Below are 130735 nucleotides of genomic sequence, written 5' to 3'. Positions count from 1 at the left end.
ACACCCCGGATTTTGAAAACTAAGGGAAAAAAACAAGTAAAACATCTCAATAACTTATATATAAATTATGTAAATGAGTAGAGCAGTCCATGATGAAATAATATTACAGATAAATTAGATTCAATAAAACATATTGAATTAATTTTACCAGTTTCTTTTTACTTTTCTAAAGGTGGCTATTAAAAAATTCAGTTATGGGGCGCCTGGGTGGCTCAGTTAGTTGAGCGTCTGACTTCAGCTCAGGTCATGATCTTACAGCTCCTGGGTTCAAGTCCCGCATTGGGCTCTGTGCTGACAGCTCAGAGCCTGGAGCCTGCTTCGGATTCTGTGTCTGCCCCTCTCTCTGCCCCTCCCCACTCATGCTCTGTCTCTGTCTCTCTCTCTCTCAAAAATAAATAAACATTCCCAAAAAAAATTAAAAAAAAAATTCAGTGTTACGTATGTGGCTCCCAGTATATTTCTACTGAAGAGAGATGCAATGTTTATTAAACTATGTACTCTAAGATATCAATAAATATACGTGATGAAAAGATGCCATAAGTTTAACAACTTGGGAAATACTGTCTACAGTTAGCCCCTTCTTGGTGTGTTCTGAAGGATGGTAATGTAACAAACCTGGGAGAAAAATTCCACGAATCGACATGTTTGGGCAATGCCAGATTAAGCATAGAGGGTTTCTTAGGACTCTTAATGATAAGTGATTTTCTAAGAGTGCTTCTCATAAGTAGCATTTCTGCAACAACCAAAGAACCCTTATTATCATGAACACAACACCTGTTGATGTCATTCTAAAAGGCAGTTTAGGGAACACTGGCCAGGAGGATTGAGCTCATGGGCTTTTACCCTGGCCCCTAAGCCTCCCTGTATGGCTTGTGGTTTGGCTCTGAAGTCTTTCCTCTTGCTATTCCAGATAATATCTAAACCAATATTTTCACCTGATTGAAAGTCCTTACCCCAGACTTAATGACTCAGCTTTGAGACCACCCTTTTTATATTGGTTAACTCTGGCTGCATCATTAACCACCCCAAAATATAGTGCCTTAAGACAGACACAATTTCACATGCTACAACATGGGTGAACCTTGGGGACTTTATGCTGGGTGAAATAAGCTGGTTACAACAATATGAATACGGTATGATTCCACTTACATGAGATATCTAGAGTGGTCAAAAGCATGGACCAGAGAGTGGAATGGTGGTTGCCAAGGGCTGTGGGAAGGGGGCATGGGAAATTGTTCAGTGGGTAGTACAGAGTTTCGGTTGGGCAAGATGAAAAAGTTCTAGAGATCTGTTACATGACAATGTGATTATAGTAAATGCTACCGAACCATACACTTAAAAATGATTAAGAGGGTAAATTTTATGTTTTCTACCACAACTTAAAAAAAAAATAAAACTTAAATTTTAAAAGGCCAGCAATCATTAATTTCGTTCACAATTCTGTGAGTCAGCAGTTTGGGCTAGGTTGAGCTGCGTACTTTTTCTACTGGTCTTGGCTGGCCTCACTCACACATCTGTGGTCGGCTGGCAGTCAACTAGATGGGCTTCCGGGAGTTGCCCAGCTGTCAGCTAGGGCCGTTAACATGACTGGCCATATGTTCCTCATCTTCCCTCAGGCTGGCCCCGCTCACGTAGCAGTCTTGGCATTCTGAGACTGTGAGAGCCAAAGTTTCATGGCCTGTTCAGGACTGGGCCCAGAATGCACCAGTGTCACTCCAGCCGCATTCGGTTAATGGAAGCGAGTAACAAGGCCAGCTCCCATTCAAAGGGTGGGGTGAGCATCTCTACTTCCTGGTGCAAAGAGCTCAAAAGCACTGTGGCCATTTTTACAATGCTCCACACTTGCCCATAGTCCCATTTTCCAGAACAATCCATTATTATCTGTCTCTCGTGCTATATATGTAGAGAAGCATCTTCTTTCCCAGACCCTTCTCCATCTCATCAGCATCACAAAGCTGCTTTATTCTTTCCAGTGGTGAATTTTTGCATTATCACTTCTGTTGGGCTTCCCTTGCCCCCGTCTCTCCCTGTCTTTACTGTATCTCTATACCAAATGATGGATATTCTAAAAACAGTGTTCTCTAAAAATGTTTTCTTGACTCTTCACCTACCTCTGATCATTTTTGAGGTGGGGGGGATCCTTATATCCAGATGCATAGCTTCCCACTCCTCAAGCTGGACTCCTTTTTATTTGGCTCTAATAGTTACTCTGGACTAATTTGTCTGGTAGCACTTAATTCACCAGGTCATAATTTTCCACTTATGTTTCTGTCTGCACTGATGACAGTGAGCCCTGTGTCTTGTTTATTCATATAGCTCAGCACCCACATGGTACCTGACACAAGGTAAGCAACCATTAAATCATTATTAAATACGTGAATGAACATTATTGAATGACAGGCTTGATACAGGTATATTCCCATGGCATTTATTGTGAGTAGAGTATGTAACCACCAGGTTACAGAAGATGGGAACTGCTCCTCCTTCATTTCTTCCTTCCAATTTGTGACTCACCTTTACTGGAAGAATGCCTTTTTTTTTTTTAATACCTCCTACATGGCTCCCCATATGTGAATTCCTTTGGTAACACTCTCAGCATTCTGTCTGCACACACCTATGTGTCCCACCTGCCAGAATCTGTCTCTTCATTAGGCTATTTCTTCTTCGCATGTGCTTTCTGTGATGAGAGCTCTCTCTAACCCCCTTCATGCCCTCATGTGCACTTGAAAAGAATGTGATGGTGCAACTTTGGATACAGTGTTTTATGGATGTCAATTAAAATTAATCATGTGCTCAGATCTAGACACTTAACTTTCTGCTTTGTTCTATTACTATGAGAGGTTCTTTAAAATCTCCCACTATCATAGTGAACTTTCGGTTCTGTCAATTTATATATCATAAAGATTACAAATTTCTATATATTCTTGTTGGATCAACTTATTGTTATGATATGTCCTTCTTTATTTCTAGGATGCTTCTTATCTTAAAGTCTGCTTTGTCTGACAGCAGTATACTATATCTACTTTGTTTGGTTAATGTTTGCATGGTATATTTTTTCCATCCTTCTACTTTAACCTTGCTGTATATTTGTGGTATGCTTCTTAAAAGCAGCATTACTTAAGCATTTTTAAAATAAGAAAATAGATGATCAATCTTTGATTTATACGTAGAGTATTTAGTTTATTTACATTCATTGTAATTACTGGTATGTTTAGGCTTAAATCTACAACCCTCCCCCCCCCACTTTTTTTTGGCCCCAGGGCCATGGAGCTTGTGCGGGAAGTCACCCTTGTGGGTACAAGTTGTTGGTGTGGCTTGTAACATTTGACAGTGTGGGGGTACAGGCAAGGAAAGTACTTGGGACATTTCATCTTGTTGAAGTTGTATTTCTGGGAAAGCTGGTAGAGGGAAGGTTCAATAATGTCACTTGACAGGAGAAACACTGAGTTCAGGGTGGATTTTTTTCTGGATATTGCAGTCTGAGTGTGGCCACTCTCCAACTGTTTACTCACAAAAACCAAATGCCACTGGTTAAGTGGGAAGCCTTCCCTGTCTTGAATTTTGGCTTTGACATTCTTGATGATGACACTCCTCAACCTCAAGGGTGTGGTCTTGCCCATCAGGGTCTTACAAAGATCTACATCTCTACCTCTGCTGACTGACTGCCTCACTGAAGAGAAAGAACTAAATCTACAATCTTTTTTGACCCACATTTTACATTCTGTTTTTTCTCCTCTTTGGAAAGAATAGCAATTGTGAAAAGGAAAGCAAGGAAGGAAAATCTTCAGATTGCAAACTAGTTTGGAGGCAAATAAATTCTAGTAAAGAATACATAGGGAATTTGAGAATCTCCCCATGTATTCTATTTAAAAAAATTTTTTTAACGTTTATTTATATTTGAGAGACAGAGCATGAATGGGGGAGGAGCAGAGAGAGGGGGAGACACAGAATCTGAAGCAGGCTCCAGGCCCTGAGCTGTCATCACAAAGTCCGACGTGGGGCTCGAACCCATGAACTGCGAGATCATGACCTGAGCTGATATTGGACGCCTAACTGACTGAACCACCCAGGCGCCCCTGTATTCTCCTTAAAAGGTTTAGGTATTCTAGCATCTGATATAACGGCACATGGGAAAGAGAGAGACAGAATGAGAGTATGTTAATCTGTTTCTAGAAGGTACCATTGAAATCATTTGTTACAAATACATGAGATAGGAGGCCAAAGAGATTAAGTGACTTTACCTAAAGCCTTCAGCATGTTAATGGCAGAGATCACACTAGACATGTCCTGACTGCCAAGTCGAGGACACTTTCTCATCCATTGAACATTGTACCTGGGTTAAAGGGTATATCTGCCTCTTGCCCCCCTCCCTCGCCCTGCCCTTACTACTGCTGTGATCTTGGTTCTTAAAGTCCTTTGAGGGGTATGAACAGTACTGCCCTGGAATTATAGGCTGGGTTCTGCCTTTACCATTGAAAGACAGCCCAGAACAAAGGAATACTAATAGCCCGCTAAGGCTTTCCAGGAGCCCACACAGGAGGAGAAAACTTTCAAAGAAAGCAGCTCCACTACTAAACTATCACAAAGTTCACGATTGTGAATTTCCTTGAACTCCTCTGAGAGCCCTAAGATCTGGGAGGGTCAGGACCTCAATGCCATTCGACAGATTGGAAACTCAAAACAAATCAGAGGTAGGGCTGAGTCCACATCCACAGGCACCAGCAGAGCTCTGTATATGCTATTAACTGCTAGTGCTCCCTAGCTCACTCATTTTATTTGTAAGGGACAGGAACACTTGGAACATTCTGAAACACAGCTAGAGAAACACAGGACAGAACAATGGGGAGCTGGGAGGGCTGGAGCACAATGTAAGAAAAACCACATTTGCCTTTCCTCCGGGTGTACCTGATGTGCACACTGCCTCAGTGCTTCACTTTTTCTTTTTTTTAATGTTTTTTATTTATTTTTGAGACAGAGGGAGACAGAGCATGAGCAGGAGAGGGGCAGAGAGAGAGGGAGACACAGAATCCGAAGCAGGCTCCAGGCTCTGAGCTGTCAGCACAGAGCTCGATGCGGGGCTTGAACTCACAAACCGTGAGATCATGACCTGAGCTGAAGTCGGACGCTTAACTGACTGAGCCACCCAGGTGCCCCATCAGTGCCTCACTTTTATGGCTACAAGTTTTATAGCAGCCCTTCTCAGACTACAAAACTCAACTGAAATTCATCCAGCAATTCCTAATGCTTGCACTAAGATCGTGTCTAGACAGTTTTCTACAAGGTATGACTTGGGGCAGAATATTCCTGCTCCAAAAGATGCCCTTATACCAGCCTGCTCTTGTAGATAAAATACTCACAATGGTTACTCCTACTAAAATTAGTTCATTTGGTGTTCAATGTTTATTTGGGGGCCTATTTTGCACAGGAAATAGGACTTAGGTGTGATATGAGAGTCAACATTGGTTTGATTAGTGTTCATAAGCAGAGGGGAGATAACGCACATATGCACTATTCTATAATTACAGTTATCATTTTAGGTTGCTTATTATGTACTTTATTTCTTTATATATATTTAGTTCAAGGCTTAAGAACTGCCTTGAAAAGTAGACATTTGTATACCCCTTTTACAAATTAAGAAGCTGAGATTAAGAAACTTCCCCAATTTCTCACACCCAAGAAGTAGTAAATAGGCTTTGAACCTAAACGTGTATGGCCCTTCCACTCATTCCACACTTCTTCCCTACAAATGGTCCATTAGAATAAGCAGTGAGTTATCTGAGTGGTAAAACAAAATGCCAGAGATTCAGAGATGAAGAAGACAATCACTTCCAGAGGTGATGATTGGGAAAGGTGTCATGGTGGAAAGCATTTGGGAGATGGTGGTGGGACTTGGGTACAGAAGGAATATATGCTATTTTCTAGACAGAGGGAATGGCTCCAGCAAGAGCACAGAGACGAGAATGGTTTGGGTCACGTAGAATGGTATAATTTAATATGCAATATTTATACTGAAAAGATAGCAGGAGGCAAGGCAGGAAAGGTACATTGAGGCTAGATTGTGGAGAGTCTGATAAAGGAGAAAGGACTCACCCTATGTGGCAATGGGGAGCCATTAAAGTCCTTACCATCACCACCACCACCACCTCTAGGGACTTGGGGCCATATATAGACTAGATTTAAAAGGAAATGAGGAAATGGGAGTCCACACTACACTGCCACAGATGATAAGCTCTAAGAGCAGTGGTGGTAGAGAGTGGAATAGAGCATCTTGAGAAGGAGGCACTCTGGCACCAAGGAGAAGAGCACTATATCTCAGTGACCAATGGGTTGTGGAGAGTAGAGGAAAGGGATAAGTCAAAAAGACTCCTATGGTGAGTCAGTGACCAGGAGAAATTTGGAACCATTTACAAAATGTGGCCAACAGGAAGAGTGTTGGCTTAGGGGAAAATAAACACCTGGGAAGTGTCACCTCTTAAACTCAGGGTCTGGTGGCCAGGTATGTTATGCTGGGGGCAGCCAAGGCTGTGGGATGGAGCCTGAGCAAAGAGGAACCAAGCTAGGGCCACTTCAGCAATAGAAGTCTAGGATGAAGTAGGAAAAACAGGAACAGGCAAATAAATAGGAGGAAAGGAGACTTGGGGGGCAAAAAGACAGAGTAGGCTACTCCCCTCTATCCCTTTGCTTAAGGAGGGACCTTTCTTACAATGAATGAATGGATGACTGCAAACAATGAATGAATGTAAATTTAGCCAATGCTTCTGCCTGTCAAAGAAAGTGTGAAATAGTCAATTAGTTGCTTCACTATCCAAACAGACTATAGTCCACTGTAAATAAACCATTTTGAATTATGTAAGCCACCCCATAATGGAGCTTACTGGTATGGTTCCTGGGTTTGAGCCCAATCTTTTCTCATAAAGCGAAATCAAGATAGTAGTGGTTTCCCAGCCAATAATGGGTTCTTAAATGGGTTTGAGCTTTGTGAACACTACCAAGATCAACATTTACTTTAGGGGCAATCACAGTAAAGAAGAATCTGTTAAGTCTTGGGAGAAGAGAAGGAGAGTCTAAAAGGCAAGTTAGATGAGGTAGTCTCTACCACTGAGGCAAGATGGCCAACCGCACCCTCCTCCCTGGCAAGAACCACCACAGCTCTGTGCCTATGAGCCACTCTCTCCCTCTTGTTTTTTTTTACCCCTTTAAAAACTTTTAAACAAATTGCCTGAGATGATAGCCTTTGGCAAAAGTACAGGGACAGAGTCCCTTCCCAAGTGATAGGCCTCCCACTGCCCTGCTCTCTCCTCCCCACCCCCCACTCCCCTTCACAAGTCTCAAGGTTATGGCACCTTAATGGTCTTGTGAGTAGAAGCAAAGGGGAGTGAGTTTCCAGGAGAAACCTTGAGGTTTTATCAGCCTCAGTAGGTTGGGAGACTACAGACAGTATTAAAAAGACTCAAAGAGTAAAACAGGAAAAGTTTCCTACTACAAGTAAAGCACTAGTTTACAAAGGCTGCTCTTCCTCTAGTTCATTATTATGTTTCTTTAAGATCTGCTTCTTGTGCTTACAGCTGAGATAGGTATGCATCCTTGGGATGGGCCACCATAGTGTTCTTTTTTGTCTTCATAATTTGGAAATTCAGCATTTGTCTTTCTACTTCAAACAAAGAATAGTAATTCATTTTTTAGAGAGTTTGAAATTACCTAATCACATTTTCAGGACTGGGATCATTGACCCGAAAATCCAAAAGCTGAAACCAACTGATAGTGGCCTTAAAAATGAATGTTAATGATAAAAAATAGTATGGTGAAGCGATGCACACGGTGTCTTTGGCTCTGTTGAAGCATTTTCAAGCCTGTCATCTTACTGGGTCTTTGAAACAACTCTTTTCTGAGAAGTGGACAGGAAAGGCATTAATACCCCATCACACAGACCAGTAAACTAAGACAGAGATTAGTCATATGACTTGTCCTAGAGATACAGAGAGTTCATGGCAGAATCTAAACCAGAAACCAGGACTCCCGACTGCTAGTGGATGGTTCATTTCTCCCTGGGTGAAATTATTACTCAGGGCAACAGCTTTAATTGCTAAACAGACTTCTACCACTATCCTGTGTTTCAGTTTCCAAATGAATAAAATGGAAGTAATAATAGGACTTACCTGATAGGGTTTTGGTGAGGATTAATGAGTGAATTTAAGTAAATTACTCATAGTAGCACTTGGTATATAACAGGTGCTGAGTAAGCATTAGAAATTGCTATTATTAGGATGTGGAAGAAGCTAGAATACATTTAAATCAAAGTTTACTAGCTATAAGCTTTCATTTCCGGCTTAAGGCTCTGATTTTTAAGGTTCATTAATTCTCTTGGAGGGACAGAGCTACCTCTAAGAGCTATCTTCCTGAATTGCCTGCTAATTATGGGTTTGCTGCAATACACAAGGTTCTCATACAGATCTTCTCTCTCCCTTTGACACTTAAACAGGAAAGTTATCTGGAAATCTGTGGTTTCTGAAGCTATGTTTGACTCTCTAGGGAGCTTTTTCTGCAATAGTTTCTCACCTTTTGAGTAATGGGTTCTTCCTATCAGCTGACACTTCACTAACTGGGCCCAGTACTTGCCATGCCTGGGCGGGGGGGGGGGGTTCAAATCTGGGGGTACCAACCCCTGCCTCTGTACTCACTGATCTAAGCCTTTGCTGTGATGTGAAATGAGATCACTATCTGTGAATGCAGAGATGTGGCTCTACCAAGCTTTCAATGACCTAAAAAATAAGTAAGTAGTGAAAGGACCAAGGATCAAAATGTTTTAACCTTCAGGAGTAGTTTGAGCAAAAACTTTCATAGCAGCTGCTAGGCTGCAATTCCAAATAGGCTGACGTGCAGCACACAGTTAAGTTTCAAGCTTGCTTATTATTTCCAATACAGAGGTGATTCTAACATTAAGGGGAATGGCTGGCTCACAAGAGGTGGTTGTCAATTAAAGTCCAGCTCCATTGCCAAGGAAATTTAGAAAAGTCCAAGTACTTGTGGACTCAGATGAAAACAATCTTCCACTTGGAAGCAATTCAAGGCTGGCATTGATGAAGCACTCAGTGTCCTCAGCCAGGGGCTTCACTCCAAAGGCAGTAATTAGAACTGTAGAGACATTGAAACATACCAACCTCAGGCCACCTACTTCAATCACTCTCACAATTTAGGAATAAGGATGAGAACGAAGAAAACCAGTATGAGAGGCTGCATCAATCCCTCTAACAGCTAATGTTGAAATGAATGATCTTTCCATTTGTTCTGATCAGCAAATCTCTGCTTCTTTTTCCTCAGAAATAGTTGACTGAAAACTCTCCTGGCTTTTGGTGGCTAAAACTTTAGAACCGCTCCAGAAGTTTTTTGAGATGACTTCCTACACTGATTTTACTACCAGGTATTGGGACCACCAAGGTGTTCCCTCACCCAGTGTTCTTTGGGTCTCCCTCAGCTTCACTGCCATGGTCTCCACTCCTCAGAACCGCCAGACCTTCGTTGCCTCAATCACCAAATTCCTGCACCCTTACGAGTTTAATGGGTTGGACTTTGAGAGTACCCTGGCTCTCATGGGAACCCTCCTCAGGACAAGCATCTCTACTATTCCAGTGCAGGGGAGCCATGTTCCATATCATTTTGGCTGGAAAGCATACAACCAGTCTAAGAAAGATCACTGAGGCTGTACAGAAAACCTAGCTCCCTAAAGTATCAGTTGGAGATGAAGGATCCTATTCTAGTGAGGATGTTAAAGAATGAAGAATGGGAAAGATTAATTTAATTCAAAGAGTGGTCATGGAAATCAACTCAAGAGTTGACGTTCATAGACTTTCTCCTATGTACAGGAGACATGTGAAGCTTATGAATAAGCCAAGCAGATTAACAAGCCCAGGCTGATGGTCACCACCACGGTAGCTGCTGGCATCTCCAACATCCAGTCTGACTATGAGATTCCCCCAGATGTCCTGGTGAGTGATGACTTTTCCCCATCTCCTCCATGTGTCACTTGTTCAGGAGACACTCATCTTTGGTCTGCCTGCTGTTCAGAGACCTTGTTTAGAAGGCTTTCTTGAACTCAACACAAACAAAAAAAGCTTTATTATCCAAAGCAAAGTTAAAATATGAGTTTAAATAACTTAAAAACTGGAGGCTGTATTAATTGGGGTTCTTAAAATTTTTTGTTTTTTTTTTTAAAGAGCATAGCGTAAAATTTACCATCTTAACCACAAATGTACAGTTCAGTAGAGTTAACTTAATCACATTATTTTTTTTTAATTTTTTTTTTAACATTTATTTATTTTTGAGACAGAGAGAGACAGAGCATGAACGGGGGAGGGTCAGAGAGAGAGGGAGACACAGAATCTGAAACGGGCTCCAGGCTCTGAGTAGTCAGCACAGAGCCCGATGCGGGGCTCGAACTCACAGACCGCGAGATCGTGACCTGAGCTGAAGTCGGACGCTTAACCGACTGAGCCACCCAGGCGCCCCAACTTAATCACATTATTGTGCAACAGATTTCCAAAACTTTCACCTTGAAAAACTGGGTCTATACCCAATGAACAGCAACCGTCCCTTTTCCCTCACCCCCAGCCCCTGGCAACCACTATCCCGATTTCTGTGTCACAGAGTTTGACTACTTTAGGTACCTCATGTAAGTGAAATCATGCAGTATTTGTCTTTTTATGACTAACTTATTTCGTTTAGCATCATATCCTCAAGATCCAGCCATGTTGTCACAAATGGCAGGATTTCCTTCTTTCTCATGGCTGAATAGTGTTCCATTGTGTGTGTGTGTATGTGTGTATTTGTGTATATTGTGTACATCTGTTGGTGGACACAAGTTGTCTCCGTTATCCTGGTTATTGTGAATAACGCTGCAATGAGGTACGAGTATAGATATCTTTCAGTATCATGTTTTCATTTCCTTTGACCCAGAAGTGAGATTGCTGGTGGTTCTAGTTTCAATTTTTTGAGAAACCTCTATACTTTTTTCTATTGTGGCTGAACCAATTTACATTCGCGCCAACAGTGCACGAGGGTTTCCATTTCTTCACATCCTCACCGACACATTGTGTTTTGTCTTCTTGGTGACAGCCATTCTAACAGGTGTGAGGTGATATCTCATCATGGTTTTGATTTGGCTCTCCCTGATGATTAGTGATGTTGAGCATCTCTTCATGCACCTTTTGGCCCTTTAGATGGATTCTTTGAACATTCTTGTGTATTTTTAAATTGGACTGCTTGGGGGGGGTTGTTGTTGTTATTGAGTTGTATGAGTTCTTTACATATTTTGGATATTAACCCTTTATCCAACTTATGGTTTGCCAATATTTTTTCCCATTCCATAGGCTGCCTTTTCATTTTGCTTATTGTTTTGTTGCTGTGAAAAACCTTACTTCTTCGTCTTGCCTAATGTCCCTGGCTAGGACTTCCAGTACTATGCTGAACAGAAGGAGCAAAAGAGGGAACACTTGCCTTATTCCTGATTTTGCAGGGAAAGCTTTCAGCTTTTCACCATTGAGTGCAATGTTAATTGAAGGCTTTTTATTCATGGCCAGAGTTCTCAGTTTTTAGTAATAAACTATACTCTGGCTAATCCAAGCAATAATGGAACTTATTAGAATATATGTTTTGACCCACAGAATCTCTGGAAAAGTGAGAGAGATGGAGACAATGCTTGTCTACTGTGGGGGTGGCTCTAGTTGAGATAGCACAGTGTCCAACTGTCTACAGCTAATGACACTCAGGACTGGGTGGCAGCAGCTTAGCATTGCTGCCTTGGAAGAACAAGTCACGTCCACCATGGCACTTCCTAGAAGGTGGATTCTCTCACATATATGGCCACCTCTTACGCTGCTTACTTTGAAATCCAGGACTCACACTGATTGCCAGATTCTAGGTCACAGGCTTGATCACTAGCTGTGAGTGAGACAGGAAACATGAGTTTCTGACTTCTAGTTGGGAAAGTGGGATTCGTAAGGAAGAAATGATCAAACAGCAGTAGGTACAGTGTGCAAAGATGTTGGATGATCACAAATGACAAACACCAACTACAAAAATAAAAGGATTGGAGTAAGTAGGCATATTACAGATAAACTGCACAACTTTCTTATTCTAGCAGAATTCAAGAAAATTCTGTCTAGATAATGCTGGGAGGATGCAGGCCTGGCAAGACAGAGATCCCTCAGCACCCAAAATTTTGCACAAATAAGCATAGCAGCCTGGAATAAAATCAACAGGACAGAATCATAGGTGAAGGCTTCTTTTCTAATTCTGCCCATGTTTACCACCAAAACTGCATCTCTAATAATGCAAAATGTTCTACCCGCTCTGAAGAGCTTTATGTGAGGGGTTTTGAAAGTAAGAAAAGGATTCATTGAAGTTTATGTCAATTTTATCAATGTTACTTTTTTCCCCTTCTTACCAAACCTTTATCACTTCTCTTCGTTGAAGTTCTGCAATTCCACTATTTTCGTTTATTTTTACTTTTATGTTTAGGTGTGGTTTTATTTTTTTCCCCTTCTGCCTGATACTAAATGGTCACTTTCAATCTGAGGACTCATACTACTTTTTTTCAATTCTTAGCCTTTATCTTTTTTAAAATCTAAATTTTAGTTTTTGTCAAAATAATACATGTACATAACTTAGGAGCTGAACATACTACACAGTTACAAAATACAAACAGCAGTTTCCTAGAGGGCTAATTCCATCAACTATATTTCTGAGTACTTATTAATATTATGTACCTATTAGCCAATATTTGTACAAATGAAAGAAGAATTGGCCAGACAGAAAAAATTTTGTAAATCACAAGTAGAAATGCTCTTTTTTTTAAAAAAAAAAGTTTATTTATTTGAGAGAGAGAAGGCGAGGGGCAGAGAGAAAGGGAGAGAGGGAGAGAGAGAGAGAGAGAGAGAGAGAGAGAATCTCAAGCAGACTCCACACTGTCAGCACAGAGCCCAACATGCAACTCGAACTCATAAACTGCAAGATCATGACCTGAGCTGAAATCAAGAGTCAGAGCTTAACTCACAGAGCCATTCAGGTGCCCCAGAAATGCTCTTTTTAATAAATAAGTATATTTTGTTTTATTTGAGTTTAAAATAAGAATAACATAAAATAAAACCATGGTAATTGCTGGATTTCATACACTTTTTTCAATAAAATTTATTACACTTACTTTCTGAGCACCTACTATATTCCAGGTACAATACTATGTATTTGAAATGCAGTAGTAAAGGAAAGAAAGAAAGATCCCTGTTCATATGGAGCTTACATTTTAGCTGAGGAGACAGATATTAAATAATAAATATAATAAATACATAAACCATGTAGTACGTTGGATGATGAAAAGTGTTATAAAAAGTGCAGAGGAGAGGAGGGGGCCTGGAGGCTCCTCGGGGAGGGGTTGCTGTTTGAAATAGGACGGCCAGCCAGTTTCTTAGGCACGTGACCACTGTGCTTGCTTTAATGCTCTGTTGTTAACATCACTTGGATCCTTAATCATTTTTGAACCTGGAGTTGCGTGTTTTCATTTTACACGGGGCTCACAAATTACCAGAGCAAATATATAAGAGAGCAAAAATGTTAGCCTTGTGGCTATCTGGGGGACAGTATTGTGGAGAGAAAGATCAGTACAAAGGCCCTAAGAAAAAATTCCTGATGTAGCAAAGGAACAACAGCAAGGAGACCGGTCTGGTTGGAGAAAAGGGAGCAAAGGGAGAGGAGTCGTAGGGGAAGTTATAGATGTGGTCAAGAGAGAGCAGATTGTTTAAAGCAGCGGTTGGCCACCTTTTTCTGTAAAGGGCCAGTTAGTAAATATTTTAGGCTTTGCGGGCCATATGGTCTCACTGCAACTATTCAACCCTGCTGTTGTAATAGTGGTGAAAGCAGCCAGAGACCATGCATAAATGAATATGCATGGCTCTGTTCCAATAAAATGTTATTTATGGACACTGAAGTTGGAATCTTGTATAATTTTCATGTGTCACTAAATGTTCTTTTTATTTTTTTTCTACACATTTAAAAATGTAAAACTCACTCTTAGCTCCCAGGCTACGTTACAAGAAAATAAGCAATAGGTTGGTCACATTTGGCTCTCAGACAGTAGCTTGTTGACCCTGGCTTAAGGCTTTAGAGAGCATTATAAAGACTTCTGCCTTTACTCTGAAGCAATCAGGAAACTTTGAAGGCTTTTAAGTAGACAAATGTGACTTCTATTTTAAAATAATTTGGCTGCTTTGCTGAGAATGTAGTTTGGAGGCTGTTGCGGTAATCTAGGAGAGAAATGATGGCTCAACGTAGGGTAGCAGCAGCAGGCAGTGGTCAGAAGCAATTGAATTTAGGCTGCGTTTTAAAGCTTTTTAGGGGAGGGTGGTGCTGGGTGGCTCAGTCAGTTAGGCATCTGACTTCAGCTCAGGTCATGATCTCACGGTTTGTGAGTTTGAGTCCCGCATGGGGTGAGCTCAAGCTCCACTTTGGGTGAACAAGAGCCTCGCTTCGAGTGAGACCCACTTCTCTCTCTCTCCCTCTCCCTCTCTTTCCCTCTGCCCCTCATGGGATTCCCTTCCCCTCTTTCTCTGCTCCTTGCTCACTTGTGCCCTCTCTCTCTCTCTCTGTCTCAAAAAAATAAATAAAGCTTTTTTTTTCTTTAGATAAACAGATTTCTTTATGGATTGTATGCAGAATATGGCTAGGGTAGAAGAGGATTCAAGGATAATTCCAGCATACTGGCCCAAGGAACTGCAAATATGGAGTTGCCATTGACTGAAATGAGGAAGGCTGAAGGTAGAGTGGGCTCTCAGAGTACGTCATGAATTCAGTTTTGGACATGTTGAATTAAGATTCCTACTAGCTTTCTAAGTGGATATGTTAAGAAGGCAGTTGGACATGAATGTCTGGGAGGTTGGAATGTAGTTGGTATTTAAAGTCAATAGACTAGGGGCCCCTGGATGGCTCAGTCAGTTAAGTGTCCGACTTCCGCTCAGGTCATGATCTTGTGGTCCGTGAGTTCTAGCCCCATGTCGGTCTCTGTGCTGACAGCTCAGAGTCTGGAGCCTGCTTCGGATTCTGTGTCTCCCCCTTTCTCTGCCCCTCCCCCACTCATGCTCTGTCTCTCTCTAAAAAATGAATAAACATTTTTTAAAAATAAAACAAAAGTCAATAGACTGGATGAAATCTTTAAAAGAGTGAGTATGGAAAGGGAAAGCAAGGAGTCCTAGGACTGAGCTCTGGGCATTCCAATATCCAGAGGCATCAGAAAAAAGTAGCAAAGAGTAATGAAGATGCAAGAAGGATGGATGCACGAGGGAGAACACCAAGAGAGTCAAGTGTCTGGAAAGAGAAGAAAGTGAACAACTGTGTCCAATACTGCCAGTAGGTCAAGTAAAATGCAGTCCGTGAGTAGACCACTAGATTCAACAACATGTGGGTCATCATGAAGAACAGAGGTGATACCCCGCTTAGTGGCAAAAGCCTGAGTGGAGTCGGTTCAAGAAAGAATGGAAGGAAAACAACTGAAGACAGAATACACAAACCGATCTGATGTGCCTCAAAAGAAAGCAAAGAAATGGGTTAAGAATGAAAAGAGAATGGAAACTAGGAGCTGGACTTACGTGTTTAAGCTCCTGCTTCAATGTTAGAGTGTGAAAACTAACCATCTAACACTCTTCCGATACTTGTCACCTCCAGATTTTATGTTATTTTCATTTATGCAATAGTTTTTTTTTTAATTTTTTTTTTAACGTTTATTTATTTTTGAGACAGAGAGAGACAGAGCATGAACGGGGGAGGGGCAGAGAGAGAGGGAGACACAGAATCGGAAGCAGGCTCCAGGCTCTGAGCCATCAGCCCAGAGCCCGACGCGGGGCTCGAACTCACGGACCGTGAGATCGTGACCTGAGCTGAAGTCGGACGCTTAACTGACTGAGCCACCCAGGCGCCCCTATGCAATAGTTTTAATATCACTTCCTTTTATAATAGAACTAAACTCTTAGGTTTAAATGAATGAAATGCTCATGACCAGTACTTTTACTACAGCTTCTCTAATACTGGATTCTCTAATTCATTTCCTCCTTTGTTTCATTTTTCTTTGCCATGAAAGGCCTGAAGCTGTGGTCTTCCATTTTCCCGCAGCTGTGAAAATGCCTGACCATTGGCTTTATATTTGATCAATAGCTTGTTAGACATAAAACTCTGGGCTCACTCTTTTCCTCAAAATTTTGTATTAGTTCTTTTTTTTTTTTTTTTTTTTTAATTTTTCTGGCGTTGCATATTGAGCTAATTCTGTTCCTATGGCTTTTCTTGTACTTTTTGTCATCGTTGTTCTTCTTGACTGACTTTGCAGCTGAGCTCTTTTTGTAAGTAGCACCTTGGCTGCTACAGTCTTTGGGTCCCTTCACATGTGAGAACGCCTGCCTGTTCTTTTCATACTTGCAAAATTCCTTGGCAGAGTATGACAGGACAGGCCGATACTTTCTTTTCTTCAGAACTCTGTAGATGTAGACAAAACCTCTCAGCACCATTTCAAATTCTCTCTGCTTTACCCTTTTACCTTCAGTCACGGTTGCAGCAACCAGCTCTGAATAAGTTTCAATCACCTTCATGGAGTCATAGTACCTCGCTTCACACCTGTGTGTGCCATGCACTTCGGGCTTCCCACCTGGGGCTTCTCAGACATAGGCTTCCACCAGAGCACAGACAACTTGCACATGTAGAGGAATTAATATCATCCCTGGGGGGTCAGGGGATCATGGTCTTGCCACTTTCCCTCTCTGGATGGTCTAGAAACACATTTCATAAGACTTCTAAGACAGTCCTAAGGGACTGGGACTGGGACTGGGGCTAGTTGCCCCTAGCAATGGTCTACTTAATAATATATTTTTGTATTCGTCTTTCCCTTTTCCCCTGTTTCATTCTTCCATCTTTTATTCATGCTTCCTGGATTCCACTACCAAAATAAATTACTCTCACATGAACTACTTCCAGGGAAACTTAGCCTTAGATAGTAGGCATTGCTCCATTGTGCTCTGGCCTCGAATATTGTTGTGGGGATGTTTGGGGTCCGTGGGTACCTCCTACTGCTTCATCAACCCATACAGTTTAAGTTATTTGATACATTTTCTTTGTGGTGCCTGAAGAATTCAACAATTTAACCAAGATATGTCTCAGTTATGATGGTTCTTTGTAAGTTTTTCTTGGAAGACAGCTGAAGAGTGATGATTAACTTCACCGATGCCCTGAAGGCTGGCCTCCTGGAGAAGAAGTTGGCCTTATGCCTCTCGACACCAACTCTAGCCTATGGCCTAGGGTTTAATCCTGGCAGAGAGCTGACATGTGAATCAGGACTTCAGCCAGTTTCCACCCAGTAATAGTGCTGTAATCACAAGGGTTAAGATCACACCAGGGAAAGCCAAGTGTTGTCCCAATCGTTGGATACTGAGACAGTGGGTGGAGCTGAAAGCCAAGGTTCTGCTGTTAGAGCCTATGTTCTAATCTCACCAGGAGGAGTTTGGTTCTTCAGTAATTAAGAAGGTAAAAAACCCCAACATCTAAGGCCCAGGATCTCTCTCTCTCTCTCAGACCTAGATTTATAGTCTGCTAGATTGTTGTGGGCTACCTGAGAATAAGACGGTCATGAGAGGATTATTCATTGGAGATATCGTATTGGAGATAGAATGCCTTTAAGGAAGTAATTAAAGTTAAATGAGGTTACAAGGATGGAGCTGTGATCCAAGGGAACTGTGCCCTAGACACTAGATCTGCCTCTGCCTCTGTCTCTATCTCTCTCTTTCCTGTGACAATACAGCCAGAAGGTGACTGTCTGTAAGCCAGGAAGAGAGCTCTCACAAGGAACTGAATCCTGACACAACTTTGATCTTAGACTTTCCAACCTCCAGAACTATGAGAAAATAAATTTCTGTTGTTTAAGTCATCCAATCTATGGTATTTTGTTATGGCAGCCCGAGCAAACTAAGACAATGTCCAAACCTAATCTGATGGCTATTTCATGTTTCTTATTACCCACAGAGGATGAGAGTGAGAGAATGCAGATACGTCAACACAAAGACAAATTGCTTAAGCCCAGTGTTCACTCCAACTGGTATGCTAACTGGATTGCTCTCCCAATGCTATAAATATCCTAAATAGAGCCATTCCCAGCAACAGTCCATCTGTTCTCAGCCATCTGTTAGGAACCTAGGAGTCTGAGGACAGGAAGTTTTCTGGTGCTGAACAACTGTGATTTGGGGACCCAATCCAGATATCCCTTCCCACAGCTATTTCTTTCTGTTCCCCCAAACCTGTCTTAGCAACTGTGAAATCAGGACTGCTGCACTAAGGGACAGGTGGAGAATAGCCTGGGTCTCTGCTATCTTTACCTGGCTGTTGATGGTTTACCCAATTGCAGCTTGGCCTATGACCTTTCCCTTGCTCAGGGTCCAATACTCTGCCATGTGGGCACTGAGAAGCCATTCTTACCCTGGTGCTGGTGCAAATGAAGGGCTCCAACTATTGCATGACCACGGAAATGGGAAAGTGTTGGTGCAAGATTCCCACCTAGGTGATGGTCCCAGGTATGAGAAAAATGCCATTGATATTTATGGAGGTAGAAAAAAAAATCCCTTGCTAGGTAGGAAGGAAACCTCTGAAATCATAGGATGTGGGGTGGTGATGCATTCCCACTCTCTTGCATTAGATCCTCCTAGGAGAATTATCAATCAGGTTGCCCCAAGTTCTTAAATGCAACTCTCACAGATGGTGGACTCTTTTTGTTACTCTTCATGCTACTGAATCTATTTTTTTTCCAAGTTTTTAATTTAAATTCCAGTTAGTTAACATAGAGTGTAATATTAGTTTCAGGTGTAGAATTTAGTGATTCAACACTTACATGTAACACCCTGTGCTTATCACAAGTGCACTCCTTAAGCCCCATCACCTATTTAAACCCCCCCTTCCCCACCCACACGCACACATACACACACATTCCCCCTGGTAACCATCAGCTTGTTCTCTATAGTTAAGAGTCTGATTCTTGGTTTTTCTCCTCCCCCTCCATGTTCATTTGTTTTCTTTCTTAAATTCCACATATGAGTGAAATCATATGGTATTTGTCTTTCTCTCATTGCATCTATAGTCCAGAAGTAGGTGCAACTGGGAGGAGCCAGGAGCCATTCTGGTATCTCCTAATGTCACTATCCTTTTAAAATATTTTATTGAGTTATCCCACCCAGTTATCCCACCCAGTATCTGCCAATGTAAGCCCCTGTCAGTGAAGGACTGTAGGTACTAGGCCTAGTAGGCCATGCAGGAGATTTCTTTCCCTCTGGGATGTTACTGGCTCCGTGGTCAATAGAGCTGACTTGGGACCAATGTTGTAGTCATTACTCAGTTATAGTTTGGCCTTTGTAGTGCATCTCCCAATGATGGCCTTGTTCAGCTCCACAGAATGCTTATGTTTATCAGTAAGGAGAACAATCAATGACTGGTTGACCCTGGCTATCCATGACACTTTCTGGCTGGTATACTGTACCCATGAGGGGATCTTCCTCCTTATGAATGAGCATCTTCCTTAGCCGATCTCAACAAAATGGCACCCGCACCCTGCAGAAAGTTCACCCAACCATTTAGCTTTCCACTATTCCCTTCTGGGACTCTGTGTCCATTATTTGTTCTGGATACAAAGAAGTCACCTTTCTATGGGGTAGGCGTCATAGCCCTCCTCAACATCACTTGTAGTCTCATCTTTGAAATTCCAAGAACTATCTAAATCATAGAGATATGGAGATGCATAAAAAATAGTACCTGCCTCCAAGGAGCTTACCTACTAGTAGGAGATGTAGACTATAAACAAGTGACACAAAACGCAATGATGTATATAATGAAAATATGCATAGGGTTACAAAAAAATCTATTTCCCAAGCACACAGTGAGTGAGATTTGTGTCCGTTTTGTGTAAGAAACTCCATATGAAAGAACCACACAATGAAGTTGTTGCAAAAGATAATACAGTCTTAGGCTGCATTAGTAGAAATAAAATTCATCAAGAAGAAAGATAAATACTTGACTAGGAGTCAGCAACTCTGAGCCTCAGTTCAGGCTACACATCTGACTGTTTAATTTCATCAAATTCTCACTCTCCATTTCCTCGTCTGTATATAGGAACAATAAAGTCTAGCTTGCCTCCCTCTCGGAGGAATAGTAAGAATCAAATGGGTTAGAAGAGGCTCTTAACAGTCAGCAAATCTACTGTCTATGACCATCAAAGTCTTTTACTAGGTGACCTTAGATCTCTTCCAGCCTATACTTGAACATCTCCAGAGCAGGAAATTCACCACTTCTGAAACACTTTTGTTTCCTCCCTGCCAGATTCAAATGGTAGCCTTTTTCAAGTAGGACCATTTCTAAAATTAAAAAAAAATTAATTTATATACTCCCCTCTACAAACACACAGAGGATAGTAGTGGAGGATTAGTAGTTTTCTTCCTCTGCCAGCTGAGGAAATACAGCAAAAAGCAAGTAGAATTTTCTCACGACTTGGTATTTTATTTAAAATCTATATTAGAAAACTAACAAATTCATATTTGAAACATGTCATTAATCCGTACACAAAGTCTAGTGTGCCAACTCCACCAGCAACCATAATTGCTCCTTGTCTATCCAAGGATTTCAGATCCTCAGTTTGGGAAGAATAATAATGGCTAAAATGTATTAAATACCTAAGATGTGCTAAGTACAGTGCAAGGTGAGTTACATAGGTGATCTCATTTAATCCTCACAATGACCCTGTAAGAACTATTATTATCCAGAGGTTAGGAGTGAGGAAACCAAGGCCAACAGGTGGAATAACTTGTCTAATGTACACACCTAGGAAGAAGGAGAACCAGGGTTGGAAACCAAATCTATGATTCTAGAGTCCACTTTGGTACTCTGTTCTGTTCCACGGGGAACCACTATGCCAGGCAGGTGTGGCTGTACCATTGTGCCAGTGGTGTCCCTCTTTGTATGTGAATAAATTGGCACTCGTACTTAGACTGACCGCATGGGCCAGTCTCTCATTGCTTTTTTATGTGGTAGCTCTTTAGCTATGCATGTTAGAAATGAAAAAATAAAACTGCCATTGTTCTCAGATGATATGACTCACTACATAGGAAACAAAACAAAAGCATAGAGAATTATGTAAACTAATAAGCATGCCTCATAATGTTGCTGGACTCAAATGTGTATATAAAACTTAATTGCATTTATATACACAAGCAATAAACAGAAAATGCCATTTAAATAATACCATTTATAACAGAGACAGAATATATATAGTACCTTGGAATACACCTTTTTCAAATGATGTGAAAAACCACTATGGAGAAAACTGTATTACTTTTTAACAGACATTTTAAAAGATGTAAACATTTTTAAATATTTATTTATTTATTTTGAGAGAGTGTGTGTGCATGAGCAGGGAAGGGGCAGAGAGGGAGGGGAAGAGAGAATCCCAAGCAGGCTCCGCACTGTCAGCACAGAGCCTGATGTGGGGGTCGATCCTCGAACTGTGAGATCATGACCTGAGCTAAAATCAAGAGTTAAATGCTTAACCCACTGAGCCACCCAGGCACCCCAAAAGGTGTAAATAGTTTGAGAGACAACCCATATTCATGGATAGAAAGACAGTACCACAAAGATCTCAATTTTCCCCAGTGTCATCCCATGTAATTCTAATCAAAATTCCAATGATGTTTCTCATGAAAGTTGACAAGTGAATTATAAAATTGAAATGGGAACATAAAGTGCCATGATGACTAAGACATTCCTGATGATATAAGAGCAGAGTGTGTAAAAGGAGGTGGGGGTGGTAGGGTGAGATGTGACTAGATAACATTACATGTGACAGGTTTGAGTTATGATAGAAGTGGTATTTCAGATAAGTGTAAGAAAGATGGGTTATACATAAACGATGCTGGTACAACTAGTTACCCATACAGAACAAAATAAAATTTGTCCATACACTATGCACAAAAACAAATTTGATGAATTAAGGACTTAAATTTAAAGGCAACATTTAGAAGTTTAGAAGAAAATAAAAAAGAATATTTATATTCTCAGGGTGGGGAGGGATTTTTTGTTTTCTAATAAGGTACACGTACACACAAAAGTAAGCCATAAAGGAAAAGTTGTATATATTTGACTACATTACAATTAAGAACTTTTTAAAATCATAAGACATCATGAAGAAAGTGAAAAGACAAGACCCTGATGGGAGAAGAAATAATTACAATTCTAAATATATAAAGCACTCCTATAAAGAATTAATAAATTAGTGGGCAACCCAACAGAAAAGTGGGCAAAAGAGGAGCTCCTGGGTGGCTCAGTTGGTTAAGGATCCGACTTCAGCTCAGGTCATTATCTCGAAGTTCATGAGTTCAAGCCCCGCATCGGGCTCTGTGCTGACAGCTCAGAGCCTGGAGCCTGCTTCAGATTCTGTGTCTCCCTCTCTCTCTGCCCCTCCCCTGCTCACACCCTGTCTCTCTCTTTTAAAAATAAATAAACATTGGGGAGACTGGGTGGCTCAGTCGGTTGAGCGACTGACTTCGGTTCAGATCATGATCTCACGGTTTGTGAGTTTGAGCCCAGCATCAGGCTCTGTGCTGACAGCTCAGAGCCTGGAGCCTGCTTCAGATTCTGTGTCTCCCTCTCTCTCTGTCCCTCCCCCACTTTCACTCTGTCTCCTTCTGTCTCTCTCAAATTAATTTTAAAAATTAAAAAAAAAAAGAAAAATGGGCAAAAGACATGAGCGGACATTTCACAGAAAAGGAACACAAGTGGATAATAAATGTTTAAAATGTTTAAAAATGCTCAACCCTATTAGTCACTTGAGAGATAAAAACAAAAACTATCTACCACGACACAAATTTTAAAATCTGATGATACCAAGTTTTGGCAAAGACGTGGAGTAATGGGAATTCTCCTACATTGCTGTTGGTAGTGCAAACTGATACAAATACTTCAGAAAAGATGTCTAGCTAAATAGCAAGTTTTAAGATGCATGTTCTGTTTCACGCGGCCATCTTATTTAATATAAACACTGGAGGGGCGCCTGGATGGCTCAGTCGGTTGGGCGGCCGACTTCGGCTCAGGTCATGATCTCGCGGTCCGTGAGTTCGAGCCCCGCGTCGGGCTCTGTGCTGACAGCTCAGAGCCTGGAGCCTGTTTCAGATTCTATGTCTCCCTCTCTCTGACCCTCCCCTGTTCATGCTCTGTCTCTCCCTGTCTCAAAAATAAATAAAACATTAAAAAAAATTTAATATAAACACTGGAGAAATTTGCAAATATTCACCAAGAGACATGTTAAGAGATGCCTGTAACAGCATAGAGAGGGAAAAGCTGGAAACAACCCACATGTTGCTCTATACAGAAAGGATAAGTGAATCGAGGCATATTCATTTAATAGAACACCATAATAGAATACCATACAGCTACAAAAATAAGAAAACAGCTGCTACTTGTAACAATGTGGATGTATTTCGAAAACTTAATGCTAAGCTAAAAAAGCAAGAAATAGAAGAATACACTTGGCATTATTTCACTTAAACAGAGTCAAAACTAATGAACATATTAAAACTAATGAGGATATTACTAATATGATAAAAATTATAAAACTATTGAATATATTATTTAGGGATATAGGTATATTTGGTGAAATTATAAATAAAGCAAGGAAATGGTTACCACAAAATTCAGGAGAGTCGCTCGCTTCAGGGGAATGACAAACACTGAGTACAGTGTTATATAAGGACATACAGAGTAACACTCAAAGATAATATTATCACTTTTAAGCTGGGCAGTGGAACAAGGGTCTTCATTTTAATATTTTTCTTTAAATGCACATCTAAACTCGTGTGTATGGTACAATTTGAGAGTCTAAAAATAATGCTTATTGAAAAACATTAAATAACATGGAAGGATACACAATGCAGCCCTTTCAAACCTTTATTATTCTCTAAATCTTATAATTCTTGCCAACACTCAAGTGCTCAGATGGGATGCAAGCTTGATAAGGACTCACCTGGAGCTCCTAAGGAGATATTAAGAAGGGGTGTTTTATCTGCAGGTCACGAATGTAGGATAAGAGGCACCCAATTCAGTAGAAAATATCTCACTAAATCTGAACAGCAGCAGATCTGATAGTGCCAAACAAGATAACCCCGAAACTACTGGCTTTGCTATTTTTGCAAATCCTTAACTTAACCTTGATTTGACACAGTTCTGGCTCTTTATCCCAACCATATTCTCCTGGGTGTCTTGGGGGAATGCCTTTCCCAGTTCAACTTGGACCACCAACTAGCCTACTTAATATAAGGAGGCAGTGCAGTGGAAATACTAGGAGATTTCCATTCTGGAGGCAACTACCTTGGCACTGAATGTTGGATCTGGTGCTTACAATTTGTTGGATCAATTTTCTTATCTACAAAATTGGGGTGACAGTAATAATCATTTTTATGGGCTAAATGAAATAATGAAGTAGAACCTTCTGATGAACATTCATTATTTTTCAGTCACTCAGTATTCACTGTCCCCACTCTTTTACAATTCCATTTTGTGATCATTCCTGATGGAAATTTAAATCCAAGTGCCCTGTGTTTTCCCTAATCAAGGGCCAGATACAAGCTCAAAGCTACACAGACTATTTCCCCCGGGACTTTGGGTCTTGTGTGGAATGATGCATAGATAAAAAATAAAATTAGGGTTTATTCTAAGGCCTCCTCCCACTCCACTCCCCCAAGAAAGGCTTGATTTCTGTCTTCTCTGAGGCAGCCCTACATTCTTATCTTTGATTCTGTGAGCTTCTTCATATTTTTCCAATATACCAATCTGTGCTTGTTAGAGTTGGTTTTAGTCACTTGCAAAAATAAGTTCTTAGTGATATAAACATGCAGAACAATCTCTGGCACATAGTGTTTGTTGATATTATTATTTTCACAACCAACACCCCCACGGCAGCATTTCTACTCGACCTTCTCTGGTCCTGCGAGTAGAAACTAAGCGCTCATGACCGAATTATCGTTGGGTTGAATACGTACAATTTTGTTTCTAAATGTGATAGAGAATCCAGTCTGCATTCACAGTAAGTGGGCTAAGGTGTTGATATCCCATGATGGGCACCCATACGCCCACCAACTACATTCCGGGTATTGTACAAGACAGTAGCATATACATGGTACAGACAATATGTACTAGAGTACCTAAGATATTTCAGAGGAAGACAAGATCACTGAGCTTCAAAGAGAGGGTCTGAGCTAGGCTTTGAAGAATTGGAAGAGTGGGCAGGCAGTGAGAAGAAGGAGAAGACATTGTGGCAAAGAGTGGAGAGACAGTATAAGCAAAGGCACACAAGACATGTTTGGGGACAACAAATAGACCATTTTGGCTAAAATGGAAAGTTATGACCATCCTGTCATAAATGGTAGTGGATAATGTTTAGAAACGTTGATTGGAATTAATTCCAAACATAAAATTCTAGACATAGTCAAACTGTTAATATTTCTATTAAAAGAGATTCCTTTCAATATCATCACTGTCATCTCTACCCATCGGCAACACAAAATATTTTTTTTAACATCTTCTGGATGTAATTTGGAACTATGGAACACTAACGAGTTCTTATTGACCTTCAGAGGGGACATTTTGGAAACCATACCTTCTTAGATAAAATTATCATATAGTCATGACAAAGTCATTCCTAAGAACAGGTGTGGGTAAAATGTTCAGAAAGTAGCACCTAAAGATGGAAAGTTTGTACTGATTGTACAAATTATACATGAAAAATTCCATGAGGAAAAAAGGTTTTAAAACAGTTAATAACTTCTAAGGGTTTTTATTATTTACTTTCCAATAAAGACATGCTTTGATGCCAGGCACTAAATGTCCACAACACAAAAACGTAATCAGAATGTTTAACCAGATGCTTATCAGCCCTGGGAACTGCCATAAAAGCTATTAAGCTGGTGGTTTCCATTGTGATGGTCTCCACCACCTTATTAGGGGTCATAGCATTGCTTTGTTGTTACTGAGCAGAGAAAGTGGTGGTTGTGGGGGAGCGTAGGTTGCAGGTCTAAGGTGTAGTGTCTGTAGGAGCGGAGATCTGTTGATCTACTGATTAGCTATATACACATCTGAGTTCATTGCTCTCCACTTGGAATCCCTCGTGATAACCTGGGACTCAGATGGTATAAAAAGCAAATCCAGGCTCTCTCTGCCAGACCAGTACCAATGACAGCCATGGCAAAGCTTATTCTCCTCACAGGTGAGTCTCCAGTCAGAGACAGAGCCTTACTCTTACCTGATTTCCTCTTCTCTCTGGATCCGATAGCCTTCGCATTACGCCCCTAGGCTCTTCCATTCTTCTTTCATCATTTTAAATTTCCAAGAGAATCCTGACATACACAAATCATATTCTCTTAATTTCAGTTGACTCTAGTAACATTTCTACCCTCATTGATACCATGGGCATGCTCCTAAAAGAAAGGCTTGTTTTCTTCCAATGCTTTGTCTGACTTTCTCATCCCTTATCGATGGTTTCTTGTTCTCCATTCATCTTCCTGCACCGCCTCATTTTAATTGCTATTATTTTTATTTACATGCTTGCGTCCTTGGTCTAACTTTTCCAGGTATCAAAGTTAGTAGGAACGGGGATAGAATTATGCAAGTTATCTATGTTCTGCTGTTTTGAGGGTTACTTCTCTTTTCTCCCCTACTATCCTACTGAGTTGCTAATGTATCATAAAAATGTCAGCTAGAAATTCAGTCATTTAAAGGGGTTAAGTGAGTAAATTGCTTAGAGCCAAGCTATAGCCATAGTTTATTAGTTGTTCTAGAGCTGTGATTTACAAACTTTTTATAGTTTCAGAACCTTTTCTAAATGAAAACTGTAGTTCAATGATGCCCGAAGTGCTCTGGTGGAATCAGGGAGAGGCATCTGGAGTCTTGCCTCACAGTTCATGGTTCTTCTCTTCTACCGTAAGGGCTCCTAAAAGGTGGTTCTAAAAAAAAAAAATCCAAGCCCCAGGAGATATTGAATTCACTGCTTTAGAGGATGCCTTGTCTGTGGAAGGCTGTACTCCCCAGTTCAGGGAGGTGAAGCATGGATGGATGTGTACTCATTGAGTACAGTACATTCTGGGTAATTTCAGTAAGTACATCTTCCATAGATAGTAGACTTTGAACTCTGCATTCAGTGACATTTATTACTGACATGGAAGGTGGAAGAAGAGAGCACCGTGGCCATTTTTGACTAAGAGGAGGGAAGTGTCAATCTATTGGTGCCTTCACTGAAAAGCCTACTCTTCGGCATAATCCACAAGTGTCACTGGGCTATAACAATCTATGGCACATAAGACGGCACCCAAGGCCTCAGAATTAGATTCTACAGGATACAGACAATTGGTACAGAGCACATGTGTTTTCTTTCACTCTAGGTCTGGCCCTTCTGCTGAGTGCTCAGCTAGGTAAGTCATGAACTCTGTCTTTTACCTTTTCCTACCATAAACCACAAATCTTTATAAATTACTCATAATGCAATTGTCGATTAATGTATTTTTTTAAGTAAATCAAGAGATAGGCCACATGAGGGAAAGGGAACTACTGTCTACTTCACAGACAGATGGGTTTGACATTGAGAAAATCTGTTGTTTTGGATTGGCTGTCACTGCTATTCTCTTTAGCATGACCACCGGGCATTATAAATTGGTATTCACCGGGCTTCACAGGACTACCGGACATATTTTCATAAGTGGTTCTTAGGCTTAAGATTCCCAAATGAATCTGTTGAAGTGGAAAATAACCAACTCCAAGCCAGTCACTAGTTTCCAAACTAGAATCTTTGAACTCATCTGCAAGGGTATTTACATTCAGCACCACCACACAGAGATCAGGCATTGAGGCAAAGGGAGGGAAACAGAGGCAGGGCCAAAATTCACAGCGCATTTCAGTGACACCTACATCAGGTCATTGTTTTCACTTCTTACTACTTTCAGGTTCTGCTTACCAGCTGACATGCTACTTCACTAACTGGGCCCAGTACCAGCCAGGCCTGGGCGCTTCAAGCCTGATGACATTGACCCCTGCCTCTGTACTCACCTGATCTATGCCTTTGCTGGGATGCGGAACAACGAGATCACCACCACTGAATGGGATGATGTGACTTTCTATCAAGCTTTCAACGGCCTGAAAAACAAGTAAGAGAGAGGGAGATATCTAATTTGGTTATCTCCTAGGTCAGTTCTTCCCAAACATAAATGTGGAAACAACTCATGTGGGATCTTCTTAAAATGAGTTCAGAGACAGCAAGACTGAGGTGGAGACCAAGATTCTGCATTTCAAACAAGCTCCCGGATGATGCTGATACTTCTGGTCCAGGAACTATACTTTAAGTAGCAGACATATAGATAACATAACACATTGCCTTCTCTAGAAGGTATTCAAAATATATCAGGTCTGGAGCGCCTGGGTGGCGCAGTCGGTTAAGCGTCCGACTTCAGCCAGGTCACGATCTCGCGGTCCGTGAGTTCGAGCCCCGCGTCAGGCTCTGGGCTGATGGCTCGGAGCCTGGAGCCTGTTTCCGATTCTGTGTCTCCCTCTCTCTCTGCCCCTCCCCAGTTCATGCTCTGTCTCTCTCTGTCCCAAAAATAAAATTAAAAAAAAAACGTTGAAAAAAAAATTAAAAAAAAAAATATATCAGGTCTGTGTCTTTGATTCCCTGTCAATATCTTTTTTTTTTATGACCCAAGAAGCTGCAAGCCATCTTAACTACTCACATCAGAAAGCAGGAGGTGGAAGATACTGAAGATCAGACATCACTGAACTGAAAAAAATCAGAAGTGTCTACTGTAGTTTAAAAGTTCTATTTGTGTAAAAATGAAACAAAACAAAGAAACGATAACCCTAGTATCTTCTAATTTCTGATTTGTTCAATTTAGCTATTTCTAGGAGAAAAATAAGGCTATAGGCCATTGCTATAATCAGTAGTGGTATTGTCTTGAATGTAGCTACTAGAATTTAAGTTATGATAAACAGGAAATAAACTCCTTTAGAGTGGTATTTCTTGAGGTGTGATCCATGGACTGTGAATCAAAATCACACGGGGCACCTGATAAATATGCCAAACCCTCTCCCAATCCAAACGAATCAGAATCTCTGAGAAAGAGGCTAGAAACCCAGAATTTTAATGTTTTCCCGTTCTGACACTTGCACTCCATTCTTGTATGAACTGTTTGAGAACTGCTATTCCAGAAAGTGTACATAACTTTAAGCAATTGATTTATATTCATTATCTTGGAGGCTGAGAAAGCAATTAAGCTCAAGCAATATGTCATCTGATGGAATAGAATATGGTTCAATTATGCTTTTAAGTTTTATATATATTATTGCTATTCGATTCCTAATTTTACAAAATCCAGTCCCATAATTTGGACTTCCCTAAAGAATTATGAGTGCATTTATTATTTTTTTAATGTTTATTTATTTTTGAGAGCGAGAGCAAAAGCAGGGGAGGGGCAGAGAGAGAGAGAGAGAGAGAGAGAGAGAGAGAGAATCCCAAGCAGGCTCCATCCACACTGTCAGCGTGGAGCCCAATGTGGGGCTTGAACCCATGAACCGTGAGATCATAACCTGAGCCAAAGTCAGATGTTCAGCTGACTGAGACATCCTGACATCCCTTGAGTGCATTTATGGTAACAACACAATTTTTTTTGTCGTTGAAATATAATTAACGTAATTATATCGGTTTCATGTGTGCAATACAATGATTCAACAATTCTATACATTACTCAGTGCTCATCATGATACAGTGTACTCTTGGTCTCCTTCACCTATTTCACCCATCTTCCCCACCAGCCCCCCACATCCCCTCTGGCAACCACCATTTTATTCTCTGTAGTTATGAGTCTGGTTTTTTACTTGTCTCTTTTTTCTATGTTTATTTGTTTTGTTGATTAAATTCCACATGTTTGAAATCATATGGCATTTGTCTTTCTCTGACTGACTTATTTCACTTAGTATTATACTAAGTATTGAATAACAACACAATTTTTATAAAGAAAGTCTTCAGTAGTGAAGGAAAATTATCCTACAGAATATCTTATCAAGGCAACATCAAAGTATATGACCAGACCCAATAGTAAAGCGATATAATTTTAAATAGAAGGATTCATGGATCTTGAAGTTTCTCTTTTCTACCCTTTGCTTTATAGGAACAGCCAGCTGAAAACTCTCCTGGCCATTGGAGGCTGGAACTTTGGAACTGCCCTGTAAGTCCTCTGTGGGAGAGCCTAGTGTTCATTTGCTATTGAAAACAAGCTGTGTTTCTTTAGACTTCACAATCTAAGACAGGGTATGAAGGATCCACATTAAACAAACAGGCTACTGGAATAAATTACCAGAATAGCAATATTAAGGTAGAACACAATTTATTTTATATGTTTACATTTAGATGGATATTCTGAGATTCCATTCACAGGGGTTTAGTTACGGAGATTTCAAAACGACCTCTTCTTAGAGTATTTCAAAAACACAACCCCTGCAAAGGGTGTTATAGTGCTTCTATTTACCTCCTGAGGGAAAAGAAGAGAAAGTCAGGCAAATAAAAAAGACTTTCTGAAGGTATATGAACTTGGGGGGCTATCTGGAGAGAGAACACAGTGAGCTGGGTAACCATGTGTTCAAAGCAACAAGCGCAACCTAGGAGAAAGCTCAGAGCCGGGTGGATCACAAAATAAATGGAGTGCTGAGATTCCACGGCTGGCGGAATACTGATTACAAAGGACAGGAGAAAGCCAGAACCATACGTACATCTGGGCTGTGGGTCTCCGTGAAGGGCTCTGAGGCAGAAACATAAAAGTCTGATTTTACTACAAAGTGTTGGGACCGCCAAGGCATTCCCTCACCCTGTGTTTGTTCTTTGGGTCTCCTGCAGCTTCACTGCCATGGTTTCCACTCCTGAGAACCGCCAGAACTTCATTGCCTCGGTCATCAAATTCCTGCGCCAGTATGAGTTTGATGGGCTGGACTTTGATTGGGAGTACCCTGGCTCTTGTGGGAGCCCCCCTCAGGACAAGCATCTCTTCACCGTCCTGGTGCAGGTGAGGAGAGATGTGGCAATCTCTAGCCCAAGAAGATTCAAAGCCTATTCCTTCCAGTGATAATCTGGTGGTTCCCAAGTGCAACTAAACTGGAATTTAGAATGACAGAATCTTTGCATCCCAAAGATTCTTAGATAGCATGCCTTCATTCGAAGCTTTTCATAAGGATAACAACAACACATGTGTGCTACATGCCAGGCACTATTCTACTGTATTCTACTATTCTAAGAATTATAACTCATTTCACCTGTACATCTATTCTATGATCTAGATGCTATAAGTACCATAATCTGTATTTTACAGAGGAAGCTAAGGTTTAGGTAACTTGCTTCATATCACACGCCTAGCAGGTGTCATAATTACCCATGCGGTCTGGCTACGGAGCCCACTGCTTCTAACCATTACACTACGAGACTGTCTGTTATTACTGAGCACTTACTCACTCTGTCCCAGACACTGGGTGAGGTGTCAGGTTGGAGATAAGAATAAGATAATCCTTGGCTTTAGGGAACATGAAATGAGGTGGAAGGTTGGAAAACAACCAACAATTACAGTATGCTTTGATCAAGCAGCACAGAGGCAACCTAATTCTGCTCTGGGGCAGGATCAGGAAGAGTTTCCTAGAGAAAGTGACGCTTGAGCTCAGTCTTGAAAGCAACTAGTATTAGCAACGAAGCGAAGATGGGGACTGCACAGATGAAGACAGAGGGACGATTGTGAGGCCACACGTGCACAGGAATAAAACCATGTGGGACTTGTACATTACGTTAAGGAATTTGGACTTTACTCTCAAGGCTATGGGGCAGCTTTGAAAGTAGTGGAGAGATAGGATGAAACTTGTGTTCTAGAAAGACAACTCTTGGCTTAACCATGGAGGACAAATTCAAAGGAGGTAGGAAGGCAGGGATACAGTTAGGCTATTGCAGTAAGTCAAGCAAGAGATGCCAAGGGAACCGAACAGAGGACAGAAAGGGCAAGTATGCAAGGGTACAATCAATTGGATTTGGACACCGATTGAAAGTGGAAAAGATATGGCTTCCAGTTTCTGACTTTAAGGAGTGCCTTCTTGTCCTCTTAACTAAAATGTAAATACAAAAAGAGTAGATTTGGAACAAGGAGGACTCATGAATTTGTCTTTGGACATGAAGAATGAGAGGAGTCTATAGGACCTCCTATAAGAATGCCCAGTAGTCACTGAATGAAGACCAATCTAGAGCTCAGGACAAAGAACCTGACTTGATATACTGTATTGAAGTCATCAGAAGAGGAAGATAATTCAGAGATCACCAAGGAAAAGTGAATGGAGTAAGAAGATCCAAGGATAATTTTTAAATTTACCCTCTCAAAATAGAGAGTTTCTTTTTTTAACTTTTTTTTTCATTTTATTTATTTTAGAGAGAGAAAGAGAGAACATGATAGCAGGAAAGAGGGACAGAGGGAGAGAGAATCTTAAGCAGACTCCACACTAGCATGGAGCCCCAACGTGGGGCTCGATCCCACAACCCTGGGGTTATGACCTGAGCCAAAATCAAGAGTCAGATAGATGTTCAACTGACTGAGCCACCTAGGCAAGCAGAGATTCTTCCTATACTATTCCATACAGCAGATCATCAGCCAGCCTCCAAGGGCTTCAATATTAAGTAACTCACTAGTTGAAAAGTCAATCTACTTATTTGTTGAACAGCTCGAGAGATCAGAAAGAACATCTCTATTCTTAGCCGAAACATGCCTCCAATCATAATTTATAACTTCCAGTCATTGGTTCTAGCTCCACCCACTAAAGTAACCAAGAAAAAAAACACCTTCTGTAATCTATCAGTTCAATATTTGCAGACAGCTACAACATCCCACCTATAATTTCTCTTCTTCCAGTTTAAATATCCTACTTCCTTTAACCAGTACCACACGACAGTTTTCAGACCCACCCTTCCGTGGAACACACTCTGGCACACCCTAAGAACACAGTTATAAAAACTGAACCCAGTCCTCCGAATGAGATTAGAGTCATACAAAATAAAGGTGCTAGGGCTGAATGGGAACCTATCACCTGGCTGTAGCCACTTCCCTTACTGGCCAAATCAGCGTTTCATTTGATGGGATGTCAGTCCTCCAAAGTAGTTCATTTACTGGATGAAGGGAAGCAACATCTATACCGCTAAAAGCTGGATATAAGTTCCTGCAGCAACTGTGAGTTCAAAGTATAGTGATATAAGTGGAGCTCTGACTGGTCATCTGGGACCTGCATTCTGGTCATGACCTGGCTACTAACTTGCTGTGGGACTTTGGTGAAAATGTCTAATTTCTATTCATATTAGATACCACTAAAATGGACTGGTATCATCAATACTATGCACGTTATCGGGATATTGAAAGACTAAAAAGTAAGATAAAACACATGGAAACATCTTGAAAAAGAAAAGCATTATACAAACATACCTATTATGATTATTCAAGGAGCTAAAATCAGATTCATAGATGACCTACAGTGCTTGCTTATTCTATAGGAAATGCGTGAAGCTTTTGAGCAGGAGGCCAAGCAGATCAACAGTCCCAGGCTGACGGTCACTGCTGCAGTAGCTGCTGGCATCTCCAACATCCAGTCTGGCTATGAGATCCTCCAGCTGTCCCAGTGAGTGATTCCCCCTATCCTCAAACTCCTGTAGCTCCCTCTTTTGCAAGGTAGACTTGTCCTTAGTCTGACTTGCTATTCAGGGACCTTGTTTAGGAGGCTTTGGAAGTGGTATCGCTTGCCTGCATATGTGTGGAAGATGACCATCAGAAATGTTTTTAAATCCCTTACCCCACCCCAGGTACCTAGACTACATCCATGTCATGACCTATGACCTCCATGGCTCCTGGGAGGGCTACACTGCAGAGAACAGCCCCCTGTACAAATACCCTACTGACAAGGGCAGCAACGCCTACCTCAATGTGGTAAGTCTCTGCACGCATGCACATGAAGACCAGAGATGAGGCTGTAAATCACATGGAGATTCGGGGACAAAGAAAATTCTGCAAATGTCTCACTTGGATAACTATGCTCCTTAGTGGCTGATCATATCCCATTAACTATGATTTCACCAAAATGTTTTGAAGAAATATTACCTGTCTGTTATTAACATCGTACAATTTTGCCTGTTAGAACAGTAAACTAATGTCACTAAGCGTTGGGTCATCAGCTGGGTGGAGCCTCTGGCTAACCCACTGCCGTTGCAGGATTACGTCATGAACTACTGTAAGGAAAATGGGGCCCCAGCTGAGAAGCTTATCGTTGAATTCCCTACCTACGGCCACACCTTCATCCTGAGTGACCCCTCCAACACTGGCATTGGTGCCCCCACCTCTGGTGCTGGTCCTCCTGGGCCCTCTACCAGGCAGTCTGGGTTCTGGGCCTACTATGAGGTAGGCAGACTGGGCTGTACAATGGAAATTCTGTGAATTCCAGGGCTGTGCTGAATGGTAGCCTTAGGGCTAGAATCTGCAGAAAGCTTGAACGCTCATTCAGTCCACTATTTATCTACTTAAAACACAGCTATCACTCTAAATGCTTCAAGTGTTTAAATAATCAACTCACTTACCTAATCCAGTCTGAAGAGCACTTATTTTTTTAGAGTTTTTAAAAAATGTTTATTTGTTTTTGGAGAGAGAGAGAGAGAGCGCGCACGCACAGGCGGGCTAGGGTCACAGAGGGAGGGGGACAGAGGATCCAAAGTGGGTTCCGTGCTGACAGCAGAGAGCCCAATGCAGGGCTCAAACTCACAAACCTCAAAATCATGACCTGAGCAGAAGTTGGACGCTTAATCGACCAAGCCACCCAGGCGCCCGAAGAGCACTTATAATGTGCAATATTCAAGCATCAGATTGCAGATTTAAGGTCATTTACATTAGCACCTAAGGGAATGAAAGAACTATATCTCTCATATTAATGTGGGCTCCCAAAATTAAGCATTAAGAGTAGGGATAACGAGAGTATTTCAAAAGCAACTTGATCTTAATTACTGCAAATAACAACCCATAACTAGAAAACAGAAAAATCGCCCAATTAGAGACATGAGAAAAACAAAACAAGGAAACAAGTGTCTGTTTTTTTTCTTTCATGGGAGTCACATTTAAAAGATTTGAATCTCTTGATTTTTTAAAGATCTGTACCTTCCTGAAAAATGGAGCCACTCAGGCATGGGACACCCCTCAGGATGTTCCTTATGCCTATCAGGGCAACCAGTGGGTTGGCTATGATAATGTCAAGAGCTTCGATATCAAGGTAAGGTCAGCCCCTCTGCCATGCTGTGGGCCCAACCTTAGTCCAGGGAAGTAAAATGACCTCTGCTGTCCTCTATCCTTAAGCAGGCTCAGTGGCTTAAGGAGAACAATTTTGGAGGTGCCATGGTCTGGGCCATAGACCTTGATGACTTCACAGGCACTTTCTGCAACCAGGGCAAGTTCCCCCTGATCAATACCCTGAAGAAAGCCCTTGGACTGCAGAGTGCAAGTAAGTGACAACAGGAGGATGCCCAGGGTAGACAAATGCTCCTTCTCTAACTCAAAAGGCAGCTCTAATGTCTGCCCACCCCCACTGTCCAGGGAGTCACTTCTCATTTCACCTCACTGCTCTTGCCCAGCTGAAACAGGTGCTGCATTCTTTCCCTACCCTTGAACTTCCAGGTCAGCCATGTTATGCTTTTATGGCAAGCCAGACCTACCTGGGTGAGTTTTCCTGGTAGGCTAAATCTTAAAGGAAAGCCTCAAGAAATTAGGCTGACTTTCAATATATAAGCATTTATTTTCTATGAACCCCTCCCTCATTAATAGTCTCTTTCAGCCCTCCTGGAGATTGAACAAGAGCCTTCAGCACTGCTCACATGTTTCTAGTCTGTACTTCAGGACAAATACCACGTCCCTAATTTTTTTTCCAGACTTTTCTCCCAGAGGTTATTGGCTTGCCACATATACCCAGATCCTAAGAAACAATTTGGTACATACTGGTGCTCAGTGATTTTTTTTTTTTTTAATGATTTTGACATCATTAAGAAGAGAGAACGTTTTCAATTTAAAACTGGAGTGGCTTGAAATTATAGCTCTTCCTAATTCCTGAATATGGAGTAATCATGTGATCTCCTCGCTGGCAGGGATCCTGAGCTAACAGCACTCCACCTCCAGACTTTCGCCTCAAGGCCACTAGTCTCCTCACCTCAAGGCAATCTGGGTGCCCCTTCCAGGTCCACTCATCTGCTTTGTGCTATTTCGGGTTGCACCGGCCCTGCTAAGCCAGTTGAGCCCGTAACCTCTCCTCCCAGCGGCGGAAGTGGGACCGGAAGTGGAAGCGGGAGCATCTCCTCCGGAAGCAGCTCTGGAGGCAGTTCTGTGGGTAGTGGGTTCTGTGCCTGCAAAGCCAACGGCCTCTACCCCGTGGTGAATAACAGAAATGCCTTCTGGCACAGAAGGTACGTGAATGGAGTCACGTACCAGCAGAATTGCCAGGTGGGGCTTGTCTTTGACCCCAGCTGTGAATGCTGCAACTGGGCATAAACCTGACCTGTGCCTCCATTCCCGAGGGTTCGGAACAGTCTCCCTTGCTTAGTGCATCTTGCTCCTGCCTAGAGTTCTGCAATAAAAGCCATCAGTCAAAACATGAGTGTCCTTGGTTTTAAGTGATTTGGGTGGAAACCTTTCTAGATGTGAAAATACAGTCTGTGCAGGGGTTGGAGAGCAAAAGAGTGTGTAAGGAAGTGGGGGGGTAGCGACAACCTCACAGTCTTCTGTTTGCCTCAGTTGATCTGCGTGAAGGCTGGAGGCTGTCATGAGGGAGGAAATGTTTGGATGTTTGGTGCTGGGATGGGATGAGGACATGAAGAAAATAGGTCCGTAGCCTGGTGACTGTCCTCGGGAAAGAGCCAAAGTGACTCTGTGAGACCAGGGAGCACAAGCCTGTGTGGCTTGCTCAAAAAGCAGAAGCAGGGGGCATTGTGTTCACAACTGTTAAGATCCCAAACCTGGCCCAGCACCTTCTAAATTGGCAGCTTTGGGAAGATCTGTGAGATAGACTCCTTTTGAAATGTCTGCCTACCCCATGGGCCAGCCATGTCCCTTGATCAGGAGATTTTCCCCTTCTTTGAAACCATGGCAGTGGTCACCAACTGCTGTGCTTATACTGCATGGTCTCCTTGCCTGACTTGGCTGATTGACTAGGATGGACATCAAGAGGGCCAATCAGATTATTAACACTTGAAGTCTGCAACAGACAAGGAATGGCTGTCACACCCTGAGAGTGGCTTGTTTTCGGATGCGTAAACTCAGGAGCTATAGTGAGAGACTGCGGAGAAGGGAAGTTGCCCTGGGCACACAGCAAGAAGAAGACCAAAGGGGAGCTACAGAGAAAAGCCACCATGCCAGTTGGAGAACACTTACAGATGGCTTTCCACCTTTTGATTCTAGATCCTTCCTGAGACTTAGATGCCTTTCTGCCTTCAGACTCTGGTGAAGCACCTCTGTCACTATATGATAAATTCCTCTTTGCTGCTTAAGCTGGCTTAACTTTGTTTCCTTTATTGCAACTAAAAGAATCTATAATAACAATATAATGACTCCTTTTTTCTGGCAGGCTTGCAGTATGTTAAACTCTGTTCTAAGTGTTTTAGCTGTATTTTATTATTTAATTCTCCCAGCCACCTTGTGAGGGAAGATAACATTAATTGCTGGAAACTGAGGCACAAAGGTCACCTGCCCAAGAACACACAGCTAAGTTGCAGAGCCAGATCCCAAGCCAGGCAGGCTGGCTCCGGAGCTCAGAGTCCTAACTACCATACTTTATTGCCTCCCTTGATAGGCTTCAGTGTTCACATAGTTGGTGGCCACCTTGGTGGTAGTGATCAGGCACATATAGCTTTCTGGGTAATGACCACATAATCATGAGTTCACAACACTTATTGATTATTATGTGCCAGGTAATGTTCTAGGTATTAAAGATATAGTGGTAAACAAGATAGGGACTCTACCCCTATGATGATTGTATTTTGACGGTGAGAGTGTTAGGCAAAAAAGTGTAACAGTGACAGAAAGTGACAAGGGGCGGGAAGTACAGGAAGTTAGTTAGTTAGTTTGGGCAGTACAGGAAGGCCTCTGTGGGGCAGTCCCATATGAGACAAGCCTTGACATTCAAGAAGAGCTGGGCATTTTGAGATCTGGGAAGAGGGCATTTCAGGCAGAGGTGCAGCAAGTACAAAGTCCTTGAGGTGGAAATGAACATGGCACGTTAGAAAAAAGAAGACCGAGGTTGTGCCAGGGTAGTGGGCACAGGAAAGAAATAGGCAGGGGTCAGACCACACCAGGTCTTGCAACATGGTTAGAAGTTTGGATTTTATTGTAAGTGAGCTGTGCAGCCATTGGAAGTTTATAGCAGGGATGGAGAGGTGGTGATATGCTCTAAATTCACCACTGAGAAGACAGAGCTGGCATAGGGTTACAGAATGTGGGGAAATCACACTTGTGGGTGATGATAGCTGATGTATTGACTTCTGAGGGCTTACATGACATGCTTTGGAGATCAGAAACATAAATATGAGAGTGTCGTCAATAAGGAAGTGAAAGCAGAAGTCAGTAAAATTGAGTATTATTATTAATGTAATCGCATCTCTAACCAAAGAATAAGAGAGTCTAGAGTAAAATAGAGCATAGGAATTTGGGCGGTCCCTTTGGAAGGAGTTTCTATTTAGATCAGTGCTATGGCAAATAACACTGAGGGGACAGGAGGATGCAAGGAACCGGTCTTGGTGAAGGACACGAAAGGGGCCATTGACTCCGAGGAAAAACATCTTTGAACAACACAGTGGCCAGCTGCTAGATTAGAATGGTTTCCCAGACTAATATCTTTTTCCAATGCCACTATTTTCCCATAAAGATTTTTTTTTTATTTTTTAAAAAAATCTGTATTTATTTCTGAGAGAGAGAGAGAGACAGAGTGCGAGCAGGGGAGGAGCAGAAAGAGAGGGAGACACAAAATCCGAAGCAGGCCCCAGGCTCCAGGCTCTGAGCCGGCAGCACAGAGCCCGACGCGGGGCTTGAACTCATGAAACTCAAGTTTATGACCTGAGCCGAAGTTGGACCCTTAACCGACTGAGCCACCCAGGCTCCCCTCCCATAAAGATTTTGATTCTGTCACCATGTCTAGAATGCAGAAATTACTGCAGCCAAAAAAAAATGGTGCCCTGCCCCCCCCCCCCCCGTTTTTTCCTGCTACATTTACTATCAATTAGTAATTCAAATGAATGTTTACTGCATACCTGCTACTTGCAAGAAGAGGACAGGCTCAATCCAGCTCTAGAGTCATGACGGTTCTTATCGCACCTCCTTGGACTCATCTCACTCCTGCCCCTGGAACTATTTCAGCCTCTTTTCTGTGTCTCAAATAGTCCAGGTATGTTACTGCTTCGGGGCCTTTGCACAAGCTACAGCACTTTCCCCAGATCTCCATTTGCCTCTGGACCACCCTTTCTTCAGGCCCTTCCTTGAAACCAGCTTCTCAGTGAGGCCATTCCTGGCTGCAAACCTAAAATTGAAACCTCCTTTTTTCTTTTCCCCTTCTGTGCTTCTTTTGCTTTTTCTTGGTACCTGCAATATCTTACATTTTATATATTTACCATTTTTATTGTCTGCCTCCTCCGCTAGAATTAACCTCTAGGAGGACAAGGATTTCAGTACACTACTATGTTCCCATTGCCTAGAGCAGTGCCTGGCATATATTACAAGAGTTTAATAAGTATTTGTTGAATAACCAAATCCATGAGGGCAGGAAGGGAGACAGGAGCTATCAAGGTGAATGTTCCAAGCATGAGACTAGGTACTTCGTATAGGTTATCTCCTGTGTGGTGAATATTGTCCTCACATTATAGGTGACAAAATCGATATCTTGTGAGAAAAACTTGCCCTAAATTATGCAATTAATAATTAGCATAACTGATTTTTTAAATGTTTATTTATTCTTGAAAGAGAGAGAGACAGAGCATGAGCAGGGGAGAGGCAGAGAAAGAGGGAGACACAGAACCCACAGAGCCTGATGCAGGGCTTGAACCCACCAACTGTGATATCATGACCTAAGCCGGAGTTAGACGCTTAACTGACTGAGCCACCCAGGTGTCCCTAGCGGAGCTGACTTTCGAAGTGTGGTCTTTATGTTTATGTAGCCTTCTCACCAGAATGTTGCCCTTCAGAAAGCAATGTCACAATGACTTCTGGAGGGCTTCAAGGGTGGGGCTGCTGCCTAGCAGCCAGTCTTAGTCACACCCTTCATTTTCTTGGTTAAAGTCTATTTGTGTCAGTGGTGACTCATGGAGCTGGTAAATGAAAGGGACAGGCTGGCTGAAAGTCCCTCCGAGGGGGACATCTGGCCCAGATATTCTTGGAGATATTCAAAGTCTATGCCATCCGATCCATTTGGGAACATAAAAAACAACCGAATCACATCATGGATCACCCAGCCATTTCTTTGGAAATTTGCTTATGGTAATCATGTTCCTAAACTCTAGTACATGTATGAAAACTCATTCCTTCCGTATGGGAATCTAACTGGAAGGAGCTGGGATATGCATGGGATGATATAAGAGCCCTGATCCAGGCGGGGCTGGGGCAGTGGTCCTCTCACTGAGTCCTGAGCCTTGATAAAACATGGCACCCATTCAGATGAAAAGGCAACACTTTAATTTTTTTTAACTTGCACAAAGGTACTCCTGGAGTTAGCTGTAGCCCTGGGCAGGGAGGTGGTAGATTGGAAGTGCATTAACATCTGTTAAATGCCAATTATAAGTCAGTCATTTGCTGTGGAAGATGTGTCCCTTGTTATCTCTTAAGTTCTCATGGCAGCCTAAAGAGGCAAGAAATGATTAGCGCCATTTTACAGACGAACCAAGGCTAAGTAACTTCCAAAAGTCATGTAGCCAGTAAATGGCATACCAGTACCTATCAGAAACCAGTTCTGAGAGTCTCAAAGCCTATGTTTATTCCTCTACTACCAGACAAGAAAGACTGGTGCTTAAGAAAGTCTGGAAAGTGGATTTAGAAAGTCTATTTTCTTCTCTTCCTTCTACCTTCTGGAGACACACCCATACTCCAGCAGAATCCCTATTCACTGGATCAGGGGATCTCAATTCTATTTGGATCCAAGTCCTGCTTTGAGTAACAAATTATTTTGTAATACCCCCTTTATTATCCTAAAATTAAATTCATGAATAACACAACCTACCACACATAATTTCAGAAATAACATGATGCCATAATTGTAAAGGCAAAAAATAATTTCTAATAAAATAATATGCATTTCAATATATAAATGCCCAGATATAACTACTTTACAAGACAATGAAGTAGTCAGACTCTTGCACCATATAATAAATAATGAATAAGTCTAGAATTAAGAAAGAAGGCTAAATGCCATTCATACAAGCAGTTTAGGAAAACAAATAAAGCAGATTTATAAGTGGATGCCAGAACAAAAACTTGTTAGGAAAAGTGATAACACTCTAGACTTCCTGGTTCCTGATAATAATAAGAATAGCTTTAGTTAATATAGGGATAATACTTGACAAATTAAACTATTGAAGTAAAAAAAGGAAAAGGGGTTTGACTATGTTATTTTTTAAAAGAAGTAAGTAATGTTAATGTGCTTCCTCTGGGATTGCCAGATTTTTTAAAATATACTATTTTATCGTTCTATCATGCATACCAAAAAAAGCCCAAATCGTATTGGGCATCAGTGAGATATGTAGGGTGAACTCCTCAGTATAAGCAGTACTCAGGTCAGAAATGGAACACCTCTGGGGTGCCTGGGTGGCTCAGTCGGTTAAGCGGCTGACTTCAGCTCAGGTCATGATCTCCCAGTTCGTGGGTTCGAGCCCCGCGTCAGGCTCTGTGCTTACAGCTCAGAGCCTGGAGCCTGCTTTGGATTCTGTGTCTCCCTCTCTCTCTGCCCTTCCCCTGATAAAGCTCTGTCTCTCTCTCTCTCTCTCTCTCTCTCTCAAAAATAAATAAGCATTAAATAAACAAATCATAAAAAAGAAATGGAACACCATTATCACCCGAAAAGCCCTCTTCATACCCTTTCTGTTTTTCCTCCCACCCTCCTCTAAAAGGTACCCCCGTTCTAACTTCTAACACATAAATTAGTTTTGCCTATTTTTGAATTTATGTAAGTGTACTCATACAGTATGTAAATGTTCGTGTCTAAATTATTTCATTCACCACTGTGAATGTGCAGGGTGTTGTTCCTTTTCGTTGCCATATAGTATTCCTCCGTATGAGCATTGCACAACTGAATTTTCCATTCTACCATTAATGGACATTTGGTTATTCCAGTTGGGACTATTATGGATCATGTTGCTTTTAATGTTCTTCTACTTGTCTTTTGGTACACAGTTGTATGCATTCTTGCTGAGTAAACACCAAGGAGCAGGAGTTTTCAGGTCGTGGAGATGTCTATTTCAGCTTTGGTAAATACTGCCAAAGAGTTTTCCAAGGTGATTGTATCAATTTCCTTTCACACTAAAAGCTTATTCAAGATTTCCAGTTGTTTCACATCCTAGCAGCACCAAGTGTTACCTGTCTTTATAATTTTAGCCATCTTGTGGGTTGCGCATTGTGGTTTAAATCTGTAATTCCTTTATGACTGCTGAAGTTGAGCATTTGTTATATGTTTACTGATTATTTGGATATTCTTCTTTCTGAGCTTCCCATTCAAGTATTTTACCTATTTTTTTTATTAAGTTGTTTTTTCTTATTGATCTGTAATTTTTTATTAAGTTGTTTCCCCTTATGATCTGTAATTTCACGTTGATTGGTAATCTGATCTTAATCTATCATAGATCAACACTATCCAATGGCAATATAATGTGAGCAACGTGTTTAATTTTACATTTTGAATGCCACAGTAAAAAAAGAGTAAAAAGAAACATGTGAAGTTTATTTTCCTATGTTTTATTTAATCTGATAGATCCAAAATACTATCATTTCAACATGCAACCAATAAAACATTTATTAATGAGATATTTTGTACTGTTTTTCACTTGAAGTCTTTAAAACCTGAGGTGTATTTTACACTTACACACATGTCAATTTAAATTAGCCACATTTCAAGTGCTGATAGTTAATATGGGTAGTGACTACTGCATTGGATGGACACTGCAGGTCTCGATGTTTTTGGTGCTTATATCTTCCTCCATATCTTGGCTTAATTTCTCATTTTTCTAATGGTATCTTTTTTTTAATTAAGTATTATGTTGAAACAGTTTCAAACCTAAAGTTGCAAAGACAGTACAAAGAATTCTCTTACCTCTTTACCCCAGTTCTTCAATTGTTAAATGTTCTCTCTATCACATGCACGCTCTCTTTTTCTCTCCATATATATATACATATACATCCAGCTGACCTTTGAACACATGAGATTAAGAGTGATCACTCCCTACACAGCTGAACATTCACATATAACTTTTGATTGCCCAAAAATGTAACTGACAGCTTACTGTTGACTAGAAGCCCTACAAATAATATAAAGAGCTGATTAACGTGTATTTTATATGTTATATGTATTATACAATGTATTCTTACAATAAAGTAAGCTAGAGAATATACAACATTATTAAGAAAATCATAAGGAAGAAAAAATACATTTACAGTACTATACTGTAAAAAATCTGCATTTTACATTGTTTCTCATCTTTTATACTTTTTTCCCTGTATTTTCTGTCCTTTTGCATCACCAAGCTTCAAGTCTGAATATGTTCTTCTGATTCATTTTCCTATTTCTTTCGTTTTTTCAGCTTTTATAATCTGCTTTTAAACTCATGCATTGAATTCTTGCTTTCAGAGATGGCACTTGTTATTTCTACAATTTTTATCTGATTCCTTTTTATTGCTTCTAAAATTCTCTGGGGCGCCTGGGTGGTTTAGTCAGTTAAGAGTCCAACTCTTGATATCGGCTCAGATCATGATCTCGTGATTCGTGAGATCAAGCCCTGCAGCCAGCTCTGCCTGCTCAGGATTCTCTCTCCCCCTCTCTCTTCCCTTCCCCCACTTGCTCTCTCTTCTGTCTCAAAATAAAGAAATAAACATTAAAAAAATAAAATTCTCCAATTTATCATTTAATTTTCTTGAATATAATTATCAGCTTTAGCCCCTTTGCTGAACTGATTTATCACTTAATGCAATATATTTTTAAATGAGACAAAAATCTACTTAAAACATTATACCAAAAATCAAATCTATTTATCCCATTCAATTAGACCACTGCAGCAGAGTGGGTGGTTTCCCAGAATAATAATTCTTTTTTTTTTTTTTTAATTTTTTTTTTTAACGTTTATTTATTTTTGAGACAGAGAGAGACAGAGCATGAATGGGGGAGGGTCACAGAGAGAAGGAGACACAGAATCTGAAACAGGCTCCAGGCTCTGAGCTGTCAGCACAGAGCCCGACGCGGGGCTCGAACCCACAGACCATGAGATCATGACCTGAGCCGAAGTCGGACGCTTAACCAACTGAGCCACCCAGGCGCCCCAGAATAATAATTCTTATAATGGCCTCATACATAGCCAAATGAGGAAAGTAGATAAACTGTCTCATAAAACTAGAACAATCTGCATAAATATTAGGCATCCTCTTGATGTTATAACTATGGTTAGACATGTATATGATGGGAACTGCTGAATTCTTAAAAGTCTTCATCAAAACTGGCCACAATATAAAACTTTGCCTAAATATTCTTCAGTACTAAATAATCACCTGCATAGGTTCCTTTGCACTTCATCATCATTCAAACATCAAATCCTTGATAATCCTTAGAGTTACCTGAAGTTCTACCTTCACTTCTCAATTTTACCATCACACCGTTGCTTATGCAGGAGATATATGTAGCACATCGACAGTAATATTTATTTATTTATTTATTTATTTATTTATTTATTTATAGAGAGAGAGTGAGCAGGGAAGAGGGGAGAGTGAGGGAGCTGGGGGGGGGGGGAAGAAGAATCTCAAGCAGGCTCCATGCTCAGCGTGGAGACCAATGTGGGGCTTGATCCCATGTCCTGGGATCATGACCTGAACTAAAATCAGTAACCGAACGCTGAACCAACTAAGCCACCCAGGTGACCTTAGACGGTCATCTTTGATTGTACTGTGTTTGGATTGGCAATAATGAAAAGTTGATAAATTTGCATCAATCAGGATGCAAACTGGTGGACCCAGTTGTGTGTTATATTAGTAACATAAACAGGAAGATTGATGGGGAAAATTTCTCTTTCTTGAGAAAGAGATCTTTATTGACTTTTTTTTAGTGTCTGATCAACTTTTTCTTTTAGCCTCTTACCTTGCTTTCTCTTTCTTCCTATGTGTACCCTGCAGTTTGGAGGCTTACTCTAAAATCTCAGTCAAGTACAGTTACTTTAAAGTCCATGTTTGAGAACTCCAATCTCTGGATTTCCTTTGGGTTTATTTCTACTCTTTTTTTTTTTTTTTTTTGTATGAGTGGCTGTTTTATGTTGAATGCCAAACATTTTGCATGAAAAAAATCATAAAAATTAGTTGAAGATTTGGATGATTTCTATTCAGAGATTATTTACTTATTTATTTATTTATTTATTTATTTATTTTCTGGTGTGCAGTAAGGGTACAAGCAGATCACCTTAAAGCAGTATGGAAACTATATAGATATGAAGCTGGATTTCAGGGTTTTTTGAGAGCTGGTCTATTTCTTATTTACCCTTATTCCCATAGTTTATCTGTATAGGGTCCCAACTAAAAGCCCAGGGTGTTTTCCAGTCTCCCATCCTCCACGGCCAACCTAATTTTTGGTCCCCAACTTTCAGAGACACACATGTCCAAATTTCCGCTCAAACCCTGTGCTTCTCGGCCACTCTTTGATTAGCCCATGTTGAAAGGGAACATCAGTACTAACTGTGGCTCACCACTTTGGACTTCCCCCTCTCTTTGCAGTCTTGGCCCTTTATATTCTTCCTTCCTTGGTGTATCTTGGATGTCTCCAACTATATCTTTTTTATTTAGTCCAGCTTTTCTACCTGTTCTTAGCTGGAGTATTAGTCTGAAGCAAACTAGTCCACCAATGAGAAAACTGGGTGCCAAAATATCCAAGTACTTTGCAAGACATGTTTCATATCTCTAATAATGTAAACACTAATTTCAAAAATACTATGAGTACCTAAAAATATTAATATTACCTGATGGGGCGCCTGGGTGGCTCAGTTGGTTGAGTGTCCAACTTTGGCTCAGGTCATGATCTCACAGTCCGTGAGTTCCAGCCCCATGTTGAGCTCTATGCTGAGAGCTCAGAGCCTGGAGCCTGCTTTGGATTCTGTGTCTCCCTCTCTCTCGGCTCCTCCCGCTCACACTCTGTCTCTATCTCAAAAATAAATAAACATAAGAAAAAATTTTAAAAAATATTAAGATTACTTGAAATATTAATGAAAGTGAAAATGACCAAATCAATACCAATATTTTTACATTTTATTTATCATCAGTGTTACTGCAATTATATTTCGAGTAGACAGAATGCTTAGAGTAAATTATACAATAATTTTGAGATCGTATCTTTGTTCCATTTATAAGCTTTGTTTCTCACACAACCTTCTTCTCTATTATTGGGCTTTCTGCACTATTACTTGTAAAAAATTTTCTTAGTGCTGTTATATATAAGTCAGGCACAACCAATTATTCCTGTAAAGTCCGGCAAGATATCTGAATATTATGTAGGACATGTGACAATTCACTTTGTGACTGGGCAATGCACTGCAGAGGTGGCCAGCCTCCCTGGCCCAGTGACCAGGAGCATCCCCACAGTAATTTTTTTTTTTAATTTTTTTTTCAACGTTTTTTATTTATTTTTGGGACAGAGAGGGACAGAGCATGAACGGGGGAGGGGCAGAGAGAGAGGGAGACACAGAATCGGAAACAGGCTCCAGGCTCCGAGCCATCAGCCCAGAGCCTGACGCGGGGCTCGAACTCACGGACCGCGAGATCGTGACCTGGCTGAAGTCGGACGCTTAACCGACTGCGCCACCCAGGCGCCCCTCCCACAGTAATTTTTGACAAGCAAAATGCTTCCGCAAGTTTCCAAAAAAAAAACAAAAACAAAAACAAAAGCCCTGCATTAGATGTATAAAATCATCCCTGCAGACAATTCTAGCCTGGAATACGTGTGGCTTACAGGGTCATCTTTAGAGGCTAAAGGGTAGCACGAACGAGCCACGTGTGATAACTCCTAAAGCTATCCAAAACTCAAAACAGGTTAGTGTAAATATTCAGGACAACGGTAAAGGCAACACGCACTCTGACATTTCTTCTTGGGTTAGGATGGGAGCGCTCATGAGGGGGCTGGAAACTATCTTCATAACCTCTTGCAATTGTCACCTACCAAGTACCAGGACCTGATTGCTTTCATCCTGTTTTCCCAATCCTGCCAACAACCCTGTAAGGAAGAGTTTTTATTCCCAATTTGGACATGAGGAACCGGGTACTTAAAACACTGAAGTGACTGCTCAAGATTTTAAAACCATCAGACACTTCTGTGATTCCTCTGCAGTCCCACTGCTCCACACAAGGCTGCCAACCGTTTTAAAGCCCCGTGCGTGCCCCACTTAGAGGTAGAAGGGGGCAACCTGCGGGGAAAACTGGATCTAAAAGGGGCCTAATAGGGAACTGTCTAGGCTACACTCCATTTAGTCCTCCATTCCCCTGCCGTAGGCATGGCCCTGGGAGCCCTCTTCAGCAGCACATCCCCGCCGGGTGGCCCAACTTCCAAAGCCCTTCCGCTCAATCCCACACCTGCACAGCCCCTGCAGCCGCGTGTCCTACAACCCTTCCCTGCACCTGCGCCCAACGCAGAGTTCACACTGCTTTGGGACCTAGGGGTGCGCGGGAAGGCGGGGCAGGGGGAGGGTCCCGCGCAGCTGCGCAGGCGCACGCGGCTCCCGAACAGCAGCGCAGGCGCGCGCGGAGCCGCTTCCCTTGCATTCGCGGCGCCCCTGCGTTCTCTTAGCAACGCTGTACTTAAATGCCAGCCTGGCTGCGCACGCGATGTGCTTCAGCAAAGCGGGTGCGCGGGGCTGATAAGGGAGTCAAGGATAGAGGGCAGGAGGGAAGAGTGGGAAGGCTGGCGGGCGAGAGGATGCAGTTCTTCCCCTCCACGGGGTTCGGTCTGGTTTTTGTTCTCTGTCCGGCCCAGTCCTGGTCTCGGCTTCCACACACCCCACGCGCTCCCTAAGCGCTCACTTAGACCCAGGGGCCTTCCTCATGTGGAGTTTCTCCTCTTTCTTGATCTTCAGATTCGCTGGATAACTACTCCTTTGGAACATGTCAACAGAGGAAGCTCTTTCCTCAATACTACCCCCCAAACTTGTTGGGGAACAAGTTTATCCCTCTTCGAGGAGCGCCCCACAGAGGGCCTGGATGTTACATAGCAGAAGATGTGAGTATTCACCTTCCCTTGCGTGGGTCTCAGCTCCCTATTCGAGGACACCCGGGTTGCATGGAAGAAAAACACGTAATCTTTGAGGTGGCCGCATAGGAAGGTGCCCTCGCCCTCTAAGGCCAGCTGTCAGATCCAGTGTCGCAATTAAAGGACTCTTGTCTCCACTATCAACACCCACCAACCACAAGCCTCTCTTTATATAGTCTTTTATGTAGTACTCACTCCATTTCCACCTCCAAACGCCTCTGAACCAATGCCTCCCATTAGTCCAACCTTGGTACCTTGCTGTGCTGCTAGGTCATGAAATAACGTAATCTGACCAAGGGTGGGATTAGGGCAAATTCAGCTCTGTGGAGCCCACAGGACTGGATTCACTGGAATGCACAAGTCATTTACTCTACGTAGCCAGCCACGTTTCCTTGCAGATGTATCTGCCTTACTTTATATAATTGTTTCTATAGTCCTCACTCACAGGAGTAAAAAAGAAAGAGCAACTTTTGCAGAGAAGATTCAGATAAGAACATTTTGAGTTCACTCTGTTTTGATAACTATAATATTCATTATGTGTTTTCTTTCTTTCCTTTCTTAATACACTACCTGAAGATGTATGGATTGGCATACAACCTCTCTAGGATCCCAACCAGTAGAAAAGGATATACTTTTGGCGCCAGGACAGCTGTGAGGTTTAAGTCAATCAACAAGGTTAGAAATGGCTGAATGTGCTTTGATTTTAGTGTGACCCATGTTGCTGTATGTATTTGCTGCATGTATTTGCATCCCAGAGAGAACAGGGTGTTACCCAAAAAATATCCCCTGCAATTCAAGAAAAATATTTAGACCAAGGCTGTTAAGAAATATATCTGAAAAACTTGGATGTTAGTATCTCAAATGTGTATCAGAGCCCTGGGAGAGTGGAAAATGATCCTAGAAAGAACTAGTACCAAGACAGGGCTTCAGGGCTGACACAGATGATGTTACAGAAGCTTTGTTTATATGCATCCTATCATCTTGTAAGAAAAAAAACAAATTCCTACCTTTTAACCCTTTTGTGTGATTGGATTTCAAGTCTAAATGTCTTCAGTATAGGATCCTAATCTGTTGTTGAACATTTTTCTGACACTTGAGCTCAAGGAGAGGGATACTGGATCTAAGAAATCTCTGGGTGGGATGACAGACACAGCAGGTGCAAGAAGTCACCTTGGTCCTTTTCCGCCTATAGGTGTCTTTCTACAGCCTCAGCATATGTGTCTTTAGGTAGCTGAACCCCACCCTCATCTTGGGTTTCTCCCTACTGTAGGTTTAAATCTGTAGCTGCAGTAGTGAAACCATAGTGATACATGAACAGAAAGAGGATCTGTCTGTTTTCTTTAATTAGAGGCTTTGTATGTGTGTGTGTGTGTATATATATATATATCACCCTCTAACATGTTTATCTTTCTCTGAAAAACAGGACATGATGCTTTACCCTGGCATGTACCAGACTGCACATCCTCGGGAGCAAAAACACAAACAAAATTTTGCTCCATTTAATACCTTCTTGCCTCGATTTAGGACAGACTCAAAGGACACTTATTATCCTGGGTATGTCTCCTCTTTCCTGGAGTCCTTCAACAAACAGCAATAGGAAAGGATGTACAACGGAGAGGCTCCATCCAAACCATGTCAGCTCAATAAGAAACCACCTGTGCATCTTTAAAGAGCCAACCCCTTACCTTCCAGATCTCTGGCATTGTAGAATTCTAATTCACAGTGGTTCATTCAGTCAATGTTTATAAACGTGCCAGGCACTTTTAAGGGTTCCTGAGGTTTTGCTTAGTTAAACCCATCACGCAAGGCTCCTCATTCCTTGGACCCTACACTCTGGAGTCCAGACAGATGAGAAGTAAATAAACATGAAAACATCAATGGTAATTAGGACAGTTACCGTACAATTGAGTAGTCAGACAGTGACACTTCTGAGAGTGAACTTATTAATTACACCAAAACAGTAGCCACAAGCTAGGACTGTCATGGGCACACCAGACAGTGTGGCGAGCTGGCGATGTGCTATGAAGACAGTAACCGGGTGATTAGATGGATGGCGCTGCTTTGGCAAGGATGTCCAGAAAGGTCTTTAGGGGAACAGACACGTGATCTGAAGTCCGAGTGACAAGATGGTGCCAGGCCTGTGAAGATCTGAGCCCAGGGCCCAGGGCTTCCCAGGCAGCAGGAACAGCAAATGGGAAGGCTGTAAGCTGGGGAGGAACCGGTGGGCAGAATGAAGAGAGAGGCTGGTGTGGCGAGGGTGTGCTAAGCAAGGAGGAACTGAATGCAGGAGGAAGGCCAGGGCTGAGCACGTGGCCCTTATAGACCAAGTGCTTCAGGAAGCCATTCAGCATGTGTGCAACTATGGGGCAGAGGGTCAAGGTCTTTGCCTGATTCATGAGAAATCCAAGGATCAGACAGTGGGTGTAACTTTCTCAAGGTTGCATGAAGGAAGTGAAAATGTTGACTCTTGGCCCCCATGTCCATCCTAAGTGCTGTTTCCAACACAGTGAAGAGTCTACACCAAAAACAAAGCGTTATGAACAAAAGCAATTATAAAATAATGCCATGTCTATCAAAATTTAACAGCCTTCTCATCCTGAGATTGCTGATTGGATTATCATTACACTTTTACCACCAGTTTCAAATCATGAGCAGTACTTATTCATGACTGTGGTAGATCTCTTTTTCTCACCCACCGCTCCTGGGATCTTTTGGTCTCTCCACCAAGGATACTGAGTTGCAGAAATATTTTTTAAACTAGAGTCAATGTTAATCCCAACTGGATGGCAAGACTAGATATCATAATCTTTCACAGAAATACATTAATAGGCAAGCAAACCCCACACTTGCCCCACATTAAAAAAAGCTAATTGGGCTATTTCCTTTTCTCAAGGAGTTAGGCCAAGTTCAGGGATGGCTGTGGTACTGATGGAGTTTGTATACAGTCACTAAGTCATCACATGTGATGCTTTGTATTTTTATTTCTAGCCCTGGCACATACAACCCAGAGATGAAGCCCCCCAAAAAAATCACCTGGCCAATGAAATTTGGATCTCCAGACTGGGCTCAGGTTCCATGCCTACAGAAAAGAACCCTAAGAACTGAGGTAATCGGACTGGACTTTTGTGGAACCCTCTTCCTTATGTATCAGGGGTTCTTATCCAGAAGTGTTTGAATGAGCTACAGGAAGTCCTTACTCCCGGGACAGTAGATGCACATATTAGATTATATTCTTGAGAGTTACACAGTTTCATTAGATTTTTGGAGGTGTATATGACCGAACAAAAGGCACATTTTCTCCCTTAATCCTCAAATGCTCTTCTGGTGTAGGAACAGAACGATCCCTAGATGATAGAGGAGGAAAAACAGGCTCTGATGGATTAAGTGATGTGTCCAGATTGACATCTTTTTTTTTTTAAATATGAAATTTATTGTCAAACTGATTTCCATACAACACCCAGTGCTCATCCCAACAGGTGCCCTCCTTAATGCCCATCACCCACTTTCCCCTCCCTCCCACCCCCCATCAACCCTCAGTTTATTCTCAGTTTTTAAGAGTCTCTAATGGTTTGGCTCCCTCCCTCTGTAACATTTTTTTTTTCCTTCCCCTCGCCCATGGTCTTCTGGTAAGTTTCTCAGGATCCACATAAGAGTGAAAACATATGGTATCTGTCTTTCTCTGTGTGACTTATTTCACTTAGCATAACACTCTCCAGTTCCATCCATGTTGCTATAAAAGGCCATGTTTCATTCTTTCTCATTGCCAAGTAGTATTCCATTGTGTATATAAACCACAATTTCTTTATCCATTCATCAGTTAATGGGCATTTAGGCTCTTTCCATAATTTGGCTATTGTTGAAAGTGCTGCTGTAAACATTGGGGTACAAGTGTCCCTATGCATCAGCACTCCTGTATCCCTTGGGTAAATTCCTAGCCCAGATTGACATCTTGAATCTAGATCTCGTAACTACTAAGCCAGTGCTCTTTCCATCACACCATTTGAGTATTAGATCACCCAGGGGCTGTAGACCATTCTGGTAAGAACATGAATTCATGGGACAGACTGCTTAGGTTCAAGTACTAGCTCCCATATTTACTGACTGTGTCATCTCGGGCAATTTTACTAAGCCTCCATTTTCCTTTCTTTATAATGGGTATAAAGCAACTAAAAAAATTAAGAAATAAATAAAATGGATATAATAATAGAATCCATCTGATAAGGTTGTAAAGATAGAGATAAGGTAGAGAAGCATCTAACAGTACCTATAACATAATAATAATAAACTTTCAATCCATGTGAGTTATCATAATTCTGGGGGTGCCGGGTTTTTTAAAGAGGAACCTTGGATTAATTCTACAACTACGTATTAAATGCCTAATGCATCCACATCACGGCAGCTAGACCTATGAGTAACATGGAGGAATCAAACACATAATCTTTGTGTTTGAGAAGTTTACCAGCTCTTCTCAGAGATTTGCCAAGTAGAAAACAATTCCTAGCATGACAGCAGCAGAGGAAGGTGACAGAGAGTAGCTGTACATGCAAACATTGACAGCATCCCTGAGACGAGGCTCCTCTGGGGTGGGCTTCAGCCGGGCCACACCGGCAGCGACGAGCCAGGAAGACCAGACGTGGAGGGCTCTCATTAGAATATTGACCCAGACAATACTCCTTCCTTGCAGCTGTCCACTGACAAGGACTTCAGAAAGCACCGGAACCGCGTGGCCTACCTAAGCCTGTTTTACAACTGAGGAGCTGTGACTGCCTTCACGAGGTCCTCCTGACCACAGATCCAGGACTGAGGACAGAGTCGCTCTTCCCCCTGCACTGCTGTGCTCTCTTCTCTGCCAGCATGGGGCCCAGGGAGGGAGAGGGCTCATAACTACCGTGTGAGAGGAGAAAGACCGCTGCAGAGCTCTGTCTCCATGTGCTGGTTTGTCGTGTGCGTACGTACGTAGACGGGCCTGGGGGTTCCTGCCGAGTGTTCAGTGGGGTGGCTCCACTTTACCGACCTACTTGTGGGTCCCTGTCCTCACGCTCTCGTTCCCAGGTTCCAGTCTTATATATTCTACCACTAGCATTGGGAAGAAGGGCTGGTGGCCTCTACACATCAAGGATTGGATGGCTTCCTTGGGTTTGTACTTGGCCATGCTACATACAGAGGAAACATACAGGCAGGGTAAAACATTTCTATTTTACGATCTGTCCCAAATTTCTGAGTTCCTGGCATGGAGTAGACAGGTCCAGATTTGTTGCTTTCCCAGACTGACATTAAACTCACTGAATCAAAAATTTGCCACTTCCCCCTACATCATCTATTTCATTTGTCAGTCATCATATAAATTGAGTTCTTGCCATGTATCCGAAAGAGTGGCAAGGACTGGGGACATAGCAGGAGTCAAAATAACCTCCTCTACTGGTCTGGAAGCTACAGAAGCAGTGCCCTGGCGTAGATGCATTCAGGGAATGCCTGACCTGCTGGAACACCCCCTCTAGGCCTCTGGAATGCTCTTTCTCTCAACCCACAGAGGACCTCAATCTTTACATTCTGGGATTAGAGCATGTATAAGAGAGAGAAAACAACAACCTGAAAAGTCAGGCCAAGGGAGAAATGGCATGGTAATATCCAAACCGAACCTTGGCGTGTCGAAGCTGGGGGCTGGATCTCTGCTCCCTGCTCCTTGCTGGAGAGGACCCCCGGGTACAAAGAAGAAGGGAAAGGGCTAGGGTCTTTGTGACTTAACAGCTCAAAGCAGCGCTGCCTCATCTCTGCTGCAGTCCAGCACAAAGGCCTCGGGACCCCCACTGTCTGCATAAGGTCTGAGCCTGCAGGGGCCTACTTATCTCTGCGAAACTGGAGTAGCTGTACAGGCAGAGTACCAGAAATCCAACCTAAGGCCTGCTTCCGGGTCTACATTTGTCCATTCCCAAGGCCCCCACGCAGCCTATTTTGTTGCCAGAGCCCCCACCTGCTGTGGCCAAGTTCAGTGAAGTCATTACTCACGAAATCTTCTCAAAAAGATAATATTCTTCCGAACATGGCTTTGATGTGCTGGCACACAGAAGGAGGCCTCGATCAAAACCTCCCGTTAGGATGGCGTGGAGAGCAGTTCTGGCATTTCTGGTGACATTTTCATAGTAAGAATAGAGTCAGAGTGGAGCTAAGAAGGGGGGAAGCCAAGAGCTCACTACTGTAGGTTGGCTCTAATTCTGGTTTGGTGAGTCAGATAGAAAGAGGTCTTTCATATCTGTTTAGATGTTTCAGCCGTGATTATGAGCCTAGGAAAATGGCCAGAGTTCTAGAGCAGAAGCTCTCCCAGGAACGAAGATGATGCATCTAGGGTTGAGTCTGTACAGATGCTGGCACCTGGGGAGCCCCAGCTGCGGGCTGCGGAGCAGCAGAGGACCCCTGCCAGCAGAGCCCTGTTCCTCAAATATCGGATCCTAGGTCTCTCCTCCACTAAAGCCCAGTATGGGTCCCCTTGACTAGAGAATCAGGTCCAGACTTTTAGCAAGGCCCTGCCCATCTGACCACAGCCCGCCTCAGCAGCCTCACTTCCTGCTATCCTCTCTGGGTACCTGTGTCCAGCCAGTTCACATTTCCTGCTGCTCTACAACTCCTCAAACTGTCTCCAGCCTCCATGCTGCCCTATGCCAGTTTCTGCATGAGATGCCTTTCCTCACACTCTCTACCCAGTCAGTTCCTACTCATACCTCAAGGAGAAATCTAACACGGTTTCCTTTGTGATCCCTTCCCTTTTCCTGCCACTCTCAGGCACCATTCACCGTAACAGCCTTGATCTCACTTGTATTGTCATGAATCTGGTTGCATAGCAGGCATTTGCAACACATGTCAGATCTGGGGATTTAAAGAAAAAAATAATCATTCTGTTTCCTCCAGATCATAATCGAGTTGGGGAGGCAGATGTGCAATGGATAAAATACAGTGCACTCTATAGTGCACTGTCAGCGGGACAAAGTGCTGTGGGAGGAAGGAAGGGGGAGTAATTACCTCCATGTGGAGTGGGGGCTGGTAGGCAGGGGACAAACAGAAAGATGTCTGGGATCAGGAAGATTTTGCTTACACAAATTGAGATTTTGATTAATTATTATGAATAAATTAATGATACTTCACCAGTGATGATGCCATGAGAAACAGTCAAATGGAAGGAAAACTCTAGAGCCTGTTTTACAATTATATCCCAAATATAGGCTGGGGTCCCATGTGGCCACTTTCTGCATGAATTCACATTTAAAAAAGCACATTATAACTGCCAAAAACAATTACAGGGGAATTCCAGTCTTTCTACTCTTGAAGAACATTAAAAAGCCTCTAATTTGCAAGCATAGGCAACATTTCTCAAAATCTTTATCCTACGTTCCCCTCCACAGATGTTGTTGTGAAACATCTCCACCAAGAAATTCCAAATTCCAAGTCTCTATTGTCACCTCCCCCATCCATAGTGTTTATCCCTTCTCTCTTCCCCCTTACCTCCCCCCCCCTTTCTTAAAATGCCCATTACACCTCATTTCTTTTGCCTTTTTTGACCCACTGGGCTCGCGCTCTCTCTCTCTCTCTCTCTCTCTCTCTCTCTCTCTCTCTCTCTCTGTCTCTCTGTCTCTCCTGCACTCTCTTTTTTTCTCTCCCCAGTCCCCCAGTCTCTATCACATAAGATACAAGAATCAGACGGGCAAGATTTTTATTAGTGTGATGGGGACAGCATGATATACTGGCAGGTGGGAAACACACATATTAATCTTGTCCCCATCCTACAATGATAGACAGTGTGGAATAGACCTCAAGCTGCAGGGAGCTTCTGTGAATTGCCAAAAAAGTCTGTATCTCCCATAAGAGAAACACAAGAAAGAAAAAGCAATGTCCAAAGTGCAGACATTAGGCTCCATAAGATAACATCGTATGTTGGTAGAGGGGAACGATGCGATGCTGTGGAGAAAGGCACACCTCCGTCCACCACCACCACCCATGCACATCTGGACTGAGAATTCTTTGCATCTTTCTTCCCAGATACATCTTTCTAATTACATTTCTGGAAACAATTTTGAGTCCCAGAGCCACACCAGTTCTTAGCTCCCCAAAGGCAGCATTACTGCGGTCGAAGAACCCACTGCAGATGATTGCTCATAACCTACCGTGGAGGGCAAGTTCAGCTACTGGTCTTCCTGCCATCAGAAAACCGCTCTGGAGCCAGAGGCTCTACTTGATAGAAAATCCCTAGGGAGCCAACGCCACGCCTCATTTATAATTGCATGCATCCATGGCTTGCACATAGCAGACTTCATCACGTGGCAGCACAATAAAAGTATTTAATACCTTGAATCTGGATCTGATTTTAACACTAACTGTATGACTACCTGTCCACACCTCACTTTCTTCCACTGTAAAATGAGATGGGGTTTCTAAACTCAAAAGCAGTCAGGCCCAGGCAGGTAAAGTGCGTATGTGAGCAGCCTGAGAGCACCAGTAGTGATAGGGGGTCTGTGAAAAAATCAGATAATGTCAACATACATTAAAGCTGTGTTGCTAACCTACAAACAAAAACAACAACAAAACCTACTGTGTTGTCTGATCAGATTTGATTCAACATTAGTTTGAAATGCTCACTAAGGTTTCTTTTTCTTCTCTAACATTCAAGAATGGATAGGAGAATGTGTTGGAAGGGAGAGTGCTGGGAGTGCAGTTCGCCTCTGCCACAGTTCGCCTCCGCCACAGTTCCTCATGTAGGTACTACTGTGCCCTTAACGTCTGTGCTATGGATCCTCACTCTGAGATCTCTGCTCCCCTTTTCTTGCCCATTAGTTAATTCACTGATTTCCCAAGGAGCTGGTGCTAACTTTCAATTTAGGATAAACTAAGCAGAACACAAGACATTTGGAAGGAACAGCAAAGACATTTGGAGATTATTATAATTTATTATTTACTGCAAGTAAGACTCTATTATTGCACAAAAGGGTCAGACTAGCCTAAAATGCTGCTGTCGGCTGAGAGAGAAGGGCAATCCCCAGAGTCCTGCAGGGAGGGTGGAGACTGCTTCCTTCTACTAGTCTAGGCAGAGAGGGCAAAGCCCACCCTGTTGACGGCCATGTCGTAGACAGTGTAATATTCCCTGAGGAAGACATCTCCCAGAATCCACAGGGGCTGCCCATTGGGGGAGGGCAGGTAAGTGACTTCAATGCCGAGTGTGCAGTAACCATTGTTCTGAAGAGACAAAGGACATGACAATATAACTAGTTGCATATAAAGGCTTTTCTGCACTGGAAGTTCCCATCCTATATTCCATGACACCTGCGGGGGTCTCTGGCTTCTTGTTCACCCTCAGCCCTGCCGCTGGTGACTCCCCAGAATACCAAACACCTGTTTGGGCCCATCCAATCCCATGTCCGTGGAGCCCAGAGTGCATACGTACGTTGAGGACATAGGTAGAGGGAGGCAGAGGTAAAGGAGACCCGCTGATGACGAAGGTGATGGTGGGCATGCTCTGTATGGAGTTGCAGTTGACCACAAACTGAGAGAGAGGAGAGGCAGAGCTGTAGCGTGCCAGGACACGGGGGGCCCAGACAAAGGGCCCCAATCCCCCTTTCCCTGTGAGACTTCCTTCCTGACCTTCCAGCAGAGGCTGAGAGCATGGAAGGCAAAGCCCGATTCCCAGGCACAACACTGACCAGGTGCTCTGCTTTCCTGGGTCTCCCTGAGCACATCTCAGGTTTGGAATGTGTTGGTATGGCCGTAAAGAGTTAGACTCATTCCAGAACAGATTTCTACCTTCAGAAAGTGCAACTTACAGAGAAGAAACACAGGCCCAGCCTGTAAAAGCATGCTCTCACACAATTCATATCCCTGCTTGTGTGCACCTGTCCACGTACTCATCACACACACACACACACACACACACACACACACCCTGAGGAGCCAAGATTTGGTCTGACTAAACGAGACTCTTGCATGCTGGAGGAGCAAACTGCAGAAGTGTGTACAAGGGGAGCAGAGGTGGGGACGGGAGGCTGCTCAGATAAAAGCCAAAGGAGTATTTCTAGGTAAAAAGAAATCTCGGTGGAATGGGGAAATGTGGTATGCCTGCCTCTATCGGCACATGTCAAATGACACTGGCCACACCAAGGTGAAATGTGCTCCTAGGGCTGCAATGGAACAGCCGTCCCTCCTGACAACCATTCAGCCCATACTCACAGTCTGGTTGGTGTTACTCCTTCCCCTCACCCCTCCTTGCTTTGACGGTTCATGCCTGAAAGGCCATGCTGTGTCCCCACCTGTTCTGTCCTGCCAGGGGCTCAGCTCCCCACAAATCCTTCCTCCTATCTCTCATGAGCTCATTGCACTTAGGCTCCTGTGCTGAGGCTGCCTAGATGTGCAGAGGAATCTTGGCTTCTGGTTACTCACATTGCCGTTCTGATCTTGCTGGGCTCCTGTTGCCTTCACAAAGGAGTCCAAGTACTGCTGGGGAACAGTCAGTGGGAAGGTCCCCGTATCCACAATGCCCTGGCATCCCTGGGAGCAGAAGCCGGTGGCCTGGTTACCGATGAGAAACCTGAGGGGAACACCAGTACAAAGAGAGTCGAGCATTTCTGACACAAAGAAGTGCCTTTTTACCCTAACCTGCCAACCCTGCTCCTCTGAAAGTATGCCTCTCCCCAAAACTCAGGACATACCTCGGAACTGCAATCCACGTAATGTGATTTTTGTGTCTTTGTGATTATCAGAGTAACATCCTCGGTCTTGCTCTGGTAACTACTCCAGCTCTGACTGAAAGCTCTGGGGAGGCAGGGAGCATGTCTTGTCTTTTTTAATCTACCTATATGCGGCCCGGCACATAGTGCCAAAGAGCTAGAGCTGGGAATCACTTCAAAAATACACATTGGGCACCTACTATATACAAAGCATTCGTATAAGAATTATGGTGATATAAAGGTGAGTCAATTATATTCAATGTTTTTAAAGAACACATTCTAATGGACATGTGACAACACCATACATTAAGCCACAGCTAACACCATAAGGCAGTATAGCTGGTAATCTCCATAACGTGGTTCTATGTGATTCGGTCCCTCTTTCCTCATCCAGCTTTTTCTGCTACTCTACGCTTCCTCTTCAGTCCACGTATATTTTGGGTGTTTTTGGTGAACTAAGGCACTTGGACATAATGGTGAACAAGACAGACACAACAGAATTAACAGAAACACACAGATGGAGTTTCATTGCAGCCCTGGTGAGTGCTTGATCTAGTCTGGGTGTGGGAGGCATTTAGTCAGACAAGGATTTTTCTGAGAAGAAATACTTAAAGTGTGAGTGAAATTGGTCCAAGTGAAAAGATCCCTTTATTCCAGGCACATGAAACTAGTTGTCAGACATCCAACTGCTCACCTGTCTCTCTACCCTTGCACTGGCCGGTTGCACTGTGACTTACCCAGAGATGAGGAGATACATATTAGGACGAAAGCTGGTAAGACTATGGGACTGAAAGAGAGACTGGGATGCTGAGAGGCCTTTTCAAGGGAGGTAATAATTCATCTGGGCGCAGAAGGATGTGCAAGGACACGAGGACCACTTCAGGTGTTATAGTCAAAAGAGAAGAAGCAAGAAAGTCATGGCGAGGTGCAAGGACATGGTCAGGTCCGTGCTGCACATCCGGAAGTGGTGGGAAGGCTGTTCTGATAGGTAGGGCTCAGCTGTTGGATGGTCTCGACTACTGGCCAAAGACATGTATCTTTATCTGGCAGTGATGGACATTTCCTGAAGGCTTGGGGTGTAGAAGTAACTGATTCAAGAGGTTTATGCCATGACAAGAACAGGAGATAGAGTCACACTGGAGGGACACTCTAGGGGTGTCCATAATCCATAGGAACTTTCCTCTGTACTTACTCATCGATGGCAATCTGCCAGTACAGTTCCCGGGTGACAGGAGTCCAGACGATCTCACCAGAATAAAATTGGGTGTCCACACCTCCCAGGATGAGTTCTCCACCATACTCATAGGTTGGTTGGCTAGGGAGAAGAGGAGAAGAGTGTGAGTTCCCACAACACACATGGCCAGGCAGCCCCTCCCTCCCCTTTCACTGTCCCTCTCTCCTTCAGACACAGTGGAACCAGAGGAAGAGGGGTCCCATCCTCTGACCTGCTCTTCAGGCTCTGCCAGGCTTAAGGCATAAGGGAGAGGAGCCTCCTCGGAGGAACACCCAGAGTATCAGAGAACTGGAAACACAGACTATGCCCATAAAAGAGGCGATGGGATTGGAAACCAGGCCTGTGAAAACAAACTCTAAAAGCTTCCCAGGGACACCCTCCTGAGGACAAAGTGAAAAGAAGAAGAAACCCCTCAGAGAGTACCTGGAGGGGTCCTGACAGACAGAGATCTCAAGTGGGCAGTGATGGGGATGCTCCTGTCGTGCTCAGGTTGGTAACTAGACGATGTTAAGAGGATTCAGGTCTCTTCTGTTCCCTAACCTGGGCCTGCCAGTCATTGAACATTTGGACTCAGGTGCCCTGAGGATCATTGTTTGGGGAAAAAATTAGTAAATAAAGTTCACCATGAAAGCTCAAGACCAGTAGAGTAGGATAGGTCTTGGATTTGTGACCAACGTATTTGCATTTGAATCATGGCCTCACACCTACCAGTGAGTCAGTGAGTGACCTTGCTCAATAGTGACTACCTTTGAGTCTGCATTTCCTTCTGGCAAAAAGAAGTCAATAGAATTTTTGAAATAAGAATTGTTATGAGAACACTTTGGAAAGTCAGATGTGTATTGTAATTATCATTTCATTGTTGTTCTCTCTATTACCAAATGATCATCAGGCTAGTTCTATGGCTCTACTGTTGTTACAAATCTAATACAACAACTTCAAATTTTTTAATCAAAAGGTGAGGGGCTACAGTTCATTTTTTTACATTTTTTTAATGTTTTTATTTATTTTTGAGACAGAGAGAGACAGAGCATGAGCAGGGGAGGGGCAGAGAGGGAGACACAGAATCCGAAGCAGGCTCCAGGCTCTGAGCTGTCAGCACAGAGCCCAACGTGGGGCTCGAACTCACGGAGTGTGAGATCATGACCTGAAGTCAGACGCTTAACCAACTGAGCCACCCAGGCTCCCTCAGTTGATTTTTTAAAAAAGAGTCATCTTATGACTTATGGCCTGAATTAAAAATTCTTCTAGTGCATTTAGGGGCACCTCAGTGGCTCAGACAGTGAAGCATCCAATTCTTGGTTTCAGCTCAAGTCATGATCTCAAGTTCACAAGTTTGAGCCTTGCATCGGGCTCTGTGCTGACAGTGTGGAGTCTGCTTGGGATTCTCTCCCTCTCTCTCTGTCCCTCCCTTTCTCATCTCTCTTTCTTTCTCTCTCAAATTAATAAATAACCTTTAAAAAATATTCTTCTAGTGTATTTAAATAAAATCCCCTGCAAAATGAAATAATAAATGTTCAGAAATGCATTGATTGCATATAGCAAGTTATACTTGTCAGGAAACTTTAAAACCTGGGCTCTGTGTGATGTTGACTTGTTGAAAGCCCCTACAGCAACTCATTTGCACCTACCCACCCAGGGCAAGGGTGCTTACCGAGAGAAGTAGAAGCTGAAGATGGGTCTGGTGAGCTGGCCCTGCTGCATCATGCTCTGAAGGACGGTTGGGCCATTCTGCACCGCCAGGTTGGAGTAGGCCATTCCCAGGATACCATCAAAGTATGAATAGTAGAAGGGGTAGTTGGGCTCATTCTCACTCATGCCAAACACCTGGTTGTGGATGACGATGTTCTGGACCTGGGACAAGCAGAAAGAAAAGATTCACAATTCAGGTGGACAAATCCTACATAGACTTAGGTGTCCAGGGAATGGAACCTAGACCCTTTTTTAGGGAGAAGAAGTTGGCTTCTTTCACGCTTAGCTCAATCCTAGGGTGGGGCACGGAAAATGAAGGGATGACAACATGACCCAACCATGTGTGTCTTGGAAAGAATGTGGGTGTTGGGGAAGTAGAGGCCATTGTTTTCTGGGGTGGCAGTTTTCATTTCCAAGGACAGTGTAAGGACAGTGGCTGGTTTTATATTGAACCGCCCATGTGCAAGAATGACATAGGACCCATGGGTGCTTGATGTAAAGAAAAGAAAATAGTGAAAGGAAGGTCTTCAAATATCCAGAGTGAAGTCATGTGGAGGAGGAAGCAGATGTGCTCCAGGTGGTTGAAGAGGACAGTTAAGACCAGGGAGCAAAGTCATGGGGAGGCACAATGTAAAGAGCCTGCAGCAGTCAGGACTGCTGTAGGGCTATCCCAGTCTTGGGAGAGAGGTTTAATTATATGGCCAGTGGTGTTCTTTCCAAGAATCAGCTTCTGGGAATTTGTACCTAATTAGTAATCATGGATATCGCTGACAGCTTAAGGCTCTAGAATAGGGGAGCCAAATGACAGACCCACAGGAGGATAAGAACAGCACTTACAGTCACAGTGTCATATCCCAGGAGCACAGTCAGGCTTCCAAAACCATAGGCCAGTGTATAGGTTTGCTCACTATTTCTGAAGGTGGAAGACGTTCTGGGGTTGAACTTGTTGTGATTGGCTGTGGAAAAACAGAATTAAATATTAGCAGCATTCGTGGCTCTCCAAAATACACATACAGCATTCGTGGCTCTCCAAAATACACGGCCTGGGACCATCAGACCAAGCCTGGGATTGGGCTTCAGCCTCAGACTCTGGGCTGAAGGCAATCAATAGCCCCAGAAAAGTCTGTCCCCTTGGGAAACAGATGTTGCCCCAATTCCTTCCAACCTACCATTTCCTGAAGCATGGGTCAACTCAAAAGTGCCAGGAATTGGGGCCCACAGGAGAGAGCTGAGGAAAGGGATCAATAGAGAAAGGAATGGAAGCCCTGGTCTACTTCTTTCGCTTTCTAGAGATGCAGCACTTGTGAAATACAGACCAAGAGCAAGATTTCCAGATGTTCTGGATTTAAGGAGGCTAAGATCATGGATATGCACCAAGACTAGACTTGGTGCACCATCTAGACTTGGATGATGGGCTTGTGCTTAATCCTGACTCTGCATCGCCCTCTGCTCCTATCCGTGGGTGGGTGGTGATGGTGGTATACTCACAACAGGCCTGGCTCTGGCAGTAGGTGGAGGGCACCCACAGGTTGGATGAACCCGTGTCAAAAAGGATCAGGAAATTTTGTGGTGGTGTCCCAATGCTGATCTCTCCAAAGTAGTAATTCTGCAAAGAACAGTTTATCACCCGTATTAAGCAGCCAAATCTTGTCCTAAGAATAGGGAAGAAGTTGACTCACTAGAAGCCACATTTTTCCCAAATAATTTCCTTGGGGGAGTAAGTAGCTTCTCCTCCAACAGGTTCTTCTTTCCATCTGGAGTCAGATTCTCTCAATATTCCCCACTTTTGTCCCTAATTGCAAACCTTTGACTAGCTGAGTCTGGCAAGACAATTTCTTCTTCCAAACTGTTTTCTACTTTGTATCAGGTGATACCTCCATGGATTTACCATTTTATGCCCGAACATGCAAAGCTGGAGAAGCAATCACTTTCTCCTTTCCCAGTGTTCATCCACTGTTACAGGGAGTATGGCCGGAGTTGCAAAAGATGAGTCCGTAAACAAAGCGCAGTTATGTGAAGGTCCTCATACTCGAGTCGGAATGAGGCCCCGACTCCAGAATGAAGCTTCTTTTTATTAGGATAATTGCTAAAGGCTACGTGCATAAAGTCAGCTAAGCAAGTGTGTTAATGAATCTAATGGTTTAGCTTTTCAAGGTTGAATTTCGAGTTAATTGGTTTCTATAACACTAGGAAGGGTCAGGTGTGAAGGAGGATCCGGCCCTGGACAATGTTAATGTCTCTAGTTGTTCCTTAGGAGCTGCAGCCACATTCCGCTGTGTAAACATGTCCTAAGACCTTGCACCTTCTCTAGCCATTCCCTTTTGAAGTCTTTTCCTTTGATGCTGTCTCCTACGTCTCCCACAACCCATCTTCCCCACATCTCTCTCTCTCTCTCTCTCTCTCTCTCTCTCTCTCTCTCTCTCTCACACACACACACACACACACACACACACCGATGTCCCTTTTTCTCTTCCAGTGTCAAGTATTTCCCCACCATTCTTCTCCCTCTGGTCACATAGTAGCCAAGGTGCCAGGAAATCAAAAATGAGGGTAGCATGGAAATCAAGAGAACTTCACTGAGACACAATTTGAGTTCTCAGTGAATTTTGGCCAGTCATGTCACTGACCTACCTCTTTATCTACTATCTATAGAAAGTGGAATTCGAAATAGCAGATCCCTAGATCTGACACTCATGTAACATCTCACTAAAAACAGTCCATGGGACACCAGTGTGTTGAGATGCCCTGAGCAGACACTGCAGTCTCAAGAACATGCAAATACTTGCTCTGAGCACCAGTGTATGTTCCCAAATGGGGTGGCCACTTTGCCTGTGCTTTCCCTCTTTCCCCTACAGCTCATCACTAGGACTTCCTTTCGATTGCTCAATTGACTGGAACATGGTCATTCGGAATCTCCTAACCATGTAAATGGGGCTTTAGAGACTGAGCCAGTAATGACAGGAAAGAAGGAAGGAGAGAGAATATGATAGTGTTAAATGGTACCAACTCATAACTTCTCTGGATACTTTCCTGAGGAAGAAGAGACTTGGGTTTAGTAAAAAGTCCAAAATCAGAGCTAATGAGAGGTCTAAATGAGTATCTGAGAAGAGTTATCAGCCAAGAGTTATGGACACCACCTCGACCCTCACTTACATCCAGGTAGTTGGTGAAGGGCTCATAAGCAACAGCATCATTATTGAAAAGATACTTGGCAGCTGGATCAACCTTTGGGTGGTTCTTCAGGAAAGTCTGTAGTACACCCCGCTCTTCCATCACCTGGCGGATGGACTTGCCTTTCTTCAGAATGATTCTGCAGAGAATAGGGCAAAAGGAGTGACCTTCACCTTCCCCATGAAAGCAATGCCTTCATTGATCTGATGTGGGTTTTCAAACCTTCTTATACTCTACTCAAGAAGAGCCTCTTATAAGAAATCCTCCTGGATTTTAGTGAGTTCTGACCACTGCAGTCACTCCAGCGTTTCCAGCATGAAAATGCACTGCAATAGGTATTTGGGGTTTTCTGCTTACATATTGCTTACACAGAATAAATTTCCATTTATCCAAAATCCCTCCTGTAAACCAGGGACATATATACTGTATCCCTTTTTCTTAGCCAACAAAACACCAACCTACCTTTAATCTCACAACACACACACACACACACACACACACACACACACACACCCACACACACACACCATCCGTCCACCCATCCATCCACCCATCCATCCATTGTAAGTCTTCACTCCCTGTGGTTTTTGGGTACATGTATCATGACACAATCTGACTGCCTTTCCATGAGATCTATAGGGGAAGGCCTTTGCTCTACCTTAGCTTGTGATTCTCCCTCAGGGCTGGAATTTACAATGAAGCTGAATCCCCATACACACCTTTCCACACCCTCCGAGAGGTGTAGACAAACCAACACCAAGACCAGGATCTTCATTGTGCTGATCTCAATGGCCCAGAGACACGTAGAACACAGTGGCAGACCCAAGGGTTGGGACACATAGAGAGAGATTGGATCTCTCTTTTATACCTCCATCTCCCTGCACTTTTCACCTCTAGGCACGTAGGCTTCTTAACCTTTACACCAGCTTGTGGCCCTACATGTTAATTGATTCTGTTTGTTTTTCCCTCTGGAAATATCATGGCCTTTAATATTCTCTCTGTTGGCAATTTAAAAAGCAATTAGTGGCTTTGTTGATGGAATTCACAGATTAGGATGTGATAGCAAATGTGAAATACACTGGGGACAAGGGATCCTGGTGCCCACATCTACCGGGAAATGGGTGCTGGCAACTTCTGCCAAAACAATGGAACAATTTGTGCTTTGACTCCAAAGTCCATGTGCTTTTGGGAGATTTACAATAGACTCTCCACTTCTTCCCCTTTTCTTTCTTGTTCCTCTCATCAGACTCATCTATAGTCTCCTGAATGTGATTCTCACAGTCCATGACACTGATCTTTATTTTCTATCTCTTAGTTCACAATTAGCCAACACTTATGGAATATCTACTCTGTGCTCACCTCTGTGCTAAGCTCTGGGAGCACAAAATAAAATCAGAAATGGTCCTTGTATGCAAAGTCGGCATCCTGTCAAATGACTGACAGCCTAGCATTCACATATGTGTTGAGTGAACAAGAGGGAGAAGAACAATATGATAAAGCAAGCAGAGACAAGGAGTGATAGCTTCTGGAAGGATGGAAAAGCCTTCAGAGAAGAGGTAACATTTGAGGAAGGATCTTGCCAGATGGTAGTTGAGAAAGTAAGGAAAGTGGAAAATCCACTGGCGGCAGAAGCAGAGCCTGGACAACGGCACCCAGGAGTGAAGTGCTGTGATGAAATCAGAGAACATCGTGACCAGCGTGGCCAGAAGAGCAATTTTCAACGTGGCTCCTCGGAAGCCAGGACCCAGCCCAAGAACCTGCACTGGGGCTGAGTGGTCCTCATCATGCTAACTGTCGCTCTGGAAATTATTTTCTACTCAGGACCCGTCACAACGGAAAGGCCTGTAATGCTAAAATCGGAATACTCTTGATTCTGCCAAACTGTATTAAAGCAACGTATGTTCAGTATCCACAGTATTTTAACTTCTAGTCCATTGAACTATTTGTTATCATGCTCCATACTGATGGAGCACACCTTGGAGCACCCGGATCAAACTCCTGGAGCACAGCACTAGGTGTCTACACAGACGTGACCAGATGGTAAGGCAGACCCGGTATGCCATGCTAAGCAATATGGGCTATATTCCATAAAGAGTTAAGGAACCATTAATTTTTTTTAATCCTGGAAATGGCACACTTAATACCTTCTATACACACTTTACTAGCTTCTAGATTGTAGTGTTTTAGAAGCATGTGGTAAAAGTAGCCAGTTTATAAAATGATTCCCTGCATAAAGTTGTGGAGGCAGGAACTTTGTCATGAATGTACTCCTGAAGCCTCTGGGCTATGCACAAAACCAAAGAGTCTCCAATTTCATATCTATGATTTAATGTTTCCTTATAGAAAGAAATTCTTTTTTTAAACCTTTTTTTAACGTTTATTTATTTTTGAGACAGAGACAGAGCATGAATGGGGGAGGGTCAGAGAGAGAGGGAGACACAGAATCCGAAACAAGCTCCAGGCTCTGAGCTGTCAGCACAGAGCCCGATGCAGGGCTCGAACTCACAGACCGCAAGATCATGACCTGAGCCGAAGTCAGCCGCTTAACCGACTGAGCCACCCAGGCCCCCCAGAAAGAAATTCTTAAACAGAAACTTGAAGTTCTACGGAAGATATGCTTATAACAATAACTCTCACTTATTGGCTTGCACTGGACACAAATTTAACTTAACCATTGTAACACCCTTAGAGGCTGATTCAACTGCCCCCATGATCACATAGTTAATAAAAAAACAGGGCTGGGACTTCAAGTCTGGTTTGTCTGAACTCAACCTGTATCTCAGCACAGACCCTCCTCCAAACCCAGGGCGCTTATGCTCTCTCTGCTTCAATGTGCATGAAATTGTAGACTTTAACAATAATAATAGAGATTTATATTTGATTGAATTTTCTGTACAAAAATATTCTAATTGCTTTTCTTCCATTCTCCTAGTTTTTCTTCCCACCTGCAGAGAAAATGTAACCCTGTATGCTGCTGCCCCCTGGTGGCAATATTCCTAACTCAACAAAAACAGGGTTTGGGAACCTTTTATGTAACTCTTCAAAGTCAAATGAGAAAGTGACAACAGCTCCTAATATGGTGTCCACAGATCACCTTCCTGTGCGGAGACAACTGGTGCCTGCTCATTAGTCATGCCCGTGGAGTTTGCGTCCTGCCCCCTTGCCCACCGCGTCAAACCTTGCCAGGCGTTCCTGGGACTTGATCGCACATCTGTGCCCCTGGCCAGCTGCCATTCCTTAACACTCCAGGCTCCCTTACTGCACTTACCAAGGCTTCTTTGCAGCGAGATATTAGTACATGAGCTCTCAGAGTCTGTTTCCTCAGCATGAGATGAAATGTCGGTGAAGCACAAACCAGCCACTGGCTGCTCCCAGAGGTACATCACTAAATGTACTAAGTGTCATCATTAAAATGTCACTAAAATAGACATTTAGACCAAAGCTTCTGAGAATCCAATATGAAAACCTTGGGTGTTAGCATCTCCAATGTAAGTGTCCCGGGAAAGTGGGAAATAATTCTCAAAAGAAATGGCTCCAAGACAGGGCTTCAGGGCTGACATAGATGATGTTACAGAAGCTTTGTTTATATGCACCCTATTATCTTGTAAGTTAAAAAACAAATTCTTACTTTTTAGCCCTTTTGTGTGATTGGATTTCAAGTCCAAATGTCTTCAGTATAGGATCCTAATCTGTTGTTGAACATTTTTCTGACACTTGAGCTCAAGGAGAGGGATATGGATCAAGAAATCTCTGGGTGGGATGACAGACACAACAGGTGCAAGGAGTCACCTTGGTCCTTTTCCGCCTATAGGTGTCTTTCTACAGCCTCAGCATATGTGTCTTTAGGTAGCTGAACCCTACCCTCATCTTGGGTTTCACCCTACTGTAGGCTTAAATCTGTAGCTGCAGTAGTGAAACCATGGTGATACATGAACAGTGTGGACGCCAAGGGTAGGTTGCCCCCAAATATGCCATTTTGACATATTGATTATTATAAATAAAAATTACTTAAGCAACAGCTGGTAGAAGGAAATTCAGATCCCCCTCTGTCCCCCTGAGAGCAGGAAACCCATCTCCTGTATTAAAAGTACCCTCCCTAAGGGCACCTGAGTGGCTCAGTCCACTGGACGTCTGACTTCGGCTCAGGTCATGATCTCGCGGTCCATGAGTTTGGCCGCACGTTGGGCTCTGTGATGACAGCTCAGAGCCTGGAGCCTGTTTCAGATTCTTTGTCTCCCTCTCTCTCTGTCCCTCCCCCACTAACGCTCTGTCCTTGTCTGTCTCTGAAAAATGAATAACCTTAAAAAAAATTTTTTTAAGTACTCTCCCTGTACTAAGAAGTATAAGGAAATCCTTATCACCAGAGATAGGGACTTTAAAGGTGAGAAAGCTGTAAAAACAAACTTTGTTATTTTTTCCAATCTATTACCTCAGCCTGAATTCTGCTTACAAGTCTCTAAGGCTTCTGAACACCTGCTTTCTTTATCCTATCAGTCCCTCACAACCTTATTTTCTCACTCTAAAATGGACAGACACTGCCTGCCTCGATCATTTCTTTAGGTTTCAATCTCATTATTAGGCCCCCAAGTGACTTAATGAAACTTTGAGTTTTTTACTTCTGTAAATCCGTTTTATGTAAATTTGATTCTCAGTCCAAAGGAAGACTTGGAATGGTAGAGAAAGAATTGTCCCTTCCCAAAAGCAGAAAGAAGATAATTCTGTCTTATCTACTTTGCGGCTGTATATGTATATATATATGTATCACCCTCTAACCTGTTTATTTTTTCTGAAAAAAAGCACATGATGCTTTACCCTGGCATGTACCAGACTGCACATCCTCAGGAGCAAAAACACAAACAAAATTTTGCTCCATTTAATACCTTCTTGCCTCGATTTAGGACAGACTCAAAGGACACTTATTATCCTGGGTATGTCTCCTCTTTTCTGGAGTGCTACAACAAACAGCAATAGGAAAGGACGTACAACGGAGAGGCTCCATCCAAACCATGCCAGCTCAATGAGAAACCATCCATCCATCTTTAAAGAGCCAACCCCTTACCTTCCGGATCTCTGGCATTGTAGAATTCTAATTCACAGTGGTTCATTCAGTCAATGTTTATAAACGTGCCAGGCACTTTTAAGGGTTCCCGAGGTTTTGCTTAGTTAAACCCATCACGCAAGGCTCCTCATTCCTTGGACCCTACACTCTAGAGTCCAGACAGATGAGAAGTAAATAAACATGAAAACATCAATGGTAATTAGGACGGTTACTACAATTAAGTAGTCGGACAGTGGCGCTTCTGAGAGTGAACTTATTAATTACATCAAAACAGTAGCCACAAGCTAGGACTGTCACGGGCACACCAGGCAGTGTGGTGAGCTGGGCATGTGCTATGAAGACAGTAACCAGGTGATTGGATGGATGGTGCTGTTTTGGCAAGGATGTCCAGAAAGGTCTTTAGGGGAACAGACACATGATCTGAAGTCCGAGTGACAAGATGGTGCCAGGCCTGTGAAGATCTGAGCCCAGGGCCCAGGGCTTCCCAGGCAGCAGGAACAGCAAATGGGAAGGCTGTAAGCTGGGGAGGAACCCATGGGTGGAATGAAGAGAGAGGCTGGTGTGGCGAGGGGGTGCTCAGCAAGGAGGAACTGAACACAGGAGGAAGGCCAGGGCTGAGCACGTGGCCCTTGTAGACCAAGTGCTTCAGGAAGCCATTCAGCATTGTGCAACTGTGGGGCAGAGGGTCAAGGTCTTTGCCTGGCTCGTGAGAAATCCAAGGATCAGAGAGTGGGTGTAACTTTCTCAAGGTTGCATGAAGGAAGTGAAAATGTTGACTCTTGGCCCCCATGTCCGTCCTAAGTGCTGTTTCCAACACAACAAAGAGTGTTGGGCAATTTTCTTGGAAAATGTTTCTAAGTCTCCGTGTTCCTTTCTTTAAAATGTGTATAATAATAGAATCCATCTGATAAGGTTGTAAAGATAGAGATAAGGTAGAGAAGCATCTAACAGTACCTATAACATAATAATAATAAACTTTCAATCCATGTGAGTTATCATAATTCTGGGGGTGCCGGGTTTTTTAAAGAGGAACGTTGGATTAATTCTACAACTACGTATTAAATGCCTAATGCATCCACATCACGGCAGCTAGACCTATGAGTAACATGGAGGAATCAAACACATAATCTTTGTGTTTGAGAAGTTTACCAGCTCTTCTCAGAGATTTGCCAAGTAGAAAACAATTCCTAGCATGACAGCAGCAGAGGAAGGTGACAGAGAGTAGCTGTACATGCAAACATTGACAGCATCCCTGAGACGAGGCTCCTCTGGGGTGGGCTTCAGCCGGGCCACACCGGCAGCGACGAGCCAGGAAGACCAGACGTGGAGGGCTCTCATTAGAATATTGACCCAGACAATACTCCTTCCTTGCAGCTGTCCACTGACAAGGACTTCAGAAAGCACCGGAACCGCGTGGCCTACCTAAGCCTGTTTTACAACTGAGGAGCTGTGACTGCCTTCACGAGGTCCTCCTGACCACAGATCCAGGACTGAGGACAGAGTCGCTCTTCCCCCTGCACTGCTGTGCTCTCTTCTCTGCCAGCATGGGGCCCAGGGAGGGAGAGGGCTCATAACTACCGTGTGAGAGGAGAAAGACCGCTGCAGAGCTCTGTCTCCATGTGCTGGTTTGTCGTGTGCGTACGTACGTAGACGGGCCTGGGGGTTCCTGCCGAGTGTTCAATGGGGTGGCTCCACTTTACCCACCTACTCGTGGGTCCCTGTCCTCACGCTCTCGTTCCCAGGTTCCAGTCTTATGTATTCTACCACTAGCATTGGGAAGAAGGGCTGTTGGCCTCTACACATCAAGGACTGGAATGGGTTTTGGGCTTGCTTGGGCTTCTACTTGAACTTGCTGCATACAGAGGGATATTTAAAGGCAGGGTAAAACATGTTTTAAGAGTGCATCTAAGTTTCTGAGTTCCTGGCATGGACTGGCCAAGTCTGGATTTCTTTGCCTTTCCCGATTGATGCATATTTCACAGAACCAAAAATTCCCCATTCCCATTACATCATCTGTTTCATTAGTCAGTCCTTGTATAAGTTGAGTCTGAGTGGTGAGGACTGGGGACACAACAGGAATCAAAATAAGCTCCTTTACTGGCTCCTTAGACAGGCCTGAAGTATGCAGAGGCCTCCCCATGAGGCTAGTGGATTGAGTCTACTCTCTCATCTGAGTGATTCCCTGACGCCTTCCAAATTAGTCTCGGGATATAAAGGTCAGAACTCACAGCAGCCACATTCAAAGTACTTATCTAGACATTCTGTTCTGAGAAGCCCTTTCCTTCCAATACTGACTGAAATAACTCCTTCAGGATCGGCACTAAGTGTGGTCCACTTTGTCTTTTAATTGAAAGGTCGTGGGGCGCCTGGGTGGCTCAGTCGGTTAAGCGTCCGACTTCAGCTCAGGTCACGATCTCACGGTCCATGAGTTCGAGCCCCGCGTCAGGCTCTGGGCTGATGGCTCAGAGCCTGGATCCTGCTTCCAATTCTGTGTCTCCCTCTCTCTCTGCCCCTCCCCCGTTCATGCTCTATCTCTCTCTGTCTCAAAAATAAATAAACGTTAAAAAAAAAAAAATTGAAAGGTCGTTAGTGCCCACTTAGTAATTAGCAGAAAGGTGACAAATCTGCATGTGTCTGAATACCAAAGACCCGAGAAGGTGCCAATGACTACAGAAAATCTTTAGTACTAGTATGACAATGGTCTCTGAATTTTCAGCCCAGGATTTGAGTGTGAATGCAATCAATTCAAATTGGAAGGGAGATCCAATTATTTGCCATCCTTGGGCTAGACTATTGGAATCCTTCTCCAGCGATTTCCACGGATGGAATAGAATTGAGTATTTGCTTTGGGGCTGTGGGAAAGATGATAGCACACACTTCAAAACCCAAAAAGGAAATTCAGATCGATTTTTTTTTTTTTTTAATGAAAAGTGTTCCACAGCCATTTTCCCCAGGCTGCTTGTGTTCAGAGCTGTGAGGGGCCAGGATATAGGATCTCAAGAGTAGAAGGATAGCAAGAGGAGAGGGATTAGAGAATGACAGAGTTTTCCTCAGGGTATTGTAATTCCTGAATTAGTCGTGTCATTTATGTCATAGTACGTCCAGAAGCCAGCCTTACACACGTAAGGACCGGAGACTGGGACAGAGACTGAGGATCAGAAGTGCTGAGCCAGAAAGTCCTCCCATAGGGAACCCTATGATGAGCTTCTGTGCAGAGAAACCATTGTTTCTACAGTACTTTTTGACATATTCCTGAAGAAGGTTTTATAGGCATTATTGCCTTGCCAGTCATTGTCTTATTGGATTAACAAAATTCTCCAAGAGAAAGCCGCTTTCCCAAAAAACAAACTCTCCCCAATCCCCTCCCTCTATCCCCTCTGCCTATGATTTGAGGCTTTTCTTGTTTACAGAGTTGAAATGATGCATGCCACTTTGATCCTTGGATTCCACATGCAGGGGACTGCTGTATCCTGAACATCTGTCCCGTTACCGTGGAAGTCATAGGTCATCACACTGATGAAATCAAGGATCCTTTGTAAAAATTTTAATGTTTGCTTATTTTTGAGAGGGAGAGAGAGAGACAGAGCATGAGCAGGGGAGGGGCAGAGAGAGAGGGAGACACTGAATCCAAAGCAGGCTCCAGGCTCTGAACTATCAGCACAGAGCTTGACATGGGGCTTGACCTCACAAACTGTGAGATCATGAGTCAGAGCCAGAGTCCAACACTCAACCAACTGAACCACCTAGGATCCTGGAATAAGACATTTGGAGCCATCAGAATCTTGGGGGCATTTTCTTATAGACAATTTAGGAGCAAGAAATGGTAGCAGTGGGGAAATTCATGATGTCAAGCAGATATCCATATGGTCCCACCAATGTGCTTCCTGAGGGCCTCCAGCTAACAGTTTATCTTCGGTGACCCCCCCTCCCCCCGCCAGATGGCTAAACAGGATGTCTCCTCTACCTCTTGAAAGAAACAGGGTAAACTCAAAGCAGAAGGTTAGGAAATGTGAAGTGTTAGGGCATGTGTCTCAAAAACATGTCTCTAGGTCCACGGGAATCACAGGTGAGTAACTCTCTTACTGCTTTGTCGATAACAGTTTTCTTCATTTTACAGCCTCTTTCAAAAGAAATTGCTAATGAGGATTGCTATTATAAGTATTTGCCATGTTTTGAACCTTGTTCCTCTCCTCCCCAAAGTCCAGCATGTTGACAAGTTAAAGGGGCCATCGCCGTATTTCAGAGTCACTAACCTCTTTGGCAACTGAAGGTACCAACTCTCTCAACATTACGTTGTTGACCTAAAAAGAATTCACTGACAATTTACGCAAACAGGCATTTATTTGGGTAATTAGAATTGTAATTTGGGAGATGTGGATTCAGGTAGAAACCCGACTCGTGCTCTGAGGAAGACAAAGGACAGGCAGAATTATGAAGGCAAAAGGCCCTGAGAGCAGTTGTCATTTAGGTCCTTCATGCAAAACAGGAATTGAAACTCGGTTAACTGGTATTGGTTGGGCTAGTGTGCAAATGAGGGATTGAAACTTATTACACTGCATTGGCTCCTGTCCAAGTCAAGAATGGGACCAATTCAGTTGTCATGATGAGGAGGCAGGTTAAGCCCAAGCTCCTGAGGGCTTGTAGCTGGCAAGAAGTTCATGGTTCCTCTGGTGATGATTTGCATAAATTCCTCCTCCCTTATAGCCTCCCGACCCTATTTTCCAAAGAGACTCTTGTTTCATTTCGAAATCTCCTTTTACAATGTTCACATGACGACTTGGTGGGATGTTCTCCACCTAAAAGCTTAGGAATCTCTGCTCCAGGATTTGGGGGCCCCGAGAGACCCAGTGCACTCACTTCCTAATCTCTGCAATTTCATTTCCTGCATCAATGCTTCCTTTGTCAGCAGATACAGCTGCTGTGCTAAGCAGTCTGGGATATCCTGTTTCTTTAGCCTCTTCTTCGAAAGCCTCTAGCATTTCCTGGAAAGAGAAGAGAAAGGGATTTTGGTGTCTATCTTCATCGTGTATTTTCTGAAGTAAGTGCCTCTTGGGCTACTTTCTAGTTCATAGCAATTCCCAATTTCTAGAAATGGTCCCTAAAACATGAGGATAGGTTCCGGTGAAGTATAACTTGAATGCAAGAGATACAGACTCTAAGATCCTAGAATCTGAGTTACGTCTAATGATAATCCTGGAGACAAAGCCCAGGAACTCCTGGTAGAGAGTCTAGAAACGACCCTGCCTGCTATGAATTCACCCTCCCTTTTACAGTTCTCTCCTCCCAGTTTTGCGTGGCAGGCTAAGCCCTTTCCTGCCTCCAGGCCCTTGCGGATGTTGTTACCATGTTGCCATTTCCTACAAACATTCTTCTTCCTATCCTTTGTATGCTTGATTCCATTTAATTCTTCATATCACAGCTCAAGGGTAATGCCATTGCCTCTGAGAAGACTCCCCTGACCAGCCCATCTATTTCTTCTTTTTCTTATTCTTTTCTTTTTTTCCCCTCTGGGTTCTCCACTATAAGCCCCACAAAAGCAGGCATCATGTTTGTCTTGTTCGCTGCTCTATCTCCAAAGTGATGCATAGTGCATGGATTATAGAAGGTGCTTGATAAATGTTTCCTGAGGAAAGATATAATAAATTGTTCCCCTCTCTCAATTTAATGATTCCTTCTTCGGGTTCCTACAGATACTTGTATCCTTCCAATAAATTCTGTTTTGGCTTAAGCTAGCCAGAAAGTGTTTCTGTTGCTTGCAACCCCAAATGCCTCACCCAGTGTCCTGAGGGCAGCACCCTTTGCTTTCCCCAGGAAATGAAACTTTTATAGAAAATCCACAAGGGCACTAGCTTCTCTATAAGAAGATACAGAAAGAGTGCTCCATTCTGACCTTAATCAAGATGGTAAATCGCATTGAATATTCAATGTCATCAAATGCAGGGTGACAAAGGAAGTCAGTGACAGAACAGATGAGCATTTTGTGATTGACAGGCCTGGAAACCATGGTGGTGAATCTAGGCAGAGAGTTGGTCTGTATTAACATGAGCACCCCTTGGGGATCCTCCCACGCCATGTCTGATAACAGTTTTTATTACGCTCTTCATAATAACCCCTGTTGGAATTTTACACTTAAGATGAACAAGAAAAGCATTAATTTAATCAAAGGATAAGTGTTTTTAACTTAAACGTGTTTTCTTCAGTATACCACTGAATAGTATTTCTCTGTTTGTAAGATCAAAGGTGCATGTGCATTTTTTTTTTTTTTATTAGGGGCAGTGGTTCAGATACTCTTTGATTCTAAGATGTTCATTTTTTAATATTTGCTGTTTCCAAAACTAAGGTGTAATTTACAGTCTGTGAATACATTTAATGAGCCCTTCTGACCCTCAGAGAATGTACTATTAAATATATTCTGAGTCCTATACTTGAAGGTGCTGTGATATCTAAGATATTCAGTTCCCCTGCCATAGTCAGTATCTTTATAGCCTAAAATACATATTTTTAAAAAATTTTTTAATGTTTATTATTTTTGAGAAAGAGAGAGAGACATGGAGCAAGCAGGGAAGGGGCAGAGAGAGAGGGAGACACAGAGTCCGAAGCAGGCTGCAGGCTCTGAGCTGCCAGCACAGAGCCGGACGCGGGGCTCGAACTCACAAGCTGTGAGATCATGACCTGAGCCAAAGTCAGTCACTTAACCGACTGAGCCACCCAGGCACCCCTAACCTCTCAAGATTTTTTATTTAAGTGATATGTGGGCAAGATAAGGCAAAGCTATGTTGGTGGAATGGACATTTGGGGCAGAAGACATATGGGTCAAATACCATAGGTGGGAATTAGCCAGCTAGCTGATAGGCAACTGCCAGCACGTTTACTTAGCCATTAGAACAGTCACTGCAACTCGTTCTAACACTGCACTTCCAAGACGGCTTTTTCTGGAGAACCGGGGAAGGGAAGAAGAGACAGGGGCAAGTTTCTTTCTGTGTCAAATAATTTTGCTCTATCCAATTAAAAAAATAATTATGGAAACGCAACATTTTCATAATTAGTGACTTACCACGGACTTGGGCAACTCTGTCCATGCAAGTCAGGTCTCATCTTACAATCTCCTTTGTCCAACTCCGAGCCTACATGCCTATGAGGCTCCCGATCCTTTCCGGTTGCTTCCCAGAAGACAAGCCTATGACCCAGGCCAGGGCTCTGCATTCTCCTTGGCCGGGGCGCTTCTCCCTCCCCAAGACCCTTCTCTTCTATTTGTCGTTTTCTACAATCCTTTGAGTGTCTGACTGCCCAGTCTCCATTTACCGTTGCTTATCTCTCCACGTCTGCTGCTGCCGACCATTACCACCAGAAGACGTCAGTTCCTTCCAGGCACCAGCCTCTATTCCCCCTGCAATATCCATTTCCAGCTGTCCTGTGGCACCACTGTTTCCCACCCCAGCCTCAAGCACTCTTTCTCTTGCTTTTCACCCTCATCCCCTGGCCATGGAAATACTCTTACTTTCAAGCGCCAAAGTTCCCACTGCCAATGGCCAGCCAGTTGACCAGATCTCTGTCACTGCAGAAACAAAGAGGCACATTTAAGTGAGATTTCTGTGAGCCTGTAGGATGCAGACACTGTGCATCAGTGTCTCTTGCCCCTTCATTCTCAACTGTGGGAAATGGGCAGCTGCCAAGTATGACCTCTAAAGTCCCCAAGGCAAGGGCTCCTCCCCACCTGCCCGTGTTAGTGTTTACACCATCGTGTGTATCAAACATCTATGTCTTCTTTTTCAGGAAGAAACTACCTGCAAAGGACTTTGCCTGCCAGAATCTTATGATATTTGAGAATGAATCAGGGACTGACTTTGGGCTCGGCATTATCCCTCCCTGTCTCCCATTCACTGTGGGTTCAATTCCCCTGACCATTCTTTCAGGGCTCAGTACTGAGGATACAGGACATCAACATCATTCCATTCGCAGGGGGCGATCTTGTCATTCGCGGTGGTGAGGGCATGTGTCAGGTGTATGCATAGATGTGAGTCGGCATCCGCTGGGGAGAACTTGGCTAGTTCTGGTCAATACTGGGGCCAGTCAGTAAAGTAGCACATTGGCTTCTAGGCTGGGTCCACAAGGAGAAAGCAATTGTCACTGTAGTGTAAGGTTCCACTGTCGGTCTCACTTGATGATAACCTCTTCAAGGGAAAGGGTTACCTCAGAGTTAGCTTGGCATGTCCCCAGTAGATACTGCTGCACTCTTTTCCCATGCCTATGGGAGAATTTGCTTAACAGTCATGACACTTTTTTCAACAGAATCTGAGCAAGCCCTAAGCACCTTTTGTGACTCAGCTTAAAAATCAATCAGACCAACACATAAAATAAAATCAATTTGCCATTACAGAAGCAAGTAGCCAGGATAATGATGCTCCTTGCGTATTACGAATAACTTCACAGACCGTTCAAGTTCATTATCAATAAAACACCTACCTTGTGTAGATGGCATATGATGGGATTGGTGTTTTGTTTAGAGGGTTTACATACATTGTTTTGCTTAAATTTTAATTCCTGCAATAGTCCTATGAGGGAAATATTATCTTCATTTTTAGCTAAGGCTCAGGAAAAACTTCTCAAGACTGAAAGATTAATATCAACTCACTTGCCCATTTATTCCCCACATTTGTACTGTGCATGCACTGTTTCCAGGCAGTCTTACTCCAAAGCTCATGCTACCCTCACTCTTCTTTCCTGAGTCCCCCCGCCTCTGGGCCTTACTCATGTCTCACACCCATAGCTCAACAGCTCAGTAACAGGAAGAAGGTGATGTTTGAGAGGAGAAAAGACAACACAAAGACAAGTATAGACTGCTAGTAACAGAGATTGCATCAGCGTTGTTGGCATTAGAACATACAGATGAGTCCTGATGCTGAGTATGAAGGGCAAGTCACTTCCTCTCTCTGTGCCTTAGTTTTCTCATCTATCAAGTGAGGCATTTTGAAATCGATAAGCTCTACATTCCCTCCCAGCTCTGATATTCTGGAATCCAGTAAAATGGCTTGTGGTTCCAGTCCTGACTTCCTCATGGAAGGAGAAGGGAATGCAGAGTTGGAAGAAAGGAGAGGAAGTGGAGCGACTTTCAGGAACATTGGACTGGGGAGAGGAGGTGGTGTTATTCCTCACCCAGGTGCACCTGAAGCAGAACAGCCATGCCTGAAAAAAACAAACAAAAACAAAAACAAAAACAAGAAGTCATCAGACAGGCTTCCCAGTTGGGACCTGCTGCTACCCAAGAGACTTTCAGGGTGTTAAGGGCCTAAGGGCATTTGGATTTATCAGTGGCCTTTCTCAGGGCTCCATTTGATCATTTCCAAGTCGAGACTTAAAATTCCTCTGCTCAGAGCCCAGGGCATGGGGTAGGGAGGACCCCATGTAGCAGCCTCATGGAAACAGATGCCTGCCCTTCACCCCATTTCCAGTGAACCCCCCTCCCACCTGAGGTAAGGAAGAATGGCAAAAAGAGTGGGAGACTCAGATCCCCAGAGCAGAATCCTCCCCACGATGCCTCCACATCAGCCCCCTTGGCCCTGATCAGCCTCCTGGCTCAGCCCTATATAAGAAGACCTGTTTATCATGTGGGAGCCACGTAGCTGCCACATCATGACCACAGGTCCCCAATGCCTTCATGTTCATATCACCACCCATTCCAGATTCATAAGAACAGGCACTGACCCCCAGTGGGGAGAGAAATCCAGAAGAACCTCCTCACCAACCCAGGCCTGGCTACTCTGATACAACTGCTTACAAGTGGAGGCATTAACTCAGCACTGAGGCCAAGTCCCCTTAGGGATATGGAAGCCCAGGGAGAGAAGGAAGGGCACTGTGCTGGAAATCAGGGTCCTAGCCCAGGCCCAGGGCCAGGAAAGCATGTAAAGGGCTGAGTCAAGACACTGAAACATTTAATTGAGGCACGTCATTTTCCTTCTGCAGGACTGGGCCCTATGCTCAAGGCCAGCAGCAAAGGTCCGGGAAGGCATTCAGTTCAGGGAAAGGGCACGATTAGCTCTGCTCATCTTTCCCCCCTGTCTCCTTGTGCTTTTATTGCCACAGCTCTGGAGGAGGACAGGGCAGCCACAGGATGCTGCAGCTGCCAAGCCTCTTCTCTTATTCCAGCCCAGGGTGGGGGTAAGGAGAGGGCACTTGCCACCAGAGAAACGTGGACCTTGTACCTATGCCCCCTTCTCCTCATTCTAGGATGGGTATAAGGAGCATTGTGACCTACTTTGGGTAGAGCCTGACTCCCTAGGAAAAACAGATCAGGGGGAGGGCAAAATGGGCTGGTGGGGAGGGTGGTCAGTGCTCACAGGCGACGGGGCTTGTTTTTTCTCACCTTGATGCCCCCGAGGGCATTGATTTATCACTGCCAGCAGCTGTGCTTCCTTGGAACTGGGATTAAGCCAGGCAGGCAGATAAGAGTGGGCATAGGTGCCGGGCAGCTGCCAGCTTGGACTGAAAGCAGATCCTCAGGCCGAGCCAAGAATTTGCTCAGTGCATTTCAGCTTTCTCTGGAAGGGGCTGATTCATATGCCCAGAGCCAAGTTCATCTTTGGATCCCTAGAACTCGACACAGACTAGGCATTTGACAAAAGTGGGTTGGATGGATGAATATTTCACCTTCAACAGTCCTGGTGTTGGGCAATCAACCACCAAGATATTCCTGACTGTATTCATTACCTATTGCCGTATAACAAATTATCCTAAAACGTAGCTATTAAAACAATAAGAAATATTTATTATTTCATACGGTTTCTGTAATGAAGGAGCAGCTCGGCTGAGTGGTTCTGTATTGGATTCTGTCATAAGAACTGTAGGTTGCAGACAAGATATCGGCTGGAGCAGTCACTGAAGGCTTGACTGAGTCCAAAGGATCCATTTTGAAGTTGACTCACTCACATGACTGGCATGCTGATGCTGGCTGTTGGCAGGAGGTCTCAGTATCTTTCTGTGGACCTTTCTTTAGGGATCCTAGGGCAGCTGTTTCTCTCAGAGTAAGTGATCCAAGAAAGAATGTGATGGAAGTCCCACTCCAACATAGCTACAGCTTTCTAGTAGTTACACCAGCCGGTCTTAGAGTGGGGAGGAACTACACAAGGGCATGAATACCAGCGGACAAGAAGCACTGAAGGCCATTTGGAACACGTAGTTTTTGAACACCCACTGTATGAAGGTTTTGTGTTAAATACTGGTGATTCAAAAATTGAGACACCATCCCTGTCCTCCAGGAATTCAAAGACTAGTGAGGGAGATCGTGATATTGCAGGGTGCCATGGGAACACTCGGCAAGGGCACCAGCTTGACCTGGGCTCCTTGCCAACAGCCTCCCAAGTGTCTGACCCACCCAACTAGACTTTCTTAGTAGGGTTTTTATATTTTATCAACTTAGCCAGCGCTTTTCAGGCACATGTGCCCAGCACATGGAAAGTGCTCGATAAATCCTGAGTTGTATCATTCTTTCTTTGGACCTGATTCCTGCCTCAGACCCACCTTGTTGGCAGAGGCCCCGATTGGTCTCACTTCCTCAGTTTGCTGACTTGGCTCCATCCAGATGCTTTACTGTCCACTGTGCACATACTTACAACTCAGGACAGGACTCACCTGCCTGCAGCCTATATCTGTAGAGCCTCCATCAACTGAATTAATCCCTAAGCAATGGGCAAATCTGCATCTTTTACATTTAATGGTGTTTAACACCGCATTCATTCTTCTTTGATAGGTTAAGAGAGACATTGGTATACAGAGGGCAGATAACTCAGCCCGAGATCTTTTTGGAAAATTAGCAGAGTCTTACATACTATATATTATCTTATACCTTATATATTATAATAAGATATTATATTTATACAAAAATTAATCCTCAGGATCCCCCAAATTCCCATACCTTACAACTTATCTAACATCTAAGATACATTTAATTCCCTTGAGAGAAAAATTTTATTTTTTCCATTTTAGACTACCCTGAAAATTGGCCTGGAAATCTTTCTGATCCTTTGGAGGAGAAACACCCAACTTAAAGTCCACCTCATACTTCCGTCACTGCCTGAAGGCCCCAAAAGTCTGACCTGTAGAGCACTGAGTCAGGCATACCCATTGACAGATGGGAAAAGGACAACGCACATCATTTAAGGGAACCCAGTAGCCTGAAGGAAAGAACCAAATAGATTTCAATAAATTCAAAAGTATTTCTGAACTTTTTATAATTTCCCACAAATGCAAAAACCCTTAATATAACATGTGTGATCTCATGGACATGTCTTGACTACTTTTCCCTTTTAAGAGTATTTGCTTGATCATTTTCACTAATGTTTTCTCTTGATGAAACTTATAATCAATTTATCAAATAAACACACACACATCCTTTGGGATTTTTTTTTTTTCAAAAAAATTTTTTTTAACGTTTATTTTTGGGACAGAGAGAGACAGAGCATGAACAGGGGAGGGGCAGAGAGAGAGGGAGACACAGAATCAGAAGCAGGCTCCAGGCTCTGAGCCATCAGCCCAGAGCCCGACGCGGGGCTCGAACTCACGGACCGCGAGATCGTGACCTGAGCTGAAGTCAGATACTTAACCGACTGAGCCACCCAGGAGCCCCTCCTTTGGGATTTTAAATAAAGACAGAGATTAATATGTGAAAACTGATATTATAATATTGAGTTTTCCCATCTAGGGACATGATTTATTTCTAAGAAATTGCAAGAGCCACAGAGAAGGAATTTATATTTTATTTGCCTCTGATCCCCACAGCCCAGCAAATTGCCTGGAAAATGATAGATACTCATTAAATATTTGCTGATTCTTTATCTTCCTCAGGTTTAAATGAAAGATAAATGAATTGGGAAGCTTTTCTTATGCTCTGGGTTTGCTTGTTTTGTAAATTCTGATAAGTCTGTCTGGCTCTGGTGGCTTTTGGTGAAACTTTTAATGTCACTTTCAGTATCTCCAAAGGTTATTGGTCTATTTAGGTTTTCTACTTCTTATGTCAATCTCATTAGTTCCTATTTTCCTAAAACTCACCTAACGCTCACCTAAATCTTTTTGTGTATTTGCATAAAAGTATGGTAGTGTCTGTTTATGATATGAATCAATTTTGTATCCGTGGTAACCTGCGGAAAGAAAATAACACCCCAATTCCACATTTAGGTAAGGCTGGAGTGAGTTCTTCACTAGAATAGTAGAAGAGTAGGGGTGCCTGGGTGGCTCAGTTGGTTGAGCATCTGACTCTTGATTTTGGTTCAGGTCATGATCCTAGAGTCGTAAGATCGAGCCCTGCGTTGGGATCTGCACTGAGTATGGACCCTCCTTAAGATTCTCTCTCTACCCCTCTCCCCTGCTCCTCTCTCCTACCCCCCTACCCCTTTCCCCTGCTCACTCATGCTCTCTCTCTCTCTCTCTAAAATAAAAAAAAGAAATTTTAAGACTAGTATAGGAACAATACCCTGGAAATCAGGCACATCAGAAAGTATGGGTGCCACTCAGCCCCAATACTGAATCTAAGTCCTTGTGACAGAGATTCTGGGCTTCAAATCAGAAAGCTGTTTGCACACCTGCTCTCTCATGTACTAGAGATGTGATCTTGGCCAAATTACTTAATCTCCCCAACATTCAGTTTCATTTATAAAATGCAAACAATAATATCTTTTCTACAAGGTTGTTGTGGAAATTCAACTGTGTTAACATATGTAAAATCATGTGTAGTTATTTACATAGAGAAACAAAGAATACCCGGTAGCTAGTACGATTATTAAGATGCATGGTTAGAGGATCTCTGGATTTAGTGATATAACTGGAAGAGTTAATTTTTTAAATTGCTCTTGAAGACTCAGAATGAAGATCTTTCTTCATGCAAAGCCTCTGGAAACTCATTTTCCAAGATGAGCAAATTAATGTGAACCCATAGTATAGCAGGAGAAATGGGTTTCCAACAATGCTGGAGAGGAAGACAGTGAAGCTCACTGTTCTGGCCCCTTATATGGAGATAAAGTAACAGAGAATTTCACTGCTGTCACCCTACATGTAAACATTTTTCTATTGTTCACTGGTTCTCTGGTGAAAGGTTGGAGACTGTGCAAGAGCCATAGGAAAGCATTTATAAAACAATATTGAGGGGCCCCTGGGTGGCTCAGTTGGTTAAGCATCAGCCTCTTGGTTTTGGCTCAGGTCATGATCTCACAGTTTGTGTTTCTCTCTCCCCCCACCCCCACCCCTCCCACATCTAAATAAATAAATAAATAAATAAATAAATAAATATTGAGGAAATTAGCGACCAGAACCAACATTAATATCTTTGAGAACAGGTCAGTTACCTAATCTCTGCAAATGGACAAGATGTGTTCTAGGAAGACCTCTAGCTGAGTTGGAGAATATGATCAACGAGTTTGCAGCCATGAGTGACCGGGAGAAGAGTTTTGAGAAGTTTTGTAGAAGAGCTGATTCCACAGGAAATGAAATGAGCTCAGTTTGAGAAATAATGACTAAGATAAAAATAAAGGTAGTTTTTTGCCTCGAGTTTTTTGCTTGAGTTCACTCTAAGTGGGCTGACAATTTACTTGTTTAAAATGTATTTCCTATTTGTGAACACGTTCTCTTTCAAGGTGCAAGTCTATAAACAAAAGAGATCATGTCTGCTTAATTCTCTCCATGGGGAATCCAACAAGAAAATGACTTTCTAAACAGTAATGTTAAAGGAAAGAGAATGATAAGAATGATTAGCAAAGCAACATCACATTTCATATATTTATTGAGTTGAAACAAAATACAGGAAGTCTTCATCCCCTCAGAGCTTCATTCTTTTTTTTGTTAAGTTTTTATTAATTTAAAAAATCTCTAGCCAACATGGGGTTTGAACTCATGACCCCAAGATCAGTAATTGCAGGTTCTTCTGACTGAGTCAGCCAGGCACCCCTCAACCCCATTCTTTCTGTTCAAGGCCAGTTACAGTGTGAGCAGCTTTGGTCAAATACGAGGCCCTCCAAACCTCTTTTGCACACAGTATTAGCATTAGCACACTCAGGAAACCTGGGTGGATCCTTTGGGTCCCCATTAATCCCATCAGCTTTGCCTTCAGAGGATGTGCTGGGAGGTGTTGGCTTGGGAGCTCTGGAGCATGAAACAATGGAAACACCACTAGTGGCAGCTTATGAAAATTTGGAGGACACATCTACACATGGGAAACTAGAAAAGTCTTCTCTTAAACTTAACAGAAGACCATGGGGGGAGGGAAGGGGAAAAAATAGTTTCAAACAGACAGGGAGGCAAACCCATAAGAGAATCTTAAATACAGAGAACAAACTGAGGGTTAAAGGGGGCGGGGGGCAAGAGAGGGGAAAATGGGTGATGGGCATTGAGGAGGGCGCTTGATGGGATGAGCACTGGGTGTTGAATGTAAGCGATGAATCATGGGAATCTATCCCTGAAACCAAGAGCACACTGTATACGATGTACATTAGTTAACTTGACAATAAATCGTATTTTTAAAAAGTTAAAAATTTTAAAAATTAAATACAAAATTTACAAAAAGAAAGGTCTTCTCTTCTTCATCAGTTCAAACCCAGCCATATTAGAGGGAGGGGAACCATATTCACTAAGATGAGAGGAGAGTTGCAGATTACCATGGGACCCTTTGTTTAAAGTAAAGAGAATGCTAGTTTAACATATGGAGAGAGAGAGAGAGAGAGAGAGAGAGAGAGAGAGAGAGAAAGTGCACATGCAAACAGAAGGGCAGAGAGAGAGGGAGAGAAAGAATCCCAAGCAGGCTCCATGCTGTCAGTGCAGAGCCTGATGTGGGGCTCAATCCCACAAACCGCAAGACCATGACCTGAGCCAAAAGCAAGAGTCAGATGAGCTACTGATGAAGCCACTTAGGCACCCCTAAACTTATTCTTAGAAGGAGTTTACTTCTCAATTCAAGAGGAAGGACCAAGGTGGCAGAGAAGCATGGAAGTTCTCGCCTTCTCTCATCCCTGAAATGCAGCTAAATCAGCACCAAGCCATTTGCACACCTAGAAAATTGATCTGAGGATTTACACAACAACCTGCATAACTTGAGCCACAGAACTCGGCAGGTACGCGGTGCAGAGAGGTGAACTGGGGGAGAGAGAAGCCGTGGAGGGTAGGGAGCTGTTTTTGTGGAGAGAGAAGAGAGAAAGGGGGGAGAGTGCAGGAAAAGCACTCCCCCCGCAGGATAGCACTCCCCCCACAGAGAAAGAGAGAGAGTGGAAATGCCCACAAGCGACTAAACACTAAAGGGAGAAAGGAAGAGAGTGTTTCAATACCATTAGGAGTCTATAAACAGGGGAGCGCAGAGTCTGAAACTCCACAGCTCGATACCTGTCGGAGCTCTGGTGGGGAGGGCGAACCCCCAGGAGCAGGCAGCGAGGTCTGAGGCGTCCACGGGCCACACAGGAGAAGCGGTTCCCCTGCTAGGAAGGCATCCGGTAGAGGCCGTAAGGCCTCCCACAGGCAAAGGTCCCAGCAGACCCCGGAGAACAGCCACGTTTGCTGGTATTGGAACAAAGATGGGGTGAAACCGCCCCGGCTGTGTGTTGTGTTTTGCCATAAGCTCTGAGCTTCCGCCGCCTCATGATCCCGTGAACTTTCCCTGGGGCAGGCAGGCACCTGGCCACAGTCGCTGAGGAGGCTCTGCAACAGCACAACTGCACAAACGTTCCCAGGGGGCAAGCCGGCACCTGGCCATTGCTTGGCGACATCGTCCCCCAGAGGGTCAGAGTGGGCCCGAGCCACAAGGCTCTCAGAGGTGAGGGGTTTGGAAACACAGCCCCAAATGAGATAGAATTCAAGAGGGAGGTGCTGCCTGGCAGGCTGACAGCTTGCACCTGGACAGTGTAGAAGCGGTGAGTGGACAGAAGCTGGCGTCAAAGGAGGAGTGCTTGATTGCTGGTCTGTGAGAGCACAGAGTTCTGATACCAGAGACTGGGAAGCTGGGTGAAGTCATTTTCACCTCTCCCACACGTGCACGTACATTCACATGCGCATGCGTCCCACACTGATCCACCCCCAGTAAGCTAAGTAGTGCCACCTAGTAGAGAACAGAGCCATTACACCAAGCCCGGTCCAACTGAGCCAACCAAATTCAGGACTTAGAGGACCACCACAAGTCTCCCCTCCTGCCTAGTGTACAGACTATAAAGGGCTTCATAGTTAGACTTCTAGGGGAAATTTGATGTTATTTAATTCGGATTTCATTCTGCTCACTGGTCCATCTGTTCCTTTTGGTTTGTTTTTGTTTTTTCTTTTCCCTCTCTTATCCTTGGATATGAAAAGAGAAAAAAAAATTTACATTCCTTTTTTAATCTTTTTATTAATTTTTTACTATATTTTTATTTTTTGTAAACTTTTTAATTCTATTTTACTTTATTCATTTCATTTTATTCTATGTTATTGTATGCATCTTTTTAAATTTTTAAACACTTTCTTACTTTTTTTCTTTTCCTTTCATTATTTTTTCTCTCTCTTCTATCAAGCTTCTTCCAACAACCAGACCAAAACACACCTAGGATCTAGCTTTCTTTATTTGATTTCTTCATGTTGCTTTTAATTTTTTAATTTTTATTTTCTATTTTATTAATTCTTTTTATTCCTCCAAAATGACAAAAACAAAGGAATTCACCCCAGAAGAAAGAATAGGAAGAAATGACAGCCAGGGACTTACTCAACACAGATATAAACAAGATGCCTGAACTAGAATTTAGAATCATGATAATAAGAATACTGGCTGGGGTTGAAAAAAGCATAGGATCCCTTTCTGCAGAGATAAAATAAGTAAAATCTAGTCAGGATGAAATTAAAAATGCCATAACTAAGATGCAATCTCAAATAGATGCCACAGCAGCAAGGATGGATGAACACAGAGCAGTGAATCAGCAATATAGAAGACAAACATAAGGAAAATAATGAAGCAGAAAAAAAGAGGGAAACTAAGGCAAAAGAGCACAATATAAGAATTAGAGAACTCAGTGACTCATTAAAAAGGAATAACATCTGAATCGTAGCAGTCCCAGAAGATGAAGAGGGAGCAAATCATAGCAGAAAACTTTCCTAACGTGGGGAAAGACACAGACATCAAAATCCAAGAAGCGCAGAGAACTCCCATTAGATTTAACAAAAAACAACCATCAACAAGGCATATCATAGTCAAATTCACAAAATACACAGACAAGGAAAGAATTATGAAAGTAGAAGGGGAAGAAAGTCATTAACCTGTAAGAGAAGACATATCAGGTTCACAGCAGACCTATCCACAGAAACATGGCAGGCCAGAAAGGAGTTGTAGGATGTATTCAACGTGCTGAATCAGAAAATTATGCAGCCAAGGACTCTTTATTCAGCAAGGCTGTCATTCATGATACAAGGAGAGATAAAGAGTTTCCCAGACAAACAAAAACTAAAGGAGTTTGTGACCACTAAACCAGCCCTGCAAGAAATTTTAAGGGGACACTCTCTGAGGGGAGAAAAGATGAAATAAAAAAACCCCAAAAGTAACAAAGACTAGAAAGGGCCAGAGAACACCACCAGAAACTCCAAATCTATAGGCAACACAATGGCAATATATTCATATCTTTCAGTACTCAATATAAATGTAAATGAACTAAATGCTCCAATCAAAAGACATAGGGTGACAGAATGGATAAGAAAACAAGACTCATCTATATGCTGTTTGCAAGAGACCCACTTTAGACCTAAAGACACCTTCAGATTGAAAGTAAGGGGATGGAGAACCATCTATCATGCTAATGGTCAACAAAAGAAAGCTGGAGTAGCTTATAGAAAGTTTATGAAAGGGGCGCCTGGGTGGCTCAGTCGGTTAAGCGTCCGACTTCAGCTCAGGTCACGATCTCGTGGTCCGCGAGTTCGAGCCCCGCGTCGGGCTCTGGGCTGATGGCTCAGAGCCTGGAGCCTGCTTCCGATTCTGTGTCTCCCTCTCTCTCTGCCCCTCCCCTGTTCATGCTCTGTCTCTCTCTGTCTCAAAAATAAATAAACGTTAAAAAAAATTTAAAAAAAAAAGAAAGTTTATGAAAGAAACTGAAGAAGACACAAAAAAATGGAAAAATATTCCATGTTCATGGATTGGAAGAACAAATATTGTTAAAATGTTGATACTACCCAAAGTAATCTACATATTCAATGCAATCCCTATCAAAATAACACCAGCATTCTTCACAGAGCTACAAAAAACAATCCTAAAATTTATATGGAACCAGAAAAGATCCCAAATAGCCAAAGCAATCCTGAAAAAGAAAACCAAAGCTGGAGGCATCACATTTCCGGACTTCATGCTGTATTACAAAGCTGGAATCATGAAGACAGTATAGTACTGGCACAAAAACAGACACACAGATCAATGGAACAGAATAGAGAACCCACAAATAGGTCCACAAACATATGGCCAACTAATCTTTGACAGAGCAGGAAAGAATATACAATGGAATAAAGATAGTGTCTTCAGCAAATGGTGTTGGGAAAACTGGACAGCGACATGGAGAAGAATGAAGCTATATCGCTTTATTACACCATACACAAAAGTAAACTCAAAATGGATGAAAGACCTAAATGTAATACAGGAAGCTATCAAAATCCTCAAGGAGAAAGCAGGCAAAAACCTCTTTGACCTTGGCCGCAGCAATTTCTTACTCATCATGTCTCTGGAGGCAAAGGAAACAAAAGCAAAAATGAACTATTGGGACCTCATCAAGATAAAAAGCTTCTGCACAGCGAAGGAAACAATCAGCAAAACTAAAAGGCAACTGATGGAATGGGAGAAGATATTTGTAAATGACATATCAGATAAAGGGTTAGTATCCAAAATCTATAAAGAACTTATCAAACTCAATACGGAAAAAACAAATAATCCAATGAAGAAATGGGCAAAAGACATGAACAGACAGTTTTCCAAAGAAGACATCCATGTGGCTAACAGACACATGAAAAAATGCTCAACATCACACATCATCAGGGAAATACAAATCAAAACCACAATGAGATATCACCTTACACCTGTCAAATGACTAAAATTAACAGGTTAGACAATGACAGATGTTGGTGAGGATGCAGAAAAAGAGGAACCCTTTTGCACTGCTGGTGGGAATGCCAACTGGTGCAGTCACTCTGGAAAACAGGATGGAGGTTCCTCAAAAAGTTAAAAATAAAACTATCCTATGACCCAGCAATTGAACTACTAGGTATTTATCCAAAGGACACAGGTGTGCTGTTTCAAAGAGGCACATGCACCCCAATGTTTATAGCAGCACTATAGACAATAGCCAAAGTAAGGAAAGAGCTCAAATGTCCATCGATGTATGAATGGATAAAGAAGATGTGGTATATATGTACAATGGAGTATTACTCAGCAATCAAAAAGAATGAAATCTTGCCATTTGCAACAACATGGGTGGAACTAGAGTGTATTATGCTAAGTGAAATTAGTCAGAGAAAGACAAATATCATACGACTTCACTCATGTGAGGACTTTAAGATACAAAACAGATGAACATAAGGGAAGGGAAGCAAAAACAATATAAAAACAGGGAGGGGGATAAAACACAGGAAACTCTTAAATATAGAAAACAAAGTGAAGGTTGCTGGAAGGGTCATGGGTGGGGGGATGGGCTAAATGGTCAAGGCACATTAAGGAGGACACTTGTTGGGATGAGCACTGGGTGTTATATGTAGAGGATGAATCACTGGATTCTACCCTGAAATCATTATTGCACTATATGCTAACTAACTTGGTTGTAAATTAAAAAGTAATTTTTTTTAAAAGGAGTTTACTTCTCATATAAGTCAAACTGAAGTTGGGTCACATATAGCAAGACCCCGTCATTTGCCAAGATGTTTTATCTCTCCCTGGGGAATGCTTTTCATTTCCATTTGGGGTATACAGAAGACATGGGCAATCAATGTAGCAAGAGTTCTTTTACAACTGGAAGGAACTTAGAAGTTGTCTAATGCCACTCACCAACTGGCCAGAGTCTCCCCTAAGCCTCTTCTGGGGACGGTGGTGGGGGGGGGGTTACCTCATAGCTGGCCCATTAGCCAGTCCCCCTGGGTGTAGGGTCTGATAGACCCAGATTCTGAGGAGGGTCCTCCCACAGACACATTCAAAGAAGTGGGCACAATTTCCATCCATAAGTGGGGACCCCCATGATGAGCTTCTCAGCAGGAACTCCACTGTCTCACCAATATTTCATGGCCAGTTACTGGGGGGACATTTAGCTTAAGGCTTCAAGCCCATTCCCTTCCACCTTCCTCCCATGTCTGCTTCCCAGTCCTAACCCAAGATGCCTGCTTTACAGTGTTGACATAGATAACCTCTCCATGGTCAGCGGAACCCTGGTGCTGAGGGCTGTTGCCTCCTGTGATAGTGTCCCAACCTCCACAAAAGTCTATGCTATCAGAAGTATTTATACACAATTCCCTAACCACATTTTTTTTAAACCAAGCATTTTGATTATCTGTTAACTCAGTTCTCACAGACAATGAATTGAACTTTTTCCAGGAATGAAATAAGACTTCACTATTCCCAGAAATCTCCAAAGAACACAGTGTCCGTCCAACAAGCTCTCTTGCGCTCTGGGTAACGATGCTGTGGGTCCTCAGAGGCCTCTCTGGTTCCTCATGCAGTGGATAGCTTGGCAGGCTGATGTACTAGCTATTGTTGGAGGCTGGAGGAGAATACCCTGGAGCCAGATTCTCTTCACTCCTCCATGCCCTAGTGTGAGTAGATAGGCAAAAAAATTGGGGGTGTCTGTCCAGGGTGTCCACCCAGGGTGTCTGTCCTGTGACTCTCCCAGGTATTTCAGAACAAAGTACTGACTGCTGCTCGGGGGCCTGGAACTGGGAAATAGGACATCATCATTCCACTCGCAGGGCATGATCTTGTGATTGATCAAGCAGTGAAGGCATAGGTGAGGTCTACACACAGGCACAGTCCCACGTTCTCTGGCATGTATTTGGCAGGATCTGGGTACTGGGACCCGTTGGTAAAGTAACACACAAGTTTCATAGCTACACCCGGACGGGAAGACCAGAAGGAAGGAGTTGGAAGTCTTGAAACTCACCATCTCCATGCCCTGGGACTTTTCCGTGGGCTACCAGGAAAGGAGCAACAGAAACACTCTGGGGATGCCAGTTCTCCCTCTGGTTTTGGGGCTGGAGATGTGAGGAAGGCAGACAATGGGCCAATTTGGTGAGGTAAGACTATAAGCCAAACCCCCTTCTCAAAGACCTAGGAATGGAGTGAGAGCAAACAAATAGACAATAAAAATGGCAACTGTTTCCCACGAAGATTTCTAATTTCTGGAAAGTTAGTGATGGATCTGTTCTAAACTAGCACATTCTACTGCTACCTTAATTCCACACCCTAACAAGAATCGTCCTGATCCTCAGCAGCCCTCATTACCAATGCCATATGTTCCCAGTGACTACGGATGGTCCCCTGCTGATGAATTTCAGGTTACTCATGATAACTTGGATTTTCTGTATCTCAGGATTGAGAACGTTCCAGAAATTTTACCACTAATGAAAGATCATGGTTTTATATCATTGAGGCTAACCACTAGAGAATGAATAGAGGTGATACTGAGGCAGGAACAGTAGCTGACAGGGCAGATGGTGAGGATGTAGGTGAATTGCAGCTGAACTGAGATCAGTCCCTTTGGCAAAAAAAATTGAAAAAGAAAAGTCTGTATCTCTTATAAGGAAACACAACAAAAAGGAAAAGGAATGGCCAAAGTGCTTACATTAGTCAGTTCCATTAGATCAACAACATCATAATGTCGGTAGAGGGGAACGATGCGATGCTGTGGAGAAAGGCACACCTCCGTCCACCACCACCACCCATGCACATCTGGACTGAGAATTCTTTGCATCTTTCTTCCCAGATACATCTTTCTAATTACATTTCTGGAAACAATTTTGAGTCCCAGAGCCACACCAGTTCTTAGCTCCCCAAAGGCAGCATTACTGCGGTCGAAGAACCCACTGCAGATGATTGCTCATAACCTACCGTGGAGGGCAAGTTCAGCTACTGGTCTTCCTGCCATCAGAAAACCGCTCTGGAGCCAGAGGCTCTACTTGATAGAAAATCCCTAGGGAGCCAACGCCACGCCTCATTTATAATTGCATGCATCCATGGCTTGCACATAGCAGACTTCATCACGTGGCAGCACAATAAAAGTATTTAATACCTTGAATCTGGATCTGATTTTAACACTAACTGTATGACTACCTGTCCACACCTCACTTTCTTCCACTGTAAAATGAGATGGGGTTTCTAAACTCAAAAGCAGTCAGGCCCAGGCAGGTAAAGTGCGTATGTGAGCAGCCTGAAAGCACCATAGGGAAGATAATGTCTATGAAAATACCAGAAAATATTCATTAAAACTGTGCTGCTCCCTTCAAAAAGAACCACATTTTCTGATCAGATTTGTTCTCAGAGCACCAGTTGGAAATGTTCTCTAAAGTTTCTTTTTCTTCTCTAAAATTCTTGAGTCAGAGACTACTCTGGTTCACGTTCTTGTCTAAGAATGCAAAGAAGAATGTGTTGGAAGGGAGAGGGCTGGGAGAGCTGGTCACCTCCAGCCAGAGTTCGTCATGAAGGGACTGTTGCGTCCTTAAGGTCTGTGCAGTGGGTCCTCACTCAGAGATCTCTGCTCCATGTTCTCTCCCATTGGTCAATTCACAGATTTCCCAACGAGCGGGCGCTAATTTTCAATTTAGAATAAACTACTACAAACATAAGGCAAAGAAGACATTTGGAAGGAGCAACAAAGACATTTGGAGATTCTTGATTTATTAGTTGCAGGAAGTAAGACTCTAGTGCACAGAAGGGTCAGATTAGTCTAAAATGCTGCGGTCAGCCCAGAGAAACTGTAGGGTAATCCCAGAGTCCTGCAGTGAGGGTGGAGACAGCTGCCTCTCACCTGTCTAGACAGAGAGGGCAAAGCCCATTCTATTGTTGCCCATGTCATAGATAGTGTAATATTCCTTGAGGAAGACATCTCCCAGAGTCCACAGGGGCTGCCCACTGGGGGAGGGCAGGTAGGTGGCCTCAATCCCAAGGGTGCAGTAGCCATTGTTCTGAAGAGACAAAAGACATAGGGATATAACATTTTTGCATATAAAAGTCTTTCCCCACAGGAAGTTCCCACCCTATATTCCATGACACTTGCAGGGTCCTCTGGCTTCTTGTTCACCCTCAGCCCTGCTACTGGTGACTCCCCATAGGTGTCCAGACATGATCTGGGACACGGAACAGCCGTTTGGGCCAATCCAATCCCATGTCCGTGGAGCCCGGAGTGCATACGTACGTTGAGGACATAGGCAGAGGGAGGCAGAGGTAAAGGAGACCCGCTGATGACGAAGGTGATGGTGGGCATGCTCTGTATGGAGTTGCAGTTGACCACAAACTGAGAGAGAGGAGAGGCAGAGCTGTAGCGTGCCAGGACACGGGGGGCCCAGACAAAGGGCCCCAATCCCCCTTTCCCTGTGAGACTTCCTTCCTGACCTTCCAGCAGAGGCTGAGAGCATGGAAGGCAAAGCCCGATTCCCAGGCACAACACTGACCAGGTGCTCTGCTTTCCTGGGTCTCCCTGAGCACATCTCAGGTTTGGGATGTGTTGGTACGGCCGTAAGGAGTTAGACTCATTCCAGAACAGATTTCTACCTTCAGAAAGTGCAACTTACAGAGAAGAAACACAGGCCCAGCCTGTAAAAGCACGCTCTCACACAATTCATATCCCTGCTTGTGTGCACCTGTCCACGTACTCATCACACACACACACACACACACACACACACACACACCCTGAGGAGCCAAGATTTGGTCTGACTAAACAAGACTCTTGCATGCTGGAGGAGCAAACTGCAGAAGTGTGTACAAGGGGAGCAGGGGTGGGGACGGGAGGCTGCTCAGATAAAAGCCAAAGGAGTATTTCTAGGTAAAAAGAAATCTTGGTGGAATGGGGAAATGTGGTATGCCTGCCTCTATCGGCACACGTCAAATGACACTGGCCACACCAAGGTGAAATGTGCTCCTAGGGCTGCAATGGAACAGCCGTCCCTCCTGACAACCATTCAGCCCATACTCACAGTCTGGTTGGTGTTACTCCCTCCCCTCACCCCTCCTTGCTTTGAGGGTTCATGCCTGAAAGGCCATGCTGTGTCCCCACTTAATCTGTCCTGCCAGGGGTTTAGTCCCCCACCCAAACCCCTCTTCCTGTGCTGAGGCTGCATCAGTGTGCAGAGAAATCCTGGGCTTCTGGTTACTCACATCACCGTACTGAGACACCTCGGCTCCTGTGGCCTGCAGGAAGGAGTTCATGTACTGCTGGGGCACAGCCAGCACGTAGGTCCCTGTGTCCACAATGGCCTGGCAGCCCTGGGAGCACAAGCCGGTGGGCTGGTTCCCAACGAGAAACCTGAGAGGAACACCAGTACAAGAGAAATGAGTGGACTACTGCCACACGCCTGTGCCATGTTCACCCTGATCTCCCCAACCTCGGAGCTCCGACATTTCTGCCTCTTCTAGGAAGCCTGGCCACCCCACGACACAGCTGCCCTTATAATGTTGCTGTGCTTTCTTGGTCGGGTAACCCTTCCAGCTCTGACTGAGAGGCCTGGGGAGGCAGGGCTTATCTTCCTTTATCTTATCTTCCTTTTTCTGTGTCTTACCTTTCTATATCTACCTATGTGAGGTCCACACAGTGCCAAAGCTGGGTATCACTTCATAAATCACTTGCGCATCTAATATGTGCAAGACATTCTTGCAAGAATTATCTGCGATACAAACAGGAGCAGATTGTATTCACTGTTTTTAAAGAGTACCTTCTAAGAGACATGAGACAACACCATACGTTAAGCTACCACTTAATGCAGTAGCTGGTAATCTCCGTAATGTGGTCCTATGTGATTCAGTCGCCGGCTCCTTCTCTACCCTTCCTCTTCAGTCCATGTATCTTTTGGGTACTGTTGGTGAACCAAGGTACTTGGATGTAATGGTGAATAAGACACCTAACCAATTACCTCTCTCTCTACTCTTCACATTGGGCTGGTTGCACTGTGACATACCCAAACATGAGGAGATGCAAGCTGGTAAGACTATGGGACTGAAAGACTGGGTCCCTGAGAGGCTTTTTCAAGGGAGGTAATAATTCATCTGGGCGCAGAAGGATGTGCAAGGACACGAGGACCACTTCAGGTGTTACAGTCAAAAGAGAAGAAGCAAGGGGCGCCTGGGTGGCGCAGTCGGTTAAGCGTCCGACTTCAGCCAGGTCACGATCTCGCGGTCCGTGAGTTCGAGCCCCGCGACGATCTCGCGGTCCGTGAGTTCGAGCCCCGCGTCAGGCTCTGGGCTGATGGCTCGGAGCCTGGAGCCTGTTTCCGATTCTGTGTCTCCCTCTCTCTCTGACCCTCCCCCGTTCATGCTCTGTCTCTCTCTGTCCCAAAAATAAATAAAAAACGTTGAAAAAAAAAAATTAAAAAAAAAAAAAAAAAAAAAAAAAAAAAAAAGAGAAGAAGCAAGAAAGTCATGGCGAGGTGCAAGGACATGGTCAGGTCCGTGCTGCACATCCGGAAGTGGTGGGAAGGCTGTTCTGATAGGTAGGGCTCAGCTGTTGGATGGTCTCGACTACTGGCCAAAGACATGTATCTTTATCTGGCAGTGATGGACATTTCCTGAAGGCTTGGCGTGTAGAAGTAACTGATTCATGATCGTGGGTTAGGGGATCAAATATGCTTGGGCTCAAATTTCGAAATGTGTGAAATGTGTGACTTTGGATAAGTTACTTAACCTCTGAGCCTTGATTTCTTTATCTATGCAAAGAAATATACTGCTGACCACCTTATAGTGTTGTAGTGGAGATTACATGCAATGATATATTCAACAAATATTTAGCACATTGGGCACATAGAAAACACCCATGACGGCTATTACATTTCCTGATGAAGGAAGCGGTAAAGACTATGCTAATTGGGATAATGAAGCTTCCAGGAACAAAGATGTAGATTCACAGAGACCTAGGAATGACCAACCTGCTGACATGGCAAGGCTCAGTGACCAAGTCAAAAAGTTCAGTCGAGAGCTAGATGCCAAAGTCTACTGAGCTCCAGGAATAATCAGCCTGAGGGTTTGCTGATTCTCTTTAAGGGGTTTATGCCATGACAAGAACAGGAGATAGAGTCACACTAGAGGGACACTCTAGGGGTGTCCATAATCCATAGGAACTTTCCTCTGTACTTACTCATCGATGGCAACCTGCCAGTACATTTCCCGGGTGACAGGAGTCCAGACGATCTCACCAGAATAAAATTGGCTGTTCATTCCTCCCAGGATGAGCTCTCCACCATACTCATAGGTTGGTTGGCTAGGGAGAAGAGGAGAAGAGTGTGAGTTCCCACAACACACATGGCCAGGCAGCCCCTCCCTCCCCTTTCACTGTCCCTCTCTCCTTCAGACACAGTGGAACAAGAGGAAGAGGGGTCCCATCCTCTGACCTGCTCTTCAGGCTCCGCCAGGCTTAAGGCATAAGGGAGAGGAGTCTCCTCAGAGGAACACCCAGAGTATCAGAGAACTGGAAACACAGACTATGCCCATAAAAGAGGCGATGGGATTGGAAACCAGGCCTGTGAAAAGAAACTCTAAAAGCCTCCCAGGGACACCCTCCTGAGGGCAAAGTGAGAACAAGAAGAAACCCCTCAGAGAGTACCTGGAGGGGGCCTGACAGACAGAGATCTCAAGTGGGCAGTGATGGGGATGCTCCTGTCGTGCTCAGGTTGGTAACTAGACGGTGTTAAGAGGATTCAGGCCTCTTCTGTTCCCTAACCTGGGCCTGCCAGTCATTGAACATTTGGACTCAGGTCCCCTGGGGATCATGTGGTTAGGAAGATGAAGCAGTAAGTAAAGTTTGCCACAAGAGTTCAAGGCCAGCAGAGTAAGAAAAGTACTGGATTTGTGACCAAGGTATTTGCATTTGAGTCATGGCTTCACCCCTATAAGTGATGACTACAAGAACTCTTTTTGGAGCCAGATATGTTCTTATAAATATCATTTTGTTATAGTTCTCTTTATTCTAAATTTATATTTATTGTATTAAGAAGTGATCATGTGGCTGGTCCTATAGCTCTGAATTTGGTGAATCTAATACAACAATCTCCACATTTACTTATTAAATGTTGAGGGATTGTAGTCCATTTTTAAGAAAAGAGTCATCTTGTGGTGCCTGGTGGCTCAGTCAGTTGGGCATCCAACTTCAGCTCAGATCATGATCTCATGTTCACGAGTTTGAGTCCCACGTTAGGCTCTGTGCTAACAGCTCAGAGCCCGGAGCCTGCTTTGGATTCTGTGTCTCCCTCTCTCTCTGCCCCTCCCCTGCTTTCACTCTACCTCTCTCTCTCCCAAAAATAAATAAACATTAAAAAAATTTTTTTTAAAAAAGAAAAGAGTCATCTTATGGCTTATGGCCTAAAATAAAAATTCTTCTAGTGCATTTAAATAAAATTCCCCCCCAAATATATTACAAATCTTCAAAAATAAATGGATTGCATATGGCAAGTTATCCCCATTATGTCAGGATATGTTAAAACCTGGGCCTTGTTTGATGTTGAAAGCCCCCCCTCCCAGTGGCTCCTGGGTGGCTCAGTCGGTTGAGCATCTGACTTCGGTTCAGGTCATGATCTTATAGTTTGTGAGTTCGAGGCCCATGTCAGGCTCTGTGCTGACAGCTCAGAGCCTGGAGCCGGCTTGGGATTCTGTGTCTCCCTCTCTCTCTGCCTCTCCCCTGCTCGCACTCTGTCTCTCAACAATAAATAAATGTTAAAAAAAATTAATAAAGTAAAATAAAAGCCCCCACAGTGCCTCATTTGCTGAGCCCTACAGGGCAAAGATGCTCACCGAGAGAAGTAGAAGCTGAAGATGGGCTTGGTGAGCTGGCCCTGCTGCACCATGCTCTCCATGACTGTTGGGCTATTCCCCACTGCCAGGTTGGGGTAGGCCATTCCCAGGATACCATCAAAGTTTGCATAGTAGAAGGGGTTGCTAGGTTCAATCTCACTCAGACCAAACTCCTGGTTATGGATGACGATGTTCTGAACCTGAGACAAGTGAAAAGAAAAGATTAACAATTCAGGGTAGACAAATCCTTCCCAGACTTAGGTGTCCGGGGAATGGAACCTAGACCCTTTTTTAAGGAGAAGAAATTGGCTTCTTTCATTGAGTTGGCTCAGTCCTAGCGTGGGGCATGGAAAAAGAAGGGACAACAGCATCAGCCAAACATACATGTCTTGGAAAGAAGAGTGTGGGTGTTGGCAAAGTAGAGGCCATTGTTTTTTGGAGTTAGAGTTTCCACTTCCATGGACAGTGAAAGGACAGTGGCTGGTTTTATATCGAACAATCTGTGTGCACAAATGACATAGGAACTGCGTGTGCTTGATGTAAAGAAAAGAAAATAGTGAAAGGAAGGTCTTCAAGCACCCAGAGTGAAGTCCTGTGGAGGAGGAAGCAGATGTGCTCCAGGTGGTTGAGGAGGGCAGATAAGACCAAGGAGCAAATTCAAGGGGGAGGCACAATGTAAAGAGCCTGCAGCAGTCAGGACTGCTGTGGGGCAATTCTTGTCTTGGGACAAAGGTTTAATTAGATGGCCTGTGGCACTCTTTCCAAGAGTCGGCTTTTAGAAATGTGTACCTAACTAACAACCTTTGATATCTCTGACAGCTTAAGAGTCTAGAAAAGGGGAACCAAATGGCAGACCCACAGAAAGATGAGAACAGCACTTACAGTCATAGTGTCATATCCCAGGAGCACAGTCAGGCTGCCACTTCCATAATATAGTGTATAGGTTTGCCCATTGTTTTGGTAGGTGGAGGACATGCTGGGGTTGAATGTGTTGTGATTGGCTGTGCAAAGAGACAATGCAATGTTAGTGTTAACACATTTTCCAAAATACACGGAGGACACTTATCCCTGATGGCCTGGGACCATCAGACCAAGCCTGGGATTGGGCTTCAGCCTCAGACTCTGGGCTGAACGCAATCAATACCCCAGAAAAGTCTGTCCCCTTGGGAAACAGATGTTGCCCCAATTCCTTCCAACCTACCATTTCCTGAAGCATGGGTCAACTCAAAAGTGCCAGGAATTGGGGCCCACAGGAGAGAGCTGAGGAAAGGGATCAATAGAGAAAGGAATGGAAGCCCTGGTCTACTTCTTTTGTTTTCTAGAGATGCAGCACTTGTGAAATACAGACCAAGAGCAAGATTTCCAGATGTTCTGAATTTAAGGAGGCTGAGATCATGGATATGCACCAAGAACTCTAGACTTGGATGATGGGCTTGTGCTTAATCCCGACTCTGCGTCGCCCTCTGCTCCTATCCATGGGTGGGTGGTGATGGTGGTATACTCACAACAGGCCTGGCTCTTGCAGTAGGTGGAGGGCACCCACAGGTTGGATGAACCCGTGTCAAAGAGGACCAGGAAATTTTGTGGTGGTGTCCCAATGCTGATCTCTCCAAAGTAGTAGGACTGCAAAGAAAAGTTTGTTACCCCAGTGTATTAAGCAGCCAAGCCATGTCCTAAAGATTGAGATGAAGTTGACTCACTAGAAACCACATTGTGGCCAAATTATATTCTTCTCTTTCCAGCAATTCTCTTTCACTTCTGGAGCCAGACCCCCTCGATATTCTCCATTTTTGTCCTTATATGCAAGATTTTGACCAGGTGAGAATTAGTCTGGCAAGACAATCTCTTCTTCCAAATGTGTTTTCTCCTTTGCCATAAGGTGATACCTCCATGGATTTGCCGTTCTATGCCAGAACATGCAAAGCTGGAGAAGCAGTCACTTTTTTCTCCATTCCCAGTGCCCATCACTTTCCCCATCTCTCTCTCTCTCTTTCTCTCTCTCTCTCTCTCTCTCTCTCTCTCTCTCTCTCACACACACACACACACACACACACACACACACACACACACCTCTTTCTCTTCCGGTGTTAGATATTTCCACACCATTCTCCTCCCTTGGTCACTTAGTAGCCAAGGTGCCAGAAATAAAAAAAGACAGGTGGCTGGAAAAGCAAGAAGAGAACTTCACTGAGACACACTTTGAGTTCTAAGTGAATTTTAGCCAGTCATGTCACTGCCCTGCCTCTTCATCCACCATCTATAAAAGTGGGACTTGAGATAGGAGATTCCTGAAGTGGCTTCTAGATCTGACACTCATGTAACATCTCACTAAAGACAGTCCATAGGACACCAGTGTGTTGGGATGCCCTAAGCAGACACTGCAGTCTCAAGAACATGCAAATACTTGCTCTGAGCACCAGTGTATGTTCCCAAATAGGGAGCTACATAGCATCTGGAGCTATGGAGATTTTGCCTGGCTGCTTTGCCTGTGCTTTCCCTCTTTCCCCTACAGCTCATTACTAGGACTTCCTTTCGATTGCTCAATTGACTGGAACATGGTCATTCGGAATCTCCTAACCATGTAAATGGAGCTTTAGAGAGTGAGCCAGTAATGACAGGAAAGAAGGAAGGAGAGGGAATATGATAGTGTTAAATGGTACCAACTCATAACTTCTCCGGATACTTTCCTGAGGAAGGAGAGACTTGGGTTTAGTAAAAAGTCCAAAATCAGGGGTGCCCGGGTGGCGCAGTCGGTTGAGCGTCCGACTTCAGCCAGGTCACGATCTCGCGGTCCGTGAGTTCGAGCCCCGCGTCAGGCTCTGGGCTAGTTCGAGCCCCGTGTCAGGCTCTGGGCTGATGGCTCGGAGCCTGGAGCCTGTTTCCGATTCTGTGTCTCCCTCTCTCTCTGCCCCTCCCCCGTTCATGCTCTGTCTCTCTCTGTCCCAAAAATAAATAAAAAACGTTGAAAAAAAAAATTTTTTTTTAAAAAAGTCCAAAATCAGAGCTAATGAGAGGTCTAAATGAGTATCTGAGAATGGTTTTCAGCCAAGGTTTATAGACACCACCTTGACCCTCACTTACATTCAGGTAGTTGGTGAAGGGCTCATAAGCAACAGCATCATTATTGAAAAGATACTTGGCAGCTGGATCAACCTTTGGGTGGTTCTTCAGGAAAGTCTGTAGTACACCCCGCTCTTCCATCACCTGGCGGATGGACTTGCCTTTCTTCAGAATGATTCTGCAGAGAATAGGGCAAAAGGAGTGACCCTCACCTTCCCCATGAAAGCAATGCCTTCATTAATCTGATGTGGGTTTTCAAACCTTCTTATACTCTACTCAAGAAGAGCCTCTTATAAGAAATCCTCCTGGATTTTAGTGAGTTCTGACCACTGCAGTCACTCCAGCATTTCCAGCATGAAAATGCACTGCAATATGTATTTGGGGTTTTCTGCTTACATATTGTTTACACAGAACAAATATCTGTTCCTTCCCAGTCCTTCCTCTAAGCTTTATAGATATTGTACATCCTTCCTTCTTGTCCAACAAAACACCAACCCACCTTTAATCACACACACACACACACACACACACACACACACACACCATCCATTGTAAGTCTTGGCTCCCTGGGTTTTTCAGTTCATGGTGCCAAACTATGATCTGACTGCCTCTCCATAAGATCTGTATGGGAGGCCTTTGCTCTACCATAGCTTCTGATGCTCCCTCAGGGCTGAAGCTGAATCCCCATACAAACCTTTCCACACCCTGTGAGAGGTGTAGACAAACCAACAACAAGACCAGGATCTTCATGGCGTTGATTTCAATGGCCCAGAGACACGTAGGACACAGTGGCAGACCCAAGGGATGGGACACACAGAGGGAGATTGGATCTCTCTTTTATACCCTGATCTCCCTGCTCTTTTCATCTGAAAGCACGTGAGTTTCTTAACCTTTGTACCAGCTTGTGCCCCTACAAGTCCATGGATTCTGTTTGTTTTTCCCTCTGGTAAGTATCATGGCCTTTCTTATCCACTCTGTAGTCAACTTAAAAAGCAATTAGTGGATTTGCTCATCGAATCCACAGATTAGGATGTGATAACAAATATGAAATGCACTGGGAACAAAGGATCCTGGTGCCCACATCTACCGGGAAATGGGTGCTGGCAACTTCTGCCAAAACAATGGAACAATTTGTGCTTTGACTCCAAAGTCCATGTGCTTTTGGGAGATTTACAATAGACTCTCCACTTCTTCCCCTTTTCTTTCTTGTTCCTCTCATCAGACTCATCTATAGTCTCCTGAATGCGATTCTCACAGTCCATGACACTGATCTTTATTTTCTATATCTTAGTTCACAATTAGCCAACACTTATGGAATATCTACTCTGTGCTCACCTCTGTGCTAAGCTCTGGGAGCACAAAATAAAATCAGAAATGGTCCTTGTATGCAAAGTCGGCATCCTGTCAAATGACTGACAGCCTAGCATTCACATATGTGTTGAGTGAACAAGAGGGAGAAGAACAGTATGATAAAGCAAGCAGAGACAAGGAGTGATAGCTTCTGGAAGGATGGAAAAGCCTTCAGAGAAGAGGTAACATTTGAGGAAGGATCTTGCCAGATGGTAGTTGAGAAAGTAAGGAAAGTGGAAAATCCACTGGCGGCAGAAGCAGAGCCTGGACAACGGCACCCAGGAGTGAAGTGCTGTGATGAAATCAGAGAACATCGTGACCAGCGTGGCCAGAAGAGCAATTTTCAACGTGGCTCCTCGGAAGCCAGGACCCAGCCCAAGAACCTGCACTGGGGCTGAGTGGTCCTCATCATGCTAACTGTCGCTCTGGAAATTATTTTCTATTCAGGACCCATCGCAACGGAAAGGCCTGTAATGCTAAAATCGGAATACTCTTGATTCTGCCAAACTGTATTAAAGCAACGTATGTTCAGTATCCACAGTATTTTAACTTCTAGTCCATTGAACTATTTGTTATCATGCTCCATACTGATGGAGCACACCTTGGAGCACCCGGATCAAACTCCTGGAGCACAGCACTAGGTGTCTACACAGACGTGACCAGATGGTAAGGCAGACCCGGTATGCCATGCTAAGCAATATGGGCTATATTCCATAAAGAGTTAAGGAACCATTAATTTTTTTTAATCCTGGAAATGACACACTGAATACCTTCTGTACACACTTTACCTATTTGTAGGTATTTGTACCTATTTGTTTTCCTATTTGTAACACTTTACTAGCTTCTAGATTGTAGTGTTTTAGAAGCATGTGGTAAAAGTAGCCAGTTTATAAAATGATTCCCTACATAAAGTTGTAGCAGCATGAGAGATTATTGGAACTTTGTCATGAATCTACTCCTGAACACTTTGAGCTATGCACAAAACCTAAAGAGTTTCTAATTTCATATTTCTTTCTTTATACAAAGAAATTCTTTAAAAAATTTTTAATGTTTATTTATTTTTGAGAGAGAGAGGTACAGGGTGTGAGTGGGTGAGGGGCAGAAAGAGGGAGACACAGACTCTGAAGCAGACTCCAGGCTCTGAGCTGTCAGCACAGATCTTGACGTGGGGCTTGAACTCATGAACCACGAGATCATGAGCTGGGCCAAAGATGGACACTTAACTGACTGAGCCACCCAGGCGCTCCAAGAAATACTAAAATGGAAACTTGAAGGTCTACAGAAGATATGCTTATATCAGTAACTCCCACTTATTGGCTTTGTACCAGATACATGTTTCATTTAACCATTGTAACAACCTTAGAAGCTGATTTAACTACCCCATGATCACATAGTTAATCAGAGCTGGGATTTCAAGTCTGGTTTGTCTGGACTCAACCTGTATCTCAGCACAGCCCCTCCTCCAAGCCCAGGGCGCTCATGCTTTCTCTGCTTCAATGTGCACAAAAGCATCGACTGTATTTTGTTGTTGTTGTTTGTTTGTTTATTTATTTATTTATTTATTTATTTATTTTTGAGAGAGAGAGAGAGTAGAGCACGAGCGAGGGAGGGGCAGAGAGAGAGAGGAAGGGAAAGAGAATCTCAAGCAGGTCCTGTGCTGACAGCACAGAGCCAGACATGGGTCTCAACCTCAGGAACCATGAGATCACAACCTGAACCAAAATCCAGAGTCCGATGCTTAACCGACTAAGCCACCCAGGTGCTCCAAATGTATCGACTTTAAAGACAATGACAGATTTAGATTTGATTTCATTTTCTGTACAGAGGTATTCTAATTGCTTTTTTTCTACTCTCCTAGTTTTTCTTCCCACCTGCAGAGAAAATGTAACCCTGTATGCTGCTGCCTCCTGGTGGCAATATTCCTAACTCAACAAAAACAGGGTTTGGGAACCTTTTATGTAACTCTTCAAAGTCAAATGAGAAAGTGACAACAGCTCCTAACATGGTGTCCACAGATCACCTTCCTGTGCGGAGACAACCGGAGCCCGCTCATTAGTCATGCCCGTGGAGCTCGCGTCCTGCCCCCTTGCCCATCCGCGTCAAACCTTGCCAGGTGTTCCTGGGACTTGATCGCACATCTGTGCCTCTGGCCACCTGCCATTCCTTACTCCAGGCTCCCTTACAGCACTTACCAAGGCTTCTTTGCAGCGAGATAGTAGTACATGAGCTCTCAGAGTCTGTTTCCTCAGCATGAGATGAAATGGTGAAGCACAGACCAGCCACTGGCTGCTCCCAGAGGTACATCACTTGAGTACTTTTCTCTCTCCCACCTGCGAGTCAAGTCTTGTAGAAGCCTGGTCTTGAAACATCACCCACTGTCCTCAGCCCAGCGGCCTCCACTCGGAATCACCACTCAGAATCATCCACCAGGAGAGGGGAGACAGGAGCAGTATACACAGGCCTCCTTCCCCAGTTAGTCCGGGGATGTTTGGGCACCTTCTCCTCAAGGTATGGGGCCTATTCGGATGTCGCTGCTGTAGCCCCTTCTAGTGGTCCAAGCAGGAAATATATGTATGGATACACATATTTCTATATCAACCAATCCATATATAGTTTTAAATCATGATTTCATACTGATACTTCTGAGCCTAACGCCACAGGGTTCTTTCTAGCCTTTTCTGTTTTCCTATTTGTAACTACTTTCTCTGGCAGTGAGAAACATGGCCCTTCTTACCCACAGTGGATTTCCTTCTGTGTTTAATTCTGGAATGCATAGAAAGCAGTTTCAGAATATACGTGTCAAAAGCAAATTTGCTAGAGGCCAGTATTTGTCCATGGTTCCTCTTTAGCTTTTCAATAAGGAGGCAAAATGCCGTTTTCCAAAGTGACTAAGGCTAGCTCTTTTCTTCCCTAATTCCTTCAATGTGATTACGCTGTTGGTGCATTTTTAACACGGCTAAATACATTTTTTGCTGTTTGTGCTTTAATTTTGAGTTGCTCTAGCCCCACCACCACCATCCTTGATTTTATTTATTTGTGGGATGTGAAACACTCTCATGGTTCGAAAAGTCAGAATGACACAAACACGTGTACTCAGGTAAGTGGCAACCCGCCCCCCAACCCTTTGTACCCCGTTCCTGATCTCCCATTCTCTCCACACCACCCTCACTCCACACCTGCCAGTACCGATTTCATTATTTCCGTGTTTATCCTTTCTGCTACTATTCTGTTTCTTTCCTTCCGTAATCTTTCTGTTACTTTCTATTACTCTGTGCACAAACGAGCAGACGTGTGTTTTCTTATGTCCCCTTTTTCCTTACGTGGAAGATAGTGTACTACGGACATTTCTCTGCACTTTTGTTCTCTTGACAATAATACAGATGCTGTTTAAATGATGTGCTTAGAGGACAACACCAAGAGGGTGTGAATGTAAATACCGAAGAAAAGGGACCCAGGGAAGAGACTTGGAGCTCCCCAACATTAAGAGATCAGGGATAAGAGGAGAAATCAGCACAGAACGCTGTGAAGGAATGACCAGTCAGGTAAAATCAAAACCCGGAAGCATAGTTAAGGAAGTGTGTCACTGGGGCCAAGGTGGCTCAGTCTGTTAAGGGTCCGACTTCGGTGCAGGTCATGATCTCACAGTTGGTGAGTTTGAGCCCCACTTCAGGCTCTCTGCTCTCAGTGCAGAACCCACTTCAGATCCTCTGTCTCCCTCTCTCTCTGCCCCTCCCCCACTCGCTCACACACTCACTCTCCCAAACATAAATAAACATTAAAAAAAAAAAAAGAAAGAAAGAAAGAAAGAAAGTGGATCAGGGAGGACAAAGTGACCAAGTGTGCCAGTGCTGCTGCTGCATCAAGGAGAATCAGAAGTGAGACTTGAACTCTGTATTTAACAACGTGGGCATCACCAGTGACCTTGGCAAAGAGTAGTTCTGATGTATTAATGGGAGGAGACGTTACACCGGTGTGACATAAGAGGATTGTGGGAAACCGCCCTGGAAGAGATTCTGGCTCTGACCACCTGCAAAGTGAGTGTTGTTCAAGGCAGAGAGGGAAGCAACATAATCCACACTGGAAAACATCAGCATGGGCTAGACCCAAACTCCCTCCTTCCAAAAACAGCAGTAGGGGAACGTGAACTTGAAAGGCAGAGCTGACAATTGCATTGCTCAGGTCATTTCAAGAAAAGAACTCCAGGGAACTCAGATGGATCCTTGTGTTTCCAGTTTATTCAACAGAAAAGAGACGAACTCCCTGTGGCTTTGGGGCCTGCTCATAACCATGAATGGTTTATGAATGTCTGGGTAAGAGCAGCTCCTGTCAGGGGATCTGCAAGAAAAGATAAGGGCTTTCCCCAGCTTCTGCCTTCAACAGAGCTTAGGCTCCTTGACACACAGCAGAGTTTTCTGGGTTTTCTTTCTTTAGAGAGAGAGAGAGAGCACTTGTTGGAAGGGTCATCGAACTGACAGAGGACTCATTCCCATTAATGGGAACACAGGGGTTGTCCAAAGCAAGAGGAATGTGTCCTGGGGCTAGATGACAGGGCCAGAGGATGGCCTCCTGCGTTGGGCTTCTGTCTGAAGACCAATGTGACCAACCGGGTGGTCTGTGTCCACCTCAGAAGTGGTGGGCTCTCTTCTAAGAGTCTTGGTCTGCCTGTCAGGAGTGACTGTAATATTTCCGGAGGGGATAGTCATCATTCCAGGGGCTACAGCTCTCTTTCCAAGGGGCACGATCTTCTCTCCAGGGGACTTAGTCTGACCATGCATAGAAACCATACTCATCTCTCCGTGAGTCATAGCCTCTCCAAGGGTCTCAGTCTTCATTTCCACAGCCACAGTGTGCTTTCCAAAGGACATAGTTTCACTCGTAGGGGTCACAATCCCACTTTGGTGGCCTGTAGTCATATCTGCAGACTTCCTATGGGTGTTAGAAGCCATAGACTTTCCTTCTGAGGACAAAAGCCCCATATCATTGGTTCCAGTCGGACTTTCGGGGTCAGTTCTTAAAGAATTCATAGCAGTTGAGAGCCAAAATTTTGGTGAAGGAGTTGAGCTGAACTCTAGAGGAAATCATCGGAACAGGATGAGAGTCCTACCGCTTCCTCCCCATCCTGTTAATTGCTGGCAGGACTACGACCACTCCAGGGCTGAAGTACTTGCTTCCAAAATCCAGAAGTGAAGGATTTCATAATGCACTGACTTGAGGGCATAGATAAAATCCCACCACATTGAAGCCCTGCTCCCTCACCTCATCATGTTGATATGATCCCAGGCACCTATGGGCACTCAGCACATTTACATTTCTGGGGAATGACCCCGAGAAGCCTGCCAGTTTTCTATGCTTAAGGCCTCACTTTGACCTTACTGATGGCACCTTCGGCAAGACCTTGCTGCCCCCCAAGGCCTAATAACAGAAACCTCCTGTGTTCCCCATGGTAGAAGGCACCAGGAACAACAAGGAGGGCAAGGAGACCACTCCTGACAGCATTTGGTAAAGAATTGGGTTGAAGTCCCATCTCTGCCCTTGACTAGCAGTATTGCCTTTCTGAGCCCCAGTGTCCTTGTCCCTAAAATGATAGTTATAAATCATCTCAAAGGATGCTGTAGCTGTAGCATGCCAGATTCCATCTCCTAACTACCAGGGCAGTCTCTCCTATCAAAGAGGTTATCAAAAGAAATCTGACTTCCTCTTCTGGCCCTTGTCCCACGAAAGCAGGAGGAAGCCACAGAGAAATAAACTGACATATATTGAGCGCTAACATTGAGCCAGCAGTTTTCACTTCTTATCTCATATAGTTCTTATAATAATGTCATGAGTATAAGGATCATTCCCATTTTGCAGATAGGGAAAACAAAGCTCAGAGGGTCAAATGGAGCCTGCCTCTAAGCCAAGGAAATGGACCGGCCTAACATCAAAGTTTGTTCTCTTCCTTCGGTGCCATGCTGTCTCACCGAAGCCTGCAGATCTCAAAGAGCCTCGTTATACAGCTCCCAACCCCACTTCTAAGCCATAGGTACTTACCAGCTTGCGCCAGGAAACTACGCAACTTGGAGACAAGGGGGAAAGGGCCAGTGCCACAGAAAGTGCCCTTAACGTCATCCAGGTCCAACGTCCACACCATGGCTCCCCCAAAATTCTCTCCTTTTATGAACCTTGCCTGAAAAAGGAGTAGTCAGTCAACCTGCTGTGCTGGCCATCCCCCAGACTGGGTACAATGGCAAAACACGGAAGACAGACCCTCAGGAAACACTACAGTAGCATGGTTGGTAGTTACAGCCTGTATTTGAATCTAGCCTTTACCACTTATTAGCTAAGGGATCTTGAAAAGGTCACACAAACCTTTGCCTCGTTTGTAAAAAAAAGGGATAACATTTCCGATATTTTTTAGGAACGAAAGAATCCCTTCATGCAAATGCTACAGCATGGATGGAGCTTGGAGACATTATGCTGAGTGAAATAAGCCCAGCACAACAGGACAAATATTGTACGATTCCACTCGTAGGAGGTAGAGGAGTCACATTCCCATAAATGGAAAGCATAGTGGTGGTCACTATCGGGGGTGAGGGAGAAGCGAATGGGGTTTCAGTTTGGAAAGATGAAACAGTTCTGGAGATAGGGGCGCCGGGGTGGCTCAGTTGGTTCAGTGTCCGACTCATGATTTCGGGACAGGTCATGATCCCAGGGCCATGGGATCAAGCCCCACATTGGGCTCTGTACTGACCATGAAGCCTGCTTAAGATTCTCTCTCTCTCTCTCTCTCTCTCTCTCTCTCTCTCTCTCTCTCGCCCTCAGTCCCTTTCCCCTGCTTGCTCTCTCTCTCTCTCTCTCTCTCTCTCTCAAAGAAAAGTTCTGGAGATAGATAGAAGGTGGTGATAGTTACAAAACAATGTGACTGCACTTAATGCTGCTGAACTGGACACTTAAAAATGGGCCAAATGGCAAATTTTATGTTTATGTATATTTCACAATTTTAAAGATGATTTTTTTATATGAAATTTATTGTCAAATTGGTTTCCATGCAACACCCAGTGCTCATCCCAACAGGTGCCTTCCTCAATGCCCATCACCCACCCTCCCCTCCCTCCCACCCCCCATCAACTCTCAGTTTATTCTCAGTTTTTAAAAGTCTCTTATGTTTGCCTCCCTCCCTCTAACTTTTTTTTTCCTTCCCCTCCCCCATGGTCTTCTGTTAAGTTTCTCAGGATCCACCTAAGAGTGAAAACATATGGTATCTGTCTTTCTCTGTATGACTTATTTCACTTAGCATAACACTCTCCAGTTCCATCCACGTTGCTACAAAGGGCCATATTTCATTCTTTCTCATTGCCGAGTAGTATTGCATTGTGTATATAAACCACAATGGAAGACAATTTTTTAAAAAAGAATTCCTACATGTAAAATATTTGGATCAAAACCTTGCACATAATGAAAACTGTCTCACCAGGGTCCTAGTGCCAATCATTATTGTCATTATGCTGAAACACAGATGTTGCTATATTATTTTAAAACCACTTCCTCACACCGTATATCACAGTGACACTATAAAGAAGAGATAAAGCGGGTAATACTGTCACCTTTCCACAGATAAGAAAAGAGAGGCTTTTGTCCATGATTTTTAAAACTTCAGATATAGGGGTGCCTGGGTGGTCCAGTTAGTTGAGTGTCTGACTCTTGATTTTAGCTCAGGTCATGAACCCAGGGTCATGGGATTGAGCCCCAAGTCAGGCTCTATGCCCAGCGTGGATTGGGATTCTCTCTCTCTCTCTCTCTCTCTCCCCCACCCCACCCCACCTCTGCATCTCTCTCTGTTAATAAAATAAAATAAAATAAAATAAAATAAAATAAAATAAAATATTTTTTACAAATCATTAAAAAAAAACCCTTCACCTATAACTAAATGGCAGGGTTTAGACCCAAATCCGGGTCCTATTATTACTTTGCTAGTATTCTCTGTCATGGCTGATGGGAAAGACAGACTCCATCACATCCAAATAACTACATGACTTGGCCAAATCAATGGGCTCCTTTCTGAGATTTACTTTCCCCAAATGTAAAATAAGAAGAAGGAGGAACCCAATTATAGATAAGCTGAAATTATCAAGATTCTGAGATTTTACTCTGCTTACAAACCAACAAATTAGCCTGCCAGTTTACGTGTGCGCACACATGACCTCTGGATCAGAGGACAGACCATTATTACTCATGGCAAAAGACCAATCACAACAGCACTTTGACTTTGCCCCCCATGGCCTAACTGCCCAAAGAATGACATGGCGAAGGCCAGATATACACCTGTACGTGCAGTGAGGTCTGCGGCACAGGAGAGGGATCCTGAAACTATGAGCCTTGAACTTATGTGAGACAGCTGGCAAATCGGACCCTTCTCCCCTCTGGACGGTTTGAGAGCTTCAATGGGATGTAGACAAGTCCCCTCTGGGGAGGGGACTTCTACAATCTCTGAAAGTCAGCAAAGGCTCTGGGGGAAGAGGGGAAGGCAGCTTTCTATTTTTATTATAGCTGCTCTGTTTCTTTTGCTCAGAATGCCCAGACAGCGCAGAAACGCTGAGAAATCCAGGGATAATTATCTCCCGATGATGATCTCTGAGGTTTCTTCCAGCTCTGGGGTTCTGTGATGAAATCCTTTAATCACCCTCACACGGGGCTCTGTTCCCCTCTAGTTCTGCAAGGCACAGTAACTGCCCCTCAATGCAAGAACACCATCCCTGCTGGTCTCAGGCTTCCCCAGACACACAGGTCAATGCCCTCCCCCATGTCCTGTGGATCATATATTGAATTCCATCCAACTGGGTAATTCCACTGAGTCACTGGATTTTTCTGTGTGTGTCCTCTGTTCCCAAACTGGAGTAAGATCCTGGAGGCTGAAAGCCATACTCTGCACCTCTCTCTGCACAGCGGGCCTCCCCCAGTGCTGTGCACAGAGAAGGTACATGGTGGGTCTTCACGAATGCTGCCCTATCACCTTGTGCTTTCTACCCCAAACTTCCCCCAAAGAACAGCCAACACCTGTCGCTTCTGCATCACCTGTAGTAGAGTAGACTGTGACTTCTCTCTAATGAGACCCAATATCCAGGCAGTTGCCAAGTGCTGACAATTTCTCATTCAGACCCTACCTCCACTTCCGACCACCTGGTCCAACCCTCAGTATGTCACCGGCACACTTCCGAGTCTCTCTCAGAGCTTCCAAAATGCCAAACCGGTTACAGCAGGATCACATGGAAACATAGTAAAAACAGTTCCCAGATTCTTTCTAAGACCTGCTGAATATTCAGGGGTGGAGCCACATCTTTCTACATTTATCAAGTCTCAGGTGATTCCAAAGCAGAGGCAGGTTCAGAAATTACCAAAGCATGTCATTTCTGTTTTAATTCACTATTAAAAAAAACCTGCCAGACTCAACTTCATTTAACATTGCTTGCATGGGGAGAGGAGGTGCTCACTGTTAGGCTCTAAAGGTTTCAAACTTGCAGGTCATGTACCTGCACGGAAACCTGATTTTGCCTTAAAATGCCTGCAAGAAGAGGTCCAAACGTCTTTGCCAGCGTTCAAGTCCCTCTATAAACTGACCTGCACTTTACTGCCTTCTCTTACGCTTTACAAAACTTCTCTGCCCCACCCAAATTTTTCTTTGAACCTACTTTGAATGAGCTTTCAGCACTCTCTGACCCCATGTCATCATCTCCTGCCGCTCACCTCCCTGAGGAAGCCCTCCTTGACTTCCCTACTCCTGACACACATCTCAGTGATATTCATGGAGCGCTTAGCAAGTTCTACCTCATATTGGTATTTAGCTGTTGTGAAGTTATCTGGCCCAAGCAGAAAAGAAGAAACTGTTGCCAAAAATCTGCATAAACTGAGAGAAGTCATTTCTCCCCTCAAAACCGCGACTCCTTTTCTTCCAAAGAAGAGGGTTGGGGCAGGGGGCGCCTGGGTGGCTCAGTCAGTTAAGCATCTGACTCTTGATTTCGGCTCAGGTCATGATCTCTTGGTTTATGAGTTTGAGCCCCACATGGGGCTCTGTGCTGACAATGCAGAGCCTGCTTGGGATTCTGTCTCCCTCTCTCTCTGTCGTGCCCCCACTTGCTCTCTATCTCTCTCTTAAAAATAAAAATTTAAGGGGCGCCTGGGTGGCTCAGTTGGTTAAGTGTCCAACTTTGGCTCAGGTCATGATCTCACCGTTGGTGAGTTCGTGCCCCACATAGGGCTCTGTGCTCACAACTCAGAGCCTGGAGCCTGCTTTAGATTTTGTGTCTCCCTTTCTCTCTGTCCCTCCCCTGTTCACGCTCTGTCTCTCTCTGTCTCTCAAAACTGAATAAAAGTTAAAAAAAAAAAAAAAAAAAGGAAGAAGAAGAGGATTGGATAGATGGATTTAGGAAACCCCAGTTAGGTCAGGTATGCCTGAAACTCACCTGATCTAGTAAATCTCACCTTTTCACCTCCACCCAGTAAACACACACACACACACACACACACACACACACACCGTACAGATAAGAGCTTCATGGAAGCCAGAGGGAAACTATATGCTGGAGCAAGAAAGGACCAATGTCTTACCTTGTGACTGAAGCTGAGGACATCATCATAGCCAACCCACACATTCCCCTTGTAGGCGTATGGGACTTGCTGATAGTCAATCCAGCGCTTCGTCGCTTTCTGGACGAAAGAGCAAATCTGCCAGGAGGATCACCAGGTTAGTTCCGGGAAGTCCATGGAGAGAAGCACCAGCAGGCAAACTGCTCTTTTCCCAGTGACAAAGCATCCAAGAATCCCTTGCCAGGGAATAAGAAGAGGCAAACCAAAGAGGGAGGGGAAAGCCACTCACAAAGGACCTCCTCTCTTTTCTGAGCAAATTCGTATTAAAATATGTTCCTTTCTCTAATGTCCGTGATGGAAAGAAAGAGAGAAACAAGGAGTGGCTGACATCCTTAAAAATCAAATCAGCGTTTGCTAAATAATGCCAATATCAAACTACGAATGGTAACCTATCTGACCCTTGACCAAACCTGTATCTTTTTCAGAGAGTTCCCATAAACAAACCTCTCCTGTCTTCTTTAGAAATCAGCATAAAGGGGCCCAGTCTTGGAGGCCATCAAACTAGCTTGCGAATCTCTAATAAATTTCAGGTTTCTCACAAGTAAGGAGAACTGGGTTGTTACAATCAGTCAAGCATGTGAGTTTGGCTAGGTGCCCGGCATTGTGCTAGAAACCATACGCCACAAAGAAGCAGAAGTATTCAAGCTGGTTGCAGAAGCCAATGTCTGAGGCTTTTCTTTCTTTCTTTCTTTTTCTTTCTTTCTTTCTTCCTTTCTTTCTTTCTTTCTTTCTTTCTTTCTTTCTTTCTTTCCTTCCTTCCTTCCTTCCTTTCTGTTCTTTAAAGGTTCTGTCTATCAAACATGTCTTCAGTCTATAATGTCTTTCAAGACCATTATTTCAACTATGCCATCACTCATAACCACGCTTCACTGGATTAGCAGGAAAACATTTCTACCCAGTCAGCGCAGAGCACTGTGCCTCCACTCCTACCTAAGGCACCCATGCACACCATGTGCCTCCGTACCCGTCATCCTTGGCCTGCGGGGCCCTTCCCTCCTGTCATTCCTGCCCATCAGGATCATTCCTGTGCTCCAAAGCCCTGCTCTAAAGCTACCTGCTCCATGAGACCTTTCCAGATCCCTAAGCCACACACTCTGTGCCTCTTATTGTCCTCTCTTATGTTTTATATTCCCTTGGGTCCAAGTCTCTTTCCTCCACTCAGTAGCAAGCTATGTTGAGATAGGGATTCAGGGAGTGGAATCGGGGTAAGGGGAAAGAATCTGTAGTAGAGGAGGTCTTGGAACTGCTTCAACATAATCTCGTAGCGGGAGGGAGGGAGTCAAGGAGCGGGCATGAAACAAGATGGGCCAAGAGCGGTTCGAGATTGAAGCTGGTGAGGGGTAGGTGGTAGTGGCAGAGGAAGGGAGGAGGTGATACTATTCTTTTACTTTTGCAAATGTTTGAAATTATATCTATTTCAGGTACTAATAGTTTTTATTTAGGCCAGATAGTAAGTCAGGATTGACTTGTATAACAGTTAAGATTCTCTTTATATAGTGGATTTCTCTTGCGCTAGTAAACTACCTCTTTTTCCTCCTGCCATCACCCTGGCCTTTGCCCTGTTGTCTTTGCTCTTGCCCCAACAGAGGATGGAGACCTGACTAATAGACAGAGGTCTCTATTCCTGTCACCTCATAATAAGCCAAGAAGCCATCTTGCTTGGTGTACTTTCCTGAAAGCGCAACACCCTTAGCTTCAGCCTGTAGCCCATTATTAGAGGCCTTGAGGAGGTTAAACGTCCGTCCATAGGTGGGGAGCCCCATGAGGAGCTTCTCTGGGGGTGCCCCCAGATTCCGCCAGTATTTCATGGCATGTGCCTGCAGGTGGGAAGAACACAAACCCCTCCTTGTTACTGACGGCCAATGGCCTGGGCTCAGGGGCAGGTGTCGGGGCCCCTCGAGATCTTTCCTTACCGAAGATTTGGGGTCTCCAGGCAGAGAGAACAGGGGACTATTGTGTCCTGTGAACTTTTCCCAGCTTCCGTGAAAGTCATAAGACAAGACGCTGATGAAATCCAGGAGCCTGCAAGGGCAGAAGGAGGAGATACGAAGGTTGGGCTAAGCAGATTTTCGAGTCAGGTCGCCAGAGGACTAACCAGCTGACTGGTTGTGTACTGGCCACTCCAGCTTCTCCCCCGTTTCGGCCTGGGGTGCCTGCCCATCTGTGCCAGCCACTCGAGATGTGTCACCGCAGCAAAATGCTGGCTAGGGACAGCCGTGCATGAAGACCAAGGCCATCCTGAGAGTTTCCATGGAGGTAGACGGGAGTCGGACCAAAAAACACATTCATGCCTGACACGAGTGCCAACCGAGGTCACTTGTCATGACCTCAGTCATGCTGTCATGAGGAAGGCGGTACTCCCCACAGCAGCTACACAGCTTCCATGCTTCTGCCGTTCAAGACACCAGTGAAACCATCTCTTCCAGGACACTCTCAGGATGACCAAGTGTAACCAAGTACTTACCAGGTCAGCAGTGCACCAGTGCACAAAAATGCCAGCATTTAATTTTGATCTGGCCGCTGGCCTCAGTACCATCACTCTCTCCATTTTAGAGCTGAAGCCGTTGAGACTCCGAGGTTAACTAACTGGCCTCAAGTCACCCAGCTGGCCTGCCCGGCCATTGAGACCAATGCTGACAAACTCTATGTCCCATGGGGTCCCTCCCTTTTGTCCCCACACTGAAACCAGGCTCCCTGGTGTAATCACACACCGAACCACGCCATCCTCTATTTTGGTCTCTGTTAGCCTCAGCGGCTCCTCTGTCAACACTCGATTCTTGAGGTTCAAGAAAATTAGCCCAGAATTGGCGTGTCCAGAGAGAGTGAGTTATGAGCGGTTCTTTGTTTAGCTTTGTAACTTTTTTACAGAGACCCGCGCTCTGAAAACTAGGCCTGGTTGGGCATGCCTATTTCTGTTTTTGTGTCAGTGGCTGCTAACTCATCTGGCTCTCTGATGCCCGCCGTGTGCCCCACAGTGTATGTCTACAGCTGTACTCTGGGACGGCAGAGGCCAGGCCCCTGGTATTCTCTCCTTCGAGACTCAGCAAAGAGCTTTGCAGAAGGCTCTGCCCGAGATGATGTGACTGTGGCCACTGGTCCTACAGCTCCGTCTGGTCTCCTAAAGAAAGCCCAGGGTATGTGGGGCTGATCCCTGTCCCCACCTATGTTCCTCTGCCGGCCCCCCCAAATAGCACTTGCACATGGAGAGCTCACAGGCAGAGTGTTTGTGCCACACCAGGGTTCTGAGCGTGACGTGCCTCCTTCCCTCCTGCCCCCCAGGCAGCACCCACTCACCTTCCCAGAAGGAGCACTTCATAAGCTGTTTTGATGATTTGTTCATCCCCAGAGACAGCGGCAGAGAGCAGCAGCTTGGGACGCCTGGTAAGCTGCACCTCCTTCTGGAAGGCAAACAGGAGCTCCTGCCAAAAAAGGCAGATGCACAGATCCAGACAGAGCAGTCAGAGAAAGAATCATCCAGGATACCTTTATTTACAGAGCCCCTTGAGCCAGGCTCTAGGGACACAGAGGTGAGTCAGACACAGCCCCTGCCCCAGGCTCGTGACAGAGGCGGCCTTGAGCCAACGTGGTAAGTGACTTAATAGAGGGCTGGCCGGGCAGGGGGAGCACAGGCTGCCTGTGGGAGGCCAGGAAGCTGCACCGAGGAGGCATCACTTGGGCTGCAGTGCTGGAGCAGGACCTGGGTGTGACAGTGAAAAAGAGCCACTACATGGACTCCTGCTCTTTTTGCCAGACCCTTCTAGGATGGCAGTAAAAAAACATTCTGCTACCGCTCTCCTGCCCCTGCCCCCACCTGGCCTTCTGCTCCTCCTACACCCCGAGCCCAGATATGATAAAAGTAGAATCATTTCTGGATTCTGGAGCTGCCAGACTTGGCCTTACTTCAATTAAGAGGAGAAAAGTCCATCGGTCCCTCATGGGACTGCCTCTTACTCCAGGGTACAAGAAGAAGAGGTCCAGACCATCAAAGTTATGCGTCCTCAGGAGGGATATAACTGAATCAATAAACCTTTCCCGGTTGGCCGATGTGGAAAGCATGGTGGTGAACCTGCAGGAGACCCCGGGGTGAGGCAAGGAAGGCTTGTCTCAGAACCACAACCCCCACAAAGCCCCTTGGTTTGCACCTGGCAGCTGGCCCGCAGACAGGGGCTGGAAGAAAGAAAGGCAGGTCTTTGAAACTCTCAACCCTTCTTAAAAGCCCCTCCCAGCCCTGGGGGCCAAATACCCAGGGATGGGGGAATTCAAGCAGCAGGGAGGGGCCCCAAAGTGTCACCTGGTTGTGCCAAAGTTCCACCCACCAATGGACAGCAGTGTTTTCAGCTTCCTGTTCCTGTGATGTGGGATAGAGGGAGGTAAGCTGGGTCCCCACTCCAGTGGGCCCCTGGGGAACAGCGGAAAGTTAGGGGGGGGAGGGGAGTGAAAGGGGAAGTCAGGTGGAGGGAGGGGCAGAGAAGTGCAGAGCAGAGAACAGGGAAGAAAAGAAAGGAAAAGAGGGGAGAACATTCAACCCATGCATCATCACAATCCGACCTCCCAGGCTGTCCAAAGTCCACCAAACTCCCCCACATCTCATGATGCTCTCGTGCGAAGGAAAAGAAGAAGTAGTCTCAAGATGTTTCTCTTCACTGTTTTCTTAGTCAACAAATATTTATTGAGTAATTACTATGTGCCGTTGATTGCCTTAGGTGCTTGACTGTGGTACAACAGAGAACAAGCTCACAGGGAGCTTGTGATCGAGTGATGTGGGATTTATACCCTGGCCATCTATAACTATTAGCCCAGTGACAGACCTCTCCTTGGACCGGGAGAGAACCCAAGAGAGCTGGGGACAGGAATACATGCACTTACTGAGCACCACTTCTGCTCAAGGCACTCACCTAACCACTGGTACGCAAATATACAGGAGACACTGCTCCTTCCCTCGGGGACCTCACTGTCCTGGGGGGGGGGGTGGGGTGCAGGTGACAAATGGTAATAAAGACACTAGCATTTGTGAAGCATCTGTGATATGCGGACCCTCCTTGAAGCATTTTTTTTTTTGCATTTTAAAAATTTTTTTTAAGTTTATTATTTATTTTGAGAGAGAGAGAGAAAGCTCAAGTTGGGGAAGGGCAGAGACAGAGAGGGAGAGAGAGAGAGAGTCCCAAGCAGGCTGCACGCTGTGAGTGTGGAGCCTGATGTGGGGCTCAAACTCACAAACCATGAGATCATGACCAGAGCTGAAATCAGACGCTTAACTGACTGAGCCACCCACGTGCCCCACCCACCTCCCCGAAGCATTTTAATAGCATCAGTACATGAACTCCTTCCCTCTGGCTTGAAGGGTGAGCTGAGGGTTACCAGGCAGAGGCAACAAAGGCAAGGAGGCAAGAATGAGCTCAGGGTGTTATTCCTCAGGGAATTCTCAGGCAGAGATGATCCCGAGCCCCCTGTGAGAGGAGGCTAGGACCCGAAGAATCAGAAGAAAGTTGATAAGTCACAAGAGAAATAGGCTTAATTTTCTTCTGTTTGTAAAATCTGAAAATCCGATCCCCACAGGCCATCGGAACACACTTCTCCTTGAGCTTGTTGAACTCTGGGTAGATAATTTTCTCATCCTGGAAATCCTTAGCAACGATGCGATTGTTGTTCATTGAGGCGAAGGCAAATATCAGGTGGGTACAGAGGAAGGGGTCCAGGTCACGGGGCAAGATCGAGGCAGGGCCAGGTCGACTCTGCGCCCAGCCGGCAAAATAACACACCAGTTTGTGGGCGGCGCCTGGCAAGGGAGAACGTGCGTTAGTTGGCAGAGGCCCAGGGAGAGGGTGGAGCTCAGCTTCCACAGAGTGGTGTGAACACAGCCCTAGAGGCCAGGCCACCGTAACCCCCACATACAAACACACCCCAAAGCTAGACTGAGGTCTGATTCCCCCTTCACCCCAACCGCTGAGGCCCCAGGGGGGAAAGAACGCCTTATAAAATCCTGATAGGATGGATCCTCAAGTCTGGACCCTGCCAAAGCAGAGTGACAAGTGGCAGGTGACTGAAAATCTTCTGCTCAACTGCAGTGGATGGATGGTCCCTGACACAGGGGCCCAGGCAGGGAGGGGCTGCGGGAGACACTCAACACAGAGCGCTCCTCAGCTGGGGGAGCTCCCTGGCTCCAGAGAGGAGGACACACTCTCCTTACCATCGTGGTGCCTCAGCACAAGAACCAGCCCTGCAGGAAACAAAGGGTGGAATCACGCTGTGATTCACATGCATGCCCCAAGTGACCTGCCCCGGCCACCCTCCAGTCCTCCCGGGCACCCACCACCCGTGCCCCAGAGCCAGACACAGATGCACAAATGGAGACAGCCTCCCTTCACCTGTTTCCTCTTCTCTAAGTTGAACCAGTGGAGCCAAATCTATCAAAGCTCCTATTTAACCCCAACCAACACCATGTGGATACACACAGGCTCGGCACAGGGACAGCGATGACTTAGAAGTCAGCGAAAGCCGTAGGCCAGTGGTTGTCACCTTGGCTGCAAGTATAAAAAGTGATACTCTGGCTCCTCCCCTGGAGATTCAGATTTCACTGGTCCAAGGTGGAACTGGGCATAAAGATATTTAATGGGCAGCTGGATTTGAGAACCACTGCTCAGATGACTCCTGCCTGGGCTCCTCTGTGCCTTCCCCATGTCCCATCCCACCTCCACCTAAGCTGCCCCCCTCCCCCATCTTGAGTCCTAGGCTGCTTCTCAGGCGCTCAAAAGGCCTTGAACATTGCCGTCTGCTGGACTGAGTGACCTTTCAGGGGCTGGGAACTGCCACACTCACCAACCCACAGCAACAGCCTCCCCATCTCAAAGGTCTGAGAGCTACAAGGCTAGGGCTCGAGTGCCTTTATAGGAACTTCCCCGGGCACAGCCCCGGGACAGTGCTGACATAGCCTGGCTACACACACACAAAACCAGGGGCGGTGATGAATGGGCTGCTGCCGCGTCACAGTGACCCCAGCGCCTCCCGTCCTCCATCAGAGCCACAGTGATGCCAGCAGCCTCCCGTCCTCCCTCAAAACCAACAAAGCAGCAGCTGGGTCTGACCCTGGCACACGGTGGGTGTCCACCACGGGCCATGGCGAGGGCAGGGCAGCTCTCAGCCCAGTTCCTGGGATTCGCGCCACAGGGACTGAGTATGAGGAGTATACACTATATGGAGGCAGTCATTTCATTGTTACCGGATTATTAGTTGGGGAAGGGGTGGAATATAAAGTTTAAAAGTCCCAGCCTTGGATCTAGGCACGGTAAGGTTTGAACCTCCGTATTGCTTAGCTCTTTGAGCTTCGGCTTCCGCACTCGTAAAACAGCTCATACGGTTTTATAGGAGTCAACGAGATGACGTACAAAACATTGTTAGTTCAGGGCTTTGCTCATAATAAGGGCTCAGCGAACGGTAGCTGTTACTAAGGATGCCAGAACAGTTGCCCAGCAGAGCGGGGTTCTCAAACTCCCATCCGAGACTCGCCAGGCAGGTAATGTAAATGGGTGAAGCGGGCTCAATAAAATAGCTCACTCTCCACTTTATTAGAAGGATAGCAGTCCGAGCCGAGTGACATACACCAACTAATATGAAGCCTCTTGGTCAGGAGACACTAGAGATGGGTATGAACAGAGGCAGCTGTTCTGAGTAACCACTCACGGCTGCCATGTAGTGAAATAGACCCAGTGTTGGAAGATCCCTTAGTTTCTCAAGAGAAGACAAAAATCTGAATTTTCCTGTGGGTCAACGGTGTTTGAGCCAGTACACGAGCCAACGCTGAGAACGTGTTATGAACCTAAGGAATATAAGGAATACAATTCTGGATACCTGAAAGCCAATATTTTAAAAATACAACAACAACAATATGAAGGATAAACAAAAATAGATCTGTAGCCAGATGCTTTTATGATCCGCCAGTTTTCTTTTTCTGCTACGGAGGATCTCAAATCATGAGTAGGTCCCATATTTCCTGATCTGAATCTCAATCATGGAGGACCAGAAATCGGATGCTCATCTTCTCAGAGACTGACACTGCTCACCTCATCCACACTTCACCGAGGTACTAACCAGATGTCAATATAATAAATGACACGGCAAAATACAATGACTAGTGGTTAAATTAGTTTCACTTCCAGTATGAAGAAACCAGGAAGATAAATTTTTTAATCAGTAGATTGCTTGGGGGCATGTGGGTGGCTCAGTCGGTTAGGCGTCCGACTTCAGCTCAGGTCATGATCTCACGGTTCGTGAGTTTGAGTCCCACCTGGGGCTCTGTGCTGACAGCTCGGAGCCTGGACCCTGCTTCGGATTCTCTCTCTCTCTCTCTCTCTCTCTCTCTCTCTCTCTCTCTCTCTCCGCCCCTCCCCTGCTTATGCTCTGTCTCTCTCTTTCTCAAAAGTGAATAAACTTTAAAAAAAAATTAAAAAAAAAAGAAGACTGCTTGGATATCATGGAATAAAAACAGTAGATGTTATAGGATGTGTAGGCAAGGAATATTTCAGTAAAACTCTGGGTAAGCCTGATGGAATACCCCACCTAAAAGAGACTGTCTCCACTTACTCATCCATCTTTGCCTCGCCTTAAGTACTCAACGAATACTTGTTGAGCATGTGCCAGGCCCTGCTAGGCACTCTAGATGCAATGGTGATCAAGACAGTTTCTGCTCTCAGGGAGCTTCTAGTCTAGTGAACAGATTGTTCACACCCCCGAGTGTATGTCTCTCTCTTGGAGATGTATGCATCTCTCTTATCTCTCTTGGATAGGTGCAGTGGGGAAAATGTGAGTTTTATCACCAAACAGACTTACTCTGTACCGTCACTGAGGCCACTGGAGTCCCACCTACCTGCTCAATGCCACCCTCCATTCCTTGGGCTAACAGTAACCTGAATCAGGAAATAATTAAGCCTCCTGAGGGCAACACTGGATTAGGATGGGCAACAACTTGTACCACTGGCTACATTACCCCTGGTGTGGTTTCTAACACTAAGGACCATGCTCTTACTTGTTTCCCAATTTCTAGCCCAGGTCCCCTAATTCTTGTTAATGGGTCTCCGCATTCATTTTTCTTCCTGTTCTGTAAACTGTAGGCGCTACAGTTGTTTCCCAGCGCCTGGGTCCTGACTCAGTCTTGCCAGGCACCTGGGGCCTTTGCTGGCTATCTTTTAAGACCTCCCTGATGTGGATGCATGCCTCTCTCTAATTCTGAGCCTCCCTCCTGCCACCTCCTGTCCCCCAGATTCCGTATCACTGAGATTTCCCACTTGGTTTGTGCCTTTCCATCCCGACTCCCTCCAGGAAGCACTAGCTCCTAATGTTGTCCCCAGCACAGAGCTCAGTCTGCCTGCCAATCTGCACTATCCTCATCTGTACCTGGGTCAGTCCTCTGGGATCCTATTCTGCTGCAGTGGACAAGGCAGGATCTCAGACCTAACCATTGATTCCATGCCTTTGCTATGGATGCATTGATTCCTTTGCTATGGATGCAAAGAACACCACGATGTAACAATGGATGCCCGGGAGGGACCTCTACTTCATTCAGGGACGATCATGCCAAGGATAGGAACTATGACTCCATGTGTATAGCAGATGATGAATAGTAAATGCCGAGTGAGGGTTCTGTTGAAAGTCAGTATGCCATGTCGCTCTGCTCTCAATCCTTGACATTTTGCTGTCAGAAAATACCATTGTTATTTTACACACCCACCCGGATACTTGAAAATACTCCTCCCTGGTGCCTAGCCTGTTCTCATGGGAAAACATTTACAAACGTCTTTTAGTTGGCTTACTGAAGAAATGCCTACGGCAGCGCACCCCTTCCCAGATTTTACAATACCCAAGTAGACGAAGGCAAGATCAGAGCCAAAATACCTCGGTTTTAGCAAAGCATTTGGCCAAACTTTTGTGATACTCATGTGGATAAATTGGACAAGTATGACTTGAACAAAATCAATTGATTGAATGAATCCAAGAGCCCAGAGTGTTGACTATGGATTGGTGCAAACTTGAAAGATCTTAACCATTTTACATCTTTAAAATGAATGGGATGAGGGTGCCTGGCTGGCTCAGATCAAGAGCATGTGACTCTTGATCTGGGGGTTGTGAGTTCAAGTCCCACGAGTGGCGTGGAGTTAACTTAAAAAAAAATGTTTTTAACAATAAAGTGGCTAGACAGAGCAGTGTTTCCCAATATTCAAGATAAAAGATTATTTTTCGTTGTGCATGAGGATTTAAAAAAAAATTTTTTTTTAATGTTTATTTATTTTTGACAGAGAGAGAGAGAGAGACAGAGCATGAGCAGGTAGGGGCAGAGAGAGACACAGAATCCGAAGCAGGCTCCAGGCTCTGAGCTATCAGCACAGAGCCCGACGCACGTCTTGAACTCACAGACTGCGAGATCATGACCTGAGCCGAAGTCGGATACTCAAGTGACTGAGCCACCCAGGTGCCCCCGTGCGTGAGGATTTTTAAAATACTAACGTGTACTAGAAAATGTGGATTATTCCCAAACCTCTAATTTCATATAGTTTAAACATTGAGGCAGTTCAAAAAAGAATATTTGATGAAGGTAGTACTGTTCGGGTATTTTTGCTGCTGTAACGTGGGGAGTCAGCATGAAATGCCTATGTAGCTATTTATTAAAGAGCTGACCTCCTGTCCTGTGGGGCAGGAGAGAGACCTTGGGAACCAGAGCAATGTCTGGTGCCACCTGAAACCATACTTGAGCCTCCTTCAGCATTCGGCTCTGGGCACTCACTACCCAAGGAGCAAGCTTCCTGTAACCACGGACTGGGGATTAGCAGTGGAATAGAGTGAGTCAGGCTGATGGGCTTCAGAGTAAGAACAATGAAGTCAGGGAAATGGATTCATTCCAGCATTAGACATCTGAACCAGTGAAATTAAATGCAACATAAATGCCCACAGTTTTAAACAAAGTAAAATGACCGGTTGGAAATCAAACTCACCAGTAAGTCTATGCTCATGCTACTGAAACCATTCCCACATCCAGGACCCAAGTGAATAACCCTACGTGTAATACCGCATTTCTCATTGTTTGCTCACTGTAACACACACACACACACACACGCAGCCCGGGGGCAGGGTGGTGATTTTGATTAGGTTTGCAAATGTCTCGATGGCAATCAACAGATGTGATCACTCTCATCAGCACAGATCAGAATCTAAACCAATTTTTTTTTAAATGTTTATTTATTTTTGAGACAGAGAGAGACACAGCATGAGCAGGGAAGGGGCAGAGAGAGAGGGAGACAGAATGTGAAGCAGGCTCCAGGCTCTGCGCTGTCAGCACAGAGCCCGACGTGGGGCTCGAACTCACGAACTGTGAGATCATGACCTGAGCCGAAGTCAGATGCTTAACAGACTGAGCCACCCAGGTGCCCCCCCCCTTTTTTTTTTTTTACAATAATGTGGTTCTTCAAAACCTAGGTTTTCTTTCTTTCCTGTCATTTTAAACACCCTGATACAGGTGGACATTTCCTTGGGTTCTCATCTCCACTGCTTTCCTCTCCACCATGGCTGAGTTCACCAGGAAAAGGACTAGGCAAATTTAGTTCCTACCCACCTCACCCCTCCTTTCTCTAGGCCATCACAACTTTGTGAAGTTTACCTCTGAGAAGAACTTAAAATGTTTCTACCCACCCACCCTATTACCTTTCAAGAAGCTGTAGTTAAGAACGGTGAAGGGTTTCTTCCCACCTACCCCAAACCCAGTACAGCACAAGACTACAAATTCCACTGTTTTTACTTGGGGGTTATTGTGACAAGAGCTCATGCTTGGCAAGGGTGCAGCATGGAAGCTTTATTTATATTTCGTCCATATTCCTTCAAACTACCTCAGTTTCATGTGATTTTAGCTGAGCTAAACTTGCAAAGCACTAAAGTACATAATTGATTGTACTGAGTTTCATAATCCGTAATTGACCATGATTTATGGTGGTAGCCAGCCCATCAACCCAAGTGACTCAACATTTACTTTAAGTTCCAACTAGCTGCTCTAAGGGCTGGGGAAGCACACAGACAACGGGCTAGAAGACGAACACCCTGATGCCTCACGTAAGTGAGATGTGTCCAACTGCACATAACACAACATTTCAAAAGACAGGCCAGCAAAGCCTAAACTTTTTATTTCACCAACCAGTATTTCTGATTCTCTGATGCTGCATTTAAAATCTTCGGAGTCCACAAAAACAGCATTCAGAATTTCTGTATCCAGAGAAAGGGATCCAGAGGCCAGGAGAGGTCAGGCCCCAAGCTGTTTGGGGATGGGAGACGTGGCACATGTTTCTCTGCAAGCCTGGGTCAGTTTTTCACTTAATCGAAATGCCTTTAAGCTCTGTACCACCCCCCAACTTTTTCCATGGAATCTAGGACAGGAAAACACTCATCTTTCATACACACAACTCCACGAGGGGTGGGGAGCATTACACAGGCACCAGCCAAAAAATGTATTTTTGAGTCAGTTTCACGGCAAGATGTGCAAAACTACGATGAGTGTTCTGGCTCTTCCTCAAGGTGAGTCGGGCAAGAGTTTTGTGGATGGAAGCATTGCCCATGAGAAAGGTAGATTAAGTTTTATAAAAAATAAAGTTGCTTCTATCTCCATGAGTAGTATATAAGCTGCTTCCAAGAATCCAGGGATGCCCACATCCCACATTTCATCTAGCCACGGCCAATTCCTCATGCACAGCTACATAGGAAGCATAAAACCCTTTTGTGAACTTTTTGGGGGGTTTTTTGGTTTTGGTTTTTGGTTTTTTTTGGTGGGGGAAGGACTTGGGAAAGACATAAGATGGATTTTAATTCCCCCCCCCCCCACCAAAAACTATGCATCTACACACACACTCAGACATACATACATATCCAATTTTAGGAAAGTTTTTCTTCCCTAGGACTACAGGATCCCAGAATCCAGCCTTCCTTGGGCTGAGAGACAATGCCTATTAACTGCCCAGATCTAGTGTATCAACATAGTGTATAAGGCTCCTGTGTGGTCTCACAGACTGAGAGGGCAGGGCAAAGGGAGTGGTTACTCATGGGGGATTTGTTTTTTGTCTTATCTACTCGGCAACACTCTTAGGTCCAAGGGCTGGGAGAGGCTCCGTGGGCACGATGTGGTGGGTGACCTGATGGTCCCAGCCCACTGTGGTAAGGAGGGAGTGATTGAGCGGGGACCACGTAGCATCTCCCACAAAGTCTCTGTGGGCTCGGCTTCTAAACCTAGAAGAGAAAAAAGGAAAGTCTGGGCACGGTGAGAATGAGGAGAAAGCAGGCTTGGAGAAAAGAGAGAATCCAACACATCCAGGGCACCTTTTTGGGATGTGTTATACCAACTTCACCAGATGTGTGGCCTCGTCACCAGGATAGAGTGTAATCATCCAGAGAACTTCATCGACCCTTCAATCCAGCACCCTAACTTCATGAAGAAATGGTGGCTAGAGCAAGGGTAGTAACATGGGCCAGGATCAGAGAGCACATCATGGCAAAGAAGGCAGTATAATTCAGGGACTCTGGTGCCTTTCACTGCACAGCAGGTTGCATTTCATATACGTGTTCTTCGCGTGAAAAGGGTCGACTGCCCCCTTCTGGGAGACAGCTGGAACACCAGACTTGGAAATCCCACCGACCACCACACCCCTCCTCTACCAGGGCCAGTTGTGAGCCAGCACTGGGGACGGGGAGCCGGTCGGTGTCAGCCGGCTCCCATCACCCAGCCCCCTTGAGAGAGACAGTGCATGGAGACAGAAAGGACCCAGCCACCCTCCGCTCTCGTCCCCGATTCCCGGTCACAGGACCCCACTTCACACTTACACCTCGGAAAGGCCCGAGTCCAGCACAGCAAGTGAGCAGTCCTCACTGACAGAGGCCAGGAAGGGAGAGCTAGGAGAGCAAGGGGGCAGGGGGCGGTTATGAGAGGTAAAGCCATGGTTCCAAGACAAATCCTACCTGGTTTGCCCTCAACCCCCACCCCAAAGTAACCCAGAGGAGGTGGCCTGATCCCCACCTCAGGTTAAGGTCTGGCTACCACTCAAGTCCACATTACAAGTTGCAGGGAAGGATGAGGGAAATGGAGCGAGCCGGGGTTGACCATCATCCCGGCAACTAACCGCCCCATCTAGGCCCTCCCTGCAGCTTCAGCAATAACCCAGAAACACAGGCCTTCCCAACCACACAGTCCCAGAAGCCCACGATATTCATCATTTTGGGTGTTGTGCAGGAACAAGACCCTATTTTAGCCATGTGAACACAAGACCGTGCTACCCAAAAAAGGACTATGGTCTTAAGAGATCTTTAGTGTTCTGAAACCTTAATTAGAGCACCGTCTGCTTTAAGGAATGACCTAATCAGCTAATGCTTTGCAAACTAAGCACTCCCCGTGTGCAGTTCCCATTCATACCCACCAGGCCCTTGGGAACAAAGGACAGTACCTGTGTGGGGAGAACACCAGTCCAGTGACACACTGGGAGTGCACAGCTGAGCTGAGGGCACACCTTGCACTCTTGGTGTCCACAAGGGAGATGGTCCCACTCTCATCACCTAGAGAAAAGAGGGAGCCCATCACAGTGGGTAAGAGCATGGGCCCTGGCGTCAGCCAGACCTGGATCTGAATGCTAGTTCCTCAAGCTTACACAAGCTAACCATTCTGAGCATCAGTTTCTTCTTTTGTAAAGTAGGGATCGTTAGTCACTGGTGGTTGTTGAAAATTAATGAACGAGGTAGTTATTATTTCAACCACAGACTATGTCACCACACGCACAGCCTCATCACCAGAAGAGCACGAGAGTGAGCCCTATTCTGCAACAGAAGTCCCTATGTAGCAATCCACTTGTTTTGTACTCCACCGACTTGCAGCCAAGCCCGGAATACAGGAGCTGGAACGCACAATCAGCAATCAAATCTACCAGGAAAAAAGTCGTCGTGGTTTTTTTTTTCCCAAAGCCAAACGAAAACCACTTCTGGATCATCCCACCTTATCACTGGCATAATACAGGTGATGGCCAAGTGCACTGCTGAGATTGTGCAGCTGGAGCCTTGTGCGTTACAGGGTCAGCGTGCCCTCGTCCTCCCCCTTCCTGGCATAAAAATGTGGTGTGACAGGCTTACCAAAGACAAAGACTTCACTCTGCTGAGGATGCCAAGCCAAGGAGGTAGGTAGGTAGCCAGAGGCAGTGCAGCCTGCAGAGAGAAGAGGGCTCTGAAATAAGACTCAGAGCCTAGCTCTGTGAAGAAGCTTCTCAAACGAAGTCACTCTAAGTCCCAGAAGCACCTTTATTCGCCTTCCCAAACCCTGTGAAGACAGTTGTGTCCTAGCCCTTGACCCTCAAAACCTCATTGATCCCTCAGCCTCCTGCCCTTTCTGGACGGACCCGAGTCACAGGCAAGTTTCAGGCATAAAGCGTGAAGAGAACAATTCTGGCCCCTCTGTCCACCCGTCCCAGGAACGGAATCGGCCACCCACAAGCCTACCCTTCCTTTTGGTCCCCACTGCACAAAATGGAATCAATAGAACCTCAGAGGGAAAGAGAGTGACTACGTCCCCTATGTCACAATGACTGAGGATCTGGTGACTGTGCCTTTGTCTCTCGCCAAGGAAGCCTCTTCCAGGTGGGTTGCTAGTACACCTTCCCACCACCGGCTCTCAGACTCACCCATCTGTGATGCTGGCTTGGGACAGCGGGTATCCCAGAGTAGAATTCTGTTGTCCTAGAAGGAGGAGGGATGGAAAAAGGGCTTCACAATCCCCAAAGCAGCTGCCGGCCAGGTGTCCACTCTAGACTTGTGGCCGGAGGTTTGAGTGTGGTTAGGAAGTGGGGAGGGAAGGAGAGGCTGTATCTCACCTCACTGCATGAAAGGAACACGGAATCCTTGTGGGGAGAGGCGGCGACACAGGTGACCTGCCCGGAGTGAGCTGTGAAGGAGAGAGAAAGCGAAGTAGGACAGAGCAGAAGCTGGACGCATTACTACCGAGCAGCTCAGATACTACCGAGAGAGGTGTGAGAAACGGGCCTTGTCTCAGGATGCGACTTAACCCGTTCTGTGAGAGATTTTGGATTAGACAAAACCCTGGAGAAAATGTTGGAGTTACAGAACCTAAAAAGGCTTGGGGGAGAAAAATGAATTAGTAAAGACAAGAAAGAGGAATTAGGGGCTAAGCAAGAAGCATGAAGGAATGTACACCCCAGAACAGCAACTGTATTCTGCTGTGTAGCACGCACACACCTCCAGGTAACACAGAGCCTTTCAAGGGACTTCTAGACGCTGCT

At 44.3% G+C, this 130735-nt stretch overlaps 5 protein-coding genes and 1 long non-coding RNA gene across 10 annotated transcripts in view; 2 read left to right on the top strand and 4 right to left on the bottom strand.

Moving 5' to 3' along the window:
• Positions 1 to 9735: 9735 nt before the first annotated feature.
• On the bottom strand, positions 9736 to 34504 carry LOC132670799 (uncharacterized). 2 transcript variants are annotated; one of them, XR_013557438.1, is made up of 4 exons: positions 34424 to 34504; positions 28818 to 28864; positions 28141 to 28227; positions 9736 to 10089 (listed from the first exon to the last, which is right to left on the bottom strand). It is a non-coding gene; the product is annotated as an uncharacterized LOC132670799 (long non-coding RNA). The 2 variants fall into 2 exon arrangements; XR_013557437.1 differs by lacking the exon at positions 9736 to 10089 and adding an exon at positions 26852 to 27044.
• Positions 27906 to 37617, top strand: CHIA (chitinase acidic). The gene is made up of 9 exons (XM_060621207.3): positions 27906 to 28238; positions 30252 to 30308; positions 30974 to 31139; positions 33644 to 33768; positions 33950 to 34073; positions 34356 to 34541; positions 35281 to 35400; positions 35487 to 35628; positions 36385 to 37617. The coding sequence occupies exons 1-9, from the start codon at positions 28162 to 28164 to the stop codon at positions 36663 to 36665; spliced, it is 1278 nt and encodes a 425-aa protein (XP_060477190.2). The 5' UTR covers positions 27906 to 28161; the 3' UTR covers positions 36666 to 37617.
• Positions 37618 to 40444: 2827 nt separating this feature from the next.
• On the top strand, positions 40445 to 53552 carry CIMAP3 (ciliary microtubule associated protein 3). 2 transcript variants are annotated; one of them, XM_078451564.2, is made up of 6 exons: positions 40445 to 40634; positions 48452 to 48594; positions 49201 to 49299; positions 50048 to 50178; positions 51613 to 51730; positions 53309 to 53552. In XM_078451564.2, the coding sequence occupies exons 1-6, from the start codon at positions 40460 to 40462 to the stop codon at positions 53375 to 53377; spliced, it is 735 nt and encodes a 244-aa protein (XP_078307690.2). In that variant the 5' UTR covers positions 40445 to 40459; the 3' UTR covers positions 53378 to 53552. The 2 variants fall into 2 exon arrangements, with proteins under 2 accessions (XP_078307690.2, XP_078307691.1); XM_078451565.2 differs by lacking the exon at positions 40445 to 40634 and adding an exon at positions 48110 to 48222.
• A 4021-nt stretch (positions 53553 to 57573) lies between these two features.
• LOC132676841 (pepsin B) lies at positions 57574 to 70994 on the bottom strand. 2 transcript variants are annotated; one of them, XM_078450603.1, is made up of 9 exons: positions 70481 to 70994; positions 65404 to 65560; positions 63739 to 63856; positions 63088 to 63206; positions 62213 to 62412; positions 60520 to 60642; positions 59041 to 59188; positions 58052 to 58150; positions 57574 to 57843 (listed from the first exon to the last, which is right to left on the bottom strand). In XM_078450603.1, the coding sequence occupies exons 2-9, from the start codon at positions 65521 to 65523 to the stop codon at positions 57691 to 57693; spliced, it is 1080 nt and encodes a 359-aa protein (XP_078306729.1). In that variant the 5' UTR covers positions 65524 to 65560; positions 70481 to 70994; the 3' UTR covers positions 57574 to 57690. The 2 variants fall into 2 exon arrangements, with proteins under 2 accessions (XP_078306729.1, XP_078306730.1); XM_078450604.1 differs by lacking the exon at positions 70481 to 70994 and adding an exon at positions 66141 to 66331.
• Positions 70995 to 94305: 23311 nt separating this feature from the next.
• LOC132676839 (pepsin B) lies at positions 94306 to 115115 on the bottom strand. 2 transcript variants are annotated; one of them, XM_078451562.2, is made up of 9 exons: positions 114402 to 115115; positions 102492 to 102648; positions 100916 to 101033; positions 100293 to 100411; positions 99411 to 99610; positions 97762 to 97884; positions 95793 to 95940; positions 94831 to 94929; positions 94306 to 94600 (listed from the first exon to the last, which is right to left on the bottom strand). In XM_078451562.2, exons 1-9 carry the CDS (start codon positions 114443 to 114445, stop codon positions 94448 to 94450), a joined length of 1161 nt encoding a protein of 386 aa, XP_078307688.1. In that variant the 5' UTR covers positions 114446 to 115115; the 3' UTR covers positions 94306 to 94447. The 2 variants fall into 2 exon arrangements, with proteins under 2 accessions (XP_078307688.1, XP_078307689.1); XM_078451563.2 differs by lacking the exon at positions 114402 to 115115 and adding an exon at positions 109851 to 109957.
• Positions 115116 to 126563: 11448 nt separating this feature from the next.
• WDR77 (WD repeat domain 77) overlaps positions 126564 to 130735 on the bottom strand; it is an 8808-nt gene continuing 4636 nt past the window's right edge. Inside the window, exons 5-10 of the mRNA XM_060624686.3 lie at positions 130310 to 130380; positions 130121 to 130175; positions 129576 to 129647; positions 128900 to 129008; positions 128283 to 128351; positions 126564 to 127691 (exon numbers count right to left, since the gene is read on the bottom strand). Of these exons, the coding sequence (XP_060480669.3) occupies positions 127532 to 127691; positions 128283 to 128351; positions 128900 to 129008; positions 129576 to 129647; positions 130121 to 130175; positions 130310 to 130380 (536 nt within the window). The 3' untranslated portion in view covers positions 126564 to 127531. The remainder of the gene's footprint in view (positions 127692 to 128282; positions 128352 to 128899; positions 129009 to 129575; positions 129648 to 130120; positions 130176 to 130309; positions 130381 to 130735) is intronic.

This window comes from Panthera onca, chromosome C1 (assembly GCF_046562875.1).
Source record: "Panthera onca isolate mPanOnc1 chromosome C1, mPanOnc1 haplotype 2, whole genome shotgun sequence".
NCBI lineage: Eukaryota > Metazoa > Chordata > Mammalia > Carnivora > Felidae > Panthera > Panthera onca.
The sequence above is the reverse complement of the archived record's forward strand: the minus strand, read 5'-3'. Positions and strand labels throughout refer to the sequence as shown.

Excerpts from the sequence above, each read along its gene's own strand:
- CHIA (XM_060621207.3), top strand. The coding sequence starts at position 28,162 with ATGCGGAACAACGAGATCACCACCACTGAATGGGATGATGTGACTTTC. Across the intron at positions 28,239-30,251 it reads TTCAACGGCCTGAAAAACAA|GAACAGCCAGCTGAAAACTC; the intron begins GTAAGAGAGAGG and ends TTTGCTTTATAG. Across the intron at positions 34,542-35,280 it reads GGTTCTGGGCCTACTATGAG|ATCTGTACCTTCCTGAAAAA; the intron begins GTAGGCAGACTG and ends GATTTTTTAAAG.
- LOC132676839 (XM_078451562.2), bottom strand. The coding sequence starts at position 114,445 with ATGTGTGGGTTGGCTATGATGATGTCCTCAGCTTCAGTCACAAG. Across the intron at positions 101,034-102,491 it reads CCTTCACCAACTACCTGAAT|TCCTACTACTTTGGAGAGAT; the intron begins GTAAGTGAGGGT and ends TTTTCTTTGCAG. Across the intron at positions 94,601-94,830 it reads CCTCTGCCTATGTCCTCAAC|AACAATGGCTACTGCACCCT; the intron begins GTACGTATGCAC and ends TTGTCTCTTCAG.
- LOC132676841 (XM_078450604.1), bottom strand. The coding sequence starts at position 66,196 with ATGAAGATCCTGGTCTTGGTGTTGGTTTGTCTACACCTCTCGGAGGGT. Across the intron at positions 65,561-66,140 it reads CTCTCGGAGGGTGTGGAAAG|AATCATTCTGAAGAAAGGCA; the intron begins GTGTGTATGGGG and ends TATTCTCTGCAG. Across the intron at positions 59,189-60,519 it reads TGGCAGATTGCCATCGATGA|GTTTCTCATCGGTAACCAGG; the intron begins GTAAGTACAGAG and ends TGTTCCCCTCAG.
- CIMAP3 (XM_078451564.2), top strand. The coding sequence starts at position 40,460 with ATGGAGCTGGTAAATGAAAGGGACAGGCTGGCTGAAAGTCCCTCCGAG. Across the intron at positions 40,635-48,451 it reads TCTTTGGAAATTTGCTTATG|ATTCGCTGGATAACTACTCC; the intron begins GTAATCATGTTC and ends CTTGATCTTCAG. Across the intron at positions 51,731-53,308 it reads AAAGAACCCTAAGAACTGAG|CTGTCCACTGACAAGGACTT; the intron begins GTAATCGGACTG and ends CCTTCCTTGCAG.